The following is a 144,179-nucleotide window of genomic DNA, read 5'->3' as shown; positions in this document are numbered from 1 at the left end:
CCGGTATTATTCAGAGGGCCGGACCAATTGTGGTGTCGATTAGTAGTTTGGGGACTTGTAACCTTTCGCAGTGTTATTTTGGCAACATTGATGATATAAAGCTTCCATTTCAAAGGCAAGTCGGTATTGAAAACCGCCGGGCTCGCTGCAAGAGCTGCTTTCTGACACTGCTGGGCTTTAGCATCCCCATGATGCTTTTGGCTGTGCTGCTGCTGGGCACTCTGTCCAAGGAGGTTTTGGAAATTGCTTTGGGTCCCCAAGGCATTGAAGCCCTCTCTCTCTATCTGGTAATAGTTTTTGGTCATTTTATTGCTGTTTTCATTTACTAAGCAGTCTCTTTTGGAACTCACAGGTTCCTGTTGTGCGTATATTTGAGTTCATGTCAAGAGAACAGCAGCTCTACAGCTGTGGGGGGATGATATTTGCCTCCTTTCTGCTGCTCATCATTGCAAGATTCTCTTTCAGGTACCAAAATCACATTTCCCTTCCAGTTAGTATATTAAAATGTTATTAAAATCACCATGCCTCTGGTCTTCTTTTACAAAATCCATTCAATAATTGACACTTCCACCATTACAATCTCATTAAAATATATTCAGGGAGAAAATTAAAGCTGTAAATTATGTTTAATTTATGTGGATTTGCAGTAGTCCTCTTTTTGTGGTTGATGTAATTCTCTGGGTTTACAGGACTCGGCCAACATTGTCAGGAAAGCAGAAAAGACAATTGCAGGAGAAGTTGGATTTTGTTCATGAGGTGGCAAAGACCAAAAAGGTAGTGCACATGTGAAGTACTGATTGTTTTTGAAACACTGTATTTAATGTGTATTCTGCCTTCCAGAAAAAGCTGTATGAAGATTATCTACGGCAGAGTGTCAGTGATCATGACATGAACTAAAACAGACCAAAACGTAGTCAGTTATAAAGCACTGCCAGATGTACACAGCAATAACTTTAGATTAAAATTACATTTGAAGCTCCCCCACAGAGACCTTGTTCATAAATCATTTTATGTTAACACTGCATGTGTGCAGAATGACTTTAAGTGATAGAAATGATCATTTTAAAGCTGAAATATCAGTGGAAAAGTCATCTAAGGTTGCTTTTTTTCCCTCATATCTTCCCCACTGTATCACGATTGCAGAATGTAGAAGTACCACTCTGAACATTCATTTATATTTATATATTTTTCAATACTATGTACTGCTCTAAAAGTGGATCGTCATAATCACAGCACTGGTTTTATATAAGTTACTGTTTTTCGTAATGCACATAACATTTTTCTATAGAGTATATACAGGGTCTTTTGGTAATTTTACTTAAAAATACCAAATGTCAAAATAAAAGACAAACTTTTGGAAGGTACATGTACTGTATTAATTTGAGCTGTTCATTTTTTTTAAATGATCTCCACTAAGAGAAATAAACTGTACAACTAACTTTTATTTTGGCTCCAGACTTTGTTCACAACTTTGTTTCTTCACTCTTCCACATGAGAACATTTCTTAAAGTATTGTGGCATATTCTTAGATGTTGATATTCAATCCCATTAGAACTCAAAATTTACATGAAATTATCCTTTTTCCCAATTCATAGGTCAAAATGCTTGGTTTGAAATTGTCACGTTACTGCAATTGGTTGAACTACTGTAACGTCCAGACTATAAGGCGCACCGTAAAATAATCAATTACCGTAAATTCCAGACCCACCACATTTTAAGAGGAAAACCGATTTTGTACATACACAAGCTGCACTTGTATATAAGCCGCATGCGCCCAATCATTTTACCCAAACCCGACTTCAAGTCCCACAATTGAAACTAAATGTCCTTCATTTAAGTCCACAGTCCAAAAATCACAGCCGGCAAAATGAACGGAAAATAATACCGGTACTTAAGGTTTGATGCAGACCTGCAGAGTCCAAGTCGTTAAAAGTAATCCAAGGAAAAAAAGTGTATATTTCCAAAGGTAAGGGTGGGAAAAATATATCAGATGAATGCATTTACTCACGCAACTCCTTTTTCTTTAACCAACTTTTTACCCCCTCTTCTTTCCTTGTCTGTCCCTCACCTTTAGCGGTCCCCACTTAAACTTGGCACCCCGCGTTTGTTCCGCCCCTCATTTTTCGTTCACCCGTGCAAAACATATCAGAATAATTGTCTAAAATAAATACATTACAAAAATATACAGTTGAAAATACATATTATACATGGGTTACACATATTTACAAAGAAAGACGGTACACCGAGAGAGTTTTCAAAGCTTTAATAATAATAATAATATAGCTTTGACAGGGCAGTTAATGGTAGCCACACTCGAGCGCCGCTAGCGGCCGTTAGAGAAATTACATAAATTGGCTGCATCACTGAATAAGCCGCAGGGTTGATAGTTAGGGAAAAAAGTAGTGGCTTATAGTCCAGAATTTACGGTAGGTCAGAAATATAAAATTTTTGGGAGAGCCACACCATATATTTTAAGATCAAATCTCCGAGCCCGCTCTGCAGACAAAAGCTATTTTTTCCCCACTCTTTTTTTTAATCCTGTGTCTTTAGATAATCTGATAAGACTTTTAGAATAATCTTGATGTCAGACCCTATGTAAACAAATATACCACTCTTGTCGCCTTACAGCACTAAGGATTGTTGAGGCTCAAGTGGAACTTCATTTATTTCGTAAATGTTTTCAGAACAAGGTGCAAGTGGTTCTTTTGTAAAATCGTCATATAATACTGCAAACAAAAACTTTCCATTTCCCTCAGCGCAGTGGACACAGGCGAGAAAGAGAAGGAAGTGTGCTGTGTGAGGAGAGATGCGCCCATTGCTTACCCAATCAAGTTTATATTGTGGGATTTCATCATAGTGTCTCAACAGTGAACATGCATTATTTAATGTGCTTACATGTAAAGGATTCCTCAGCTATGTACAGTCAAAATGGAGTCAGTTTGTGTGACACCTTGACTATAAACTAGTGTAAGTGCCCTTTCTATACTGCACAAAACCTCTTTGACAGCGTGAATTTGGCTTTGCACACACTTATCTCTGTTGAACAATTCGTAAATGGAACAACATAAATTATACATAGTTTTTGTCCCCGAGACATGTATTTATAAAGAGCCATAGGCTCGCACCTCCTGCTCTAGATTTGTGCAATGATTAACCGTTGGAAATATACATTGTATATAATGGGAATCAAACCGAGGTAGCATCGGAATCCAACCACTAACCATTGAGTACAAATAATCTGTGGTTTGCAATAATCCGTGGTCTGTGCTGCCCTTTGGGATTTCTTGTGATTAAGGGCTTTACAAACAATCATGACTTGATTTGAAAAGCCATTTGGTTTGATCTCATAATCATACTATTTTTCCTCACGGTGCTAAAACACTGATGTAAGATATATGTAAATGAACCCAAAGTCCAATTCATCAACAAATGCACCAAAACGTTATTTCCACTTGTCATTCTTTTTTGCGTTTTTTTCTTCGACATTTTCTGTTTTCTCTATTCTCTTAACATTTGTTCCTGGCTCCGTGAGTAAAAATGTTATACTGACATACCTGTCAACCTCCACGGCTCCATGCCCTTACAAACTGTCGTATTTTCCCTTACAAAATAATCTTACACCATATTTTTTTTTTCTCAAACCTGTTTATTTATGTAGTTTAACATGCTATATTGTACATGTGTTTCGTTGTATCATATATATTGTTAATTAACATTTTGTTGTGAGATCCTGAGTTGCTCAACATGAATGAGGTTTATTATAAAAAAAAGTTCCAGATTTAAGTAGCTTGGACGTTCACTGTAGAAGGAAAAAATACATGCAAATATATTAATGTAGAATATTACATTTTCTTATTCAAATTATGAATTCATTTTCTGCATTAAATTATTGTTGGTAATATACCGATTTAAAGGGATAACCACAAACCTGTCTTTTCTCATTTCCTCATTTTATTCTTCCTTTTTTCTTAACTTATTTATACAACATAATAATTCGTAATATAATGCATCAAAGCAAGTGAGCCGTTTGTGAGCTCTCTTTAATGAGTTGAGCCGAAAAAGACGGTTCTCTAAAAAGAAACGGACTTCCTTTCACTACATCAAACCGCTCGCTTCGTTTGCAACGGGGAAAAAAATGATACAGAGACAGAGTCTTCCGCGGCGAACTCATTTGACCTGATTGATTTGCCGTTTCGTGATAGTCGGTGTTTACCGGATGCTACCCATAATAGACAAATTTGCGTTTTTCTGTACAGATTTTCTCGTATGTCGTACACGTCTTAAAATGCGTACTTTGTACGGCAAAACCGTAAAGGTTGACAGGTATGTACTGATATCAAATCTATTATCTGTACTAGTGGTGGGATTTTGGGGGGATTGATCAATCGTTGCACTGTACTAATATATAAATTGTTTAATTGATGTTGAAAATGTCAGGAAAAAATGTTAAAACGTCATATCGTCACGTCATATTGTCAGATATAAAAAAAATTGTGAATATGCTTGATGGCTGTGTTTTGCTGCTGTTGGTGTCAGTGGATTTGTTCAGACCGAGGACAATCGACTTTGGCCTGGACGGATCTATTGACACTAACAAAGATGTTATATAATGAAATTGTGAATATGTTTGATTTTCGAGAAGGTTTGTTCAAACCTCACTTTGTGTTTGCTGTTAAAAACGTAATATTGGAATATAATATTGTGAATGTGCTTAATTGCTGTTGAGATTGTCATGATTGTTTTCTGTTTTTAGTGTCAATAAATTTGTTCAAACCAAAAAAATATACCGTATTTATTGTATACGGTAGCTCGTACTGAAGTTTGAATTAAAACGGCCTTGAAGGGGGCGTGATTCTTGTAATTATGTATGCCTTGGAGAATACGGTAATAATGCATTTTTATCTACCATTATATTAAGTGTACTAATTTATCTACATATCTCAAAGTAAGAAGCATATATCAGCAATTAAAAGGCATGTAGACATTTTTCAGGAACTTGAATGTAGGGTGTGACTGTAATGTCTTAATTTGATGATTTTTCCGAGATGTAAGTTTTTGTGTGTGTGTAAATTCCAGGCGGTGAAAGAGCGCATGGTGGCGGAGACAGGAAGGAGGTTGACGCGATTTCCGCAGGGTTTAAACCGGGGAAAGTTATTTCCTGAAGTTGAAATAGTACCAGTGATCATTTCCACAGCAGTCTCAGTGTTTTTGGGGGATGTTTTAAATTTCAAAATGCCTTGTGCAAGTTCATGGTCCGTCCGTTTTCGGTTGTGACATTTTCCCTTTTCTGATGGAGTTGTCTGACGAAAGGATGAGCTCAAAGAGAGATGACCCAGGTAGGAATAAAACAAAAATTACTTCAAGCGATGTGCGACATGTCTCCAATTGAAGCAGTGTGAATAAGAATTGATATTTTGAATTATAAATCAACTTTTCACAGCACTTGATGAAAACCTGTTGAAGCTACAAACTTGACAGTTAGCATTTAGCATCTCTAGCTGTCAATACGTTGCTGAATCTTACTTTTTTCAACGGTGGGTTTGAACAAATTGACACTAATAACAGAAAACAATACAATCTCAACAGCAATCAAGCACATTCACAATTATATATTTCAATATGACGTTTTAACAGCAAACACAATGTGAGGCTTGAACAACCCTTCTCGAAAATCTTAATAGCAATCAAGCATATTCACAATTTTCAACGGTGGGAGCTTGATCGATATGGCTGCCTCTTAGTCATCATATCAGAAAAACAATTGCATTCTGTTTGAATTACAAGGAGAAAAAAACTTGTTACGTCAGGTATGTTTTTCATGTAGCTGGATTTGATGGTATGACGTCACATATCGTCAGTTAGCTGTTAGCTCTTTTGAGCTGTCTCCTGGATGTTCCTGACCTTTTTAAAAAAAAAAAAAAAAAACTCGATTTTAGTTTTGGTATGGGAATATTTAAAAAGAAAATATAGAAAAGTATTAGATGTGACTTATTTGAATTTCTTTAAAAAAAAATGTACACTGCAAAAATAAAAGTAAAATGCAAGAATAATTTATAAAATTATCTTTTTTCTCATATTTTTTTTTCATTAGCAGTCAAACATCACATCACAAAGTGAACAAATCTCCTGGAAAGAAAAAAGGGATGACAGGTTGAAGCCAAAATCTTATAAGAGACGCGTTCCCAAATAAAGTTATTCAATCATAAGAACAGATCATAACTAGATAAAAAGATACTTTATTGAAATGAAATGATCTGCATTTATATAGCGCTTTTCAAGTCAATGACTTCCCAAAACACTTACAACACCCAATAGCGGTCTTGCAGCCATGTAAGGCGCTAACCTGCTTATTGGGGGTATCAGGGGTTCAGTGTCTTACCCAAGGACACTTCGACATGTAACACGGACGAGCCGGGATTCAAACTGGGATCCCTTGATCCCAAGACGAGTGCTCTACCTCCTGAGCTACTGCCGCCCCTTATTCATAACAGTTTACATAACACTAATATCACAATTACAAGTCTTTCTTAGGGGTTGATGCAATGTTTTTTCCAAAAATAAAGTGATTAGCATCAATAAAGACTTCTCAGTAGGGATAATCTTTTTTCTTAGTTCACCTCACTTGGCTGTTCATACTAGCTGTATAGCTAAATATGGATATGTTTAGTGAAACGAGCACAGTTCCTAATATTAAACCGTTATCTTAATACAAAATTTGTTTGATACCTTTTTAAATGATTGCAATTTGATTGTTTGCAGTTACTTTCCTTTTGAAGTTAGAACATTCTCCAAGAACTACCGTACTATCAACCTAGAAATTGTGCTTTTATATTCTAGGGGAAAAAAAAATCAAAATCAAGAAATAATCTTTACCCCTTCTGAAATATTTTCAGTGTAGGTCAGCTCTGCGTTACATTTATATCGGTCTTAGTTATGTTTTAATTTCACATTAGACGATAAAAGTAATTTTACCTGTTATTTTGTAGTAACATGCATGTTCTGACACTTTACGGGCAATATTAAAAGGACCCTTATGGATCATGGCTTATCAGTGGACAATCCTTTTGATTCATTTTGTATTTATCAGACTAGAAAACTAACAGTGAAAAAAAAAAACAATCAATAATGCTGATTATTAAAACAGTATTATTTATCATCAAGGTAATCTTAATTAGGAAACATATTCTTTGTTCACTGATTCTCTGAGTTTTCCCGGAGTGTAATGGTGGAATGTTCAAAAACTACAAACATGAACCCTTAAATTAACACTAGTAAAAAAAAGAATACAAATTACCAGTAATTCTTGTTGCACTGTATGTCTTTTTGTATATAAGCATGATATTCACATTTAATGTATTTTTTTTTTAACTTTATTTATTTTTAATCATTATTTATTTCAATGTTTACCAAGTTCTAATATTCACTATTTTTCCTTTTTTGATCGGACTGGTGTCTTACCCATAGTTTTTCAAGTGGATTGAAAACGTATAATTACTTAAATCCTGAAATATATTTTTAGGCTGGTTTTACAAACATTTATAATTATTTTTGAATTGTGATGTATATTTTTAAGGCAGTTTTACAAATACTTGTAATTAATGCATAATCCCTATTATTTTATTGAATGCAACCACTTGACCAAAAACATATGAGTGAATTCAACATATTTTTTTCAGTGTCAGTCAAAAAACATGCATGCTAGTTTAATTACAGACTCTGACAATTTTTGCCCATTTCTATGCATTCTCAACCGCTCATGGGAAAGTCTTTCCCCTCGAAGAGCTAAAAACAAGGTTAAATTTCCCAGAGTTTGCACAAACCAATTGTCTTTGTGCCTGTGTTACTCGATTCCCATTTTATTCATGATTTACATGAACCCTCAGAGAACCTAAGCGCCTGTATCTCACTTTACAGAAGCCATCCTTCAGGCCCAACTGCTGGAGTGTCGTGCACAGGTTGAACATTGGCAGGGTGTGGCTACCATCTGTGAACTGAGCAAACGGGAGGAACTGGCAGAGCTGCAAAAACAATGCGATCAAGAGATCCAGTCCCTTCAGGAGGCTCTGCGGGGTCAGTGCATGTTGAACTGGCATAAGTACATTGTATGCACACATAAAGGTTTTGATAGAGAAAACCAACATAGTTAATATATGTGTCACGTTCTCAAATGCTTCTAGGTTAAAAAAAGTAGACAACACACCCTTTCTCGTTCCCAAATTTAATTAGTGGGCATCCACTTTATTAAAAAAATTGAAGTTTAAGGATTAATGGAAAAATAGTGCTCAAAAGTGAATATTCTATAATGTAAAACAATTAAAAAAAACGTGTTTTTCAATTAACTTCAATCATATTGTATTTGAACTTATCATACAAACAAAAAAGAAAGAACTATGAATTTCATTTTATTTTATGTTTTTTTATCCACAAAAAAAACATGAAATATAAACCCACTTTTAAAACTTTGTCAACATTTTTTTGGGGGGGAGGTAAATCTTTGAATATGATAAATATTCCCAGTATGAAAATGATATATATATATATATATAACATTCAAGAATCTGACCTTGTGTAGAGTTAAACTTGTCATTATTATTATTGTCTTTTTCCTATATTTTATTTACTTGTTTTCTGTTTGTATTTTTGCTGTACTTTTGCAGCACTTTCTGTTCCCTTGCAAATTAAAAAGTTGAAACTTTAATGCCAATTTGTTTGTAATGATGGTTAATAAAAAAAAAAGAGTTGGAAAAAACAAAACTTTTTTTTATATATAAAAATGGTTTTAGAGCTCTCTGCATGACTAAAATGATTCTCCAACTCTCAACGTGACATGTGAATGGTGTGCACTCTTATTTGCATTGAATTAACATACTTAAGAGGTCATAAATCACACAATACGAGGAGTCAATCGTCTAATTAGTTTCCAATGCTTTTGATAAGCGACTTTAGTTGCTTTTATCGGCTAGTTGTTGCAGCCTTAGTGGGCATTTGCCCACCGAAACTCCTAATTCTATTCTAGTCAAAGCTAATCTTGGGCACTCATTTTGGACCATAAATTGACCTAGAAAGCAAAACATCTAAAATATGTTCTAAGAGTAAAAATAATAGCTGAACCAATTGCTGTATTATATAAAATGAAGGATTTGTTGAACCGGCAAGAAAGTTTTGTATTCATTCTTAGTTCTTGTTTGGGAATATGGGGAAACGCATGTCCGCTCACACTAAAGCATTATTAATTTTATCAAAAAAGAGCTCTACGGATAATTACGCAGTCACATTATAAAGAACCATTCAATGGTCAATTCAATGGTAAATCATAAAATAACGCTGATAATGCATGAATTGTATTATAACCAACTGGTTTGAGAAAAAGGATGGCCTTCGAGGTAAGGTAAACCTTGTGCCAATATTTGAACAAATTAAAGAAAGAATTATAAAAAGTACTTGAATAAGGGTGTGAATTGTTCAAAAACTAACAACGGTATACTTTTGGTCTTAAACGTGGGGTGCATCATTTGAGGTATAAATTCTAATTAAGTTTTTGTTAACAATATTCAACTGAGATTATTAACGCACAGGTGATGAATTGGAGAGACTGTTTAACCTATCAGAAAGCACAAGGTAAATCAGTGTTGTGGCACGTGAGTAAAAATGTGAGTAAAGATGGAATAAGCTTAATGCAATTTCGTATGGCATCTGTACCACTGGTGGTCTAGATAGAATAGAATAGAGAATAGAATATACCTTTATTGTCATTGCTACAAATGGGCTAACATATTGTGACAACGAAATTGGGCATGACACTCCAGTTTTACACATTCATAGTGAGGAATGAGCAAGAAGATAAAGGAACAGAGAAGATAATGTTATAAGACAAGGGGGATAAGGCTATAGTTATAATTTACATGGTATTTACACAAGAAATGTCGGCATGTGGGATGTTTCATACAGGGTTGTCGTGATAACGTTGGTATCGTAACGGTTGTGCAATATTGCATTTGGTGCAAAGTCATCATAGTGCAAAATAGTCAGCATGAAACAGGAAATGGTCAGACATTGTGCAATTTGAGCATTAAACGTAGTGCAGTCGACATGTGCAAGAACAAGACATGAGTAACATTATATTCGTATGAGGTAGTGTTGGCACGAGTTTTCAGGTTGTTTTTTTTGTGCGGTGTCTGTTTGAGCAGTGAACAAACATAGTGCAGACAGCATGTACGTGAGTACCATTTTACATACTTGTGAGGTAGTTTTTTTGCAACAGTTTTCAGTTTTTTGTGCGGTGTCTGTTTAGGGTGGTAATGGCTGTGGGGAAGAAACTGTCTCTGAGTCTGTTCGTTTTTGCTTTGTGTGACCTGTAGCGCTTGCCGGAAGGCAGCAGGTCGAAGAGATGGTGGCCGGGGTGAGAAAAGTCCTTGATGATGTTTTCTGCTCTGCTGAGGTAGCGAGAGCAGGCAATGTCCTCCAGACTGGGCAGAGAGCAGCCGACGATTCTCTGGGCTGTTTTGATGATCCTCTGGAGCTTTTTCCTGTCTGCTGCTGTGCACCCAGCATACCACACCGTGATGCAGTATGTTAGGATGCTCTCCACTGTGGCTTTGTAGAAGGACACCTGCAGCTGCTGTTTTAGGTTATTTTTCCTGAGCAATCTCAGGAAGTGCAGTCGCTGCTGGGCCTTCCCTACCACCGCTCTGGTGTTTGCAGACCAGGAGAGGTCGTCGGAGATGTGCACGCCCAGGAATTTGAACGAGTGGACTCTCTCTACACAGTCTCCTTTTATGATGAGTGATGCTGGATTCCTGCCATTCCTTCTGAAATCCAGAATCAGTTCTTTTGTTTTTGTAGTGTTCAATATGAGGTGGTTTTCCGAACACCACGTTGAAAGTGACTCAACCTCATCCCTGTATGCCGCCTCGTCCCCTTCAGAGATGAGGCCGATCAAGGTGGTATCGTCAGCGATCTTAATGATAGTGTTTGTGGGGTGGGTCGGTGAGCAGTCGGAGCTGTAGAGGGTGAAAAGCAGGGGGCTCAGTGCACAACCTTGGGGGGAGCCAGTGTTCAGTGTTAGGGTGGGAGAGACGTGGGTACCGAGTTTCACCGACTGTGGGCGGTTGGAGAGGAAGTCCATTATCCAGTGGCAGATGGAGGGAGAGAGTCCTAGGTGTGCAAGTTTACTGGAGAGACACAAGCCGCTGCGTATAGTCGCGCCGCCATGTAATAAATGTGTCGGCGCTCTCACCATCACTACTCTGGTTCAAATGCAATTGCATACAATGTTTAAGTCAGTGGCATATTGCATTACTTTATATGCACCCTTACACATGGAAGTCTTACTATAGTGTCAATTTCATGCGCCTTTATAGTCTGGTACGCGCTCATGTATACAAAAATTGACAAAAGACTATTTTGGGGATGCGCTATATAATCTGGTGCGGCAAAAATGCCATATTGTCATTTACCTTCCAATATAGAGAGTGGGAACACGGTACACAAAGTAGATTGAAAAATGTGTTTATTTGATGATTTCTTCACAGAGACAGCCGCGCAGTACGAGGCAAGAATAGCTGCACTACTTGAGGGGAGAAGAACGCAGGTTGATGACTTACTCCCACTGTTTTATTTGAATCTTTGTCTGACTGAATGCTACTATTTCTTGTTCTTCAACCAATAGGGGAGTGGAAAGAAATTGGACCCAGAAGACACCACCAATGACGTTCAGACATCACCAGAAAGGACTCACTTCCAACCAGTAGAACCCGAACTTGTACCGGACGGAGAAGGTCCGCCCGTTTCTACAGAAGGTTATTTCTCCTTGCGTAACTGCGATTCGGCCTCGTTGTCTTCGTTCTCCATCGACACACCTTCCCTACCTCGGAAGCTCAACACTCAGGAGGACACAGACTCTCTGGTGTCAACGGGCACTCTGGTGCCAGAGGCCATCTACTTGCCACCAGCAGGCCACCGGCTGGTCACACACAGCGACTGGGATTCACTCAATGCTCAGGTGGGATTTAGTATTTTAACTTCAACAGTATTTGCTTCCTTCCTTATTTCTGTGTTTTTGATAATTTATTACCAAGGTTTCAGATCATCAAACCAATTTTAATATCACACAGAGACAACACGGAGAAATACAAAATGCGGTTTTGAAATGTTGATTCTGTTTTTTAGGGCACATATAAAATCAAAGCCTACGTGAAAGTAATTGCCCTGTGAACCTAATAATAGCGAGTTGGGCCACCTTTGAAAGCCAGAACAGAAATCAAACGTTTACGATAATTGGTCATGAGTCTTTCACAACGTTGTGGAGGAATTTTGGCCCGCTTTTCTTTGTAAAATTGTTTCAAATCTGCCATATTTGAGGGTTGTCTAGCAAGAACTGCCCGTTTAAGGTCAAAAGCATCACAATTGAATTTAAATCCGGACTTTGACTGGGCCACTCAAGAACCTTAATTAATTTTTTTGAGCCACTCAGAGGTGGACTTGCTAGTGTGTTTTGGTTCGTTGTCCTGCGGCACGATCCAAGAGGGCTTGAGTTAGAGGGCAAGAACTGATAGCCGGATATTCTCCTTCAGGATCCTCTGGCCTTATGTATGAAAAATACATGACATATGACTATTTTTTTGGGAGTGGGCTTCATGGTGCCATGTTTAATCTTGTTGTAAACAATCTTCACCATGTTGTATTCAACTTCAATAAAGACAATTCTGATTCTAATTTCAATTCTTATTCTAATCAAGACATAAAATGTGATTTTTATCATTTGAATTTTTTACACTTAAATCAAATTGGATCACGTGTAACATAGTCTATGGTTGTGTGAAGTTTTAAAACTTTAAAAATAAATTCATCCATGTGCAAACAATGACATTTTTAATTAAAAGTATGTCATATTTTTAGGAAATTGTAAGCACCTTTTATGACAAAGATTCAGAAAGATTTTCATTTTATAATTTCTTTTCATTTTCACAGTATTTTTCACCACCCCCTGAATGTCTTAAAATGCTAAGCTAACCTAATGGTGGGTGGTATTCCATTCTACTTAACTTACCTGGTCCTGCACTAGAGTCATTGAAACCCATTTTCTTGTGTTTGAAATTTCAAATCGTATTTTTTCCATTGGGCAGTCATCAGAGTTGAGATCGGAGGTGAGTCGACTCACAGAAGCTAAGGAGGAACTAGAGAAAGAACTGGACACACAGACCAAGCACACACACAAACAGGTACAGCATAAGCTGTAAAATATACGCATTAAAAGTAGCAATCATTATCCGCATGAATGACATCTTTGTGCATTTTGGTATGCGTGAACATGTGCAGGTATCCGTCCTCCAGTCACAGGTCCAGTCATCAGAGGCCCTTCTCCAGGAATTACAGAAATCCCTCTGCCAGTCACAAAACACAGTCCAGAGTAGACTGGTGAGTTACAATGTGGAACTCATGTGGTTTAATATTCGTTCTCATCCGCTCTTGCCTTTCTAATCCAGTCGGAACTTTCGCTGTCCCAGAGGAAAGTGTGCAGCGAGCTTTCCAGGCTGAAAGGGGAGACAGTGGAGGATGAGGTAACCTCATCGCTTCCAGCATCGCGGCAGGTGCTAGCCTCCCCTAAACAACAGTGATGTAGATACCATGTGCAAACATTTATTCACATTTCTTATGGAAGACACGAAGGAAATCATTAACGTATGTGTTTGCATATAGGCCAACCTCATAAACTGCTTTAAATAATCACATAATATGATGGGGGCTGGGGGGGGGGGGGGGGGCTTGGGGGGGGGGGGGGGGGGGGGGGGGGGGAATGTGAGGGTCAAACAGCTTAGCCGGACACAACCGAATGTTAGATCTTACATTACACATAGTCCAGTGTTTTTCCGAATTGCTCAGTCCACAATTGAATGGATTTGGGAGTACAGTCCATAAGTCGCCGTCGACAATAAAGCTCTGTTGGGGTGTGCATGCTGCTGTTTAATGATAGCAGCGGGCAGGAGATTTAGCGCTATGCTAACGTTAGCATCCGGTGAAACTGTTAGCGGTGGAAAGTATACAGCAAACACAAAGACCACAGTTAACTCTCCCGGTACATAGCTAGAAACTCCATATCAAGGGAACAGTGTGTGTCAATGGTTCCGCTATTATTGTAGCGCGTAGTCTCCAACCCCTGTTTTTACCGGAGTCTTCGTCTCGTTCGAGCCGGTGATGTAATGCGGCGTTGGGAAAGCCAAGACTCCGTGATGGCAAAAAAAGAGTCCTCCAATTCCAATTCCGGACGTTGTTGGTGGCGATCCGCAGCTCAATTCACTCATTGTGGACGATGGATCTGGCGTTGGTTGAACATGCTTGGGAGCGCTGTTCTGTGTGGTCGCCTTCTTAGCTTAGCTCAGCCTTTGCTCCGTCGTTGTCATTGTCGGCAGGAGGGCAAATCTTCCAGGGAGATCCGGTGGTCTCTGTATATCCCTCGGGATGTAGTGGATATTATTGTAAATGCAAAGGGAGTCGAAGGGAAAATATGAGGGATCAGGGGACACTGAAAAACAAAAGACGAACTGGAGCCCGAGCCGCAGCGTCTGCACAACGCGCCGCCATCTTGACTTATAAGGCGCTATAAGGGCATGCTGGTTTAAGATCAGATAATTGTGCAATTTTGTAATTGTAATCCTGTGCAGTCCTTCGAGACATTTTTGTGATTAAGGGCTATATAAATAAATGTGACTTAACTTGACTACAGTAGAGGATGTAGTTACGTTATGCAACCATTAGATGGTGCCGCGCTAAAGGGAATGTCAACAACAGTCAGCAGGTCAGTCAAACTTTATTAATAGATAACAAACTAGCTTTCCACAACTCCATTCACTCCCAAAATGAATAAACAGCTGTTTTATTGTTTTCTCTGAGGTAAAGCATTTTCGTGACACCTCTTTAACATCTTTGAACAACAGCAAGGCATAACATTTTACTTTTCCTCCATTTAGTCAACACGCAAAAAACCGTCTGATACTATTATGGTAAATTAAACATTAGTGCAATCGCATTATAGTGACACTCGTAATGTGCAAAACGATAACAATAAAGCAATAACATAATAACTGTAAAATGTAAAACGTAAACACACACCAAGTAGGACCACCTCTGAATTCTTTAATGTTAAGTTCCCGTGCCAGCGCTGTTCAAGTGTGTCCTCTAACTGTGGCCATCCCGCTTTATTGCCACGGAAACTTTGTTTAGTCTTCATTACTTGGCGCAGCTTAGCCTCATGCTTCCTCCACTTCCGCACCATCGATTCATTAATGTTAAACTCTCTCGCTGCTGCTCTAATTCCGTGTTTTACTGCGTGACTGATCGCCTTGAGTTTAAACTCTGCGTTGTAAGCGTGTCTCTTAATAGGAGCCATTTCAGGGTCTTTATACAAACGCACAAATAAAAGAGAATCGTTGTTTAATATTTCCCAGTATGCACAGCGCACTTCTTCTACGCAAAAAATGGAGACGGTTACTGCTTCTCTTAGTTGCGAGACCTTGCAATTCAATATTGATCCATATACAAGGCGCACCGGATTATAAGACGCATAGCTTTTTAAAAAAAATAATCTGATTTTATGTGCGCCTTATAGTGCGGAAAATACGGTACCTGTGGAAGCAGTGTACCCTTTATATGTTGGTTTGTGCAGCTTTGTGAGCCTTTAAATGCAACGCTTACCCGAGACACTCCATATTCATGTAGTCAACCACAGGGGTGTGAAAAATATGGCCTGCAGACCGGATCATTTTTTCATACTTACAGCTATAGCACATCCCATTTATTTACTTGTCCGGCTCCTGTGAGAGTGTTTTTTTGCCAGCATGTGACCCCTGAGCTAAAATGGGTTGACACCCCAGGTCTAAGGGCTTCAAAACACTTGAAGATCTCTGGGTACTGTCAATGGTTATAACTTCTGTTTGCACAAATGTCCTTGAGTGAAATTTCTAGGGATATATCCTTTTACCATCGTCTGAGAAAGCTTTCATCTACGCCAGGGATGTCAACCTCATTTTAACTCGGAGCGGGGGGGACACACGATAGTACAAACATTCTCTCGGGGGCCGGACTAGTTGATAAGAGAGAAAGAAATAAGAGAGAGAGAGAGAGAGAGAAAGAGAGAGAGAGGGGAAAAAAAGCAAGAGAGAGCAAAAGAAGGTAACAAGACACAGAGAGAAAGAGACCAAGGGGAACAAAGAAAGGAAAAAAAGGAGAGACAGAGAGTGAAAGAGAGAGTGAGAGACAAAGGGAGGAAGAGAGAGAGAAAGAAAGAAAAAAATACAAGTACAGCGTTCGTGGGAGGCACCTGGCTTTGGCAAGTGGACATATTTCAACCTGCAGCTCATTTTTCTCTTGCGCTTCTCTGAGCGTTGTCTCTCGGGCCGGATTCAATACCTTAGCGGGCCTAATCCGGCCCGCAGGCCGTGTGTTTGCCACCCCTGATCTACGCCTAACTTTCTTGCTGTTTCCGGGTTACTCATTTCTTTAGTGGCCTTTATCACATTTAGCTTGAAGTAGAATCGGACAGACATTTTATTTTTATTCGGGCACCGTGTTTCCTGTTTGGTTTGTTGTTCCTCTAAATGACAACGCCCCCCTGCCTATGGTGTTCTACTGGTGCATGCAACAAAATATGCGCATATAAGCTGACCCCCTGATTTTAGTGCTTCATTTTATAGTTCTAAATTTGGATTGCATGCAAATATATACCCTAATTAAGAAAAAACTGAAACGGGGCACCTCTTTTATTACAGTGATCCCGTTATAACGTGATTTACTTTTCATGGTTTTACTACTTCACGAAATTTGCATCGCATGTTGTGTTCTGCATTCTGATTCGCTAAACAGCGGTTATTGGTACAAAATGAATCCACCTTAACAGTATCACGGATCCCTTTACCACCAGGGTTGTCGAGGCCCCACTTCCTGTGGTGTGTCTTGGGCAGGTACAGCCAAGTGGCGCCCATCACTCTCCAGGCCTTTTTTTTGGGTAGGGGTTTGCTTCCCCACATGAAACAGTACTGGTTTCCATGGTTACCAGCAGCAGCAGAAGACGCGTGATCAAACTCCGTATACAGTCCTTTTATTTGTTGAACGAATGCTTGTGCCGGGTGGCAAGGCGGCAGAGTGGTTAGCGCGTCCGTGGCACAGTTCTGAGGTCATGGGATCAAATTCAGCTACCAGCTTTCCTGTGTGGAGTTTGCATTTTCTCCCCGTGCTCACGTGGGTTTCTTCCGGGCTCTCCGGTTTCCTCCCACATTCCAAAAACATGCATGTCAGGTTAATTGGCCGGTCCGAATTGTCCTGAAGTGTGGATGAGCAAGTGAGTTGTATGTCTTTGTGAGCCCTGCGACTGGCTGGCAACCAGTTCAGGGTGTCCCCTGCCCACTGCCCGAAGATGGCTGGGATGGGCTCCAGTACCCCGCCACCCTGCTGAGGATAAGCGGTGCAGATGATTGATGGATTGATGCTTGTGCCTGTAAAAGGATCTTGTTCATGGATTTCAGTGCAATGTAGAATATTGCATAATAATTAGAGAAAATATAGCTGTTTCTACTTCATGGATTTTGCCTATCACTGGTTCATTCAGGATCTCAAAAAAGCGTTCGAAGTCGGTGACCTCCAAGAGTCACGACACAGACCTGCATCTCTTTCAAATGATGAAAAAAGCATCTGTTAGCCAAGACCGTTTTTTTATCATGGTTCTGAAGGTACTTGAGCAAGAAATACACACACTCAATGTATTCCCTACAAAAGAAAACGAGTGAAACTAATAGTGTGCTATGTTCAAATAATTTTGGAGGTTTACAATTTACTGTAGTCCAAACATCCTAAGAGGTGTGGGAGTTTACTGTTGCACTTTCATCTGACAGGCCGCGCACTGTGAAGAGCGCCTCCGAATCCAGATTGTCAACCTCAGGGAGCAGCTAGAAATTCGAGCAGAGGAGAACGGTCTGTAATAGGATTATTATTCTTTTTTTGATATGCATGTGGAGGGTTCATTTCCACTTGACTAACACAGTTTGAATTCTTTGTCTTTTATCTGCTCGTACATGGACCCACTTCAGAAGTCCTAGAAGGTGAGAGTACAAAGTATAATTGAATTTAAATAGGATTCCTTTGTTATTTTACTACACTGGTGAATTTTAGAAGATGAAATTGTCACCTATGAACCGGAGTTTATTGATGTCGCACCCCACAGTGCAGTTTTCCAGTTTGAAAACGGAGACTGAGAGGATCCTGGCCCAGAAGGACCAGATCCAGGACAATCTGTCAGCCTGCCGCGCTGAACTCGAAGCCCTGAGGGTGGCACTCGCTCATGTTCAGGGCAATAACAAAGTACTTAAAAGTGACAACGTGAGTCAGCTTCTAATTAATACTGCAGAAAAAGACTATTCTAGTATTGGATGAGTCTGCTGATATTCATTGTTTTATCCCTAAAGGAGCTCAATGTTTCTAAATCTATGATCGTTTCTCAAAACATCATTGCCCCCCTAGTTGGATTATATTTCAGAGAAGAGCATTATTCTAAAGAGATAAGCAATGAGCATTGTGTAAATTCATCATGTGTCAAAGATTTGGAAGTTGTAAAAGATGTGTGGGATGGCGGGTGTTTGGTGATTAATTTTTCCTGTTTTTGTGATTTTACCCCTTGATAATCTCACGCAGTTGATCAGTACAGCCAAACCAACTTCTTGCCTGCTTGACCCGCTTCGACACTCAGTGCTGAAATATCTTTTTGGGATTTTAGGACATTCAGTTTTAAATTGTATTATCATATCGCTCTGTTCTGGTATTGTAGTTGTTGGAAGTACTCATTAATAAGGCCGATTTTAAGATAATCAACTAATTTCAATGATCAGGAAATACTTCATTGCGTGTCAGAATGAAAAATATTTCTGCCCAGCACCAAAAACAGTCTGTTGAATTAAATTTTCCTCGTGTTACCTTTTTACCGGACAAAGTATCACGTGGTGAAAGGGTCCCACATGGAGAAAACGACTTTTTTCCCCCATGTAGACCTCTTCCTGCTGTCAGCCAATCGAGAGGGAGAGAAAGAACCATGGACCATCCCAGCCTCGTGGTTGGATTGTGCCAGGCTTCCTTGCTGGGCTTTGGCTTTCTTTGTCCCTATTGTCCAAGGGGGCAAAGCCCAGCTAGGGGCCCCCCTTTGAGCCGCTGTCCTGTAAGCAGGAGTGTTCCTGCCTACTCCTTGCAAATGCTGATGAGGTCTTTTGTCACCAGAGGCATGTCCTGTGACTGATCGCAGTTTCCTGTTGATGCTTTTCAAATTAAAGTTCACCAATAGACTGATTGATTAGTCAGGGAAATTTTATTAGGACAGGCATCAAAATAAATCTTGCATGAATCGTAACGACATACATAGGCAACCAATTAATCTTTTGATTACAAATGATCACTTTAGGGGTTCAAATCTTTATTATACAGCTGCAGAGTCTGGTCACTCTATGTAGATGAAGGGGTCTTAGTGTGTCTTGCTATTGTGTGACGGATTGTTAGTCTTTCCTTGTGTCGGTAGAGTCATTGGTTGGAAAAGGTTAGGGAAATTTCTTTGTGGCAGTGTAGTCACTTGCAAAGGTGATCGCATAGGATTCCCTCATAATTCATTACCTTCTTTTTGTAACCTAGAAGATTTCATAAATAGAAAAGGCTTGGGGAAGGCTTTTAGAACAAATTTGGAATTTAGTATTGTGAGGGTTATCTTCTACAGTCCTCTCCTGTTCTTGCAAGTTCAAAATAACTCATGTTGTTTCCTTATATTTTAATTGTGTACTAAAGTATAAAATTTGTGTTAATTGAGAACAATTTGATTAATCAGTGAGTTACTGCACTTCTACCTATTTTTTGAATATTGTTGTGTTGTAAAAAAATAAAATCAAGCTAATAAAAAGCTACAATTGGAAACAGTCTTCTATGGAATGTAACCTTACAAACACATCATTGCATAGAGGAAAAAGTATTTTGCGTGTATTGTATCTGAACTATCTCTGGGAAATTTGAAAAAGACTTTTTTTGTTGCTTGCAGGCGGCCTTGCATGAACAGTGTCTGGAGCTGCGCAGCCAAGTGATCAGCCTTCGCTCTCAGCTTGACACCAGCCAGACTGTCCAGAGAGATTTTGTCCAGCTTTCTCAGTCGCTGCAGGTAAAAAAATGAATTGAAGTTGGAGGCGGGATGGGCGCCTCAAATGATGCAGAGGACAACGTTGTTTTGCAGCACGACTGGAGGTTTTGAGAGTGATGGGGAGGGGCACACGGAATCACCTTTTTCTCACTAGACGTACGACAAATTTTCATATTAAATGGGCAGAGCAATAGTTTACCTTTGAGATCATTGTTTAGAGCGGGGGTCTCAAACTTATTTTATCTCTGGGGCCACACGATAGAACAAACTATCGGGTCCAGACCTTTAGATTTAAGAGAAAGAAAAAAAAAAGAGAGAGGGAGAGAGACTGAGACTTTGTGAGAGGCACCTGCCTTTGGCAACATCAAGTGGACATATTTCAACCTGCAGCACACATATTTCAAACCCTTAGCAGGCTGCGGACCGCTTATTTGACACCCCTGGTTTAGAGGTAATTGACAAACCTTAAATGCTCTGGCAAACCCAAAACAACCCAAGTAGTTGTTTTGTGTGTCCTAACTTACACATTCAAACAGAACACCGGAAAACTGCACCAGAATTTTAACAAAGTCACAATCGGCGCAATTCCTGACACTGCTCTCTGCCCTACCAGGTGAAAGTGGAGTTAATACGGCAGGCAGAATCTCTTGAACAAGTCAGGGCGATTCTGGAGGAGGGACTCGGTGAAGACGATTCTTCGCTTGCAGACGTCTACTAATTAAGCACTAACCAAGCCAAAATAAGGACCAATGGCGTTGGAGGAGAACACAGCAATGGCGCGTTCAAGTGACCAAGAGAATGACCACTTTCTTTTTCCACTTAAACCACAAGTCAAAGTACTGCTTTGGGTTCCTCTTACATGTGCATGTATTTTTCTATGAACTATAATGGGGGACGATAGCCAATTTTTATTTTTAAATGAAACCTCAAAAAGTTTGTCTTAGGAGCACTGGAAAGCTAATGTTAGTTTGATGTAAAAAGAAGTCCCAACTAGACCAATTCTGCTTATCTAGCACACAACACCAGCATAATATTTTAAAAGCCAAAGTCTATATTTTCACTAATCTATTACACCACTACATATTGGTTCTGTTTATTTGTGAAGTAGATGGAAGAAAAAAAGAATGTGGACTCTAACAAGTGGTAATAACAATGTGCACTTTTGAAGGGGATGTCAACACTTTGCAACCATTTTTCTTCCGTTTTTGCAAAAATCATGCAATGTCATTATTTTCTTCTGGGTCTGTCAAAACCTTGTATCGTCAACTTATCCTTTCAGCCAAAATGAATTGAAAATGTATTTCTTATTTACAGCAAATGATTGTCCTAGCTCACATGCTTATTGTTAATCTTTAAAAATTCGTGCTGTGTTTTTGCAAAGCACACAAGGTCAAGTGAAAAATGTGTTTTTTTTTCCATATCTGTTTGTCAAAAACACTATTTGAAGCAAATATCAGCTTGAATACTAAACTGAAATCTAATACACATTTTGACTGGATACAAACAATGAGCAGCAATAAACGATTCTTGTGAATTTTTACATGGTGTACTTTTTTGTTGTCGATACAAAGAATATCAACCAAACACCAGCATTATTGAAATATTTTTATTTTTTAAGAATAAAACACTGTATAATAACAATAACTCCGACTGATTTATTGATATCAGTTCATACACAAAAAATATATTTTTTGCAACTTGTTGGCGTGCTTCTGTTCTCAGGTGAAAACGCTTTGCCACTTGGAGGCGCTCTTTGACACTCTTCCGGCTCAACTTGTCTTTAGACTGGGACTGCATGGAGATGAGAAAAATCACAAATTGAAAAGGAAAAACATGGAGCTGTCGTCACGTTTGCAACACATTATCATCAAATTCAGCAGTTTGCAATTATCATGCATAGACTCATTAGTCTCATGTACTGGACTGTCTCAGAAAATTAGAATATTGTGATAAAGTTCTTTTTCTGTAATGCAATTAAAAAAACAAAAATGTCATACATTCTGGATTCATTACACATCAACTGAACTATTTCAAGCCTTTTATTATTTGAGTATTGCTGATTTTGGCTTACAGTTGAAAAAAACTCAAAAATCCTATCTCAAAATATTAGAATACTTCCTCAGACCAAGTAAAAAAATAATTTTATAACAGCAAAACTAAATCAAACATTTGAAAATGTCCATTGATGCACTCAGTACTTGGTTGGGAATCCTTTTGCACGGATTACTGCATCAATCCGGCGTGGCATGGAGGCAATCAGCCTGTGGCATTGCTGAGGTGTTATTAATGCCCAGGATGCTTCGATAGCGGCCTTCAGCTCATTTGCATTTGTAGGTCTGGTGTCTTTCATCTTCTTCTTAACTATACCCCACAAATTCTAGATGGGGTTCAGGTCAGGGGAATTAGCAGGCCAATCAAGGACAGTGATGCCATGGTCAGTGCACCAGTTACTGGTGGTTTTGGCACTGTGGGCAGGTGCCAGATCATGCTGGAAAATGAAATCCTCATCTCCATAGAGCTTTTCAGCAGATGGAAGCATGTAGTGCTCTAAAATCTCTTGGTACACAGTTGCATTTACTCTGGACTTGATGAAACACAGTGGACCAACACCAGCAGCTGACATGGCTCCCCAAACCATTGCTGACTGTGGGAACTTCACACTGGATTTCAAGCAACTTGGATTTTGCTCCTCTCCAGCCTTTCTCCAGACTCTGGCGCCTTGACTTCCAAATGAAATGCAAAACTTGCTTTCGTTTGAAAAGAGGACTTTGGACCACTCTGCAACTGTCCAGTGCTTCTTCTCCATAGCCCAAGTCAGACGCTTCTTCCGTTGTCTTGAGTTCAGAAGTGGCTTGACCATGGGAATACGGCTATTGTAGCCCATTTCCCGGACACGTCTGTGAACTGTGGCTTTTGATACCTGGACTCCAGCTTCAGCCCACTGTCTTTGAAGCTCCCCCAAATTCTGGAAGCGGCTCTTCTTCACAATTTTGTTAAGGCTGCGGTCATCTCTCTTGGTTGTGCAGCGTTTCGGCCACATTTTTCCCTTCCAACAGACTTTTTGTGGATATGCTTTGAAACTGCACTCTGTCAACAGCCTGCTCTTTGAGAAATTTCTTTTTGTGTCTTACCCTCCTGATGGAGGGTATCAATGATGGTCCTCTGGACAGCAGTCAGATCAGCAGTCTTCCCCATACTTGTGATCTAGTTTACTGAACCAAGCTGAGTGTTTTTAAGGCTCAGGAAACCCTCGCAAGGTGTTTCGAGTTAATTAGATGATTCAGGTGATTAGTTGAATAGCCTACTTGTATACTTTTTCATGATATTCTAATATTTTGAGATAGGATTTTTGAGTTTTCTTAAGCTGTAAGCCAAATTCAGCAATATTCAAATAATAAAAGGCTTGAAATAGTTCAGTTGATGTGTAATGAATTCAGAATGTATGACATTTTTGTTTTTTTAATTGCATTACAGAAAATAAAGAACTTTATCACAATATTCTAATTTTCTGAGACAGTCCAGTATATGTGTTAACATTAGTAGACACTCAAAATAAGGATAGAAGACATGAATGGATTTTGAACTTGCCAGCAGAACCAGGGAAGGAGCCTCAGATAAGAGAATTCCACTCCGTCCTAAACCCTTCCCCTTATTCCCCTCTTTATACAAAATATTCAGGGTAACTAAAAACAGACCATCCCTAGGGGTGTGGATATCAAAGAACAACCACATGATTGGCCAATAGTGACAACGACGTAATCTTCAAAATGATGAATAACTGCGCAAATTTAGTCAAAATGTTTTGTAATGTATTTGTCCAATTTTAAAAACACAATCAACGTAACAATGAGCGATGTAATGCAAGTTTTTTTCATTAGCCTTTGTTTTAACAGACCTAGTATAATATGTAAATTTTTCATTCATTGTATTTTTCATAATCTATTCAAACATTTTAAAACAAACAACCAGTTGCACGCCACTGACTGATTTCAGAAAAGTGGATTAACACATTTATATTCATACCCATCCCTAATTAACATTAAATGTGCACATCAGTTTTCAATGCCGAGGCGATTACCAACATGCAGATTTGGAGTCAATCCATTTGACCTTGATCACACTGGCATTCTCTGCTTATTGCTTAAAGAAGAACAAGCTTATCTCGCCAAAATCCTCATTCATTGACTTGTTTAGTTGACATGTTTCACAGGTACAAAAATTTGTGAATTTCCCTTCGGGGATGAATAAAGTATCTATCTATCTATCTATCTAAAAAAGACTGAAGTCTGAAGTCACAAAGATCACTTCTAATGCTTAATCGAGTGCTATAAAATGCTTTGATAGCAAAGTTAAAGGGACAATGTGCGATATTTGACTACTAGCTATCACTGTGTAGTGTAACTGAAAATGACAGCTACAAAACACGAGGAGGAATACAAAGGACAGAGACTCGAATTGACCAAACTGCACATTTTTCCATCAGTTTTTTGGTCCAGCCTTTTGTGAAGAAAGACTAAAGGAAAAGGGGAAGATGAGAAAAAAAGGGTAGAAAAAAGTAAAAAATTACAAAGAAATAAAAACAAGTGAAAAAGATAAAAAAGGAAGAAAAATTGAAAGGAAGAAAAAGGGGAAAATTGGAAATGAGAAAGACAAAAAAGGGGAAAAGAAAAATAAGGGAAAAGGGGAAAAAAGAAAATGAGACTAATGAAGAAAACAATAGTAAAAGGAAAAAAAGAAAAGATGAAAAAAAGGAAAAAGAAAGAAAAACATTAAGGAAAAAGGGTCAAAAGGTAAAAATAAGGGGAAAAATATAGACGAAATGGGAAAATAAAAATAAAAACAGGCTTTAGGGTAAATGCACATTTATATAATAGTACTGTATTTTCCGCACTATAAGGCGCACCTAAAAGCCTTTATTTTTTTCAAAAACTGACCGTGCGCCTTATATATGGATCAATATTAAGTCGCAAGGTCTCGCAACAAAGGCAAGCAGCCGCCGACTAGATTTTTCCTTGTAGGCGATGTGGTCCGCGGTGTATGCTGAGATACATATGCCGGCGTTGCATTTCCCAGCCAATGTGTCAATCATCATTTGAATCGATCACTATTGGCTAAAGTTATTCGGAGGTAAAGGGGACGGATCCTTTTTATCATTTACAGGCTCGCATAGGCTAAAGGGGCAAAACAAAGCCTGCAATTGGCCGAAAAAGATGAATGTGAATAGCAAGTTTGGTTGTCTAAGGCATAGAGCAAACATGTTTTACCATTCTGTATTTGTAAATATTTTACTCTCCTGGATTTACTACACTCACGGATATAAGAGGACCATGGTTGCACATTATTATTGAACGCAACGACTTCGCTGAACTACTCCGGCTATATATTTTCCCAGTATCTAGCTTCAGAGTGATCTCGATGTTTCTGAGATGGGTCTTTTTTTAAATTAAACTCAATTCCAAGTGTTTATTGTCATATGCACAGTAAAGTTGCGAGCGAAAAAGAAAATAGAAACTAAGGAATGGTTGGCATTTCTTGAATCCCAAGACTTTAACCTTCCGAATGATATTTGGAACGATGGATTTGAGTGACATCGTACGGACACCGCATCCGCACGTGTTCTCGACACGTATTTGCGTCTTTGCAAGCTTTGGGAATGTTAAGGGGGTAATAAGTTTGACTGAACTATCTGACTGTTTTGTCGACGTTCTCATTGTAGCGCCTTATAATCCGGTGCGCCTTATGTATGGAAGATATAGGACCAAAAACTATTTTTTGGGGGTGCGCCCTATAACCCGGTGCGCCCTATAGTGCGGAAAATACGGTATATGCATTTTTGCCTATTCTCGTTTTTGACCACTATGAGGCACCAAATAATACACACTGTCCCTTTAATGTGCTATACATTTCAATCATTTAGTCAAGTCGAGAAATCAAACCATATTACCTTTCCTCAATACCAGTCAAGAATGTAATACATAATCGAATACCTTCTTAGCGAAATTGTTTCGTCGATGAATACGCTAAATACGCAATCACTTTGGCAGGTATCAATAAAAAAGAGTTTATTACAAGTCGTTCAGAATTTTTTTTGCTACTGTAATCCTTTAAAAGATCATTGCCAACTATGCTGTATTGCTGAATTACGAATCTGAACACTTGAACACTAACATGAAATGTCATGTTAGGTTTTGAAAACATGCAAAATGCTAAAAAGTCTAAAACCTTGAAGCCAGAAGATACCTTGTCTTGTTACAGGGTTTGGATGGAGGGGACGTGTTTAGACTGGATTGTGAGAGGGCAACAGTTATAAAAAGCATTAAAAGGGTGGACATTTTATACCATCACTGGAAGCATTCCAATACGTTTGAAAAGTAAGGTGAATGAAGTTTAGGGTTTTTAAGCTCTGTAACATCATTTGGGTGGTGATGTGATTACCAGTATAAAGTATTGTCCATGGCAGTATGAGTAAACTGCCACATTCGGCCCATCAGGCTTTTAAATCTGGACGGCCAAATCTTGAAAATGTAATAATTATATGTTTATATTATTTTTTCAGGAGTGCGATCAATATTCAAAATGTGTTTATTTGGTGCTGTTTTTTTCCCCAGTGTCCCAAACGTTCAAATAGCTGGTTACATTTTGTTGACTTGTTATTTTTTAATCAGGTTTTTATTTTGTCTTTAAGATATTTATCCAAATGAAAATGAAAAAACAACGTTTTAGCTGGCTGTATTCCTTTTGGAGTTTTTCAAAGTTAATCAATAAGTTTAATTCAAAGTGCTTCAAAACCATTTTTATTGAATCTATCAAGATCTATCTATATGTTGATGTAAAATATAAAACATACATGTACAAGTCTGCATGTGTGTTTACTGTTATTTATAAATGCTTCTTTGTCGCTGATATTCTTGGAAGATTTATCTCATTTTTTGGTCATTTTTTATCATTATTTTTTGCTTGAATGGAATGTTTACAAAAAAAGATTAAAACTTGAGATACCTCTTTTTGAAATAGCAGCAACAAAATGAAAAATATTGGATACCCCACGTTATCTTTTTCTCTATGTATTGAGGTATTATATTGCAGACTGTATTGGTAGATACAAAAAGATTACACGATCATTTTTCCACCCTTCTGCCAATTTTTGTAACCCAATTCCGCCTGTGATTTAAAAAGTGTGCCTACCCCTTTTCTATTGTATTATTCTATTCTATTTAAACTATTTACAAAAATGTATCAAAAAATGTAAATGATCAAAAACAGCATTTCCCAAAGGTTTTTGTTAAAAAAAAAAAACTTCCCTATCCCCAATAAACAATACTGTACCAGAAAGTGAGTCAGAACGTACCCTCGAGATATGTGCGTGCTACAAACTTGAGGACCTCATCAATGAGAATGACTGGGAAGGAAAGCTTCAAAACCACAATCCACTGCTCCACAGTCAAGTGGGTGAGCTTGAAGATCATCTATAGAAGGCACAAACAGCCTTTTTAATACGCTCAAATAGCACTGCAATTCAAAATCTCACATCATCATCCTTCAATAACTGTTTACGCTGTAAAAGTAAGGACACAGGAGGAGGCGGAAGTTTGTCCCTTTTAAGACTAGATAGATGAGAAGAGTAAGAGAATGAAAGGTCAGACTCACGGGCAGGGGGTCGACATAGATGATCATAAAGTGAAGTGACATGGAGAGGGTCATGGCGGCCACCAGCCAGACATTGCTCCAAGGGGGCATGCGCACTAGGGACTGGTTCTCAGACAAACTTGTAGCAGAAAGAGTATATCATGTTTGGATTTTGAGTGTACTGTTCAAAGAACAATTTGGTGTAGTCAATGTTTGAATTGCCCAACCTATTTAGAGCGTTGCACATTTCAATTGTCACCAACACTGAAAGAGCCATGGTCATTGGAGGAGATGCTTCAAAGACATGGCAGTGAATTCCAGCAAAGTCCTCATTGTCGTCACTGCACTGCATGAAATGGGACTGAAGGCAGAGAAAACATTTTATTACCGTATTTTCCGCACTATAGAGCGCACCGGGTTATAGGGCGCACCCCCAAAAAATAGTTTTTGGTCCTATATCTTCCATAGATAAGGCGCACCGGATTATAAGGCGCTACAATGGGAACGTCGACAAAACAGTCAGATAGTTCAGTCAAACTTATTACCCCCTTAACATTCCCAAAGCTTGCAAAGACGCAAATACGTGTCGAGAACACGTGCGGATGCGGTGTCCGTACGATGTCACTCAAATGCATCATTTCAAATATCATTCGGAAGGTTAAAGTCTCGGGATTCAAGAAATGCCAACCATTCCTTAGTTTCTATTTTCTTTTTCGCTCGCAACTTTACTGTGCATATGAAAATAAACTCTTGGAATTGAGTTCAATTCACTCAACTCATCACAGCAACATCAAGATCGTTCTAAAACAAGATACCGGGAAAATATAAAGCCGCATAGCTGAATTTCCCTTCGGGGATGAACAAAGTATCTATCTATCTATCTATCTATCTATCTATCTATCTATCTATCTATCTATCTATCTATCTATCTATCTATCTATCTATCTATCTATCTATCTATCTATCTATCTATCTATCTATCTATCTATCTATCTATCTATCTATCTATCTAGCTCTCATGTTCAATAATGATACGCAATCATGGTCTTCTTACAACCGTGAGTGTAGTAAATCCAGGAGAGTCAAATATTTACAAATACAGACTAATGAAACATGTTTCTTTATGGCGTAGTTTAGCAAGCTTGCTATTCAGTCATCTTTTTCGGCCAATTGCAGGGTTTGTTTCGGCCCTCTAACCTATCCAAGGCTCCGAATAACTTCAGCCAATAGCGATCGATTTAACGGATGATTGACACATCTTTTTCGGCCAATTGCAGGGTTTGTTTTGGCCCTCTAGCCAATCCGAGGCTCCGAATAACTTCAGCCAATAGCGATCGATTTAACGGATGATTGACACATCTTTTTCGGCCAATTGCAGGGTTTGTTTCGGCCCTCTAGCCTATCCGAGGCTCCGAAAAACTTTAGCTAATAGCGATCGATTCAAATGATGATTGACACATTGGTTAGCCAATGAAACGCCGGTATATAAATCCCAGCATACACCACGGACTACTCCACGTTCGGGGGAAAATCGAGTCGGCGGCTGTTGCGTAAGTTGCGAGACCTTGCGATTTAATATTGAGCCATATATAAGGCGCACTGTATTATAAGGCGCATGGTCAGCTTTTGAAAAAAATTAAGACTTTTAGGTGCGCCTTATAGTGCGGAAAATACAGTATTTTCATTCACTGTTCTGAAGTATTTGTTTGTTTTAAAGTATTTCGCTCATCAAGTACTCACCAGTTGATGGAAGGTGACCAATGGGCCATCCTCGCTATACAGAAACCACCAAGCGGCTGCAGCAACGGTTGCAGCACCAACATAACCTGAAAAACATTTGACGTGTTGAAGAAAATATGGAAATCAAAATCCTTTGGTAGTGACACAAGGACGCGAGTAGCCATCGTATTAAGATTAAACCCACTATCTTTAGGTTGAGAGATGACCACTTCCTCACCATAAGTTTGGATGAACTAGAGCATGTTTTTTAACTGGACATCAATATGTTTAATGGGGTACTAATCCTTGAATCTGAATCGGCCTAAGAAGTAACAAGGCTGAGATGTACCTCCAATGGCCAGATATCTGAAAAACAGCCAGCCAGAGATCAGTGGTTCTTTGGGTGATCGAGGAGCTTTGCCCATGATGTCCAGATCTGGAGGGTTGAAGCCCAAAGCAGTTGCAGGAAGCCCGTCAGTCACAAGGTTGACCCATAGCAGCTGAACTGGGATCAAAGCCTCCGGCAGGCCTAAGGCCGCAGTCAGAAAGATACTGCAGAAAGAAGGGAAAGAGTTCATCTTGGTTAATTCTTTATTTTATCAATAGTATCAATGCTGGCTATATTCCGCAAAGCCCCCTTTCCAGAGAAAACATGTTTGTTTACTGTTTCACCTACCAGACAACCTCGCCTACGTTGGAAGAAATGAGGTAGCGGATGAACTGCTTCATGTTGTTGTAGATAGCTCTGCCCTCTTCAACAGCAGATACAATGGAAGAAAAGTTGTCATCAGCCAGTACCATCTCAGAGGCTGACTTGGCAACTGCAGTGCCAGAGCCCATGGCTATGCCAATCTCCGCCTTCTTCAAGGCAGGGGCATCGTTCACTCCGTCACCGGTCTGCGTTGATCAATGATAAAGAGGACCTCAGTGGAAAGTTGCCTGAATGGACCATTTGGGTTGTTCACTCGCTGTCAAAATTCAGAACATTTCCTCACCATGGCGGTGATCTCATCAAAGCTTTGGAGGAACTCAACAATTTTCGATTTATGGGATGGTTCCACCCTGGCAAAGCAACAAGCCTTACGGACTGCGCCCTTCTGGTCATAAGAAGACAGGTCATCAAACTCACGACCGGTGTAGGCCTTGCCGGTGACGTCCTCATCCTCAGAGAAGATGCCAATTCGGCGACAAATTGCCACTGCTGTGCCCTTGTTGTCACCTTGAGATAGAAAGACAGAACCATGTTTTTTTATCCCCTCAAGGTTTCAAGCGCGAGCTTGAGGACGACTGACCTGTGATCATGATGACACGAATGCCAGCAGCTTTGCACAGCTCGATGGAGCTCATAACTTCCTTACGCGGAGGGTCAAGCATACCAACACAGCCCACAAAGGTCAAGTCAGTCTGGTGACGAAACGAAAGTTTATTTCGGGAGGTGCTCGCTTTGAAATTTGACCAACTTTGGTAGATAGTCTCCAGTTTTAGGTCAATATATATATATATATATATATATATATATATATATATATATATATATATATATATATATATATATACTGGACTGTCTCAGAAAATTAGAATATTGTGATAAAGTTCTTCATTTTCTGTAATGCAATTAAAAAAACAAAAATGTCATACATTCTGGATTCATTACACATCAACTGAACTATTTCAAGCCTTTTATTATTTTAATATTGCTGAATTTGGCTTACAGCTTAAGAAAACTCAAAAATCCTATCTCAAAATATTAGAATATCATGAAAAAGTATACAAGTAGGCTATTCAACTAATCACCTGAATCATCTTATTAACTCGAAACACCTTGCGAGGGTTTTCTGAGCCTTAAAAACACTCAGCTTGGTTCAGTAAACTAAATCACAAGTATGGGGAAGACTGCTGTCCATAGGACCATCATTGATACCCTCCATCAGGAGGGTAAGACACAAAAGGAAAATTCTCAAAGAGCAGGCTGTTCACAGAGTGCAGTTTCAAAGCATATCCACAAAAAGTCTGTTGGAAGGGAAAAATGTGGCCGGAAACGCTGCACAACCAAGAGAGATGACCGCAGCCTTAACAAAATTGTGACGAAGAGCCGCTTCCAGAATTTGGGGGAGCTTCAAAGACAGTGGGCTGAAGCTGGAGTCCAGGTATCAAAAGCCACAGTTCACAGACATGTCCGGGAAATGGGCTACAATAGCCGTATTCCCATGGTCAAGCCACTTCTGAACTCAAGACAACGGAAGAAGCGTCTGACTTGGGCTATGGAGAAGAAGCACTGGACAGTTGCAGAGTGGTCCAAAGTCCTCTTTTCAGACCAAAGCAAGTTTTGAATTTCATTTGGGAGTCAAGGCGCCAGAGTCTGGAGAAAGGCTGGAGAGGAGCAAAATCCAAGTTGCTTGAAATCCAGTGTGAAGTTCCCACAGTCAGCAATGGTTTGGGGAGCAATGTCAGCTGCTGGTGTTGGTCCACTGTGTTTCATCAAGTCCAGAGTAAATGCAACTGTGTACCAAGAGATTTTAGAGCACTACATGCTTCCATCTGCTGAAAAGCTCTATGGAGATGAGGATTTCATTTTCCAGCATGATCTGGCACCTGCCCACAGTGCCAAAACCACCAGTAACTGGTGCACTGACCATGGCATCACTGTCCTTGATTGGCCTGCTAATTCCCCTGACCTGAACCCCATCGAGAATTTGTGGGGTATAGTTAAGAAGAAGATGAAAGACACCAGACCTACAAATGCAAATGAGCTGAAGGCCGCTATCGAAGCATCCTGGGCATTAATAACACCTCAGCAATGCCACAGGCTGATTGCCTCCATGCCACGCCGGATTGATGCAGTAATCCGTGCAAAAGGATTCCCAACCAAGTACTGAGTGCATCAATGGACATTTTCAAATGTTTGATTTAGTTTTGCTGTTATAAAATTATTTTTTTACTTGGTCTGAGGAAGTATTCTAATATTTTGAGATAGGATTTTTGAGTTTTTTTTCAGCTGTAAGCCAAAATCAGCAATATTCAAATAACAAAAGGCTTGAAATAGTTCAGTTGATGTGTAATGAATCCAGAATGTATGACATTTTTGTTTTTTTAATTGCATTACAGAAAATAAAGAACTTTATCACAATATTCTCATTTTCTGAGACAGTCCAGTATATATATATATATATATATATATATATAGACGAGTTGTAATTTTTCCATCGACATTTTACCTCAAAGACAACCACAACAAACATAACTTCTTCACATTGTTTAAAAGTCGTTTATGTGAGTAAAGCTACTATGATAAAGACAAATTGTGTACCTAAAAATATGTTTAGCCTTAAACAAGATTGTACCAGGAGCAATCACTCACCTCGTATTCTGCAAACCTGGCGGAGTCTTCCAGGTTCATATCCTCCCTCCCTAGTGGAGAGTCACAGGTAGCCAGTGCCAAACAACGGAGGGTGTCTCGCCCTGTGCCCCACTCTTTAATCACTGCCATAATGTGATCTTTGACCGGCCCAGTCAAGGGGAGGCGATTGGTGCCCACGCGAACGTAGGAACAACGCTCAATCACACCCTCAGGAGCGCCCTGGTAAGACATTCAAAACGTAACAGTATTTATTTGTGTTGTTTTAGAAGTGACTGCATATTGAACTTGCTAAAGTTCTGTTCCAACTGAGTTTTTTTTTTTCAGAACAGAACTTTTATCATTATAATGTGTGTTTGAGGCTCACTTTGACAAACATCTTGTTTCCTACAGGGGCTCTTCCAGACTTTGCTGGAGAGCAGTAGACTGACATGGACTTTCTGTCTCTGGAGAACTCCAGGGTGAACTCCTTCTTCATGAGCTGCTTGATTACCTACAAGAGGAAAGAAGAGTATGAAAAGTCATTGATTCAATGCAGCCTTAAGGATTTCTGTGTACTTACACTGCAGCACGCATTGGCTCGTTCCACCCTGGATAGGCTGCGCACTTCCGTGTTGAATACGTTCATTTTCTCCACCAAACAGCAGAGAGCTGTTTCAGTGGCCTCACCCACTTTTTCATAGATTCCCTTTGACTGTGAACGAGAAAGATGATTTCTAAATCATTTGATTTGTAAAGCCCGCAGTTGACGCCTCTTTAACTCTTGACCAACCTCGTTGTAGTCAAGTGAGGAATCGTTGCAAAGAGCACAAATGGTGGCCAGCTCAACCAGTCCATCATACTGGCCACATTTTACACTCATACCCCTCCTTGTCCTAAAGAAATTAAACACATTTCTTTTTGTACTGTCCTGGAAATCTTCATCACGTCTTACAGTTTTTGCATTCGCTTACACTTCTCCCTCAGGGGTATACTTTGAACCAGAGATGTCAAATTGGCCAAGAGTGACGTTGTCACCATCCACTTTATCAATAATGAACATCTGTGAGGGATTAAGATTTGCTCTAACATTACAGAAATACATATTTGTATGGGAAATAGATGTTTCAGCCTACCTTGGTCACACACATCTGGTTGGTGGTGAGGGTACCCGTTTTGTCAGAGCAGATGACTGAAGTGCACCCCAGGGTTTCCACAGATGGCAGGCTTCTGACAATGGCATTCTTCTTGGCCATACGTCGCGTTCCCAGAGCCAAACAAGTGGTGATGACGGCAGGCAGACCTGGGAATAAAAAAATAAACTATTATATTGTGGTACATGGGTGTTAAATTTAGTTATAAGGTCACAAGTTATTTTCCTGGATAGGGGCACACAGTACAATTCATATTGAAGCACCTCCCTTATGTTCAATTTCAAACACAAAAAAGTAGTGAGCTAACCAAAACTGTGTCACATCCTTCCTGTAAAAGTCGGGACCGTATTTAGCATTAGTAAGTCACCAGTTAAAGCATTGTATGTCCACAATGCTTAAGTTGAATTTTAGATATGATAATCTCCACGGCAGGCGAACGGAATTTTGGGGTCTTACCTTCAGGGATGGCAGCCACAGCTAAAGCCACAGCGATCTTGAAATAGTAGATTGCACCACGGAACCATGAGCCACCATGGACTGGGTCATTGAAGTGACCAATGTTGATAATCCACACAGCCACACAGATGAGGGAGATGACCTGGTGAAGCCAGATGAATGCACCAAAGATCAGCCATTTTAAACATTCCTTGGCCATTGTTATTTTGGTGCTCTTTCACCTTTGAGAGCTGCTCCCCGAACTCATCAAGCTTCTGCTGCAGAGGGGTCTTCTCCTGCTCAGTGGCAGCCATCTGATCACGAATCTTCCCAATTTCCGTGGAGACGCCAGTTGCCACTGCGATGCCAGTGGCTTTTCCGGCAGCAATGTTGGTACCCTAAACAAGGGTTTTGTACTTATTCGAGGTGAACTAATGAAAGTTTGATGATTAATCATTCCTCCTCTACTCTAACAGCATCATCATTTTTAGTCCATCATTCTTCCAAGCTGAACCATAGAAGATTGGAGTTTTCACAAGGTTGGAGAGTTGCGAAGCAGATACTCACAGAGAACAGCATGTTCTTCTTGTCTTGGTTGACTGCTCGAAGGTCTGGGACTGCATCAGTGTGCTTGATCACACTTACTGACTCACCTGGTAGACAAATATGAACAAAGCGTCAATGTGATCTCTTTCTAAAGTGTGTTCTAAGAATGACAATTCCTACCAGTGAGAATTGACTGGTCCACACGTAGAGTGGTGGACTTGATGGAGATAATCCTGATGTCTGCTGGTACTTTGTCACCAACTACCAATGCACATTAATGTTCATAAACACGAAGTTAGTAAAACCTTTTGATGGAAGTTTTAGGTGGTAGGTTTATTTGGTGTGCTGTTCACAGAGATGGGTAGTGAGGAGTTACATATACTTCGTTACATTTGCTTAAGTGAGTTTTAGGAATTTTTGTTTATCTAAAAGTATTTTCAAATCACTATGCTTTTTACTTTCACAAGAGTAGATGTGTGAAGAAGAAACTACATTGTTATTCTGCTACATTAGGCTACATTGAACCCGTTACTTAAACCCCCTTCACGTAGGTACGCGTCAGGCTGATTCGCCGAAGGAGCATTTATTTTGTCAGAGACATCCGTCACGATTGTTTTATTTATATTTGACCAGCGACCCAAACAATCACCTGGTGGCACTTGTGAGAGCAGGGTTAGAAACGTTTTTGGTTTTTGTTTTGATACTGTATGCGCAGTACAAGAGTCCCACAGAAAGCGCTAGTCTTCCTCTTCAAGTGATACTCCTATGAAAAATGCCAAGATCACAGCCGTTGCTGCCCCAGGGCGGGTAACACAAACAACACTTAACAAGCTGGTGCTGAATTTTGTGTGTGGGGCTAACCAACCGTTTTTGTACTCGAGGCACCATCTTCAAAGGCTTCGAAACGTTGCAACCTCAACAAGTCATGAAAAGAAAAACATTGAGCACAAGAATACAGTACTTGAATTTACCTTAATTATTATATTCTATTTTTAAATTAGTCGATTTTTCACCAAATGCTTTTTTACCTTATTCAAGTAATTTTTTTTTTTTCACTTCGCCCTTTAGTCATACTATTCTGAAGTAACATTACTTTTACTTGAGTACAATTTTGGCTAATCTACCCACTTCTGTCTGCTAATTAGAAGAATTTGGTTGTCATTTAAGGATATTAACATACTTACCAGAGACCTCCACCACGTCACCAGGCACAATCTCTCTGGCCTTGATTCTCTGCACACTCTTCCTGTCTGCCCGATAGACCTTACCCATCTCCGGCTCATATTCTTTAAGAGCTTCAATGGCGCTCTCGGCATTGCGCTCCTATAGAAAGAAAAATATACCACCATCATATTCCTTAGAATCCTCGCTTTATTTAACAAGCTCTTACGTGGAATTGTTGTACCGGAAAACAGACTAAATTTTACGTACTTGTGATTTCTTTGAATGACGAATGTAGTACATTTCCTAAATATAACCTAAAACAATTCATTTTTTTCATGAGTTAGCTAGATAGCTGTTATGACAGACATGAATTTTAAAAAAAATGGATCCTGCCATTTGTTAGCATAACGTGAGGAAGGTGGTTAGAGCAAGCTATTTTAAATTACAATTTTTAAAAAAGTTGTATGAGTTAGCCACTTGTGTTCGCCGGTTACGTTTGATCATTGTCATCAAGACTGATACCACATATTGATACATCCATCCATCTATCCATTGTCTGCACCACTTATCCTCAGTAGGGTCGCGGGGGTGCTGGAGCCCATCCCAGCTATCTTCGGGCAGTGGGCAAGGGAAACCCTGAACTGGTTGCGAGTCAGTCACAGGGAACACAGAGACGGACAACTCGCTCATTCACATCTAGGGACAATTTGGAGCGGCCAATTAACCTGACATGCATGTTTTTGGAATGTGGGAGGACACCGGAGTGCCCGGAGGAAAACCACGCCAGCACGGGATGAACATGCAAACTCCACACAGGAGGTTCGATCTCATGACCTCAGAACTGTGCCGCACACGCGCAAACCACTGCGCCGCCTTGCTGTCCATTATGATACATTTGTACATAATATGACTGATAACAAAAATGGACGCATGTTTTTAAAGAAAATGGTTAAAGCCAACTAAATCTTTTTCTTAATATGAAATTAACCTAAGGGTAATATGCCTTTAGTTTCAGGTGCTTGCTTTTTAAATGGCCACTAGTATGCAACCGATAATGGTATCAGCTACCATGACAAGAACCTTTAAAAAAGGCAGGTGTCGATAATGATACCTGGTATCAATATTCGCCTATCCCTTTTTTATAATACATTAAAATTGAAACAAGTACATAACAAGTACACACATCTTACTTTGCTTTGCTTTAGTCCGAGAAAGCAGAAAACTGCTTTCATTTGCTTCCTGCGATTAATAATTTCCCTTTTCCTTTTTCAGCCTCTCTTTTCTAGGCACTACGCTACAATTAGTAGAAATAGACTTATCGCCAAACAGACCCAGGCTACAAGAAAGGGTTATTTTTCTTGGGCAATCGACAATTCCGAGCAATTTTGTTAATCTAACAATGCAATTCAATTTGTGGACATAAATGACTGATTACGTATTGTAATGCTTTGCCTTTCACTCGTATACTTACAAATCAGATCAACTATAACTCTTAAAAAAATGTACCAGACATATTTCTGAGAGGAGAAGTTTTTCAGTCCCAAATGTGGTATATTTGTTCCCACAGCTTATTTGTGAGATAGATGCTTTGGGCAAAATCAAATTCATTATCCAAGAGGAATTATATCAACAAACTATTTAAATTGTGCCACAGTTTTGCAGTTAAATTGATAAGTTAATATTTTGATATTTGTTTGGAATTGTTTTTATTCTGTTGCTTACAGTAAAGATTGTGGTTCTGTCTTTACACCCGCAAAGAATATCACTTAGAATATCAGGGTCTTTCATTATTCTCCAAATATTGCTCACTCTTGTTTGTTATTTTGACTATTATGCACTTTTTTCATCATTGCCCATTATAGGCCAATCACGTTGCTGTTCTTTGATTACCACACCCTTTAGGGCTGATCTGCATTTTGAAACCTATGAGATTTAACAAAAAGAAAGGGCTTGGGGGAAGACCTTTAGAACAATCCTCTCCTGATCTCTTTGTAAGCTCAAAATTCATGGATGTCTTGTTTCTTGATTTTGATTTTTTAGTAAACTACCTTTCATAAATGGTAAACTACTTCAGCTTTCTTTCTTCCTTGACAACCTGGTCATTTGGAAAATGAGTTTTGTTTTTAGTTGCGCTGTCATTGAATACAAACAAGAGCTCCTCTTATTGACTTGAAGTGTAAATCCATGTCATCTCCATTCCCATACCACTCATGTGTGAATCCCTATGCATAGTTTCCAAGTGACTGCCAGTAGCGTTCGCTTCCACTTTTCCGTCAAACATGGATGGTAATCCGATCACTCTTCTGTAGGTATTTTTGCATATGTAGTATAGTGTCTTCAAGGCAGGTCGGACTCTCGCTCTCGCTTTGCACCCCTGCAAGATCGGCTTAACGTGTCTTTGCTGATGTCATGGCGCTCATTTTGGCTTGACGTATACTTTAAGCCCTCGGCACGGATCAGGAAGGTGCACTCTGCAAAGGACAAAAGGCCCGCGACCTGAACACGCCGCTCTTATAATTTATTATGTGCGACCGGTTCTAAGAATACGAGTCTATTTAGGTGAGTGTAAAAGACGGCCTTGGGGGGGGGTATGTGTCCTTGAAACTGCGATTGTCCCCTTGCGTTCTTCAGAGAGCTGCTGACCTGCCAAACGCCAACCACTGCATTGGCGATGAGGATGAGGAGAATGACAAAAGGCTCAACGAAGGCTGTGACTGTCTCCTCGCCTTCCTCGAACCAAGCCAGAACCTAAAGGAGAGAGAAAAAGAGAGCGTAACAGGGAGAGAGAGAGAAAACGTTACATTTTCCTTGATTATATAATTATTTTAGTGTTGAATAAATATATCATTTATGAACTTCACTACCCAAGGTCCATTTAAGCAAACACTTGTAGATAATGCTGCAATGAACAAGTACTATACTTTTTCATACAGTTGTTTTATAACAACCAGTACAGTAACATATAAAATACTCAATTTCAATGCATAAAATGTTTTTGAAGCTTTTGTCGACAGCCTTATGGAAGGATTTACATGTTTTTCTTACTTCAGGGTTCTTCATACATTTTGAGATGCATTGAATATCTATAACTTATTATGATAATTCATATTAAATCACGAACAAAAAATTTGTGTATAAAAATAAAAATAAATAGTAATCTGCTGGAGACTCAAGATATGAAACAGCATGTTTGGCAGGAGCTGGATTACCGACGTGACGTATGCCGTGTCTCAGGCAGTGCGCATATTGAACATTTGTGGAATCGTTCACATATTCCACATACTTTTGAATGTCTCATTAATATTTGGCTTATGGTCGTCAACAGTATTACCTATTACTTTTTAATACTTTCATTTGCCTAAATCATGTACATTCAGTGATATTTACACCCCAAAAAATAAAACATTCTGTATATTCCGACAAATTACATCCGTAAAGACCAGCATTGCATATAGATAAAGGAAAAACTTGCCTGTTAAACACAATGAAAAACTACTAACACAGATTTATGTAACAGTGAATGTCAAATCTGCATAAACTACTACAAATTATTGTTATTCCTAACTCGCGTCCGGACTTCTTCGTAACTTCACTTGAGTCAACGTTTTTGGAAACTTTCCACAAAATTTTAACACTAAGTTTGTATTTTTATACACATATTCGTACATCATGTTCTGCAGCCTGGTGCATTATAATAGTAGCTAGTTTGTGTAAAATTAGCCTGAACAATGAGCATTAAACACTTGATGGGATGCATCAATACAAATACCAGGTATTGGTATCAAAAAGATACCAGACTTTTAAGTTTATACTATTTTTGATACTGGACACCTTTCGAGGAGATTGCATAGGATGCCAGTTTGTTATTGTGACTATCATACTTTTCTGTTGTTCTTTGTTTTAAATGTTATGCGCTGCTTACATCATTGTCACCATCACCCAATAATGTTGCTGGTCCACACCATTTAGGGTGGATCTGATTTTGTAACTAAAGAGATTCAATAAAAAAAAGGTCTCTGGGAGGATCTTTTAGAACAGTTTGGAATTTCTTATCTGAGGGTTTGGTTCTCTCCTGTTCTCTTTTCAAGTTCATATTCATTGATGCCTTCTCTCCTTATTTTGAGTGTCTACTGTAGTATAAATTTATCAGAGACCATATGTTAAGGAATTATACTCATGACGGCCATCCATACTGGTTTTGTCCACTGCACTTCTGGCCGAACAATCAAAAACTAAAGGTCATTTCTTCTAGACAGCTGATTTTTTCAAATTATTCTATAACTTTGTTTTCAAATAAACCTGTTTTTTTTTGTTTTTTTTTTATGTTTTTGTATTTATTTAGTCAAATAAGACAAAAAATGTTTAGTGTCTGTAGTCTGGATAGCCATTTGAGACTTTTTTTGAAAGGGCTGGACCAATAAACATGACTTGTCTAAGATAAGAAAATAATACTTAAAACTAGGGGGGAAATACTCTTTTTTTTAAATTCACATAAAAAAGTTTTTAACAGTTTTCCCCCACAAAAGAATAATTGAAAAAAATGTTTTGCATAATTATTAAAAAAAACTAGATAAATTAAAGGAAGATAGAAAAAAAAAATAGAAAATATTTTTTTCAATAAAAGAGCCAAATCAAACCACAGTCATGATTTGCAACTCAATGTTAAATGGAAACTTGATGCAAAATGTCTTTGACGATGAATAGTTTTATTCAGTATTATTGAGAATGTATTGTGATATAAAAATGTATATTTTTCTACCTACGGTTGTGGGATTTTGCCACCTCCATCTGTTTGTGTTATTCTTCAGGCAACTACCAATCATGGCTCAGCTTCTGAAAATATGGTCTGCATTTATATAGTCAATGAAGACCTCCCAAAGCGCTTTACAATGTGCTACACACTTTTCCCTTGTACAAACACTAACTAACCGATAGCAGTGTCAGCCATGCAAGGCAACTACCTGCTATCGAGGGCATTAGGGATTCAGTGTCTTGCCCAAGGACATTTCGACATATAACACTGAGGAGCCAGGACTCGAACCCGAGACATTTTGATCCTAATACGAGTGCTCTACCTCTACCAGACCCAAGAGTGCTGTGAGGGTCTGTTAGGAAAGTTTTGCATCTCCTATAGGAGTTTCACTTCACACCTAGAGCAGAACTTTGCCCGAGTCCCGATGGGGGCGGGGACACTGTGTCCGAGTTCAACATGTTCTTGCCTTCATTGTTGAGGCAGCTGATCGGAGCTGTGTCCGTAAGGTAGTCGGTGCCTGCTGTCGCGGCAACCTTCAGACCCGTTGGTTGTCACAGGCGGTAGGGGATGCCATCAAGCTTAGGAAGGCGTCTTATCGGGCCCTCCTGTCCTGTGGGACTCTGGAAGCAGCTGGCAGGTATCGTCTTGCCAAGTGTAAAGCGGCTTCGGCAGTTGTCGAGGCAAAAACTTGGGCATGGTAGGAGTTTGGCAAGGCCATGGGAGGCGACTTCCAAACAGCCTCAAGGAAATTCTGGTCCACCATAAGCTGCTCCTTCGCAGTGAGAGGAGCAAGTTGAGGTGGCTAGGACATCTGATAAGGATGACTCCGTGACACCTCCCTCGGGAGGAGTTGCCGGCATATCCTGCAACCCAGGGCACCCTTGAGAGACTACATCTGTACGATCGCCTGGAAACCCCCGGGATCCTGTCGGATGAGCTGGATGAAGTAGTTAAGGAAAGGGAGGTCTGGGCTTCCCTGCTGAGGCTGTTGCCCCTGCAACCTGACCTCAGATAAGCTAAATAAAAAAGATTGATGGATGGATATTAGGTTTGTGATTCTATCAATTTGTGTGTTGAATCGTCTTCACTACATGACAACTCCACTGTGTGACAGCTCCATGTTCCTTTCATGGGGACATTGACATAGATTAGTTGCAGACCATTGAAGCATAGTCCCAGTCATAAAAAACGTCCTCACACCAATCTTTGGAAGTATCTAAATGGTTGTATCGGGTTGGTCTATTGACACCCTTTGCAAAAGTCGATATTGTCATGTAGCATCATCTTGTTTATATTCACCTAAAGACAAAAGAGCTCCAAAAATTTCCCAACCTGTCAGCACATTGCAGCGGCTGGACATTCCTGCGTTTATGACTAGGGCAGCCGTGTATTCCCAGTATTTACTGTACTCTCTTTTAGAAACCGTACATAACTCCCAATCTACAGCTCCTGTTTGTCATCGTAACAAACAATGGTGTTGTGCAACCCAAACGCTGCCTTCAGCCCCGTTCTGGTTCTCAAACTTCTTTTCGACCTTGGTCCGAGGATACAGTTTCCCTTTCTGGCTTGAGTATTTCTTAAAATAAAGCTCCAGCCATGCGTACGTCTGTGCACACTTTCGCTTCCTCGCACGCTTGCATACACACCGGCACTATCAGGCCTTCTAAGGCCATCATGACAGCTGTGTAGGCCGGCCAGAGGGCAGAGATGAGAGATTAAGACAATGTGTTGGGCCTCTCTCCGCTAAACTGTTTTGGAGAGAGCAACAGAGGCTGCACAAGGGCTTCTTCTGCACAAGTTATAATGTAGCTAGTAATCTGCAGCAGTGCTCGGTAACAACCGGTACACGGACTGGCACTATACACACATTTTTTCTCACTCCCAAGAAAAACCTCAAAGTTCTCAAAGTTTTACGCTACTTTAGTGTCATAATCACTCGATAGCCAGTGGAAAAAGGGCCACCTCTAATACCCCTTTTTAACTCATTCACTGCCATTTATGTTTTTGAATGTCTTGGCGATTGATGACTTATTGCCGAAAGCGTTTTTAGCACTCAACGGCAGCGTATGTCATTCATTATGCTGTATTCCAGAAAAAACAAAAACAAATAAAATGCCGTTTTCAGGTCAGGAAGCTCCCATAAAACATATTGTTGTGATAGGGGTTGACTTCCTCTTTAAATTATATTCCTGAAATATGTTTAGGTAGTTCTATCAAATTAAACAACCTCGCTTAAATTCCTGAGAAATGTAACAGTTCGCATTAGACAGGAAACCCAACTCACGAAAGAGATGCAGGCGGCCAGAAGTAAGATTCGGACTAGCAGGTCCTCAAATTGTTCCACTACCAACTCCCAGATACTCTTTCCTGGAAGAAATGCAGAAGTTAGCAATTATGTGCAGATTTCTGTGAAATTGAACTGAAAACGTAATAACTTAGAAACGTGTGTGGCAAGCTTGTGTGAATGTGCATATCGATTCTCAATAACAAAATAAAAATGTTAAAATAGTCAAAATGTTTGACTTGGCTTTTATCAGATTAATTGTAGGTTTGGTCTTGGCATTGGTGTGGACACAGCACACATTTTAAGAATGATCACAAAATATCGGTGGGGACAAAACTAGGATTGTTGATACTGGTGGGGATCGGTGTTGGGTGTATAGCTGAAAAAAGTCATTAGTTACCCTTACTAATGACTTTCATTAAGTATTTTTGGTATCCGACAGAATATTGAATCTAAAAGTAGGGCGCTACTCTGAAAGTCACTAGTTACAAATTACCGTATATACTCACATTGAAGCTGACCAACTAAAACTGCTTAAAAATAGCCACATAATAAAATAAATACAATATAACGTGTACACCAACCTGTAGAAGTGGTGAAGTCTTCACATATTTTTGTGTAATCTTGAAAGCTTGAAAGGAAACGCTTAGCTGAGACACTCCCTGTCCACTTTGGCTATGGGCTTTTAACCCGTTGACAATTTCCTCCTCCAATGCTCAGCACTGTCTTGGATGTTTTCTTTTTTCCAAGGATGGTGTATTGCAAAAATTATTTTACGGATATAAAGACCAAAATTCAAAACACGTTTATCGTAAATTATGAGCTTACTTTTGCCCCATGTCAGATTGTCTTTCTTGTGTAAGCGACGCCTACTCCCCTCATGCTGTCAACCATTTGCTACTGCTGACACACAACCAAAAAGTCAAATTAAGCTGAAACCCTGATTTCAGAATTTAATTTTATAGTTGAAAACACTGCTTAGATGCGAGTAAATATGATAGGAAGAATATGAGTAGGGAAAATTCTTGTGCTCTGCGCTTTGAGACGGTGACACTGAAACTGTACTAATTTGTACTTTGTAAATATAAACAATTCAACTCATCTTTGAAGATGTGAGTAACAGTGTGGTGGTGGCAGAGTAAGTAAGGTTCATTAATCTGTTCTAAGCGATCAGGTAATTAGATAGATAGATAGATAGATAGATAGATAGATAGATAGATAGATAGATAGATAGATAGATAGATAGATAGATAGATAGATAGATAGATAGATAGATAGATAGATAGATAGATAGATAGATAGATAGATAGATAGATAGATAGATAGATAGATACTTTATTCATCCCCGAAGGGAAATTCACTTTTCACTAGATGAACTTCGTAAATTGTTTTTGACAAGTAGCTGAGTTACGCAACATGTTGTAAAGACATTTGAGTTTGAGTTATCAATAGCGCGTTTCGGTACTCGTTACAGAGAAAAGTAATCTTGTTCCAGGAACGCTCTACTTTGTAACGCGTTACTCTGAACACTGGTCAAAACATGTCCCCTTTGTCCATACCAAAACCCCAAAATATTGTATTTCGAATTTAATGCATATTAGTGAACAATCTTAACAACGCATGACGCATTTGGAGGATGCAGTGTGATGAAAATGCAAGTCTCCACACAATGGCAGGTGTTAAAAGAGCGAGTGTAGCTTATCAGAAATCATGCTGCAGAAGCGTTGGAGAGCTCAAGTGGAATGACGGCAAGCAAGACTCACCCTCCTCTGCAGGCAATTCTGTGAGGTGAGGAAGAAGAGATTGTCAGGGCTCACAACGCCACATCAAACATTTGGCCCCTTCATATATCTGCTGCACTAAATAAGACAAGTCTCCACTTTACATCACTTATGTAAATGTGATTGGCTAAACCAATATTTTCTCAGAGACAGATGTTAAGATACAGTGCCTACAGGATTTCTTTGGCCTCCAGGTAGATTTCTGAGCCTATCGATAGACAAAGCTTGATAAATACATTATATATATATATATATATATATATATATATATATATATATATATATATATATATATATACCGTATTTTCCGCACTATATGGCGCACCATGTTATAAGGCGCACCTTCAATGAATGATATATTTTAAAACTTATGCCATACATAAGACGCACCCCATTATAAGGCGCTATAAGTGCATGCTGGTTTAAGATCAGGTAATTGTGCAATTTTGTAATTGTAATCCTGTGCAGTCCTTCGAGACATTTTTGGGATTAAGGGCTATTTACGGTAAATAAATGTGACGACTTGACTACAGTAGAGAATGTAGTTACTTTATGCAACCTCTAGATGTTGCCACGCTCAAGGGAATGTCAACAAAATATTCAAAAAGGTCAAACTTTATTAACAAACAAGCTTTCCACAACTCCATTCACTCCCAAAATAAATAAACAGCCGTTTTATTATTTTCTCTGAGGTAAAGCATTTTCGTGACACATCTTTGACATCTTTGAACAACATCGACATATCATTTTATTTTTTGTCCATTTAGTCAACACGCAAAGAAAAAAACGTCTGATACTGTTATTTTAAATGAAACGTTAGTGCAATCGCAATAAAGTGACACTCGTAATGTGCAAAAACAACGAGTGCAAAGCAATAACATAATAACTGTAAAATGTAAAACGTAAACACACAAAAGAAAAACAAAGATCACTCTATAAGCTCCTCATCGACGAATCCCTCGAATTCTTCTTCTGCTGTGTTCGAATTGACCATATCTCAGTGAATGGGCCATCCAACACGTCCGGTGTTTTTGTGCCAGCGCTGTTGCCTTCATACGTATAGTTATCGTACTGACACTTCTGCTTGCCGCTCTTTGTTGAACAACCCACTGTTCAAGTGTCTCCTCTAACTCTGGCCATCTTGCTTTATTGCCACGGAAACTTTGTTGAGTTTTCCTTACTTGGCGGAGCTTATCTTCATCCTTTCTCCACTTCCGTACCATCGATTCATTTAAGTTTAACTCTCTCGCTGCCGCTCTATTGCCGTGTTGTGCTGCGTGACTGATCGCTTTGAGTTTAAACTCGGCGTTGTACGCGTGTCTCTTAACAGGAGCCATTTTCTTATACAAATGCACGTATGAAAGAGAATCTCGCTCTCTCTCTCTCGCTCTCTCTCTCTCTCAAACGTGACATTCTGAATAATTCTGCGTTTGTTTAAGGTAAATTGTGCTTTACATCTTCACCAGTCATAACCCTGGATTCAGACAAATACTGTATTTGTTGAATATGAATTAAGCAGTTTAATGGGGTAGCCATTTTGCCACTTAGTAAACAAATACAACACGAGCCCCGGCAACTACCAATCGTTTAATATTTCCCAGTATGCACAGCGCGAAAAATGGAGTCGGCGGCTGTTTCTCGTAGTTGCGAGACCTTGCGAATTTAATATTGAGCCATATATAAGGCGCACTGTGTTATAAGGCGCATGGTCAGCTTTTGAAAAAAAACAAGACTTTTAGGTGCGCCTTATAGTGCGGAAAATACGGTATATATATATATATATATATATATATATATATATATATATATATATATATATATATATATATATATATATATATATATATGTATCCATCCATCCATCCATTGTCTTCCGCTTATCCGAGGTCGGGTCGCGGGGGCAGCAGCGTTTAAAGGGAAGCCCAGACGTCCCTATCCCCAGCCACCTCCTCCAGCTCATCCGACGGTACCCCGAGGCGTTCCCAAGCCAGCCGAGAGACATAGTCTCTCCAACGTGTCCTGGGCCGCCCCCGGGGCCTCCTGCCGGTGGGACATGCCCGGAACACCTCCCGAGGGAGGCGTCCAGGAGGCATCCTTATTAGATGCCCGAGCCACCTCAACTGGCTCCTCTCAACGCGGAGGAGCAGTGGCTCTACACCGAGTCCCTCCCGGATGACTGAGCTTCTCACCTTATCTCTAAGGGAGAACCCAGCCACAGTGTATAATGCAAACTTGTGTAGAATGTGCACAATTCTAAATATTTCTCATATTTTTTGATGAGAAATCAGTATAAAATTTTGTTTCACTTATTCTCATTGTAGGTCACAAATCACAAATGACGTGTTGAAAACGATCCCAAAGAGATTTTGAACCTGGAAAAGAAAGTCCCGATTCTCTACCACTAGACCACTGCTCAAATATAGATAGATAGATAGATAGATAGATAGATAGATAGATAGATAGATAGATAGATAGATAGATAGATAGATAGATAGATAGATAGATAGATAGATAGATAGATAGATAGATAGATAGATAGATAGATAGATAGATAGATAGATAGAGATAGATGGATACTTTATTCATCCGTAGGGAAATTCACGAATGTGGTAGAGAACTTGTTCTGGGTACAAAAAAGTGAGCATTAAATATGACTTAATTCAGTAAAAATATATGCTTTTAGGTGTTTATTTTTGCCAAAGTTATTTTCATAACGAAGTGAGTTCAGTTCTGTTCATTGGCACCATATTGCACTAAATATCTCAAATTTGTTCTCAAAACAAGGCAAAACATTAAAAAAAATCAACTTGAATGACTCATCATGCTCATGAGAGAGAGAGAGAGAAAGAGAGAGAGAGAGAGAGAGAGAGAGAGAGAGAGAGAGAGAGAGAGAGAGAGAGAGAGAGAGAGAGAGAGAGAGAGAGATGTATCTTGGACAAAATCTAGACATTGCTCTTAATATTGCCTGCTTACAATTATTGACAGTACTAGGTGTGACAGTCAAATGGACAAGGGGCCAAATAAGAAAATGGCCATGAACCGAGTGCCAGACTGAGTGAATGTTAAACATTTCAAGTTTACCTAAGCGAACCTACTAGAAAGTTGACCAATATATTACAATATTATAAGATAAAAATCTTTCAGGGCATTTTAGGCAAATTCATTTAATATAAGAATACCCCTCACAGAAAAATGAAATGAAAAAATCCATCAGTTGCCGAGAGTTGCAATTTTAGCAAAAGTGGGCTAACTTTAGAGAAAAAAAAAATAATTGTGATCATTTTCTCAACTTAAATATTCTAAAATTGTAATTGGAGTTTAATGCAATAGAGTAAAGACCGTAGAAAAGCTTCTCATAGGCCACAAGTAGCCTGCTGGCCTTGACTTTGACACTTGTAATTTACAGTGTAAACGAATTTTAACAGACACTATTTTGATAAGTATGGACGTGTTAATAATAGTTTGAATCGACGAGAAACATGAAATAAGCCATTCATCCATCCATGGTCTGCCCTCACCGTTGTATCCGTACTTGTCCAGGTTCTTTTTGAACTGCTCAGGCGACAGGCCCCTGTCCTCGGTGACGCCAAAATAGGCCAGAACCTCTTGGGGCTCTTTGGCATGCGCGTTCTCCATCCCTGGATCAAGCGGAGAGGCTTTCGAGACACAAGGACACGTTCACATCAGCTCATCTGATGCAACAAGTGCAAAGCCGGATGAAAATTGACCCACCTCTTCCTTGAATTGGGATTCAGGAGGAAAAAGTGGCAGCCCCCCTTTTTGCGTTCACACTGACTTAATCCCTCGCGCTCTCGAGCTCTCTCTGGACTGACAGAAAGTGTGACTTGGAAAACTGTTCTCAAAAGTTTTATACGTGTGAAAAAAGTTCCCCCCGGTTGGTGCCTGCTCACCATACTCTTGCTCTCTGATTGGCGGCGAGTGTGGTGTGGGCGGTGTAAGAGGGCAACACCTGCTGTGGGGTGGGGGGTCCATTGGGCCAGCAAACTGGAAATAAGATGTGTCAAAGCAGGAGGGGTGACACTTTGTGAATGAGAGCTAGGGGACACTGATGGGCACGTGGAATGACTTTGTGCGCGCCCATGCACATGTTAACACTCATTCACTCAAATGGGGATTATTGCAATCCAGTTGTGGGCCGTCTGGGCCTGCAAGGACTTCTCCGCTGACCTAGAAATATCCAAATAATGTGATGGTAATTCATGTCCATGAATACTTACTAAATAATACCAAATTGACTGTCAGCTTGCTTTAATGGCTTTCCCCCTGCTTGTGCTGTATCCAGATGTGTTTTTTCATATTTACGCGTTTAAACAATCACATTTCAGCCATTACTTGTTGCCAGGGTCAGACATCTACTAGGAAGCCTTCACGATTAGTTCTGAAGGCCCTGTAGCATAAAATAGGGTTGATAAGCATGTTGCGTTAACGAATCAGATCTCAAGTTGACAAAACCAGGACCGTCTAGCTGGCGTAGGGAAACGTCAGCACTTTGACCAACTATAATTGGCTAAGGAGCTGTAATGCATCAAAGTGATTGTTCCAACTGCAGTTAAACTTGAAGAAGAATAAATGCTGGCTAGTGGTAGGTTTTACTTGCCAGAACTAGCAAACTGTATCTGTAGTGATCTGCGCAAGCAAATATATTGTTGTGTTGATTTAATAACTGTTTTGCGTTTCCAAGGTTACTGTAGGTGTACTGCAGGAAGTGTCTTTGGGCAAGACACTGAATCCCTAATGCCCCCAATAAGCAGGTCGGCGCCTTGCATGGCTGCATGGCCGCTATTGGTGTGTGAGTCTGTGTGTGAATGGATACGTGTGAAGCACATTGTAAAGCACTTTGGGAAGTCTTCATTGACTTGAAAAGCGCTATATAAATGCAGACCATTTAACATTTTGTTGACCCACAGTGGGTTAAGAAGGAAATTAAATTGATTTGGCATTATATTTACAGATGTAGCTGCAGTCAAGGTTTTATAGCCATAAAATAGTTATTGAGGGTTGGATTGATTCAGATGCAGCATTACTAAAGGCCTGGGTGTGAAATGCACAGCTAGCCGCTGTCACAATCGCATAATATGATCATTCCTCTAGACGTGTAAAAATTGGACTGAACTCTGTGGAGCTCCAGCTAAACATCCCCCGCAATTTATCTTCAAATGTTTCACGTTCACGTGTTCTTGTGCCTTCCCTTTGATTATACATTGTTTAAAAAAATGAACTTATTAAGAGATCATCCTAGTGCATGGTAATTGTTATGAATGGAAGAGAAGACACCCCTACACATTCACATCATTTAAAAACCAATGGGTCCAAAACCGGGCAGCACGGCGGTGCAGTGGTTAGCACGTGTGCGGCACAGTTCTAAAGTCTTGGGAAGCTCCTGTGTGGGTTCAAATCCAGCTACCAGACTTCCTGTGCGGAGTTTGTATGTTCTCCCCGTGCTTGCGTGGGTTTCCTCCGGGCACTCTGGTTTCCCCCCACATTCCAAAGACATGCATTTCAGGTGGATTAGCCGGTCCAAATTGTCGCTAGGTGTGAATGAGCGAGCGAGTTGTCTGTCCCTGTGTGCCCTGCAATTGGCTGGCAACCAGTTCAGGGTGTCCCCTGCCCACTGCCTGATGATTGCTGGGATGGGCTCCAGCACCCCCGTGACACTACTGAGGATAAGCGGTGCAGCTAATGAGATGAGATGAGATGAGATGGGTCCAAAACCACATAATGTCAACAATGGATCAATCCCCCACATGGATGACCTTGAATATAAGGTCTGGGTAATTCTTCACAAATCGACAGTTTTTTAAAAGGACAGTGTGTACTATTTGACAACTAGATGTGGCTGTATGGGGCCGGTCACACAGACATTTGCGGCTGAATCACGGCCAGAAATTTCTGCCTTTGAGGCGGACGCTATTGGACGCATTGAGTTCGCCATTAAAAAGAAATACAGCGGTGCTTAACACGAGGTCGGAAATACGCGCGCGGGTGGCAGCGCGAAAAAGTTTTGTGCTGCTCAATTTTTCAGAGCGCGGGGACACAGTCTTTCACGAGCGTATTGAGGCTGAACCACGGCCAGAAATTTCTGGCCGTGAAGCAGATGCCGTTGGGCGCTGTTGGACGTTTTGAGACCGCCATATAGACGAGATAGAGCAGTGCTTTACTCGCGGTCGGAAATTTTCACGTGGTTGGCCGCGTTCAAAACTTTTGAGCTGCTCAAAAGTTTGAGCACGTGTTAAACCGCGTGCCGCACACGTGGTCAACACGAGGTAATGACGCATAAATGACGCGGAACGACGTGCTCTGGCCGCGGCCAGGGCGTGGTTACACATGGGTAGGACGGGACATTTCAGCGGGTAATCGTGGGTGGAGCATGGTAATAGCGTGTTCTGCGCCTGTATCGCGGTGTTATTACGTGAAATTAGCGTGTTATGCGTGTGACAGTCAAACGCCTTTCTCCGCGTATATACAGCGCGATTTGCCGAGCACACTCAGTTGTGCTCGAGACGTCAAGGGGGTGAACATGGATCCCCGTCAGCGTAGTGACCTCGTCTTAATCCATTTTTATTTCTTGACATTTCTTTTCAAGATAATAAAATAAAAATGATGCCATCGCTTGAATTCTTGATCTTCACTGGACTGTGTCTTGAGCGGTTATGATTTCTACACCCGGTGTTACCCGAGAAATGCATCCCTGTCGAGATTCGCATCCCCACTTTTACCTCGTTTTATCTAACTTTTAGGGAATGTAATGGCGAACATATAACCAAAACCACTTTGTCTTGCATTTGTTGGGAATGTAATACAACTTAAACCATTCCGTCTTCGTTTTTGTTGTGAACGTAATCGAACTGTAAATCCCCCCCCCCTCGCGTAAACGCGCATTCTGCTGCGCTTCCAACAAAAGCGATCGTATTCTATATAAAATGCTTATTAAAACAATAAAGTGAGCTAATTTTAACAATTGGGAGATCCTAGTCTATATAACGCGTTTATTTAAACAATAAAGTGCGATCGTATTCTACAAAATGCGCTTGTTAATGCGGATGAAAAAGTCAAAAGCGATCGCAGCAGAATGCGCGTTCACGCGAGGGGTGGGGGGGGTGGTTGGGGATGTTGAGTAGGAGTCGGATTTGGGCTTAACACCGGCTCGGGAGCTTTTATACCCGTGGTCTACACGAGAAAATGACGCAGAAATGACGCGATGAGGAAGCGGAACAGTCGCCGGCGTGTTTTGCGGGCATACCACCGATGAACAGCGGGTTGGCCAATTTTGCGCATTTTCCATCGCGGGCAACCACGGGCAAAAAAAAAACGCAAAATTTTAGCCGTGATTCAGCCGCAAATGTCTGTGTGACCGGCCCCTATGGTGTAGTGCTATTGAAAACTCAGCGGGCTAACAAGCCAATGAAAGCGGCTGGCGCAAACTGCAATTTGTGAAAGAAAATGAAACTGCTTCTTATTAATTTGGTGAAGATTTTTATAAAATTTGTGTCGTAGAATGATTGTTGGATTGGACATTGAATGAATTTGAGAGGGTGGCACAGGTTGAACGTGTTAGAGGCCTCAGCTTTGACCTTAAAGGTATTCCCAAATAGAGCTTTTTTTTCAATTAGGCAGAGAATGTGTAATCTTTCCCCCCACAGTTATGCAATGGGTTACGGTTGGTTTAATTTTGTCCGGATAGTGTTGGACCTGCTGAGGGCTTTCCTGTTTTGTTTGCTCCCAGTTGGGACGTGAAATGTGATTGGCTAAACCAATATTTTCTCAGAGACAGATGTTAAGATACACTGCCTACAGGATTTCTTTGGCCTCCAGGTAGATTTCTGAGCCTATCGACAACTAAAGGCCCTCATGTGATTGGTTAAATGCTTAATAGTGAAAGCAGACCTTTGGAAGCAGCGCAATAAGGGAGAAGCAATGAAAGGAAGCAGAAGTATGAATGGACAAAATATAATAACCATCACATGATTCAGGTATAATTTTTGTTTTTACTTTTCGGCTTACCACCACCATCTGCTCTCTGTGCCTTCACCCAGCCTTCAAGAATGGGGTCCAGTTCGGGCTATCTGCATTTGTTTCCCCTTAAAGTTTTTTTAATTATTTTACTTTGCTCCAGTACTTGTCGCTGCTGTTTCCAGCATCTCACCATCAAGTCCTCAATGGGAAGTTTACTTGCAGAAGCCTCTTTCCTTCTTTATTGGCCAGTTTGATTGCTTTCAACTTGAAAGCTGCTCATATGCTTTTCTTTTCGCAAATTTCACGTTTTATCTCATTTCTTCTTTTACAAATAGCGTTACCATATGCTAAAATTCTTCTTCTATGAAGTTTATTGGCGGTTAAGAAAATATTTCCTACTCTTCCCTTTTCTGCTTAGATACCTATAGCGACCATCAGAAAAAAATGCATCCATTAGCCACATCCCTGCAGAACCGCAGTGTTCAAATTAGGGGTGGCTGATCCTGGGGTTTTTGGTGTCAAACCGATCCGAGTAAATGCAGGGTCTTTTCGATCGATACCAACACGATACTGATACTTAATTTATAATTATGATGAAAACAGCCTAAAATTGTCTCATTTTTATTAAATAAATACAATGTCAGGTTTAGCAGTACAAAAAAACAAATATTAACATTTCTATTGCAACTGTTTCAGAATAAAAGTCGCGAGTCAAACGAAAAAAGCTGCAAGGTAACAAAATACAAATATAACGTGACTAATATAATACCTTCCATTGCACACTATTCTGAAAACAAAGTCAAAGTGCAAATAATGATGTATTAGTATAAAAATTTAAATCCAAAGAAAAAAATCAGCAATGTAACAAAAATACAAATACTGTATAACAATGTTAACAAAGTGCTGTATTTCTGGACTTTAAGAACACCCTAACACGCCAAATTTGCCAGCGATTCAAAAATGTGCCTTACAATCAGGGACGCCTTTTTCAGAGTCGGAAATACAGTTAATACATTCCGCAATGCATAATCACAACGAAATGCTTCTTCATTCGGTAACCATATACTATTCTGGTACATCCCACATCGTGTGCAGAATCATTTGCATTTTGCTTTAAATGTGATGTAACCAGTATGCATGTGTTTTGGTTAAAAAGGCTGTGTGGGAGGCAGGTGCACTGAAGCGGCTCCTAATCACTGTGATGGATCCAGGAAGCCCTCAGCAGAAAAACAACAGCGGACAAAAGTAGCAGGAGAGAAAGCAATAACGTGTGTGTTCAGAGAGAGCGTTGTGTGTGCGGCATCATGAAAGTAGACTGGGCAGCTGGGGTTTGAAGTGCCCCTCTGTAACTGAACCTATACCAGCAGTTGTGTTCCTCTGGTATTAATAGTGGCGTGGGCATGTGGCGGGGCAGCAATGACACAATGGCAGAATTTCACTGTTCTTTCGGAGAGGCTGGAGAATGTGACACCACGCCGGAAAGGACACCCCCGTCCCCCATCCCAGAAGCCTCAGTGACTCTCGAAGGTTACGTCAAGGTGGGCCTGAGCGAATGCTGAGTTCAAATCAAGTCACATTTCTTTGTATAGTCATCGGGTGTCAAACTCATTTTAACTCGGGGGCCACACGATAGAACACACATTCTCCCGGGGGCCGGACTAGTAGATTAGAGAGAAAGAAAAAGAGATAGATAGAAATAAAAGAAAGAGAGGGAGAGAGAAAACGAGAGGGTGGGAAAAAGAAAGAGAGAAATGGAGAGAGTAAGAGAGAGAGAGAGAGAGAGAGGGAGATTATGTCAGAAACTAACGAGATAAAAAGAGACATAGTGAAAGAATTGGAAAGAAAGAGAAAGAAAGAAAACCAAAGAGAAATAGGAAGAGATACAGAGAGAAGGGGAGAAAAGAGAAAGAGAGAAAGAGAGAAGAGGAGAAAGAGAGAAGAGGAAAGCAAGAAAGAGAAAGAGAGAAAAGAGAGAGAAAAGGATTAAAGGAAGAGAAAGCAAAAGAAGGTAAATGACTGAGAGAGAGAAAGAGACAAAGAGGAACAAAGAAAGAGGAAAAGAGAGACAGACAGAGAGAGTGAAAGAAAGTGAGACAGTGAGTGAGAGAAAAGGAGAGGAAGAGAGAGAGAGAGAGAGAGAGAGAGAGAGAGAGAGAGAGAGAGAGAGAGAGAGAGAGAGAGAGAGAGAGAAGGAGAGACAAATATAAGTAAAGCGTTTGTGAGAGGCACCTGGCTTTGACAAAATCAAGTGGACATATTTCAACCTGCAGCTTGTTTTTCTCTTGCGCTTCCTCAGCGTTGTATCGCGGGCCGGATTCAGTTCCTTAGCGGGCCTGATCTGGCCTGCAGGCCGCCTGTTTGACACCCCTGGTTTAGTCCTTAATCACAAATCAAGATCGCCTGATCGGAAATTCGCATGCAGGCGAGGAAAAACTCAAAAAACCCAACATGAGAAACATAAGAAATCTTGGGGAGGGCCCATTCACAAAAGCGGTAATCCCCCTTCCCAAATGACCAGGCTGCAATGGACATTGCTTGGGCAACCATACACAAAACAGAGTCAACAAATAAGTAATAACTATAAATGTTGAAAGAACAAAACAGTGACGACACATCTTCCCACCTCAAACAGCTGGTCAATGCAGATGATGAGATGTCTCGGGTTTAGGTGCTGGTCTGCTGACTCATCCAGATTTGTCCTTCTCCACTCCGCCACCAGCCAGGTAGCAGGAGAGGACAGAAAAAAAAATACGAGGTTGGCATCAATAATAGGCTATATAATAGAAGTGTGTTTTCTAGTCTAGATTAAAACACTATTGCTGAGTTAACAGGTTTTATCTCAAAGCAAGGAGCATGCGGAAGAAACCGGGGCTTAAATAGTGAATGCTCTCGAGCCTGCCGAGTTCTTCTTGGCTCTTGGAGTCATGAGTAAACCAGTGTTTTCTGCGCCGTGGCTCAGAGCGGGAACAAATATGTAGGGAGCTCTATGTACATTTTTTATATTAGTAACAGAATCTTGAAGTCACATCTCAGCCAGATAAGCCAGTCAAGTAAGGTAAAATTGTTGGGATTATATGTTCAAACTTGGGCAGCTTGGCAGCTGAGTGGTTAGTGTGTCTGTGGCACAGTTCCGAGGCCATGAGATCAAATCCAGCTACCAGCCTTCCTGTGCGGAGTTTGCATGTTCTCTCCGTGCTTGCGTGGGTTTCCTCCAGGCACTCCGGTTTCCTGCCACATTCCAAAAACATGCATGTCAGGTGAATTGACCGGTCCAAATTGTCCCTAGGTGTGAATGAGCGAGTGAGTTGTCTGTCTGTGTGCCCTGCAATTGGCTGGCAACCAGTTGAGGGTGTCCCCTGGCCACTGCCCGAAGATAGCTGGGATGGGCTGCAGCACCCCCGCGACCCTACTGAAGATAAGCGGCGCCGCATTTTGAATCAGCCGCAAATTTTTGAAGCTAGGTTTGACAGTATCCGGTGAATCTTCGCAAAATTACGAAGGTGGAAAAAGCTATTCTAGTAATATTTTCACATGTGACTGAAATGACATAAAGGATCAAAAACACCTTGATTTTTCAACGAGTCTCTGGGTCATACTACATTTGTCAAGGGTGACAAGACTGATGTAATGACTTTCGACAGAAGTAGACGGATTCATTTTTCGGAATCAAGACAACAATACTTATGGTCACATGAAAAGAATCCCGAGCTCTAATGTACAGTACGTCATTTTCTTCAAGTTGCATGGAAAAGGTCACATGAAAGTCCTTCGAGGAAAGCCTGGCAACTGGCAGCCACGTTGGTGGTAACACCTTCACATGGTTATTTCAGGCTCTTCTTGTCTCTAAATTACTTGTAAACTGCTCTTATGATGAACATGATACTAGAAAACATAGTAGTGGTAATAATTTAAAGGTACCCCACCTTTAACACATTTAAAGGTACCCCACCTTTAAATTATTGTTTGAGGTGTCCTTAAAAAGTCAAATAAGTATTTTCTCAATTAAGTATGAGTTAATGATGCCCAACTGAGTTCAAAGAGCCTTTATACATATATTTTTCCCACCACGTCTATCTGATTTTTTTGTTACTTTTACGACGATGTTCAGGCCGCAATGTGCATTAAGCTGAAGGGAAGGAGGCAGGGGGAGAAAGGGGGGAGGGGCAGAGAGCGATATCACCTGCGTGGTCTTCTTTTTTTCTCATGATAAAAATGGTGAAAGTAAGAAAATAACTGTTTCAAACACAGTCCAAAGGCTAACCCAGAACCCCTCAAAAAGATTAAAAAGGAAAAATTGATGCGAGCGCTTCTAAGAATTTAACATACAGTGGTGCCTCTACTTACGGATGTCCGTGCAGACGCTGCCCGACTTACCTATGAGTTAGGTTCAGTTTGATCATTCATGAGTTGAATTTGTTTGTAAGTTGCTTCAGTGGTATATTTTGTATGTTTAAGGTTCATATATGTTTAAGGCATGTATAAGTAACCTGTATTGTTTTGTACCAAAAAATAAACATTTCATAAAATAATATGCTCTATAAAGATAGATAAAGTTGAGTTTATTTTAATTTTGGAAGATGCGTTTCAAGAGGTCCTCCTCCGTGGTAAAAAGTGGCCGAAAAATAGCGTTCCGACCATTCTCCCAACCGCATCAAGCTTTCTTATTCCACTTTCATTTCAAAAGAAACGTCTCACCTCTTGTTTACAATTTACACCAACCATATTGAATGGATGCACAAAATATTATACAATAAAAATGTCAAAGTTCTTAGTGCGCTGGACATAGTGTAGGCGTAGAAAGTGGGGTGCGTGTGAATGATGTCAGTAGGGCGACGAAGGTCGGAAGAGTTGTTGGGAGTGTAGGCGAGCGCAAGAGTTTAGTTTTGGAGAGAGTTTGGTGTATGACACTTTAAAAGCGAAGGAAGAACCGTCAGACAGGGGAAGACAATATTATTCTTTATCTGCTAAAAAGTAGTGGAGAAACATACCATGTTGTAAATATTGCAATTGTTTTACAACATTATATAAATACAGAGAAATATAATTGCGTTCCTTTGTCACTGATTCATGAGATACAATGACAATATTAGTTAAAATGTAGTCCGTGCAAGCAACTTCGTAGCCTGTTATCACTATCTTCCAAAGTCTGCGCCACGCACGGCCACATCACCTTTCCACCGCCATGGCCCCGAAATGTGGATGTGCCCTTAAGCGTGACTGTCCCTTGGAAGTGGATTCAAGGACACATTCGGAGCCTCCTTTCATGGGTGGGAAAATTGTAAAGCGCCGAAGTGGCAATTCCTGGGCCGAAGATGTATTTGGGTTTTGTGATGAAACTGATCCAGAAGGCGCAATGTCGAAACTCCCACACGCACAACACGTCTAAATATACAGTTGACTTGGCGCACGGTGTCTCTTTTAAGTGTTGTGGTTTTGTTTACAGGAACCGGTCCAGTGTTTTATGAGCTTCTGACATGAGTGAATTTCTCATTAGCACCCTGTGCGCTCTGTTCATTCCACTTGCTTGCTTTAATGTACACTTGATTAATTGTTAATGGCATTGAAGGCAACAGATTTTTTTCTTGACTTCTTTTTTGCCTCATGCCATCTTTATAGATGTTGTTACCCATACAATGATCAAATGTGGTTTCCCTCACTCTCATCTGAACATGCATTTTTTTAATTCTGTACTTGAAGGTCAATAAATCTGCAAAACATGAGGCTCGCTTATAGGGAGCTGATATGATTGTCCACCATCTTGGTACCGCAAAAAAAATCTAAAACCCCTTGAAAGGCTGTGCAAAGAGAAGGGAAGAAAATGAGTCTCCATAGTTTGGGTTCTTCCATGGGCTTTGCAGCACTCGTTTTTAGTTGCACTACACAAGACAGTGAAGTCTAGTGGTCAAATATTACACAGTGTCCCTTTAACGATTTTCCAAATGCAGCCCGTCCCCCACACTCACAACAGGGAGCCCAACAAACAGCATGATGACAGGATGATTGACGACAGTTGGATGAAATGTAAGAAGTCCCCAGGGAAGAAGTTAAGAGACAGGGGACAACGCTTTGTGACCAGTGATTAACACTTGTCATCTTTTTTTGTCATGATCCGTCTGTCTGTGTTGTTTGAGCTCATGAAATAACTTTTGAAAAAGTTGCTGAAACACACATCACGGCTCTCTTAACCGCCTAGGTCATTGTTGCACCACTGAAGACACAACTCTGGACAGCTCTCTCCACTGTTGATGGTTCCTGGCATGTTTTTGGATCGTGGCAATGTTAGCACCAGTCCATTTATTGATGTTGTTGAACCAGTTATTTTCTGTCTTCCCCAGATTGTGCCCTGGAGAATAATCTTTTTTTTTTTTTAATTATTCTATCCATAGTTTGCATTTTAGAAAAAACAGGCTCAGACATGTAAAGAAAAAACCAAAACCAAAAAAACAGCTCCTTCAGACTACAGTGCTCTCATGAAATGCCATATAGACTACAATAGATATTCTATCAGCGGAAGATAGGGTATACATTCATTTCTTCAGTCCACCTTAGCTTTGTCCAAGTAGGTGAAATGGCTTCCAGATAGTGTGAACTTTCCTGGCTGAGACGGTCCTCATAAATCTCAGCCTTTCCATTTGAATGTCCGACAGCATGTCAGCCACCCACCTCTAGAATGAAGGAGAAATGGGTGACTTCCACTCTGCCAGGATCAATTTTTTGGCAACAGTCATTCCCCGCATCAGTGAGTGCTGCACAGCTACAGGAAGGCCTTCTGTTGACTGTGAACGGCCGAAAATGGCTAGATCCGCTTCTGGTAGCATGGCTTTGTCATAGGCCTTGGCATACCAGTCAAATATTTTGGACCAGAATCCAGTCGGTGAGGGCAGGACCAAAAAGCATGGAATAACTTACATTCTCCTGGATAATAATCTTAGCCAGTCCTGATGAACTTGACATGACCATAGCACTACCGTTTTCAATAGTCTGTTTAAATCCCGACTGGAGTTCCGTAGCAAAGGTTAATGTATTTTATTGATCCAAAATTTAGAGTGTAATAAAAATAAAACTCCTGTGTGTAAACATGGAGGCGTATTTAAATATATTGTGTTTAACTCATGCCCTCAAAAAATTAATATTTAAATATGTACAAAAAAAAAAAGACAGCTAGTCATTCGGACAGACCTTGTAAATGGCATCCATGAGTCTAGGTAGGGAAGCGTGCACGTTTATGCGTGCGTGTATTCACACAGATTTAAAAGTGTGACTGCAAATGTAAAGGTGTTTGTGCACAACAGGTGTTTAGCTGGAATGGTGCTAATCTTTAAGTACTGTCCCAGCAAACCCTATTCCTGGGACACCCACATTCACAAAGACAGGTGACCATGATGCCATGATCCCTGTAGGAAAGCAATTGTTTTGAAGAGAGCTGTGCAACCGTTCCTAATGATTTTTTTCTTTAACCTCGAAGAATTCACAGTTATGAAGTTGAATGTTATGCTCGTTCAATCAATGGACAAAAGATAACCGATGGTTTAGTGATAACATATATCCTAATTTTTAATTTGGCTTGAGTTTTTAGACATCAGTAAAGATCGCACTGAAGGTGGACTTGGCATTTGGCACCTGAAATTGAGTGAGTTACCCCAAAAACAAATCATAAATCAAATACAGATATTGTTATAATAGTGTGTAAAGTGCGTCACTGCCTATAATAAGTCATATTTGTATTTCTTCATTAATAACGTCATCATTATTTCAGACTATTATAACTTCTTTATCTATTCAGTTGTGATTATACAGGTCCTCCGTTATTTCCATTGTTTTTTTCTTTTGTACCCAGATGTGGCATTCAGCGCTGTCATATCAGTGCCAAGTCAAACAAGTTTCAGACAGGCTTGTTTTAGTCAATGGCCTGTTGTTCGGGTTGAAATTTCTACTCTCTTCAAAGGGACTCTGTGGAATATTTGTTCACTGGATAGAGACTAAAAGATTAAAAATGACCAAACTGCACCATTTTTCTTCTTGTTGCCCAGCCCTAAATAAGGTGTATGATTTTCTGGGGTACCCGTATCAGCTGTATGGCAGACAGTCGCATTCAAACTTCTTGACCTAAAAGTATTTTGAAAATAATTATTCGATAGTTCATGTATTTTTGCCCATTCTTCAATTAAATATTGTTGATATTTTTTTACCACAAGGAGTCACTAAATAACACACAATGTCCCTTCATTTGAGTTTTGATGCAGCTTATTAATTGCCCTTCTAGCATAAGGATGATGATAAACATTTCTAACTGCTCACTTGTGAATTTGTTGTCTTTAGCCCGTCAGTGCCCGTAACGATCTGCGAATATCTCCATGAGGAAAAATTCTGAGACCTCATACTCAGTGCTTGAGACAGCACCACCATAACTGTATTTACTTGTACTTTTTAGGTAAAAATAAACACTAGGGGTAGGCGGATCAATCCAATTTCGATGTTATTGATACTAAGCAAGTACTTGGATTGGATCGATACTGTTGTCCTGGGAATGATACTTCACCCTCCACCTATTTTCTCAAAGCGCAGCTTCTATATGTGTATAGCGCAGTCCTCCTCTCTTAACCTGCGCCCTCAACAACTCTCTTAGTTTATGCCTTTTTGTCTGACTGTCAGGCTCACTTTAGGCATTTCTCCCTACCTGGCCAGCTTCTGCATCATGCCTGCCAGGCAGAAGAGAAAGACAAATTTATGCACACACCCTCATCAGAAGCTAAATATGACAGAGGCAAGCAGGGAAGCGCAGCTCAATGTTGGCTTTTTTATTTTCAACAACAGAAAAGGACAATGTCAGGTGTCAATCGTGTGGTATTAACCCTTTGCATGTGACGTTACGTTGCGTGGTACTGGAGGTCCTTTAAGTATTCTTCTGAATAGCACTTGTTTTAAAAACTGTTATGTGGTCTACCATAAAGCTAATTACACCGGAATGAACCGCCAAATTAACAATGGATAAAATGAGAGACGAATGTTCAGAAGGTAAAACGTAATTTCGCCTATTAAAATGCTTTCCACATGCTCAAAATTAATTTCTATGCAAGGTGCAAATACCCTGTGCTTTAATGTCCTATTATATCCCCCCCAAAACTGAAGTCGAGGAATATTGTATGGCTTGTTTGTTAGCTTTGCTAATGCTATCCTCAGTTTCTCTGAATAGCGCCCTATGTGCTTTCCGATAAGGTGAGTCACCCCATCTGAGAGCAGCACAATATTCGTTTGACTAGTCTTTGCCAACGGTGTTGAATAGTATAGCTGTTTTTGTTTTTGTCTACCGTTTACTGCCCTGGTCCACTGTTTACTACAGGTTACTACCATCCGTGATGGTGTCGTCCTGTAGTCAGGTCACGTGTACGCAAAGCGTCAAAAGTGGTCTGCTACTATAGCAAATATACATACACACATAAAAAAAGTCCACCCTACAAAGGCCAATGAGCTGCAACAAAAAAAATAAACATATACCTGTTCCTGAACGAATCCTCTAAATCTGTTGTCACTATGGCAACAGAGCAAAAAGGGCATGTTTGTAACATTATTCATTTTTGGGGTTTGACTATTTTGACTTTTTCTCTGTAACGGTTGTTGTAGTAGGAGTAGTAATTTTTTTTTTATACTGTTAAAGATTTTTAGATTGTATTCTTTATACGATTCATACTTTCTGACTTTATTTTCAAAATATTGTATGATTGTTGGTGTTGTTATTTTTGTGTTTTGTGCTTTTTTTATTTGACTTTTGTTCTGAAACAGTTGTTAGAGAAATAATACTATTTGTTAGTCACCATGTTAATTTTTGAATCGTAGTTATTTAGTATAATTATATTTATAACGATATTTAATATATAAAATAACTCAAGGGGGAGGGTTCAATTATTCAATGATCACAACATTTCCAAGCAGAGTATCGGTATCAGATCATGTATTTGAATGGATATTAAAAATCCCAATATCGCCCACCCATAAAGAACATGCCCACCTGTAAAGTAGGCTACTTTTAGTTGTGTATTTCTCAGACTCTATGCTATGAAATTAACTTGTTTAACCTGTCTTTCTATTTCTAATTTACAAGTAATCATCACACACACACACATAGTCACGTTTCAAAGATCAGTCTATTTCCATTGTTTGTAATACGTTTTCAGTCTAATTTCCATTGTAATGTAATGTAACACTCATGTGCGACTCCATTTACTGCGCATGCGCAACCTTTCAATAAACCACGCCTACTGTACCGGATGTGGTCAGTTCGGCCTGGGCGGCCAACCAAGATGGCGGCCGGGCCGGGCTCCTGCATTCGCGAAGTTAGTCCTTGGGTAAGACACTGAAACCCCAATACCCCCAATAAGCAGGTTAGCAGCCTTACATGGCTGCACAGATCACGGCCGCTATTGGGAAATGTGAAGCACAATGTAAAGCGCTTTGGGAAGTCATTGACTTGAAAAGCGCTATATAAATGCAGATCATTTCATTTCATTTCATTTCATTCATTTCATATCTTTATAAACTCCGACACCACCCTTTCCAGAATGTTGCTGGTGGATCGAGGGTTGCACGTGACAATAAGAGTAATGCAGGGAGGACATTTAAATTCATTATCCCCATTGTATGACTAGCGGGATAACGCGGTAATTCGATACATTTAATTATTTAAATCGCGTTACAGTACTTGTTATCAAAAAAAGGAAATGTGTTCCAGGAATGCCCTCCGACACTGTTAGCAGGACTTATGGAGTGTGGTCAGTGTGCTGTTTGTTTTGGTGAGACTCAGAAAAACAGTAGAACAGAAGGGCCACTGTCTTCCTGGTGCTACTTGACAACACTTCCTATTAATAGTGAGGACTGTCCTTGGGTATTTTTACAAAAGGAGATGCGATGTGTGTGAGAGTGTACTCAGACAGAATTGGATGAGGATTTCTTCGAGAAGACGGGGGGAAAAAAGCGCTGTTACCAGAGCCCCACACTTCATTCGCTGGCCTCTGTCTCACCTCTCCTTCATCCTTTTGCGTATTCTTCTCGTCACTTCTTCCATAAAACTGCTCCAGGCGGTCATTTTCTCCACACACGCGCACCCGGGGCTATTTTTAGAGCGTCGTGATGTTTGAAGGTAGATCCGGGTTGACCCTTAGTCTCACCCGAGCTTCAGCCCTTACAAGGTCCCGCAGGGTAGACTCGGTTGCCAGGCGACCGGCCGTGTTTGGGACTCAGCTGCGAAGATCCAGAACATGACCTTGACCTGCCCTTCGCCATCTTCATCGCTCCATCCGATTCCATGTTGCGTCGGGGCTTTAAAGGTATTGCGAATTCTTAAACATGCAAAATGTGAGGAAATAATGCATAAGTTTTGAATATAATCAATATATATTTCATCCGTTTATTCCAATTATTTTCCAAGGTAATGCAATTGTTCACATGAGCTGTCATGTCATCATAGGAACACCTCATGCCATATTGTTTTGTTAATTTGTCAAATCCCAGTTGAAGGGGGTAGGGTTTGATGAGCGTATGCATATTCCTACTCCTGTTAGGTTAAGATTGTTTTTTGACTTGTCTTGTTTTCTTTTTGTTTTTACTGATGTTCAAAATAAAGTTTTATTCATCGGTTCAACCGTCCATTATCTGGACAGCTTATCTTCAGTAGGGTCGCAGGGGTGCTGGAGCCCATCCCAGCTATCTTTGGGCAGTGGGCAGGGGACACCTTGAACTGGTTGCCAGCCAGTCGCAGGGCACAGAGACACAGACTACTCGCTCATTCACACCTAAGGACAATTTGGACCGGCAAATTATATTAAATCAATGCTTATTTTGAATGTGGGAAAAAAAGCCGAGTGCCCGGAAGAAACCCACACAGGCAAGGGGAGAACCTGCAAACTCTACACTGGGAGGCTGCAGATTCTGGGCTTGAACTCTGAACCTCCGTACCGTGGGGTTCCGCGCTAATCACCCGCCGTGCCATGAATAAAAAAATTTGCCAAGTATACTAAATAAACTAAATAGAGCGTTATAGTTTTGTTAAAAATAACAATAATTGATTGATTGATTGTTATTAATAATTAAAATGTATACAAAAGTAAAGTACTGGTAGTAAACATTTTTTTGTTGCCGGCGTTGTCCCCGTCATTCATTTTGGTGTCAAACACAAAAATACTACTACAGAAATACTACAAAACTACCACAAAACTAAATAGGCAATGTGATGCCTAATAACAGGGGCCGTATATATAATTTCCCTTTCATTCTTAAAAAAACCCAGCAAAGAAATAGTACAAAAATGTGACTGTAGAAATACTACAAAAATATACTACAGTAATACTGTAATATAAAAACACTACTACGGGAACACTGCTACATAAATACTAAAAACATACAACTGCAGTAATACTACAAACATTCTGCAAATATCATACTACAGTAATGCTACTAATATAAATTTAAGACTAAGTGCTTAAAACAGGAATCTAATATAGTATTTTGCTTAAATTGTGAGTTTTTTAAAATCAATTTCATGGGGAAAAAATCTATTTAAAACTAGAATGGATAGGCGCCATTAGATGATCATCCACGGATGTGAAAATTCTTTTGGGTGTCATTTCCCTTGTCTTTGCTACGAGAGTAGAATGTCTTTCGAAGAAAGCTGCTAACTCATTATAACAAAAATTGCCAAGTCAGCTTTTATGGGCAGTTTTCACATCTGGGGAAACCTACCAGAATACATGTAAAATATGGTCTTGACATGCAATGTTGTCCTGGCCTGCGAGAGTGGAATGTCTTTCCTGGGAAGAAATACTGAATCAACTAAACCAAAAGTGTTGAGTCAGCTATTTTGGGGAATCTTTTTACATCTAGGGGAAGTTAACTGGCTGCCTGTGAGAGATAGTGGTCATATCTAGAGTCATTCCCCTTTTTCTTGGAGTTGACAAACAAATGTAAATAATATACAGTATACCATGGCAGCAGACCGCAAACGACAGCGTGCCCCCGCCGCAAACCTCACGCCGTGTTCAGCGTGTTCTTTTGGGACCATGTCACCATTCATATAGCTAGATAGCGATTATGAATATGGTATTTACTAATGCACCGAAACAAAAGGCTAATGAGGGATGAGTTTTGACAGCACCTGATTTGTGTTGTTCGTGAACTAAACGTCTCAATGAGTCGGCTCTTGGAAATGAGCGAATGGAGCCGGCTCCCCACCAATCAACAGCTGGTACCCTATTTTTCTGTTATGATTGGTCAAAACTGTAGTCATTTTTTGGGAGATTCTATGTTGATGACTTAAATTTATAGAGCATAAAAAGGTTCAATCAGTTTCTTATTTGATCTTTTTGAAAATTTATAGATATTTTAATTACATTTACAGTGTTATTCAGTGTTGGTGTGTTTGGATAAAAATGTTAAGTTTATTCTCTTTTCTTCTTTTTACTTTGGTTTCCTTTTTCATATTTTCTTCTTTATTTCACCCCTTTTTAACCCATGCATAATGTTACATAATAATTGGTAATGTAAGGATTTAAGCGTCAAGAACAACCCGAAGAGCCGTCTAGGATCCGAAAAAGACGGCTCTTTTTAGTGAGCCGAGCCGAACAAAACTAGTTCTCTAAAAATAGCGGGAATTCCCACCCATGCAAGTAAACACAGTGTTATGTATTTGCTCAGAAATGTGCTAATTTTTGACTTAAAGTAAGGGAAATCGTTACTTTCCCTGATAAGTAGGTACTTTTACTATGGAGTAATTACTAACTTTTAATTACTTACTTTTTGGAAGAAGTAGTGAGTAACAATAACTAATTACTATTTTAAAGCATTACTGACTATAAGAATTGGCCTGGTTATGACTTATAAGAAGTTATTTGAGGTACAATGTCTGTCCAAATACTGATCAAAAGCCATTTATGTAGGATAATATGTTGTTGCATATTTCATATTTCAAACGATCATGACAGTCATGAGATAATGCTTTATTTATTACAATAGAGACTCTTCACTGGTTGGCATGTACAACTTCGCACAAGTTAATGGTTCATTTGGAAAGGATCACGGTTCTGGCTAAAGGAGAACAATCTAAGAGAAGCGAGGAATCCTTTAAGACAAAGTCAGTAACAACAAATCACTAGAAGCAAAGATTTTTTTTACGGTGTCTGCTTTTTAAAATGAGCAAATAAGAAATGTAAGACCTTAAACTTGAGTCGTGTTGACTGTTACACACTAAAATATCAGACTTTAGAACATCTGTCTTCATTTTGGAGTTGATTCTATCAAAAATGTAAAAATATACACGATATATGATATATACATACATTAGAAGAGAAGCTCCTTTTAAAATCATTCCGTGTTTAAAGATCTCAGTGTGTATTTTTAATCGGTGAAAAAGAGGTCGGCAATATCAGATGCTCAATTTTTATCCCTTCCAGTTTTTCATCAAATTGTGCTCGCAAGGAATCACATCTGCTGTTATTAGAAGCAAATATCTACACAAGAGAATGGGAATAACGTTGAAGATCTACTCTGACTGGATTTCGGAATAACCGACACAATTTACTGATTGTCAGGTATAGCAGCAGGCAGGCACGCATTCGCACACAACAGTCCACTTGTCGTTCGTGGTTAGTAGTACAAAGAAGATCATTGCTGGCAAATCTTTTCATGAAGACTAATGGTGAGCCTACAGGAACTTTTGGAGTATAGCGGGGGTGTCAAACTCATTTCGCTCGGGGGCCACACTGTCAGAAAACCATTTTCTCATGGGGCCGGACAGATGAATTCATGGGATAAAAAGTGTGCCTTAGTTGGAGGGCTGGGGGTCTTTTTGGAGGCTCATAATTAAATTATGATTTAGGGATGTAGGATTTGATTATAAAACGATTATTGAGTTTTTTTTTCTCAATATATTTTACTTTGATACGATTTAATTCCTTGTCCTACAGAATACTTATGAAAACAGGAAAGTAACAAAAAAACCTACAAACACTAATTTCAATGATTTATTCGCGGATTTAAAAGTTGTTCTGCTTTTTGGTTGTATTTTTAATGAAAATGTTTAACTTAATATGGGAACTTCATGTTCAGATTTCAAATCAATTAAAGTAAGGAGCTAAGGCTTCTTGAAACGTCTGCAAACGTTAAGCTGTCTTATATATTTTTTTAATTTTCGATTTCACATATTGCCTTAAAAGTAGGGTGCGTTGTTTTAGGTCTCCTTAAAAAGTTGAAAATGCAATATTTTCTCTATTAAGGATGTGTTAACAATGCCTACCTTTGGATTTTTTTCCCACCGCGCCTATTTAATTTTATCTTACTTTTAGCAATGCTGTTCGTTACGTGCGCAACACCGTAGATACAGTATGATGAAAAGGGGGGAAAGCAGGGGTTTGATGTTTGAGAGTGATCGCAGATTTTGGTTAGTGTAGTATGAAAATGGTAACAGTAAGAATAGGCTCGACAACCCGAACCCCCAAAAAGATAAAAGGAGAAGAATTTATTTGAGCTTGTCTAAGAAAAGCACGTATGCCCTCGCATCTTGAATGCGCTGACTTGGGCTGCGATCATGACTTTAAGCCAGGAGATGGCAGCAGAGAGTTACGGAAATTCAAATTCTGTACAGCACCTTTAAACAGTGTGTTTGTGACTTTAATTTAAGTAAAATAACATTGGGATGGGTTTCCTTAATGTTCTTTGGTTGATTAATGGTAGTCAGCAAATACAGCTACAGTGAATGCTTTGCTCAGCAATGTCTCGTGGGACACATAACTTGAGGTGGTGGGTCCCATTTGGCCCGCGGGCCATGAGTTTGACACGTGTGGAGTAAAAGATCTAGCAGGGGGAATCGCTGCAACACAAATCGTGTTGGTGTAGTGGGAGTTGCGCGTCTGAGGTCCTTATAAGTTGCTGAAGAGTTCGTTTTTCTTGGTCCAGTCCATTGCCGGGGCTCTCTTATTGGAACGCTTCTGATGGGCCATCTCCTTCACTTGCTGCAGACTCATGTTGAGTGCTGGGATTGCCTCCTTCGCCACACCCTGCCGAAGACACAAGACATTAAAAACGGGGGTCGGAAACCTATAGCTCACCAGTCATATATGGCTCTTTTCATGAGTACATGTGGTTCTGTGATAAAATGGATCATGTGCTTCGGGTGACACGCTAACAAAGCTGACGGTTTGGTCTGGTCAGGGTTCCTACAGCTCTCGGCAAGTCAAATTCAAGACTTTTTCATCCATCCATCCATTATCTGCACCGCTTATCCTCAGTAGGGTCGGGGGGGGGGGGGGGGGGGGGGGGGGGTGTGCTAGAGCCCATCCCAGCTATCTTCGGGCAGTGGGCAGGGGACATCCTGAACTGGTTGCCAGCCAGTCGCAGGGTGACCTTTTTAATGCTTTTTGAAATTCAATTTAAGACCAAGTCAACAGAAAAGAATAACACAATTGAAACAAACACAACAAAACAAAAACAACCACACGAATTAGCACTATAAACGAATGTTTATTTTCTATTTTTATAATCACAGACAAGGAAAACAATAAATAAAATTATGTTTACTGTACTTAATGGATCCTCAATCAAAATTGGATGATAACTACTAATGCCAAAGAACATTCATGTTCATCTTTTTTACCATGATGCTCGAAAAATGACTCTTACTAAATCTTTTAATTCAAACAAATAAAAAAATCATGTTAAGACTTACGATATTTTAATGCCAATTAAGACCTTATTTTTCAGATTAAGAATTCAATGCATTTTAAGACTTTTCAAGGATCCATTGGGCCATGGATCATTCCAGTATATGTATATAGGACACAATTTTAACTACAGTTTATAGTCAGGGTATCACACCAACTGACCCCTGTTGTTGCTGTAAATCGCTATAAATGGAAGCTCATTAAGCAAACTTTGTTCATTCTTGAGACAGTTTCTAATGAAAAGCCACAGAACAAACTTTAATCCAAAACAGATTTTATACCCAAAGTCTCGAGCAAAGGACAAAGAGCTTCTAATAGCGTGTGCGGTAGGAATAGGGGGAGCTACACTACCCCTTTTCACTGCACTGTCTGCAGTGAAGGTAAATGTGTTTGTCTCCTATTTTACAGTATTTTGTGACATATTTACAAAATAACTTTGCTTGCACCTTGTTTTGAAACCATTATTTAGGACAAAAAAAAGACAGTCAAAATGAGCCTCAACACTCTTAAGTAACTGCGGAATGGAGACACATTTTAAGTGGTATATTAATATTGGTATGGTACACAAGCGCTGCCATTATTATTAATTCATGGATTTGATCAAATCATCAAACATCACACAGTAAAATAAAATGCGCTGAATAATTCGCTCTTGTCTAAAGGTTTGGCAAGTTGTTGTATTTTGTCTTAAAATATATTTTGTCTGAATGACCAAGTGAGCTGTCTTTGTTTGCCCTGCAACTGGCTGGCGACCAGTGGATAGCTGGGATGGGCTCCAGCACCCCCGCAACCCTACTGAAGATAAGCGGTGCAGATAATGGATTGATAGATAGTGTGGCTCTTTCAAAAATATACACACACATATACATACATACAAACATATGTATATATATATATATATATATATATATATATATTAATATGGAGTGTCTCATCCATGTTAGTTTGTAAGCTCTTGAAATTTGCACAAGCCAAGAAACATGAAAGGCTCGCCACTTCTACAGGTATTTGTACATGTTTCTTTCATATATATTTTTTTGAAGCATGTGGCTGTTTTTAAGCTGTTTTAAGAGGTAGGCCTTAATGTGATTTTATAGGGTAACTTGTGACGAGATAGTTACTTTCAGAGTAACGCGCTGCTTTTGGGTGCCATTATTCTGTGAGGCAGCTCTGTTCAACTGTGCATACAACTGAAAGGGTTCTATCTGCACTCTTCACTCTTTTTACTTTATTTTAATTCATTGATTTTATTATGTTTTATCTGTGGTTTTAATGTGTTTTAAAAAACACATCTTACATTTTCAATGTCTTTTCTTCTATGTTTTAACTGTAGTTGTGTGTTTTTCTCTTTGCCATTTCTGTAAAGCACTTTGAATTGCCTTGTGTATGAATTGTGCTATACAAATAAACCTGCCTTGCCTAATGCAATTATTTTTTAAATGAAGTCACTAGTAACTGTTACTGTTTTTTTTTTTCAGTAACACACGCGGCACTGGTTGTAATCTTTTAATATATATTGACTTTTACATTGCTAGGTGAGGCACAGTATCACCTGCCTCCCCTTACTTCACGTGGTCGGCCCTACCTCAGTTGAGGTGCTTGTGGTGGGGCTTCTGAGTGAAGCGGTGGATGAGGTGTTGGAAGGAGAAGGGCTGACTGACAGCTTGGAGTTCCTGTCAGCGCCTCTTCCGTTCACCTGACAGCACAAACATAGACGTCACTTCGCGTCATTACAAATATCTCAATCAACCAGTATTTTCAAAATGCGCGTTTTTATGAGGTTCATATATTTCTGCTGCACCAGCCATCATAAACATCAACCTGACTTCGCGTCATTGGCTCATAATGAGTAGCAATCATTTAAGCTCACATTCTTGTTCCGAGACCTGGTGGAGTACCGAAGGCTACCACAAGAGGGCAGCTTTGTATTTGTGTTTCTCTATAAATAATGCTGATGCTACTTAGGTACAGAATATAAACCAGCGTTTGCCAACTTCTTATGGAGACAAGGCACTTTTTTTATTGAAAAATGTGGACGAAGACCGTCAGTCGTTACGAGTTTTATGTTTTTTTTTCTTCATTTTAAATCATCATGTTACCTAGAAGGACACTCTGAAGCATGGGGCCACATTGGGGTTAGCATTTGGCCGGTCCTGGACACCTATCCCATTTTTTCATTTATGAATAGATATACATGCAAACATCTGCATGTTGTATTTTTTTCTGTTTCAAAACGCTCACAATTAAAGCAATCATATAAGCTCCCTGTTTTGAGCACTACATTTCATATTCAGTATTACTGTAGTTGTGTTTTTGTAGTTTTTTGTAGTACTTTTGTAGAGTTACTGTAGATGTATCTTTGTAGTATTTTGGGTTGAAAAGGCTTAATAATCATAGCGAGTGACTTGGTGGAAAATGATGTTTGCGACCTGATCTTTACGATTCAAAGCATGTGTGCAAAACATCACTTAAAGTACGCGAGAGCGGAAAAAAACACCCTTAAATGTGTTTTCCGCGAGGATTAAATGTTAAAAAGTCACATGTTTCCTGCCTTTGACTGCACTTATTACCTCAAATGAGCTGATGCGACGACTTTGTACGAGAACAACAAAACTTCAGCTTGTAATAAAGTTGCCCTTGTAAAAGCTGCAGGACTGACTCCAGAAATCTTTAACCTAACGACCAGCAGTCTACAAAGTTGTGTGAAGTGTCGTTTACAAACTAAACGGCTCAATGAGCCAGCGCTGTGAAGTGAACGACCACGACGTGAGCCGGCAACCGTTGACGCTCTTTCTCTCTCTCTCTCTCTCTCTCTCTTTCTCTATATCCCTTTTCTCCCTTTCTTTCTTTCTCTCTCGTTCTTTTTCTCACTTTCTAGTTTTATTTTTCACTATATTTATCCTCATCAGGGTCGCAGGGGTGCTAGAGCCCATCCCAGCCATCTTCGGGCAGTGGGCAGGGGACACCCTGAACTGGTTGCCAGCCAGTCGCAGGGCACACAGGGACAGACAATTCGCTCGCTCATTCATACCTAAGGACAATTTGGACCGGCCAATTAACCTGACATGCATGTTTTTGGAATGTTGGAGGAAACCGGAGTGCCCGGAGGAAACCCAGGCAAGCACGGGGAGAACATGCAAACTCCACACAGGAGGTTTGATCTCACGACCTAGGAACTGTGCCGCACACGCGCTAACCACTGCCCCACCGTGCTTTCTCTCTATATTTCATTCTTTCATTTTCTCTGTTACTCTTTTTCTCAATCTCTTATTCTCCCCCCCCCCCCCCCCCTCTCTCTCTCTCTCTCTCTCTCTCTCTTTATCTTTATCGCTTTTTTCTTACTCATTCTTTTTTCTCTAACATTCTTTTTCTCTCTCCTCTTCACTCTTTATTTCCCTACCTCTCTTTTGCTCTCTACTTTTTTCTCTCTATCTAACACTATATCTTTTTCTCTCTCTTTCTCCCTCACTTACTTTCGCTCTTTCTCTCCCTCGAAGGCACTCAGGGCTGATCCATATGAGTGTGTTGTTTGCGTCATATAAACAATTTGAAAGTTTAAATTAGGTAAAACTTTGCTGATTATTGAAACAATAAAGGCTATTATAATATACTAGCATAACACACTTTCAAAAGGAATCAGTCTGGTGCATGTTTCATTACTATTAATAATTTATCATAATAAAAAAATAATTGACAACCCGTTTGGTAGCCGCAACGGAAAGAGCCCTTCTCTAAAGAGACCTGGAATTCCCAAATTTCCCACTTTTTAATCAGCGTGTGCTACATAACAATGCTGCCCATTCATTTCTGATTGGAAAGGAAGACTCGATCGAACATTTCTGGTTAATAGCTCATTTATTTTTCCATTCGCTGGCGAAAGAGTGAGCTCTTACATAAGTGAGGGATTAAACAGCAACTAAAAGTGACCATACTGCACTATTGTTCTTCTAATTATTATTTGCCCAACCTTTTGTGAGGTTTTTATTTTTTTGGTAAATTATCAAGTAGTTTTTGCTCATTTCAATTGTTTTTGTCTATGATTACATTTTTGAACCACAAAGAGAAAATAAAGAGTACCCAATGTCCCTTTAACCTTTCATATGAAGTTAGGGGCCACATACTATCATCTCGCCATTGCCCCCTAGACAACAGATTGGGACGGCTGCTTTAGATAAGCCTAATTTGATGTAAAATAAATATACATCTCCTCTCCTAGGAGTATTGAAAAAAAATCTAATTTACATGATATCCATCCATCCATTATCTGCACCGCTTATCCCCAGTAGGGTCGCGGGGGTGAAGGAGCCCATCCCAGCTATCTCCGGGCAGTGTGCAGGGGACACCCTGAACTGTCGCAGGGCTCACAGATACAGACAACTCACTTGTTCATTCACACCTAGGGACAATTTGGATTGGGCATTTAACCTGACATGCATGCTTTTGGAATGTGGGAGGAAACCGGAGTGCCCGGAGGAAACCCACGCAAGGACGGGGAGAACATGCAAACTCCACACAAGAAAGTTCGATTTCATGAACTCAGAACTATGCCGCGGACGCGCCAACCACTCAGTTGCCCTGCTGCCCAATTTACATGATAGTTCATGTATATTTGCTTATTATAAAAAATATATATACATTTTTGGGATGTTTAATCAGGTTTTTTTACCATTAGGAGATGCTAAATAATGCACAATGTCCTTTTAAGTAAATATATTGGCATTCCAATTTTTTTTGCTATTTGGCTAGTTAGCAATGATCGTGAATGTTTAGTAACACTCTGCTGCTTTAAACACAAAAGTCATTTTTCTTAGACAGCACATAGAGAGGAGCCCTCTCTATTGTGCCGTCTGTATTTAATACAATTATAGGAAAAGACGTTCCATCCGAATGGAATGTGGTGATGAATAACGCCTCAGAGCAACACTTCTCCGTTGTATCAGAATAAACATGAAAGAAATTTCGAGTTCCTCCCATAATGTGAACAAGACTTACCTTCTCCGTTCCCCCGTTGACATCAGGCTCAGGTAATGGACCTGTAGATATGAAAACAAGCGCCAAAACTGTTACTGCGATGAAATACTTTAACATTAAATTGTGCAATTGAAAGCTTGGCTTGCAAGGGTATGAAGGCATCGTGTGTTATTTACACTACGATGAGATGTTTATTACCTAACTGCTGATCCTTTATGCGACGGTCACAACATTTTTATATCGATTTTAAAAGTGGACACTCTGACCAAGCTCAAGATACCAAAATCTCACAGATATTTTCATTTTGCTTTCATTTGAATGGTTTTAAAAACAAATTAAATCATGTCGAGTTAATGGTTTTGGCCGTGCAGAGTGCTACCAGTGAGTTAACCGTTAAGACATTGGGGTTTTGTCTTGAAAAAAAAGGGGTACCTTTTCATGACATTACAAAAATCCATCCTGGATAACCACAAACGTGGGCATGTCCCGGCAATAAGAGAACGTTAGAGAAGCTTTACATGATTTGGAACTTTGTCACTCTCTTCCGCCATCTCCTGGCTTGTGTCATCATTGCAGCCTCAGTGCCACTGTCAATTAATGGTAGTGAGGTCGAGCTGGTCCATTCATTCAAGTCTCTGGGTACTTACTTGTCAGCTGACCTCACATGGACTGTCAAAGCTATTGATATTCTAAAGTCAGCCAGACAAAGGCTCTACTTCCTTTGTCAACTTAAATCATTTGGAGTCCGTCAATTCATTCTGGTCAATTTTTATTGTGCTATCATTGAATCCGTTTTAACTAGGTCCATCACAGTTTGGTTTGGTCGTGTCAATCAGAAAGAATTGTCAAAGATGGAATCACTTATGAGGACAGCAGAGGAAATAATAGATACTGGCCTCCCGTCCCTGCATACTATCTACATCGAACGAACTAGAAAACGGACACTAAAAATTATAGACGATCCCAGTCACCCTGCTCGCAGGTACTTTGATTACCTGCCGTCAGGTCGCCGTCTTTGCTCCATTGTGAGCAAGACTACACGTCATGAAGAGAGTTTTTACCCTTCCGCTATTCACATGTTCAACGGGAATTGATTAGCTTATTATGTATAGCATTATTAAGCCAACGAAGTTCCTCCGACCTATTCTACTCTAGTCTTGTTATTTACATATTCTTTCTTTTTAATCTATTCTATATAATTGCTTTGTCTTATACACTACAGTATTTTTATTACTTTATTCTTTTACTTCTATTTTTTTATCATTATTGAGAGTTCGCGTGTCAAATAATTTCTTGTATATATCATGTTTATGGTTTATACTGGCTGAATACAAATGAATACATACAAATACAAATACAACTCAGCTCATTCATGTTGCGCGTGCACGAACGTGCATATCTTGGATGCGTTTGAATAAACTATTTTTCAGGGGTTGGCGTTTGAACTAGTAGCAGTCCTTTTCTATCTTACACCATTTTCATGCTGAGAAATAAAAATGTGAGAAAAACTTGCATGAGATCAATTTTCAGCACTCCACCTAGCCGCCATTCCTCAAACCTAATATGTTCCACTTCGAACAGCTCTAATAAACGTAAGATGAAAGCAGACAGGCGCATTGGAAAATAAAGCATGAGGGCTCTTTGAACCAAATTGGGCATTGTTAGCACATATTTATTCGAAAAATGTTTAATTTTTAACTTTTTAAGGACACCTCAAACAGTAGCACCCCAACGTTAATGGTTCAAAAAGTAGCCCAAAGGGTTTTCCACGCAATACTTTTTATTTAGCAACTTTTCTGCCCAAAAAAATCAACAAGCTCACTCTGCAGGCTTCCCTTACCTTCCATCTCTCGGCTGGCAATGGCCTATTAAAGGAGATAATAGCTACTTCTCCAGTATTAATCTGTGCCACACGTCCTCCTCTATATTGTGTGTGTGTGCTGGATTATTGCATGTGTGTGTGTGAGGCTTGGCTAAGAAAGAAGCCTCTCCATGTCCTAGAACTGTGGAGGCCTGAGAGGACTCTTGCAGTGAGCTCCTTGGAAACCAAACAATTGTCCTGTCGAGCTGGCCACCGTGCATGGAAGAGTGCGTGTCTGTGTCAGTGTTTGTCTATGCGTGTGCATGTTTGAGTGTAAGAGGGCAACAGAGTTAAGAGTCAGGATAGGCCGCCGCCCTCCGAGTGGGCAGCGTGCAAAAAAAAAAAACAGCCGGTTACCTGGGAAACCAATATCTTCCCCGTGGTGCTCTTGTATTCTTAATCAAAGACGGGTAGAGAGTGACCATCTTGGAAACAATCCAGAAGTTTATAATACATTTGCTCAACCGTTTGCTTCTCTTTAGTCCTGCAAAGCTCCGACAAAACAGTTTGTCTATGTGCATCCTCCGTGTTACTAAGGCAGGGGTGATGATCAGATGCGCACTATCTCTTTAATAAAAGCGTGCGCCATTGAGTGCATTTCTTTCTTTTTTGGGTGGGTTACCATGCCAACGGATGGCAGCCTCCATGACTACACGCGGAGTGTCTTGGAGCTGAGTTGAACAATTTGGTCACACACGTACACGCACACGTTGACTGTGTTAGGACTCCCCCTAAAGGCGTTGGTTGAAACAGCTAGGCTCCAAGACATTTGGGAAAAAAAAGAAAAACCCACATCTCTCATTCTGTAGAAGCTCATTACCCATAAATGTTAATGTATGTGTTTTCCAATATTTTATTAGTTCTTGATCATTTCAAATTGAGTACGTTGTATAACAATTCTTAGATGTGATTTTTTTTAATGCACTGCTAAATGTAAATGTAAATAGTCTGTATTTATATAGCGCATTTCAAGTCAATGAAGACCTCCCAAAGCGCTTTACAATGTGCTTCACACTTACCCATTCATACACACTCACACAAGGCAACTACCTGCTTATCGGGGGCATTAGGTCTTGCCCAAGGACAATTTGACATATATCACAAAGGCGTCGGGAATCGAACCTGCGACCTCTTGATCCCAAGATCAGCGCTTTACCTCCTACTGCTGCCCATAAAATATAGTCTATGTTTCCACCACCTGGTTATGAACCAGGGATGTTGCCTATCATGCTATCTATGATAAGCAACATAGAATTTGCTGCAAGTGGGAAGAACATAGAAATATCCTGAAATAATTGCATGTTCTTGATTGTATAAACCTGTTAACACAAATTAACTTTGTATTTATTCTGCAAAAGTCTGTCTTGCTGTGAGTAAATAGGTGTTGCTTGTTTGTAAGCTTTATTATCGCTTAACCCTCGTATTGCCAATCACTACCATTTTTATTCGAATCCCTCCCCCAAAAAATCACATCTATGATCCTAGAAACTCTAATCAACACATGTTTTGCCAATTTGTTAGATGCCAGTTTTACAAAAAAATCAAACTAGATAAAATAAGTTAGAATTAAAAACAAAACAGGTAATCCCACATGTACAGGTATGATCCTATGAAAGCTTGTCACCACAATTTCCTCACAAAACCGCCCCAAACCCCACAAAAAATTAGATCAAAGAAATGAAAACGTAATTCAAAATCTTGGAACTCATTAAAGATCTCCACTAAACTTGGAAATAGAAAATCCACTCGCTTAAACTAATTGTGAGTTTTGCAAACAAGGTGAAATATCTCTCCTCTAGAAAAGAAAGATTTCTCAAAGTTTAGGGAAAAATCAAATTCCCCGGTAGAAACCTGCTACTTGGTTAAACAAATAAATATTAGTTTTTTTAAAGTTTTAAGTTAAGCGTCTATAAACAGTTAAAAAAGTAAAGAGTACAATAATGTTGAACTTTTTAACCAGTGCACGATTATTATGTCATGATTGCCGGTTGGAATCACCTGTGCCCGCTCCTTTGGCGCCAACTGCCTTAGACTCTGATTGGCTCCCTGCCCCTATTTAAACCCACTCCTGTCCGTCCCCTTTTGTCAGTCCGTCTGCGAACCTCAGTGCATACTAGGCAAGCCTTTTCCAACTCTGACTCCCACCTGTCCCGTTTTTTCCTCCCGTCTATCTCCGGTTACGACCAGTTTCTGACCCCGACCACGTTTTTCTCTCCTGTCCCGGCTATCGACCTGTTTTTCCGTCCTTGACACCGCCATCGCTCGCTACGGAAGGTCCACTTCCGTGTTCGGATCACAATCCGGATACGAGAGCGAATTGCTTCCCGCGCCTGGCGAACGCCGGATCGTGGGCGCCCTTCTTCTTTCCTTTAATGAAACCTGTGAGAAACGTAGCGCAATTGGGTCCTGTGTCCGTTCTGGTCCTGACATATTACTGGTCTTTACATTATAAAGGTGGAAACTGGGCTGTAGCCGGAAATCAGGGATGGGACACAATATATACTACTACTTATTAGTAAATCCTTACATTACATATATTGGCAAATTCCGAAACTAGCTTAAGTATTCTGAGTATTCTTACCAAGTAAAAATAGATTAATGTATATATATGAATATTGTTTTTACCTAAAAGAAACACTTTGGGATTGAAGAAGAAGGCAGAAATGCAAGGGAGTGTATGAAGCAAGAGGAAGAAAGCTGTTGCTAAGAGCCAGCAGGAGGCAAAGTACAGCTTTTTTTAAAAAAACTTGTGCCTTCAGCTTGACAAGACATGCCGTCCCCTGACAATAAAGCCTCTGTGGAACATTAAACGATTAGAGAGAATGTCCTCTTACCGCTGAGGTGCGCCGAGGTAGGGACAACTCGGCAGCGCTTGAAGAAGGCGTCCGTCTCGGGGTCCACGACCAGCAGGCGGGCCTCGTCCCCGCCGGCTTTAATGCTCGCCACCACCTCCGAGTGGGTTTTGCCCTCCACCGACACACCGTTCACCTGATAGATGCATGAGAAATGTAACGACAGTGGTCCTCGTAGCTTGAATTGCTCGTGTAACGAGCAAATTTTCCCTGAATGAAATAATTAGAAACTCATTGTTCCGTTCCCGACATCCCAAAAGGTTTAAAGTGAAATCTGAATAGCTATTAAATACATCTTCTTGATAACTAAAAAACACATTCAAATCGTTATTAAACATAAAAGTACAGTAATAGGATAAATAAGATGATATCAACAAAATAAAATGTGAGATTATTATGAGGACTTTCAATTAAGGGACTTGAGTCGCCATAATAAAAGTGTTTGTGTGGTGTGGAGGTTAGGGTGGTCCTTAATGGGGGTCGAAATTTTTTTTTTTGAAATATTGGGCTCTGACCCCCCGCATATGTTCTTATACCGATAAAAACACACTGTGTGCAATTTTGAACAATTTGGATAATATTTAGAGGTAGCTGAACGACTTTGAAATTTCCCAAAATGGTAAAATTTTGGCAATTTTCGAGAAAAAACGGAAATCCTAACCCTATGTGTACGGCGTTTTAGAACATCCAATTTCAGTCCATTGCTTATAATTGTAACACAAGAAAAGTTACAAGTAACTTTGTACACTAGGTCTGATATAATGTGCGAAAAATCCTTATTTTTCATACCAAAATTTCAGAGGCCTTGAGCGACCTCTAAATGTCCTTTGATTTTGATGAAACTTTGCCTAATTACGTTTTGTATATATTGGAACATATTCAAGGGGTCAGAGCATGAAATTTTAAAAGTCGAAAAATAAGGACCACCCTAGTGGAGGTGCAGGAGTAGGAAATAGGGGGAAGGGGTGCAATATGAGTGATGGTCAGTGTACACAAAGAACATATTTTAAAGCACAGTATTTTTTTTTCCCGCCTGTTTCAGTTTTTATTAATCACTTTCTTTTGCTCTTTTAAATGGACTCTCAGCGGTATCACTTTCCACAGGTCTTATCCAAGGAGATTTGTCTATGTAAAATTATAAGGGACTGCATACGGTAGGTGTCATTACAGTGAGCTGTGTCACGGCTAGATGCCACTTTTTTATTTATTTTTATTTTTTTTTAACAACTGCAACTTCATCCCACTTAGCCAGCACCTCTCTAATCTCTTTTGTAGACGCCTGCCTCTCAGGTTTGTCCTTCTTTTCGATGTTTTATTGCCACAGAAATATAACCTCCCTCTGAAATTATTGCAGAAAAGCGCTGTGTTATTTCCTTTGCGGCTTTGTGATCGGCACTCGCTGCTTTCAGATTGTACTTCCAGGTTTGATCACACACATGAACACTGCGCTTGTGTTGTTCACATTTTTTGGGGGTTTGTTCTGATCGTCATCATTTCCGTTTGTCTGTTCCGTCTCATGGCTGAGGTCACAAAAGGTCACAAAATGGAGATGCTATAAAATGCAATAAAAGAGATGCGATAAAAACAAACTCGCTGCGGAATACAGGTTCACTACATCTATATCCAAGGGTGCAGAATCAGGGGCCTGATTGTGGAAGGCACATGTGAAAACTGGACTTGGTCATGAGCGGTAAGCGGTTTCAGGTGGTCTTTAGTAGTAACCTCTATCGAAATTCTCGTGTGTATTGTTGGGAATAATGCCATTATAAATAACGCAGTTAACTGCATTATTTTTTCAGTGTTTGGGTAGGAGCGCAGTTTTTAGCTTTCCCCGAGTTGTTTATGTCACATTTATATGACAAATCAAAATAGTGGTTACCATACATTTAGTATCAATTACGACTATGCGCCGAAAGAAAAGGCAACTGACGGCTGAGTTGCAGAATATGTAACTTGACAGCACTCGGCAATCGACTCGGGTCGGTCGTGAACAAAACGTCACAATGAGTCGACACCTGGAAGTGAACAAAGGGAGCCGGCTCCCCACCAACCAACAGATGGTTCCCTCCAAGACGCATTTTTTTCTCTTATGATGAGTCAATATGCATTTTTGGGGAATTCTGGTAAATTTTTTTGAGCATAAAAAAGGTTAACATTGTTTTCTACTTTAGCTTTATATTGTAGACTAATAAATATTTTAATTGTATTTCCTGTGTTTTTCAGTGTCAATGTATTCATATAAAACGCAAAGTTTATTCTTTTTCTTCTTCTTTTATCTTATTTTTTTTGTTATTGTATTTTCTTCTGTTTCTTTTTCCCCTCCATTCTTTCCCATTTAATGTATTACCTTTGTTTTATATTGTTTACTGCTGATTATTCTATTATATCGTTTAGTAAAGTCAAGTCAAGTCATGTTTATTTGTGACGCCCTTAATCACAAGAAGTCTCAAAGGGCTGCACAGACCTCCGATTATTGCAAACTACAGACTATTATTACATCATCCCCTGATCTAAAACCTATATTTTTTGCACTTCAGGTGTGGGATGAATCTGTTGCTGTGGAGGTGCAATAAATATTACAAGGTTTTACAACAAAACTACCTGTCTGTTCTTCTTTATTCAACTGACTCAAATACTGCTCAAAATATTTCAATTTATTTGACATACAACTTCTTTTAAAATTAACAAAACAAGTTGATTTCTCTGGTAAGTAGTTATTTTTCCCATGGAGTAATTCAGTTACTAACTCAGGGACTTTTTGAAAGAGGAGGTGAGTAACTATAACTATTCCCTTTTTTTTAAAGTAACGTGGCCAACACTGCTCGGATGTAGAGGTAACACTGCATATGAAATCTGTGTTTCCCGCCAAGTCAATTGTATCACTTGGTCTGCCTGGGGTCAGGAAATCCTGAGTCTGAGCACATACGCATGCACTCTACACACATTCTTTCAAACAAATTGGGGAAAAAAATTCCTGCTCCCGATATCCATTAAAGATTACCACTTTGAGTATGTGATAGGATTGATTGATTGATTGATCTAGTTGGAGGTCTTGGATAAATTTCACCATGGGAAAACATTCGAGAAGTGTCTCAGAGAGTGTGTGCGTGTTTGTGTGTGTAATGACGTCACAGGGTGGACCGGCTTGTCAAAGCCAGTCCCACAGAGGAAGCTGGACAATAGCGGCCTGGCCAGTAATAGCAGCAACAATGGCGCTCTGCTCCCCTCAAAGCCCACTCCTCGGTGGGTGGTGAGGCTGTCTGGGGGCCCTCGGAAAGGGATTGTAAGCCCCACACCAGACCACGTTCTATCCCTGAAAACTCCACTTTCTGTTATGCTTTTTTTAATGTAACGTGTGAAGTTTGATAATTTGAAAATAATCTATAAAGTAATGATAATGCCATGGCCCGCGTCCCATATCAACAAATATGCCACGTAAAATTTGTTTCTCTCTAGCAGTTACTTAATGAGGCTCATTCTGACTGTCCTTTTTGTTATAAATATTTTAAAACAGGGTGCGAGCAGAGTTTTTTGTAAAATTGTAAAAAAAAATTACTGCAAACGAGAAGGATACAGACTTATTTGCCTTCAGCTATGTGACGTATTTACAGTTATAAGCCTGGAAATCGAGTGATCAATATTTGTCCTCCATTCCGCAAATCTTTGACATCTTTAATTCCTACATTCGTCTTAAATGTCCTCAACGGCATCCTTGATCATTTATTAATTTCTCGCAACTTACGCAGAGTACGCTAGAAAGAATGTATACACCCAATTAAATTTCTGTGTGTGCTTGGCTGATGTTTTCGGGTGTTTGAATTAAATCAATATGTATTTGACACCAAAATGCAAGTCAAAAAGCTGTATAAAACATTAAATATGCTATAAGAAAATAACACTATGTGAAATACACAGACACACACACAAAATGGGTAAAACAAGTAATAATTTGGTTATTTTTCATAAAAATACTGATATTACTTACATTATATTACGTCATTATATACATTAAAAACTATGTTGACAATTTCCAGGTGTTTTCAGTTTGTTCTGTGGTATTTCATCAAAACGTATCCCTACAGTGAATATACATTGTTAAATGAGCCTCCATATACAGGATTTCAAATGCAAAACCAAAAAGGGGTCTGTTGGTGTAACAACGTGACTGTAGACTGGAGTTGGGACTTTCTCTGCTCTATACATTCTGGACCGAACCCAGTAATTACTGTGTCGCTTCGGCTTGGCATTAACTAAAAATGGAATGACACAGAGAAATCCCATCTCTCAATTGTTTCCAAGCCAGATCTACTTATGAAACGAACCGTACCTGACTCGCGAGCTATACGTTCTCGAGATCTGTTTAATTCAAAGAGAGCAGCCCATTATTTATAAGTTAAGGTAAAACAGTAAAAAAAATTCTGTACTATGACAATAAAGAATATAATATTATTCTATTATTTTCTACATTTTATATATTGCATTCCTTCTATGCCAATTAAATAATGCATAAGAAGTAGGTTCATTTACATAAGCAGTACTTCTCGCGTCCAGATAAAAAAAAAAGAGACAAAATACTGTCTAAAATGGATGGATGGGAAAACATACTACAGCAACGAAAGACGTCATCGATTTGTCAGTACTAAAATTTTACCTGTTCAACAACTTTTCCAAACTGTTGCTGCTAAAAAATACATCATCCAGTCTCTAAACCAAGTCCCGTTAACCAAGATACTAAGATGGTCACACATACCGCACTGACCAGCCCCTGTACGATGCTGATTATTCCACAGTTAACAATGACACACCAGGGGATTTCAGAGATTAAATAGTGGTAATCATGTTACCACTCGGTGGCCAGCTCGGTGGCCTTGGGGGTATGGCGCCCGTCCCGAGACTGGGAGGTTGTGGTTCAGGCCTCGGCCGAGTCATACCTAAGACTCAAACATTGGTACCCGTTGCCTCCCTGCTTGGCGTTCAGCATTAGGGGTTGGAATTGGGGGGTTTGGTCACCTAATGACTCTCAACACCTCAGTTGGGTTGAGCGAGGGGGCTAGGAAACCCCTCCACTGAATCAATCTCCCAAAAAGAGTCAGAAATGACTCTAGCCACCTCCCACTTATGGGATATTGCTGTGGTAGATATATATATATATATATATGTATATATATAATTATGTTACCAGAAAATTACTTAAGTGACTCAGATGCTATTTGCTGGAGTGCTGGAGCCCATCCCAGCAATCATCGGGCAGTGGGCAGGGGACACCCTGAACTGGTTGCCAGCCAATCGCAGGGCACACAGGGACAGACAACTCGCTCGCTAATTCACACCTAGGGACAATTTGGACCAGCCAATTCACCTGAAATGCATGTTTTTGGAACGTGGGAGGAAAGCGGAATGCTCGGAGGAAACCCACGCAAGCACGGGGAGAACATACAAACTCCGCACAGGAAGTCTCGAGTTGGATTTGAACCCACGACAGGTTCCCATGACATGAACTGTGCCGCACAAGCGCTAACCACTGCGCCGCCGTGTTGTCCATATATAGGTTATATATATATATATATATATATATATATATATATATATATATATATATATATATATATATATATATATATATATATATATATATATATATATATATATATATATATATATATATATATATATATATATACATATGTGTGTGTATTTTAAATATACAATATTTGATGATAATATTTATGTATGAGTAGTACATTGAACATATCAATTGCATATTTAGATCTGCTGTGTTGCCTTGTAGGTCATTAAAAGGTACCTGAACTATCCTGTCTCTAGGCTGCAGGCCGGCCTTCTCTGCAGGGGAGTCTTCATCCACCGCTCGGATGTACTGGCCTGGCCGTGCCCGCTCACTGTGCAGGTTGAAGCCATATCCGTTGGCCTCTCGCCGGATCACGCACAGACGGGGCCGCAGCTCGGGGCCAACTTCCTGCAAAAGGACAGGGGAGAGAAAGAAGATATTGGAATGTGCTGCATTGTGTGCGAATGTCAGGCCTGATGAATTATAAATTCTCTAACCATCGGTATCAGCTCGTGAAAAACAAGCGGCACAAAGAGGACTGAGAGCTCGAGGGAATCGTTAAGCATGAATATGATCCCCAGGTCAAACATGCAGGAGGTTGCTGCATGCTGATGCACTCAGCGATGTGTTTGCGGTGGTCCCAAATAAAAGAAAACTGAACATTAAGCCTGGTGACAACAGCTGCTCGCTAGGAAGGAAGCTGCTCTTGAATGGAAGCGGGTGATTGGAGGGAAGTTTTGAGGAGGACTAACCAAGGGGCACTTGAGGAAGGGACGACTTCCGGCGTGTTTCAAGAGCTCTAAGGACAATGGACTTTGCTGGGCGTTGACCCAGAACTACCTCTTCTCATCCAGTCCCCCACCCTGCGATGGCAGGACGGATGCGTTATTGTCATCCAGGAAAAAACCTCCTAAATCTCTGGACCTCCCTTCCGTTGCAAGATGAAGTCCTTTATTTAGCTGAGAACACATTAATGGCTTTTCAATTGGAGCAATCAGAACATTGTACGAGTTATAAGCCTGGCAGCCCACAGGGGAGGAGAGTAAAGTCAGGATAACCTTTTGTCTGTGTGTCCAATCAACTCTCCTCTGTCAGTGAGGGAAACGTACAACCACTAATTATATAGAAATGACTCATAAGCCTTCTATAGAAATACTGGCAAGAGGCAGCATGATGAGACAAACCTGCTTTGTCTATTAACCGTATCCTGTAACTGTTGGGTCTGACTGAACCCTCCCAAAGTGACTTTAATTGTTAACTATCATTCCAAATATACAGGAACTAAAATACAATAAATATCATCCAGCGTTCCAAATTTGTTTTCACAGCAAATATTGAGGGACTTAACTACTGCTGACTATAGTACAGTTTCATTTTTTTCCTACAGTTTTGTTTTTATCCTTTAAACAGTTATATGCTATAATTCGTCCCAAGTTGAGCATATAAAGTTGTTCTCATCAAAGTTTTTGAATAGGAATCAATGTTTGTGCCAGGGGTTCTAGGAGGTAACTTTTTCCATTTGATCATATTTCATTGATTTTATTACTGTATATTATTATCATTTCTTTGGGGCAGCACAGTGGCACGGTGGGTGATTAGCGAGCAGCCTCACGGTGCGGAGGTTCAGGGTTCAAGTCCAGCTACCGCAGCCTGCCCGTGTGGAGTTTGCCTGTGTGGGTTTCCTCCGGGCTCTCCTGTTTCCTCCCACATTCCCCAAAACATGCATGTCAGGTTAATTGGCCGGTCCAAATTGTCCATAGGGGTGAATGAGCGAGTGGTTGTATGTCTCTGTGTGCCCTGCGACTGGCTGGCAACTGGTTCAGGGTGTCCCCTGCCTACTGCCGGAAGATGGTTGGGATGGGCTCTAGCACCCCCGCGACGCTACTGAGGATAAGCGGTGCAGATGATCTTTTTCTATTTTTTTACAAAATAATAAGAATACAACAATGCAGAATTTATTTCATGGCAGATTTACAAAATATGATTTGTAATATTTTGCTATGTATTCAATAATGGATGAAATACAATTATTGGCTCAAATAAAATAAAAAATAAAAAATAAATTTCACAATCTTATTTTATGTATTTACTGGAATCATTTTTTGGAATACATTGTAAAAATGAGAAAACAGACATTTAAAAGAAGCAAAATTATCCATTAGCAGAGTGGATGAGTTTTGCTTTTACCTTCTTTTACAGGACATTTTGAATCTTACTTGGGACCATACATGTTGGAGTTATTTTCACCTTATAGGAATCACAACAGATGTGGTTTCATTGCATACCTAGTGACAGTGATTACTGAATGCAAAATCAGTTATTGTCTTGAATCCCATAAAATAATTTACTTGAGTTACTTTTTGTCTCGCTTTCTTTTGACCCTCTATTCATACTTTGACCTTTGTCTGTGGGTCCAATTTATGTCCATGGGTCCAAATCAAAATTGACAATTTTTCCTATTTAAAACCTTCTTCATTATTGTCTGTCACCGCTAGCCGCAATTATGCCAATATCACCAACACGTACATTCATCTGTCATTTAACTCAAGACAGAAAATATTCTTGATAATGTTACACTTTTTGTCATCAATTTAATGAATTTCCAACAGAAGGCGTCATGACAAAATGCACAAAGGTGAAGGAAAAACACTGACGAAAGTTTAGGTAACAAGACAAGCCTAAAGCTAAACACTGAGATGTGTAACCAATTTATACAGTCATCTTTGACTTATTAACACGCGATGCAAAATCTCGACACTGGAGATTTAAAATCTACGCTTTTGGCCAGCAATTACAGGTAACAAAAAAAGTGTCCATCCCTGCAATAATGTTTAATTGACTGTACTGACAGCACCTTGCTGTCAACAGTAAATTAATATTTTCCAACTGAGTGCAGCTGAACTTGTTTTGTGCTGATCAGATTCGCACCTGATAAGCACTTTGGACTTTCAACAGGCGGGTCAATCATTACACGACAGCGATTCTCTATGAACTGCCATCTTTAACCTTAAGTGTCAAGCAGAGCTGTTTACGCAATGCAAAGTGCGCAACGCACGCCAAAGAGATGAAGCTTGGCTTTTTTCCTATCTAGTGTGGGTTAATGTTCAGTTTAACTTGACTGAACCACAGTCTTTGTGAGCATTCTTGCTACAGGAATTCTATCCGCCACACACAGTAAAGGCAAACCTCCTGTCAGTTGGAAAGTTGAGATGTCAAGTTGACCACCAGCTACTGTTCCACTCTCTTTGTTTTACTTTCTTGGTGAGCAACAAGGACAGTGGGCCGAAGCATTGAAACACAATCATGAATCTTTTCAATGCTATTGGGATCCTACCTTCGCAAATATAATGTGGTACACAACCTGTTCTTGGGAACCATCTATTTAAAGGAACAGGAAAGAAAAGAAGAGGGACAGTAATGAATGGAATTTGCTGAACACACTAGTCACACAAGTGACTAAGACATGTCGACGTGGTTCTGCTACTTATTACCCTCTTTGTTATCTTTATAGAAGTGCTCATTGCAGGTGCACAGCAATAATCTGATAAACATAACTTTGAGCTTGTGAAGATGAAACGGTTGTGTTAAGGCTACTTACACAATGCACTGAAGAAGTGTACTGTTGATTACAAATTGATAATCTATTTACAAACAACTGGCATTGTGGATAATCTTTTATGTGAATGGAAGACACATACGACAGTTAGTTAGTTACAATATGTTATTCAACAGTACTGAGGTACCTGGGTACTTGAAACACTATATTTAACCCAAAAATTCAATTATTTTTTGCTTTCTAATTCAAACAAAATATCAGAAACCACACAGCAGAATACTTGGCTGAATGAGATAAGAGGCCATCTTGGCTACTCTAGCCCATTTAAGTAGAATTATTTTGAGAGGGATCGTCAGTCCGACAGCACGTGTTGAGAACTTATTGTAATATTGTGCAATTCAATGCCTTTTTTGCTAATATTAATGGGTCCCAAGAAAGTTCGTAATAAGGGAAAGGCAAAGAGGAAAGATGGAGAAATCATTGCAAAACATGAGGTCTACAAGTGTCAACCATCAAACTTTATTATCTTTAATCTTTCTAATCTACACATTTGAATGATAATTTTATTTTTGGTACATGTTTTAGTAATATTTTGGGTACTTAAAATTGTTTGGCTACAGGTTTTATTCAAATTTATGAAACAAATAGCATTACTTCGTATGGAAATAATGTTTTGGCACTCAAACAATTCAATGTTCCAACAATGTAAATGTTCTGCATCTATATAGTGCTTTTCAAGTCAATGAAGACCTCTCAAAGTGCTTTACAATGTGCGTCACACTTTTCCCTTTTACACACTAACTAACCGATAGCAGCATCAGCCATGCAAACACTGATCCCTAACAGATTATGGTCTGAGGTATCACCGTACTACATTTGGTTCTACACGCAATCATTACTATCGGCTGCCTTCGAATTAAATATCATGTATTAAGGTCCATTCATTGTGGGGCGGGGCATTGTTTCAGGATGATCAACCTCTCAGTGACACAAGCTTTCGCTCGTAGGGGGGAAGTGTTAGACAGGAACTATTGACACATTTTATCTCAGTGTGTTTCCTTCAGCACTGACCAACTTCCTGACATCAAAGCAAAATCTAAACAGTAACATTTTCAAACACAGAATAAAAAAACTAAAGCACAGGTAAACCATCCTCAACCCATGCAAGGGAGTTTTAGGGACCGTATGAAGTAAATAGCTATGAATACTTCATATTTGATCGTGTCTGATCAAAGAAGATAACAACATAGAAACAGAGAGAGAGAAACACTTCTGAGACTTAAATAACCCTGGAGAGGAAACAACAATGTGTCCCGAGGGAGACCAGACAACACCTGGGTGGACAAGGAAATCCAATTAAGGCCCCAATTGACTGATTCTTTTTTTAATCCGCTTCTTATCCGTTATTCTCTATCTGGCCCTGGGGAGGTGGCGGGGCCCTATTTCACCATCCTTTGCCTGTTTGGTTTTGAGCCCGAGGCCTGCACTAGCGGTATAATGGTCATCATGGTTGGTCAATGAAAATAATATCAGCAATGCAAAAAAAAAGTTCAACAGCTACATATACACAGCAGTAGAAAAAATATTCCCATTGGTGACTGAAAAACTGATGTGTAGTTCAATCAGTAAGAAATAGTTTAATTATATTTTCTGCTTTTTTTTTTTTTTCACTTCTAACACTTTCCCAATTACTTTCCTTGTGAATCAGATTCCATTGTAACCATATGTAGATTGTCTGCATTTGCCTCTATTTGGTCCATTGATGTGAAAGAACACAATTGCAAAATTCTTGATGCAGCCTGTCTGTTTTTTTTTCTTATCTGTAATAGATGCCCAGACCAGTCAGCGAAAGACCACACTGGACAGTTTAAGTCTGTGGTTAAAATGTTAGTGTTTTAAGGGGGAGTGGCACTCGAAAGAATGTCGTATGACATATTGTGGCTTCCACAACGCGGTGCTACAGCATGTAAAATGCATTATGAAAAGGTATATTAGCAGAGACATAGAAGGGAACGACACTACAATCCCAAGGTAATGCACATGAAAAGTATGGAAGAAAAACAAAGTATGGTAGAAAACAAATTAAAATGCGTTTGTAGGTGATACATTTACTTTTCGTTGTCATTTCTTCTTAAGTTCTATAACCACTACTCATTTTCTATCTGAAGAACAATCGGGGGACAAATCAGCACGCAATAACATTGTTTGCACCAGTTGTTAACACACACAAAAGAAATACAACTTCCCTTTGTTTTGTTCTTTGAAAGAAAGGTCACAAAAGTGGTTACAATTTCATTACAAGATCATTTATTCCCCTAAAGATACTAAACAAGACATCAAAAACAAAAAACATTACATGAAATGTGCAGCACTTTTTGTCATGACAACTTCAGTGGTTATTTGCCCTAAAATCTACGAGAGTACGTCATTAAATTGATCAAAATTGAATTATATACAGATCATTAAAGTGTGAAGGTTTCCGTTCTTTGCAACCTTTCAGACAACCAAAACAGATCCTTTACTTCCAATGTCTGCCTCTGGTGTCCAAATCGGACAAGTTGTGTTGAATACCAATCATTCCAAAACAATGCAAGGCCTAATTTTAAATTCTCCAAACACATGTGAGTCACAAGATTATTCAGTACTTCAGTATAGAACACTTGCACCTTAGTCAGCTTGAGGCAAATTATCAAAGACATCAACATAATCAAAGAGCTCACAAGAAATCTATAATAATCTCCTTTGTGTGCACTCGTAGATACAAAGAATATCTCAATAGGGTGTAATACATCCTTCCACAAAACCCTCTTTTCTCAGTTTCTTCCTTGTAAACCAGTATTTTCACAAACCCTAACCGTATAGAAAAGTACACTTTGATTTTAGTGACCAAAGAGGGCTACAACCTTCATTTGCTTGTATAGCAACTAACCTTAATATTGAACTTAAAAAAATATATATAATGCTGAAAAACTGCTGGCACACACGAGTTAACAAAGGACCAGGTGGGCTGCATAGAACACATTGGTGATAGGGGAAGTCATGGTTGACCTGCTTAGAATAGTTCATAAAAACTAACTCTGCATTTCAGAGTACTATTGGTCCCATAACAGATTAAAAAAATCATGGCTCATGACAGAGGAAATAGAAACTGGTTTAGGTTTGTGGGGCTTTGGGGATGCCACTCTTCATTATTTTCACATGTCCAAACTCAACCTGGCTCATTTCACACAACTGTAGAACTGAAATAGAAAACACTTAAAATGGGAGTTTGATTTTTTTTTTATACCCAGCATTATAAATTGGCCTCCTTCTGTTCAAGCATCTGTTACAGTAAGCTCTGCTGATAATGTAGCTGTCACGCTCAGCTGCTCCACCTTTCAAGTCTCAATTTTGATTATTCTGCTCTTGTTCCCACAACCTCATTGAGGGAACAGGGCCCCAGAAAGTTCAAGCATAAAAATTAGGAGCAGAATAACACTCAGTCATGCGCCACAGTTACTCCCTAACACGACAAATCCGGCAGACTCAAGAACCTTGTGATTGTCATGCCTCTTTTGGGGCACAGATTAACAGTTGTCCAGACTAACGCAATAAATGTTTGATGTACATGCTATTGTAGTATTATGGTATTTGTGTAACCACCCATATGCCAGGTCTGTTGCTCAGGACTCTCCCAGGTGGGATGGGAGTGTTGGATTTCAAGCTGGACCACTGAACCAGCTGCGAGGCAGGCTGAGTAGGGGAACAAAGCAACATACTGTCCCCAACATCCATTCCTGGATGGGCCAAAATCCACAAAAGAGGCTAATGCTACATTCACGACAGGGTTCCTGTATCAAAAGACACCAGTGGGAAAAGCCCCGAAAACAGACAATGTCCATCAACACAGCAGGGGTAAAACTGCGATAAAACAAAATGCGAGACATTGATTAACAGACTAAGGCTATCTGAAAGATGCCCTTGCAAGTTCTGTTTTATGTCCAAAGAACGCATTATGCATTTTCTTTTTTTAAACACATCTAGATGACCTGCTGCTACCTGGCAGCTCTGTTCCATCAGACGACAAGTTCTATCTTCCCGGCCAGTCTTCCTGTCCTCTGCACAGTGAACTCCCAAGCAAAGACAGTCAGCATTTAAATACACAAACACATACGCACGGTCATGCACAAGCACAATAAAACAATTTGTATATGTATACAGGCCAGTTAATCATTTCGTATTGTCTGACTTTTACCCACAACTGTACTCCAGGCTAAAATACATTAAATTATTAGAGCTTTCAATGTTCACTGCTGTCCTATTTGTGAATGTCAATATTATCCGGCAAATTTGTTTGCAGAGCTGTATCTGCCTGCTTCCTTTCTGTGCATTAACTGAAGCCTGCTTTTAGCTAGTCTACATTTAAGGCCAACAAATGATCAGCTGCACCAAGAGCACGCAAAATATAAGACTGTGTCCGCTGCAGCATCCAACATGGTAATGAGCACTTGCAAAAGAATATAGATGTGTCAGTTTTTACACCTCAGCACTCATCCAGTATTTATGGCTGATTAAAAACAAGCTCTATTTAAGATCTGAATTGACAAAATTACTTTGGTTTTAAGGCTATGTAAAGGTGTGCTTAACCCATTTATACTCATACTCAGTTTTCATATAAACCTATTAAGACAGTTGTGTTACTTATTTCCTTCACAGAATTCTTGTTCATGTAAACCCATTTGAAAAATCTGATGCTTTATGCACATGCTTGAATTTATTTTTTCATTTAGCACTTGAGTCATGACTGCATGCATAGCTACATTGCTACATGCCTCTATTATACAGAATCAAATCGACATTGCTATAATATTTCATTTCATTTCATTTAAATAAAATATAAACTGTACTTATTAATGTATTTGTGTATATTTCTGCATAAATGCAGAATATATTTGATAAATATGGTATCATTGGTCATCATGCATTGCCAAGGTATCGGACCGAGACTTGGTTTTGGCATATGATTGGTTGGTTGGTTGGATCCCTTAACCACTAGCAATATTTTTTTAGGTGAATGTTTATTTTTGTGTAATCAAGCTAACAGTAGAAAACAAATCTCATTGATGAAGATATGTCTTTGATATTTGATTTTTTAAATATGTACTTAATAATAATAATAATAATAATAATTTCCTTGTATTGTCATTCTGTGTAACAATGTACACAGAACGAAATGTCGATTGCACCTGACCCGTTGTAGCGAGCCGATGCAGCCGCAGCCAACAGAGGGCGCCGCCGACCACTTTTTAAGTCTTAGGAATGACTCGGCCGGGGCGCGAACCACCGACCTCCCAGTCTCAAAGCGGGCGCCTTACCATCTAGGCTACTGAGCTGGTAAATGAAAAACTTGATTGATCCATAAACTAAAAACAAATGTACTCTCTTCAGTTTACAAGTTCTGGGGCCTCCATTAAATATGGAGGTCAGTCACGCAGATACAAATAAGTAAGAGACACACTTTGCTGCTGGGTGCAGACGTGCTGGCCTGTCATCACTTTTCACGACTGATGAAAGCAAAGACGGAGGCTCAGACAGAAATATTATATTTAATAGACCATTTTATAAGATTAGTTTTGAAACACTTAGAATAAAGCAGAGTACTATATTACGCCATATAAATACAAATTTTGATAATATGAGTGTCATTCTTTTTGCATGTCATTTGATAAATATGTTGGTAAATAAAATATATACATAATAAAAACGCACAAAAAAGCAGACACTAAAAAGGACATTTATATTATTTAAATGTACACACAAACTCAGTGGCCTTGGAGTAGGGAGCTAGCAAACGAACACTTTGCAGAGACATTCCATATCTATTTTGTTTCTGTGCTTTAAACCACTCGAAGATTTCCTCCTCCATTTCTGAGTTGTGTCCAACGAATTTTTTTTTTCATTTGAGGTGTATTTCAAAAATAAGTTTACGATTAAATAATGGATGCTGCGTTGAGCTGACCCGTTGATTTCAGTATTCTAATTTATAGTTTTAAATACAGCTTATATATGGTAGGGAGAAAACCAGTTGGGGAGAAATTCTTGCACTCTGTGCTTACTGTATTCAGTTGTACTTTGTCGGGCCATATAAACTCCTTGTTGATAACATGATCAGCGGTGCGGTTCATTGATCGATTCTAAATGAGAGTGGAACAGGTACCGAATATATGGCATTGAAATCCATAAACTGTTTTTAATGAGTTAATGTGGTCTTACGCACAATGTTAAAGCGATGTTTGAGTTAACTATTTTTATTGTAACACGTTTCAGGATTGGTCACCAAGAAATGTAATTGCGTTACTCCCAACACTGACTGTGATTCATACAACCCAAGCCTGATGTTGATAAAAAGACGTCATTACTTACAGTTGCTGTCAATATGTAGTGTATGCAAATCATAATGACCCCTCCCTCTAATACATCTTTGTGACGCGGGTCTAAACAACAACCCTACTGTCACGGGTCTGAGGCCAGTGTGGCCCAGGCAGGGTTTTAAACTTAGACCTTGTGTGTATGCATGTAAAGTGGGTGCCTGTGTTTATAGTGATGGTGAATTTGACTGTACCGGAGCGAGAGTCCACAATGCCACATTCCATTCGACTAAAGGTTCACCACCCTGGCCGGACAATAAGCGGGAGGGCCGCACCCTGTCGGAGGTGGAGGGGGAAATGACTTGCTCCTTACCCTGAAATAGACTCACCACCATTCATCTGTCTTCCATTCCCACCATGCAACAGAGACAATATTGAAAACTTCCTCCATTCTGTTTCACTCAATATTGTAAAAAATCTTCTATACACTGATGTCGTCATTGATCTCCAAATGTAATTTGTTGTACGGCCTGGCTCGTATCTTAATTCGCTCATATCTCATTAAATCTTTTGCAAGCAAGACAAATTCATATACTATTAATTTTTTACAGGCCTCCAATAGAAATTGGAAAAATACGTTTCAAATTTTAAACACATAGCCAGTGTGTTTTATTGTATTGTGTACTTTTTATAACAAACTAATACATTAACAATATAAAGTAGAACATACCATATTTGCATGATTGCCTCCTCCTCTCTTGTTGATGTTAAAAACTAAGACTTTCAGTTGTCAAAACTGCTCAGGAAACCACAATTTTTTGAGGAAAATAAACGTTAAGTATTTTTGTATTATATAAGTCGCAGTGCCAAATATTTGTGTTGCTCCAGGTAAGCCTCTTTTTATGAAATCACATTGGCTAATTGAGATTCCACAGTCTGTCGATTTGCAATCTGATTGCTGATATTACTACTAGGGTAGTAGGGGCTCCATTTCCCGTGGTGTGTCTCGGGCAAGTACAGGCTGGTGGTGTCCACCCCTCTCCAGGCCAACATAAATTAGTTCATTTTTGTTATTTCTGTTGCGGCAACCTTGCCCATTTTTTCAACTAAATGTGGCCCTGGACTAGATAGATAGATAGATATAGATAGATAGTTAGATAGATAGATAGATAGATACTTTATTCATCCCCATAGGGAAATTCACACTTCCAGCAGTCTACCCCGTTGTTTATTAACAGATGAACATGATGCCCTAGGTGTGCTTGTAGCGGAGTGGATGACGTCACGCCAGTCCAAAAGTTTGACATCCCTGCGGCAGATGGAAATATTTTCTTTGTGAAAATCCAGGGATACACCACCTCGTGTTAGCAAGTCCGCCTCCTCTCCGATTCCCCCCGGCTTTCGTGTCTCTTTTTAGCGGCGTTGAAGCCGGATTGCTCCGGGTAGCTCCGGGTGGCTACACGTTAGCGTCCGGAATGCTAAACGTGAGCCACGTTTCCGCAAAACACAGCAACTGCGCTCCCTGTGCGCTTCGATGTTTTCCACCAGCACTCGATGATCTTATTTGGTCGTGAGTTCGCATTTACCATGATTACGGATGGTACCGAAGACTTATAACGCCGCTAGCCGCTTCGCTAGCTCCGGCTCTTCTTCCACGATAGGCCCCTTCATCACGCCGGCACGAGAATTCTTCAGGGCAAGGAGTTGAAATTCCTTGAATACACGCATTTTTTGTGCGCTAAAACCCATGTCCCATAGGATAGAAGTAATCCATAGTGTAGTTGTCAAAACGGGAAGAAAAAACACCGAAGATAGGAGCAGACAATAAATTAATAGGGCTAAAAAAAATATTGCCCTTCTCTGTCATAGAGGGAAGCTGGCTTCAGGCTTTGACAATAAAATATTAAATACTGCATGTGAATGTGACATGAGTCAGCTTAGATCTCTGAGTGACTCCACACAGTGACTCTACACAGAACCTTGCTTCAAGGAGACCAAAAATTAGGCTTTAGTCCTGTTTTTATGGTGCACTTTGAATCTCACTTAGCTATTATATAAATCCTCAGTTGCGTGCATGTGTGTGTGTGTTCATATGTGGCTAATAGGCTCCGAAATGGCTGACCCGTTTTATGTTCAAATTTACAAATTAGTACCTTAGGCTTCTGGGAGTGTCTTTAGGTAAGTTCTGTGTCAAGGCACTACCAATAATCACCAACAAAATGGGTAACCATCTCCTTTCGTGTACAAGCGGCTCTGGAACTGCATGCAGTAATACTACTCTTTGGCACTACCTAGTGGCTGATTTAACAAAACACAGCCTCAACAATTGTGCTCAATTAAAATGCCCCAAAACGCCATGCCCGGTAACGCCAAGTCGAGCCATTATGCTTGTATTAAAACGATTATAGCGCTAGAAACATGTTTGTTTTTAGCGATGTATCATTTTTTCAAATGATTATGTGTTATCATTTGGTTATTATACCTGCATCATTGCCAACATTAACTGATTTGCACATTTTTCATGGATTCCACTGGCAAAAGCAATTACAGGCATGAATCACAATTCTTGAACAATATCGCATGGGTATGACGTCACAAAAACACACTAGTGCACAGACAGAATGTAAAACTTTCGACATGTACGCTTTGAGATGACAGGCGGCCCTGAATGAATCACATATATGATTGGATACGGTACACACAGCGCGCGCACACACACACACACACACACACACACACACACACTCGCCATGCGTAACTGTGATGCATGCAATGTGTATGGATAATACACAAACTAAAAAACACACTATCAGCTGGATTTTCTGTTTACTTTGAACCTTGACTAATATTTAACTTGTCTGTATCTGCATCTGTTACATTTTATTGTTTTATATATTCTGTGTCATTGCCAATGTTGCGTTATCTCAGTCACGGAATCAGTATCAGCAAAATGCTTTTAATCACTTGACTTGTTCAGTTCAGTGCACATAATATGCCATAAATGTGTACGTGTTGTAAGCCTTATGTTTTTTCAACCACGGTGTTTGAGGTTTGAATCGTCTAATAAAGTAGGCAACAGTGTGCTGTGCAAAGATCATGACGTAGTTTATAGAAGGTTGAGCCACAGTACAGTATATCCCTGTTTAGACCTTCACATAAGCAAACAACCTCTGTGATGAGGGCGTGTGTCAGAGGACAATCAAGAAGACAAGGTGGGGTCACCTTCCAGCACTAACAATGACAGGAAACCAGCACAAATTTTCTACGGTCCATGGAGTGCACAGATAGTAACAGGATGACAGAAAGGCTCGATAAAATACCATGACTCAAAAATCTTTGTTGTAGCTGCTGCTCTTTTTTTATTCCCAAAATCTTTCTTGCTCTTCCTCAAGACATCAGATCTGGCAAAGTGAAATGGATCAAATCAAATAAGAGGCTCACAGAGCAGTATTTATATTCAGACAAAGAGGTTGTGCAGTGCACCCTCAACATGAATTTCACATTTGCATTGCAATGGAGGCGTTAAAATGTAGGTTTTTTTCGAAGCTGTTTATAGATACTTGCAGTTAAGGTTTACAGTAAACTAACGCAATATATACACAATCACAGGTTGTATAGTTGTGCAAATGCTTTGCAAATGCATCCTAGCCTTAGGCTAAAATTGAATGCAATCCCAATCCAAAAATACAAAGACTAGCTGGTTTATGTCGTCTAAACACACACCGCTTGTTTACGTTCGATGCAGTCTGCAGATGGAATAACAGTACAATTCACGAGAGAGACATGACGTTCTGCTTCATCAAGCAATTTTCCAATTTTCACAACAAGTCGCAGGGATCTTGTGTGAGTCCGCACAAACTGGGACTAAGCTAAAGTGTAAATTGAACTCCAGGGATTTTAGCCTCTCCATGTTGCTTTCAGTTCAGCGTGTGTTTCTACTATGGCTTACAGCCCAGGATTTTCTCTAGCATCCTGTGCAGCATTCCTGTGCCCAAACCCTGTGGCCCAGCTACGATGATACACACGCAAGTGTGTACAAACACACATGCACTTCTGGTTTAGCAGGCGCAGTGACATCCAAGAATGCCGGTCCGGCGTTGTGTCTTTGATGTGACACAAAAGAGCGTTGGAGGAGCTATATGTGTGCAGAAGCTAACATGGTTGCCATGGTTACAACCATGCTCTCCCGATGGTGAAGAGTATATTTGAATGTGAAGATAAAGATACTGAAGGTGAGTGTGGGAATGTGCAGGAAAGCAATAGGCAACGTCACCACATCAAGTGATAAAATGTCCACCAAAAATAAGGGTCTGTCATCATCTTTAAAGCACAAAAAAGCACAGTATATAGGGTATACAGTATATAGGGTATATAGGTTTGTAATTTCCTTGCTTACTGCAAGTTTTAAGATATCTGTACTTTCGGTAATTAGAGTTGAAAAAGACATAGTTGTTTTTTTTTAGTTTTACGAAAAATCATAAAACTGTTCTCAATTTTTTTTCCATGATCAATCATCTATCTATCTATCTACCTTGGTCATATCCCTCAAGAGGGGTGACCGACAGCAAGACACACACATACAATAACAAAGAAAATAAAAGGGAAATGAATAGCGCCATGTCACTAAAACACATTTCACCTTTCACAGTTTTTCACAGATTTGCATTATGATTGGCTAAAAAGTCCAAGAGATCAGTTATTTTTATAAACCTAACATTAGTGCGGCATACTTTAGCATAGTATAGAGCTGTCTTCTTAAACCAGTGTGCCGTGGCACACTTTTGTATCGTGAGACCTTGTCCAGTGTGCCGGAGAAAATTGCCCAATCTTTTATACATTAATTATATGAAACAGTGGGTGTGTGGGGGTTTGGATCCCTTAACCACTAGGGTCGTAGGGGCACCATTTACTGTGGTGTGTCTTGGGCAAGTACAGCCTGGTGGCGCCCATCCCTCTCCAGGCCAACACATGGAGAGGGAAATATATTTAAAGGGACAGTGTGTAATATTTAGTCATTCCTAGTGGCACAAAAAAAATTATTCAGTTAAAAAAAATGATTTGAATACTAGGCAAAACTACATTAGCTATCATACCAATGAGTGTCATATAGTGGTCAAATATTACAATATCCCAAAAGCTGGTGGCGGCACGCTTTGAGGCGGTTTCCTACAGACCTGGATCCCGTTAGCCGCCTGCAGTTGTAGAAAGATGTCGGTCGTCTAGGGTCTCCCTTGCCACTGGAACCATCTTCTTTACAATCAAGATAGTGGCGTTGGGGAAAGCGCACCCCTTACGCCACTTTAAAAACCGTCATTGCGCAGGTATCCTCTTTTACCTGAGTCTCCGACCACAATCCAGGATCGGACTGTTCAAACATCAGCAGACTCACAAATAAAAGAAGATGGTCATCATCGAATCGATGGACAACCCCAACAAAATATTACACACTGGGGCTTTATTAACTTATTTCATTTCATGAAGCTGTTTTATTAGTTTGATTATCTCCTGAGCCGCAGTGAGAAATCATGATAGGAAAAATTGAATACTGTCAATTTAGGCAAAACGATATATTAAGCTTTAAAGAAAAGCATGAAACTGAATGATGTTGGTCCCCTACAAGTGTGCCTTAGCTCAAAAAAGGTTGAGAAACACATATAGTAGTTTTATTTGTTAAACAAATGCTAGAGCCTTTAAAAGTTTTTTTTTTGTTTTGTTGTTTTTGTTAATGAAAAGTGGCTCATTTCGGGCAAGGTCTCTTATTTTTTTAGCTGAATGTTTATTTTTGTGTAAATCAAGCTAACTGTAGAAAACAAATCTCATTGATGAAGATATGTCTTTGATATTTGATTTTTTAAATATGTACTTAAATGAATAACTTGATTGATCCATAAACTAAAAACAAATGTACTCTCTTCAGTTTACAAGTTCCGGGGCCTCCATTAAATATGGAGGTCAGTCACGCAGATACAAATAAGTAAGAGACACACTTTGCTGCTGGGCGCAGACGTGCTGGCCTGTCATCACTTCTCACAACTGATGAAAGCAAAGACGGAGGCTCAGACAGTCACACAAACACAAACAGCCAAGGGGGTAAACAACCAGATTGCCGTAGAGGACAGATGTTGCACGGTAGATGAAGATGCTTTTCGTCTTTTTAAATGAACCCGATGCCGTGTTAGCTCCCCATACAAACAAAGACTTCAAAAGGTTCATTTGGTGGGATTTAAGGAGATTTAGTGGACAATCACTGTGTCCTTTTCTTGTGGTTTGGTTTTCATTGTAAACTGTTTCTTTTGGAACAATAATACTAGTTTCCGAGCATTGTCGGGCGCGTTACTGAAAGAAGTACTTAGTTACGGTTACTAGTAACTTCATTTAGAAAGTAAATCCGCTATCCGGTAGAATACTGACACCCAAAAGTAGCAAGTTACTCTGAAAGTAACTATCTGACTACAACTTATATTCACATTGAAGGCGACCCCCTAAAATTGCTTTAAAATAGCCACATACTGTAATAAAGATATAGGAGAAAACACGCACAGCAATCTGTGTAGGTGGTGAGCCCTTCATATTTCTTGGCTTGTGTAATCTTGAGAGCTTGCAAACTAACACAGCTAAGACGCGCCATATCCATTTTTGCTTTTGGCTTCAAACAGCATGAACATTTCTTTCTCCATTTCTGGGTAATGCCAAAGACATTTTATTTTTTATTTTCAGGCATGGTGTATTGTAAAACTATTTTTAATAAATAAAAAGACCAAATTCAGCACAGGTTTACCATAAATTCTGTCTTCAGGTTTGCTCCATTTATTTCATTGTTCCTGTATAAGCCGTACGCCCTTTCCACGAACGGCCTGCTGGTAACATATAACCAAATAGGCACGTCTAAACTGGCCACCTGTTTTCAGTATTTTATTTTATATTGTAAATGCAGCTTGGATGTGAATGGATATGGTAGGGAGAATATCAGTAGGGAGGAATTACAGACTCTCGTACGCTTTGCTGGAGACGGCGCCACCGTAACTGTATTCAGTTGGGTTTTGTAAATAGATATAAAAATACCGACTTTTCATAAATCGTGCATACAGTGTTGTACTGCTGGCAGGTTGAGGGCTATGTGTAACTTTGTGGGCAAGGGAAGGTACCATCAAAGAGCAGTAGACATTGTATTTGATGGTTTGCTTTTAAAAGAGTTTAACGCACCATGTTGTAACGACTGTTGAGTTACAAAATGACATTATGACCATGTTACAGAACTTGCTACTAAGAAAAATAATTACTTTTTTCTAGATATGCGTTCCTTTGTAACGCTTTTCTCCGCACGCTGTTTCCCTCTTTGCACATCGCGGCTATTTTCCGTATCTTGTCTGGTGCTTCACGGCAGGTAACTGGTGCAGCCTTGACTGCCACCCATTAGAAGGCCAACAACAAAGTTGTATTCAACCCATTTCACAATATTTGGAAGGAGAAGGTGGTCCAGCCCTTATTGTGTTTTGGTGATCTGAAGCACATTGTTTATACTGTTCCGGCACCCACAGCAAATATCCAGCCGGTGTACCCACGGCCGGGAAAGCATGTGGGTGCAGCTCGCTCCGTTGGCGACACAGTGGAGCTATTCTTCACGTTGCTCTCAGCATTTAATCCCATTTGCAGGGTTCACTTGAAAATGTCACCTAAGACTTTTCTACCACTACTTTACCAGTTTCTGTGTTCTACGTACACACATTAGTTTACAAACGGCACAACTTGATGCATATCAGTGCGGTTCAACATTGCAGTGCAATATAAGCAGGGGAATTTTAGGATTATCAAATACATTTAGCATGTTAGCTTATTATGGCAAAATAATTGATGTGCAGGATAACAAAACTAGAAAATAATTATTTGATTTGACATTATGCATCGATTCATTGATTATCTGAATACTTTTTCACAATAAATATCAACAATTAATTGACAGGATTCAGAAAAGTAAACAATATAAGCCTAATAACATGCAAACTTTTGTCTTCTATATGTCTGTGAAAAACATTAAGTCACCCATTTCAAAAAATCAAAATAGTTTAAAGTAATTTTTGAATGACTTAGACTTATTATACCATGGCAATGTTTAATGATATTCCACGATATAAAACATTTATAGTTGTTTAAACTTGCTTGATTATCAATTCTATACTATTAAAAATAAATCACGAGGTTCCATCACTGGTGAGTTAACTGTAAGTGGACTTAGGGGTGAACCCAATTCTCAAGGGCATCATGTGGATGGCCTCACTATGGACTACAATAATATTGTCTGCTGGTATTCAATCACTCATATGGTTCTAGATAAATAATATAGTATTATTTCTTCTTTTTATAATAATGGTTACTCTGTTTTTTTATTTCTCTAATTAGTTATCTTTGTATTTATTTTCTGTGATATTTGTGTATTTAAGCAAAGGAAGACCCCTACGGGTTGATGGTGTAATGTGGGCACTTGGCGACAAATAAGACATCTATTTTTTTTTCTTAGTTAGAAAGTGTCAACTATCTTCTTCATAGCTGCTGAGGTTGGCGATGTATTAAATATAAAAACAACAATAAAAATTAATATAGTCATGCATTATACATGTACTTGATGATTTCACATTATGAATGAAATACAATATCCACATACGACAGACAAAAATTCCCTAAATCCTGTTACAGATCATGCACCACAACTTAGACCTGCTTTCAGATGGTGAGTGCTTTATGTAATGAAATTTCTAGGTGTATTTGGGGCTTGTAAATTAAAAAAAACTTACTCTCGGATAGTAAAATACAGTCTAATTCCTAATTTCACAAACACACTTAATTCAGCTCTTACCTCAATCGTATGTGATAGAAAGCCGGCCATGAAAATGTAGCCGTATGATGTCAAATACTTTGGTGAGCATAGTCTTTGGCACCGGATTTGGGTATTTCAGATTCCTGACACATTCCAAAAATCAAGAATTTAAATTCAGAAGTGTGTGTGTCAATAAATTCTGGGATCGCTGAAAGTCAGGACTAATTAAGCAATGAATCATCACTGATCCGTCTACGGTTCAGAAAATGTGTCATCTGTGGATTGCCAAAATGCAAAGTCTAAGGCGTATAAGCAATTCTCTCGCAGTAATGACGAGGATCAGAAACCTCCCACATCATCTAAATCACTAGTGTGGGTGCACTTTGGCTTCCCGTCATATATGGAAAGTAATGGATAAAACCGTAATCTTGTGTTGGTACTGTCACACAAGGAAGCAGCATGACAGTTTAGAAAAGAATAAACGAAAGACTTGTTTCTTTTTTGAAAAATGGTCAGGTAACTTCGATGCAAATGTTACATACCTCTTACATCCAAATTGCATGTTTTATGAACCATAGCAGCTGAGTTAGGACACACTTCCGCCAATGTCAACCCATAAATATTTCAAGCCATAGCAAATCGAATGGATACAGTAAACAGTATTTGCTTTAAATTCCTGACTAGATTTTTTTTAAACATTTTTTTGCTATTCTCTCATTGTAAGGGACTTTCTAAATTTTGTGGATCAAACAAATGTTTTGCTGGTGTAAGAAGAACATTTCAGCTCACAATTTGGTCAATGTAATATTGTTTGAGAAATCTATGATATTGGTCAGCCCGCATGTGAGGGTGTACCGGGTCATTTTTTTTGTTTTTTCTTTGTTTTGTTTTTTTCAATTATTGACACATTGAAGGGACAGCATGTATTATTTAACACCTAATGTGGGGAGAAAATCTTAACGGACAGAGGGGGAGGCTGCCAGGCTGTACGTACCCTAGACAAACCACAGGAATTGGGCCCCTACTACCAGGTGGTTAAGGGATTCATGAACTATAACAAAACTTCATCCATTAAAAAAGACAAGATTGATTTAGAAAAATAATTAAACAAAAATACACAAACTACCATATATAAAATACTCGTAGAGTGAGATATTTGGTGTGTTTTGGGCACTTTGAGACTCCATAATTTGTCATCTTTCTTGTGGTTTATCAATCTTGTTTTTGGTCTCACTACACAATGCATCAACATGTAGTGGTCAAATAATACACACTGTCCCTTTAAATGTGACAGTGGCTAGTTCAAGTTTGAAATAGCACACAGTTATTTGGGATGTTGTAGAAGTGATACATTTAGAGGTAAAATGTTTATGACATACACTGGTGATTTCATTATTTCACTTCTGGGGGGAGAAATAAGTTTTGCTTATTCTCTTGGTCAAATCAGAAAATGGATAATAATGTTGAATGTTTTATCTTAGTAGATTGACTGATTTTTTACAGATTTATCAATTATTAAAATATGTGTTTTTTGCAGAAGTTTCTCAGTGATTATTGGCCACGATGTTAGCTAGAGACCCCAACTAAATAGCATACAAACTAAATGAGCAAATACAATTATAGTGATAAGTAGAAGCAAGCATATATTGACCAAAAAAGACTTCATATAAACTCCCCCAAAATACTCAACAGTTGTTTCTCTACAGAGCAGACACTCATCATCTCAGGTGAATCCATAATTTCTAGGTCCAATATTCTCCCACAAGATGGAAAAGCCATTCTGCAACCTGAAAAGGTATTCATTTATGCAAATATTTAAAGGATGACATTAAAATGTCTCTACTTCGTATTAATTTTTAAAATCATATTTAATACATATTTTAGATATACAGTACATACTAAATAATAATATACCAAGAGTTTATTTGGGTATTCTATGTTATAGGGGTCATCAGCGATCCTATGAATTTCAATGTTTTCTTTTCTATTTTTCCACTGTGAGAATAGGTTCCGTTTTGTTGTTGAATATGTCCTTTACTGCAAAAAAAAAAAAACAACTGAAAAGAGTTAGGCCTCGGCTTCAGCCTGCTATGTATTTTATTATAGTAATGCTGTTTTGTGCAAATTGTTGAATGTTTCCTTTTATTAATGATCGATGTTGTTTTTTTGTGAGCCGTGCCTAAATAAAAGGCCAAAGAGTATGGGTGCCATGTTTAGAGTGTATAATAGCAGGAATACACTTTATTTATCCCTCATGTTGTGTTAAGAATTGGCACCTCTAACCGTTGTCAGCGGGTCAATTTTGATCCTGGGTATAACCACCAAAAAGAAATGACCTCAATATAGTAAATACAACATCATAACACTATATGCATTCAAAACCCTATATTTCCATATTAGTTTGATTGTATGGCTCCTGAGACTCATCAGTTATTATTTTTTATAATCTTCAAAAGGGTCACTGGAGACCCAAACACTACATAGCATACCTGTCAACCTGTACGTTTTTGCCGTACAAAGTACCTTTATTATGCATTTTGAGACGTGTACGACGTACAATAAAATCTGTACGGAAAAACGCAAATTTGTCAATTATGGGTACCTTCCGGTATACAACGACTATCACGAAACGGCAAATCATTCAAGTCAAACGAGTTTGCCGCGGTAGCCTCTATCTCTGTATCGTTTATTTCGTGCAAACGAAGCGAGCGTTTGACGCTACTTAAAACAATAAAACATTATTTTGTTGTTAAATTATTGTTTTTGCTCTGTTTTTATTTTAATGTTCGAAATAAAATATTCATTAATTCATTCGTTCAAATTTAAAATACAAGCATCAATGGTTGATATTGTGGTTTGGTTTACTCATTTTTTCCTCCAAAAAATATCTTTATTTACAAATTTAAATGTAAAGTGTTATTAACGGATATTTTAGTTACGCTGATAACAATTGTTCCTGTTTTTTTTATTTTTTTATTTTGTATTTTATTATTAAGAATATGTACAGAATGATATAACGAAACACATGTACAATATAACATGTTAAACTACATAAATAAACACGTTTGAAAAAACATCGTGTAAGATTTTTTTGTATTTTGTAAGGGAAAAAAACGACAGTTTGTAAGGGCATGGAGCCGTGGAGGTTGACAGGTATGACATAGGGGTTGAATGAAACCTTCTTAAACTATTTTGTTTACTCGATTAGAAAAGTTGAATGAATAGTTATAATTTGAAGTACATGTGATTGTGAAAACTTGAGCGCACTGAGCCTCAGCTATGCACCTGACGAGACGCCTCACCTTATCGGAGTTGACGCTGAGTTTCCTCTCGACGTCCGGGTGAATCTCTCCGTTGCTGTCCGGTACGGGCGTGCTCCCCCCGGATCCCCCGCTTCGCTCCTCCTCCGCCTCCGCTCGCCGCTCATCTCCATTTTCCGTCCTCTTGTCCTCGTGTTCTTCTCTTTCCCGGCGAGTCTCTGCTTCCTCCTCGTCGTCGAATGGCAGCGGGACGCCATCGTCGACGAACTCCTTCAGACACTTGATGTTGTGTTTCTTGAGGAGTTGCTCCGTGTCCGGGTCCACCACGACCAGCTCCAGCCGACCCGAGGTGGCTTTGATCCGGCTTACAACTTGCTGGTGGCTCTCGTTCTCCACGTCGTCTCCGTTGACGAACACCAGGCGGTCCCCGGCGCGGAGCCCCGACGACTCGGCCGGGCTGTCGGGCTCCACTAACCGTATGAACTGGCCGCTTTTCCCCTTCTCGCCGTGGAGGTGAAAGCCGTAGCCGTTGTCGCCTTTATCCAGCGCGCAAAGCCGGGGCCGCAGGGACTGACTTTTACTCGGCATGCTTCTCTCACGTTCGGGGCTCACAACCTGTTGCCGGTGAGAAAGACTGAACAGACGACCCTGAGGATGCTGCTTCTTCTTCCGTCAAACGAAGAAGTGTAAGTCCTTATCGAACAAATCCCTAAGCGCCTTCTTCACTTTGGCCCAGTATAGGGTTCAAAGTCTGACTTGGGCTGGGTCCTCCGCTATCGGCGAGGAGCGAAGGTCCCGGTTCGAAAACTCCGTCAGCGCACTCTGCGCGACCAAAGTAGAAAGTCCACTCAGGAAGAGGGAGGTGCGTTCACGGACCAGCCCAACTGCCCTCTTCATGCAAAGCAGTCGCGAAAGCTATGGGAAACGGGTCAGCGGATATTTCGTGAGGCGCGCTTCCGCAACAAAATCCACTTCGATGCAAATGTTAACATACTGATAATGTTCAATTCCCTACTGTTTTATAACATATCTTGATGCGAAATTATATAATTTTAGTTGGATGCACTCCCTTCTAAATTGAGACTTGTTACTTGCACATACCTGTCAACCTCCAGGGCTTCATGCCCTTACAAAATGTTCTATTTTCCCTTACAAAATACAAACTAATCTTACACCATAGTTTTTTCAAACGTGTATTTATGTAGTTTATATCAGATAAATATTGTTAATTAACATTTTGTTGTGAGATACTGAGTTGCTCGACATGAATGAGGTTCATTAGAAAAAGAAGTTCCAAAATTAACTAGCTTGGACGTTCAAATATAATTAAGTAGAATAGTACATTTTCTGGGGCGGCACGGCAGAGCAGTGGTTAGCGCGTGTGCGGTACAGTTCTGAGGTCATGGGTTCAAATCCAGCTACCGGACTTCCTGTGCGGAGTTTGTATGTTCTCCCCCGTGCTTGCCTGGGTTTCCTCCGGGCACTCCACGCCTGTTCTACAAACTCTGTCTTGCTGTGAGTAAAGAGGTAGTCTGTTGTGTTGGAAGGTTTATTATCAAGTAATAAAGGAATTGCAATCAATAATGGGATAGATTGGCTGAGGTTGTCAGGTATGGGAATGTTATTCAATTCCTTATAGTTTATAACATGGTGTGGTACAAAATAATATTTATTGCCTCCTATTGGTGCCCAAAAATTTTATTCACAAAAAATTGAATATTGACTTATTTGAATACGAGGTAAAATAACCGGAACTATCCTAACAATCGTATTTTTTTTAAAATTAAATATCATAGGTTGAAAAATGTATATTTCTTTTACAAAGTGGAATCCCTACCATGGTCGCTGCCATATTTGGCTATCAACTTGCTGCTACACTGTGCTCTGTGGCAATGTTTTTCGTTCACATTAGACAATACAGTGCCATCTAGTGGTCAAATATTACACACTGGGGCTTTACAAACAAAATAAAACGACCAGCAAAACAAAAACAACTTCAAGTAATATTCCCTCTAAAGGTACAATGTGTTATTTAGTGCCTTTTAGTGGGTAAAAAGTCTTACTTATGTAAATAATAGACAAAAATGCATTTAATACATGCAAAAAAAATATTCTAAAAATACTCGTAGGTTGAGAAATTTAATTTATTTTACACGAAGTTCACTAAGAGGGAGCTGACATCATTGACAGCCATCTTCTTGCTACAGGTAGCACCAAAACCCTTGTAAAAGGCAAAAAATGATAAGAAAAGTGTTGCGGTTTGCTCATGAGTCGCCTCTATGTGCTTATTAGCACTCCTTTAGGGTTGCACTACCGAATAAGACGGCATTTAGCGGTCAAATAATACACACATACATTTTTATTGAGATTCAAAACGCTTCACTTAGCTTTTGTTTGGCCATGTTCAAGATGTCTAAACTAACTTAAAAGGTATTTTACATTGGTGTGAAACGGTGGCTGTCAACTTACATTTGCAGGGTTTTATTGTCATCACCTTCTAAGAAGTTTAAATGGCTCTTGGCATTATTTTACCAAGGTTTAAAATTGGTCCACGGCCCACTTTTGGGTCCTGACCACCAGTTGAGAACCAATGTCTGATAGTACTGCTTCACACTCCAAAGAGGGAAGATAAACAATATAATTTTCAAGTAAAATTTTCCGGTTCCGTTTTCAGATATGTCTGCTCCTTGCAAGCAATATCGTTTTAAATTTAGTAGTTTTTGTTTTTAAGGGTATTTTCTATACTTCATGCTTAAAGCCTCACACTGTAGTCATTCCAAATTTAGGAAAGAATAGTAAAAAGTAAATATTTTTATGTACTGCTGCTCATTGAAGCCTTCAAGTGATTTTAATGGTAACATATTGGGATTTGTACTCCTTGTTTGGTATACCAATGTACACATTGGCATACATTTCCTATCTGTATTGTGTTTTTATCTGGTTGCCATACCTACAGCTTTGGGCAATTTATGCAAGGCAGTATTATTTTTTTAATCTCAGTGTCTGTCTGGAATAATAGTGGTATTGAACAAGTAATTTAAGGGAAAATGGTTAAATTCATGTAACAGATTTTTTTTTAATATATATTTTAAATGCTTACCCAACCATAGTAAGTATTAACGTCTCAACAGCAATCGACGTTTGTGGCTGTCAAAAAAAACTTTTCTGACTTTTCTGTTCACCTACTTATCTTAAGCTTTATATTTTGACTTATTTTACAACATTTTTATATTACATGAACACTATACAGTATAGTAGCAATAGTATGTGTGTGACTGTACACAGCAAAATCAGTCCAACTTAAGAGTACATAGGAAAACAAATTTGAAAATACAACAAAATACTGAAGACTAAATCTGAGGCTTCACTGCAGAATATATTCGCCCAAATCAAATTTATGGTACCCATGTAGCAGAAACTGATGAGAGGACAAAAACAAGCACGCTGACCTACAAAGGGGAAGCGTAAAGCTGCAGGAGAATGAGCACAGATAAGTAGTTGTGCTTAAATCTGTGCTCATCTTATTAGAGGTAGAAGATTGAGAAAGGCCATGCAAGCTGATGCACACTGACTCATACAGTAGATGTGAAAGGAAGAGGAGGAAAAAGAGGAGGTGGTGTGAGGGATGGTGCAGTGAATCACAGATGTACTACATGTTTACAAACCGTCAATTCTTAAATCTGTATAGTATAGAACCAACGTCAACATGGCGATCAAGGTACAAGCACAGCCTAGGGGCGTGACGGAAGACATGTGATTAAACGTAATTGGGATACAAACAAAATGTAGTCGTATTCTGTTACAATTGCAGAAAAAAAGATGTATTCAAATTACAGGTATTTTTAGTAAAAATAAGAATTACTTTGCAGGGTTACAATTTTATTTAAAAGTATATTTAAGTTGCACACTTTGGCGACAATGATGAAGTCCTGTGTGCGTTGGTTAACTTTTTATTGATTTCCTCATTCGCATTGGTTTACATTCGCCATGTCCGTCTGCGCCCCTCTCTCATTCATTCCACACACACGCAACGTTGCACTCGCTCTCAGGTCCCCCAGCAGCTGCCCCAGGTGCGTGTGTACAAAGCACGACTATATGACCAAAAACTTTGCAAAACTAACACAAAAGTGCCATATAATTAAAGTGCAACTAAAGAAACGGCATCAATAAAACATGTATGAACATATAAATGGAATAACATGAAATGATTAATGCCACTTATACAAGATCCTTTCAAGATTCTATTCATTCACTCAATGCAATTTTTCATATGGCTCACATTTACATAATGCGCTGACAGTTAGGTCGTGTCCATCATAATTTCAATCACTGACACCAGAAAAACAGAGATTTGAAAAGACATCCCAGTATGTTAGAAAGGGAACACTTGATGTGTTTAAAATACTATCAGAGCATAACCTGTGAAAGAGTTTTATTTTTGCTCAATACACTAAACTTAGTGGTCATAGCACTTTTTTGTTAGATTGCATGCAACTACCTGGTCTTGGTTTCCTTTATTTCTTTTTCAAGGTTCAATTGTTCATTTTTCTTGATATAAATACAATTACTAAATCTTGTTTTATTTGATTCTCTCTTTGTAGCATATTTGGTGTAAGAGTTATCCAGAACTAATTGAAAGCAAACAGGTTACCTTACCAGAATATTATGGTACTTGGACTACGTTACTGGTTACGTTATTCAACAGGTAAGTAGTAAATATATCGGATTACATGTTTAAAGTAACCCTTCAAACCAAGGATGCAGGAAATAAAGCTTTACCACTATCCCAGTAAGTCCCACTTTTCCTTGCACAAAATGAACAGGCACATTACTGCCACCTCATGGCTGACCGAACTCAACACACTCCTACTCCCCCGACTTCCTCCCCAAAACGCCTCAGTAGAAAACAGCACCACATACATTACAAAATATACTTTATATAATATGATAACAAAGCACTTTTTCATGGCACTTTGTGATCAACGTGACACCTCCAAGAAGAAACACACGTGACAAGCAAACATTGAAAATGAACATTGTACAAATTCAGACAATACAGTGCATGGAACAAATACAGCATCTCTACAGTCTCCACAACAACATCAATTGTTAAAAGAGACACGGTTACGTTTTAGAATGCTTGTGAAATAGCGATGTTCAGGTTTTCGGGGTAATCCCTTAGCATGGAAATATGCAACAGTGTGTTGGATGGAGTTCAAACCTTGAGTGGACAGATTGGCTCACCCAAAAACAGGGTCAAAATTTCATTCTCACGGCATCGCACACATAAATATGTAGTTACAGTCTGACAGTGATAATGCACGTACACGCTTAATGGTGGTAAAGACTAGGGCAAAACACATTTTTGTTCCGATTGACAGCCTCTGAAAAGTCACAGCAACAGTCAGATTGATTGTTCATTCAAATAAAGGTCCATGCATTCTGCAAACACACTCCTCCATTGTCCCTGCAGACAGATTTCACACTCGGTTAAGTAAATCCTGGCTTTGTTTTTTTGAAAATTATATTATAACAACTCTCACCACAGAGACCACGACACGCTTTACAGAGTGATATTCACATTTTCAATAAGGGATGGCCATTGGATTCACTGTCATTCAGTTGAGTGGAGCAGAGTAGGACGCTCACTTCTTCGGATTAGTGCCGGGATTGGTTTTATTTATCCCCCACCCACCTCCCTCTGTCTTGATCTCCACCTGTGTGTGTGTGTGTGCATGCGCGTGTATACATGTATGAGAGGCTGTTTGCAAAATATATCAAACTTGCTTTCAAATGAGCTACACAAGGCTGCTTTCATTTAATTTCATGTAACATCATACTCTCACACATGCAGAACTTTACTCTCATAGAGTCATACCCATGCACAAACACTACTATACTCTCATATACACTACTATACTCTCTCCCGCGTAGAATTATACTCCCACACAAACACACATTCTCTCACACGTACACACACTACTTTGCTTTTACACACATACAATTATACTCTCGCACACATTCCACTATACTCCCAAGCCCAGTATTATATACACTCACACTCACCCCTATACACTCTCACACACTACTATAAACTCTTCCACACTAGTATACTCTCTTACACTCTACTAGTCTTTCTTACACGTTATCAAAATTGATATAACTATAGGGTTTTTTCAGTGCTGTTTTACTGTGGGTACTTTTGGTAACCATGGCGATGTACAGGGATTTGTGTGTATATCTTGTACAGTCCTTCTGAAGTTGCCCCAAGTACAGTAGTGTGTTTGATAGAGTATATAAGTGAGAGTATAGTAGTAGGTGTGTGATAGTATAGTAATCGGAGTGAAAGGGTATATCAGAAAGTACAGTTGTGTTTGTATGTGTAGTGTAGTGAGTGTAGCAGTGTGTATGAGAGTAAAGTAGTAAGAATGAGAGTGTATAGTAGCGTTTCTTCATGCGGATGACTATATCTAAGAGTATAGTTGCGCATGGATGAGAGAATGATTTTTTATGTGTGAGCACGTGTGATTTACCTTTTCAATTGGCCTCTCATAAGCATGCATGCACGTGTGTGTGTGTGTGTGTGTGTGTGTGTGTGTGAGTGTGTATTCTTCTCCCAGCCCAGTGTTAATTTGAGCTACACAAGGCTGCAGCAACTGGTCTTGTGCTTCTGAGATTCGATGTAGTCATGGATCTTGAACTTGGGCTCATGTGGTTCATGGGTGCTTCTGTGCTTCAGCTCCCTTGAAGAAAGAAAATGAGCGAGTCAAAGACAGGAAGTCATATACTGATGAGGAGGATGAGTTTTAAAAGATAAATAAATGGGTCTGCGGAGCTGTTTTTAGTTTCTCATAACTGTATTTCAAATGTCAGAGTTATGGTTTTCCTTGGAGCGTCGATTATTTTTGTCAAATCATATTAGCTTGGACAGGCTCCTCATCATGTTTACCATCCATAACGACATTGAGCATAAGTAACCACCCCTGCAAGCGTTTAACAGACTGATGCCTTCCTTGTTAGCTCAAAGCAGGGGTTTTCAACCCAAAATGTTGAAAGAGCTTTATTGGACCGAAAACAAAAACAAATATTTGGAGCCACAAATACAATTAAAACTTTATATGAGCCTTATAAGGAAGGGAACAAATATTGTGTACTGTATATATTTTTATATTAAATGAAAAACGTTAAGAATGTTTGTCCAACTCCATTCATCATTTTCTATTTTGAAAAAGCGTCAGGGAGCTACTGGGGAGCGCCAAAGAGCCACATGCAGCTGAAATGAAATGATCTGCATTTATATAGCGTTTTTCAAGTCAATGACTTCCCAAAGCGCTTTACATTGTGCCGTGATCTGTGCAGCCATGTAAGGCGCTAACCTGCTTATTGGGGGTAATTGGGGGTTCAATGTCTTACCCAAGGACACTTCGACATGTAACACGGACAAGCCGGGATTCGAACTGGGATCCCTTAATCCTAAAACGATCGCTCTACCTCCTGAGCTACTGCCGCCCCCAACTAAGTCGATCACAAACAAGATAGCGGCTTTTCAAAGGCCCTCTACCATTCCAGAGCTGCTTGTTGCTGATCCCAAGCTTAAACGGACATTGTGTATTATATAGCACCTCCTAGTGACAAAAAACGTTATTTATCTAAAAAAAAAAAAAAACATTGATTTGAATAAGCAAAATACATAAACTATCATATAAAGGTGCATTTGTTTATATACTCGCAGGTCAAAAAAATTGCATTTATTTTACATAACATGAACCTCACCTGGAGGAAGCCTTAAACGATTGTCCACTATTTTGGTGCTAAGGGTATTCACAAAAACCTTAAACTTTCTGAAAGGCTGTGCGAAAAAATTAAGACAAAAGATGCAGATTGGTCTCTTTGCGTCTCCATAGTTTGTGTTCTTCCTTGTTCTTTGTAGCACTCGTTTCCGGTTGCACTACACCAGGGGTGGCCAACCCGGTCCTCAAGAGCCGCATGTCCTGCATGTTTTGGAGGTTTCTCAGGTGATGCAAATTTTAAGATTGTTTGCAAGCTGTGCGGGAGCTTGATAATGACCCAGGTGATTGGGATCACCTGTATTTGAACAGAGAAACTCCAAAAACATGCAGGACATGCGGCTCTTGAGGACCGGGTTGGCCACCCCTGCACTACACAATACAGATCCATCTAGTGCTCAAATATAAGAAAGGGTCCCTTTAAAATGTGAACATCAGGTAGCCTAACAAATTGATGTATACTTGATCCAAGATATGCAATGGATTGATGCACAGTACAAAATAAACTGGTGCACAGCACAAGAAAGATATTTTGGCCTCAACAGCTCACTGCTTAAAACTGAACCTGTTATTTTCTGCAGCCTCTGTCAGTCATGAACCCACTGAATTGTATTCAGGCCAACCAGTTTCAGTTCACTTTGCTTTGTGCAAATGCCAATCTAATAATACATTCAGTTATTTATATTCTGGGATGCATCAAAAAACTGAAAACTAAAATCAAAGTCTCCCCCGCCCCCCAAATAAGCACATCTTCTGAAATGATAAATAAGCCCCAAGCACAATAGTCCTTTTTCCACTATGGTTTCAATCCAATTGACCTTCGAATTGACTTTTCTTTTATAGCAAAAGCAAAAACAGAAGCTGGATGATATTGCACATTATATTGACACCCCATGGTTGCCATGGTGACCACGTAGCATCCGTCCCCTAAAAGTCGATAGAAAGCATTTTCAGCAGCCTCCCACCAGTTGTTTTTCCTACAGACTGGCCTCTTTTCTAATCTAGGCTTTTACTGTGACTACTGTCTGGGTGCTGAAGTTGGGATTTGATCTTAATGCCAAAACACTAAGCGGCTTTAACACTTACTTTGCGATGGCGAGAAACGCCAGTTCCACGTTGACGCCAGTCTTGGCGCTGGTCTCCATGAAAGGAACTCCGTACTCCTAAGAAAAAAACAAACCAAATGCCTGTGCATGTGAGTTCCACATCTGAAAAAAACATGACAGCTTCGTCGTGAAAAGAGTTGGGTAATGATACCAGGTATTTATACCAGTAGTACAGAGTATTTGTACTTGTGTTGGTGGCCAAAACTTTTAACCGCTGCCCTCTAGTGGCCTTTTTTACAATTGGGTATTTTAACCCTGACATTTACAACTACATCTGATATTTAAAGGGACAGTTTAAATTGGTTTGAGCCTCATAAATGTCCAAAAAAGGCATTAAAAAACAATATTGATTCGAATAATAAGCAAAAATACATGAATACATGCACATTTAAAAAATGTTTGAAAGATACTCGAAGGCGTCGAAGTTAGCATTTGCTTCACATAACATGAGCTTCACCTAAAGAGAGCAAATAACATTGTCAGCAATCTTGACGTTATGGTTAGTATAGGCAAAAAAATGAAAAGAAAAATTTTCAGTTTTATTTACTTTGAGTCTCCGTAGTTTGTATTCTTCCTTTTGATACTTGTCTTCGGTTGCACCACGACATACAGTGAAAACGGGGTCTGTTGGTGTAACCCTGTGAGTGTAAACTGTAGTTGAAACTTTGCTCTAAATACTTTGGACCAAACAATCAGACGGTCTTGTTGCTTCAAAACACCAAAAGAGAAGATTATCATGGACCTTTGATCCAGATGTACTCATGAAAAGTGTGATATCTGGTTCGCGAGCCATACGTTCACAACCCCTCCACTGGATGAAAGATAGAAGTATACTGTTTATATTGCGTAAAATATGTCAAGAGGTTGGCTATTTTAATGTTGAAAATGAATTAAAAGGGGTGTCCCAAAACTTTTGCCCAGATAGATATTCCAAACCTTACCTTAGCCAACTTTTCCCCATCCTCCGTCTTAACTACTCTCTCTGCAGCCATGTCCGCCTGCAAGGCCACAGAATAAAATAAATCATCAGCCCCAAAGATTGAGGTCAAAGGTCATAGCTTCACTGAGCTTCATTGTGACAATGTGGGGCCCACAAAGTGCTCGCAGCTCATCAACTTATGGGGCTGCCACTCTTGCATGGCTCCCAGATAAGAGGATGTTCCCGAGCCAAAGCTCCTGCTGAGTGAAAGGGTGTCGTAAACTCAACCTCAAGTGAAGGCCTGACGCCGCCACCCAAGCTGCTCTCCCCACAAAATAAGCTAAATAGGCCTCATTGACATTCGTGACCTCCCCCATCCCACTCGTGAGCACAGACTTGACACAACCACCAGAGGGAGTCTTACGACAGATTAGTTACGACTGGTGCTGGCAGCAAGGAGACTCATCATCACCGGAGGCATTGTGCAGAAAATATTTTCCAGGAAGGAAACGCATAAAGCGAGGAATCCTGAATTCCAACCTGATTGTTATGATTGCTTCATCTCTTGGGTTGGTTTTACATTTTTCAGGCAAATCAGACAAAGCACGTTTGTGTTTGGGAATTAAATGAATGGTAAGGTTTTGTGGAACACAAAGTAAAGAAGCTTTCCTCACCTTGTTGCCGAGCAACATAATGACCACATCCTTCTGGGCGTACTCGTGTATTTCGTTGAGCCAAGCCTTAAATAAGTGAAGGCAGAAAGACATAGCGGTCAGATGCGCTTGGTTTACAAACAAATATGTCGAGACTGCTTTGTGTTCGTCCCCAGAGGCTACGTCCATCAATCAGTGGCTGTTGGAATGAGCAGCCGAGGAAAAATTTTACTCCTTTATTGAGAAACACGGGCGGGCTTGTTCTCATAACATTGAGCCTCCCGGGGTGGACGAAAAGGACTGAAGGTTTCTAAATTTGGCAGTGACATTTTTGAAGCAGGAAGGGAGGTGGGGGGAAATAGTCTTAATCTTACCCTAATGTTGTCAAATGATGGCTTATTGGTGATATCATAAAGCAGAAGTAGTGCTGTAAAAAGAAAAAGACAGCTTTACTAACATCTGCTAACGCACATCATATACTCCAAACAAAGGTGCTGCGTATCTTTAAAGGGCCCTCCCACGTAAAAGTACGAGGAATTAAGCTCGACGAGTAAAGGTTACCTTGGGCATCTCGGTAGTAGGCGTGTGTCACACTTCGGAATCTTTCTTGGCCGGCTGTATCCCAGATCTAAAGCAAACCGCATAATTACACCGTGACGTAAGCATAAATGTTGCCACACTGAACTAGTTGAACTGCAAAGTGCAAACCAAAAAAGTAAAAAAAAAGGTAGCCTCGCAGCTTAAATTGTGTCTGGTCAGTTCTTGGGATAACAGCTTGCTAAATGCTTTATATCATTTTTGCCTTTTTCCCAGATTAATTCCAAAGGTCCATTGTCCATGTTGTGGTTACTGATTCAGTGCCATCCTACATAAATGGAGAATTGACATCTGTTGCAGCCAACTTTGATTTGGAAGTTAAAGCGACTTCAAAACGACAACAAATGCATCCCATTTTGTCACCATCCAGTCTTCCTCACAAACAGGTTATAACAGTAAACGACTAGGCACCTCTGTGTGAAGAAATCCACCCCAAAATTTGCATATGAGATAATCCTTCTCTTGAGTGGCAGCAAAACAAGTGGGTGGAGATGGGGTGCTCTCTCACCTGGAGCTTGACTTTCAGGTTGTCCACGTCAACCACTTTATTCTAAAGGAGGAAAAAGCGAGAAGAAAGCCATGAGACATGTGGCGCAAGCTTAGCAGAGTATAGCGCTGGTAGGAAATGGCACAGGAATGAATGACACACATTTGGGTGGACTGAAAAAGAACAAAGGCGCAGCATGTGGCTAAAGAAAAGAGATGGTTACAAGTGGCTCGTAAATGCTGCCAGAGGCAGTTAATTGCAAAGCACTCTGCAACATCAGTGAGTAGGACAATGGCCAGAATATCAAGTGAATCCCGCAGTTCATTTCCGGTGAACTCACAGAGCGGCTATCTGATTTCTAAAGTTTGGTGTGAAGCAGTTGGGGTAGCTCAAGGCAAAAACACAAAATAAAATACAAAGGACCAAAGAAGGAAGTACAGAGGTACCTCTATTTACAAATTAAATTCATCCTGGGAGTAGCTTCGTAATCTGAAAACTTCACGAGTAGCAACTTGTGTTTAAAGGCGCTAACCCGTTCCAAGCCCCGCAAAAGTAACTATGTTGTTTTTTGTTTTTTTTTATAAACTACAAAAGAGCATTAGTTCATGAAACAAATACATATTGAAATTATATTACCGCACAACAAATATAAAACGGCAGGCACATAATGTACATAACAAAAATAAAGGAAATGATAAAAATATCAATTTACCTTTTTGCCTTGTGTTTATTAAAAAACTGTTCCAAAGACGTCTGCTTTTTCCGGCTTTTAAAAATTCATCGGAAAGGCGCGAGGCAGACGTAGCGATAGCCCGACTCGTCAACACTTTTTCCGGGTGATTTCTCTCCACAAGTTCCGAGGCTTCATGGACCTTTGCTAAAATGTCTTTGATTAGGGCTGATTGAATGACGGCTGCATCTTGCCGGAAATCCTCCTCCTCATTTGTAAACACTAAACTCTGAGTATGCTGGGATCCATGCAGGTGCACCAGGTTGCAATGCAGATAGCGATAGCCAGTTTGTTTACGTTCTGGGAGCGTACTGTACTGTATTTTTGGCTTCGTAACAAGAGGCAATCTTCGTAAGTAGAGGCAGTATTCTGTTCAGGTACTTTGTAACCTGAAACCTCTGTATGTGGAGACATTGGTAAGTAGAGGTACCACTGTATTCAAATTGTGTACGCAACTGATTGTTGGAGACAAAGACAGTGCCCTTTTTGTGGTTGCTTAACAAAATAACAGTACAAGTTATTTAACAGAAATTCTATAGGGGTGGACAGAGGGAAGATCTTAAACCCAAGCCCAACCTGACCCAATTTTTTTCCCAGCTGGGACTAAAATGCCAATCATTACGTTCGGGGCGGGCCAAGACTTCTCTCTCGCTGACTGTACTAAACGTGTATCTACCAGTCATTGTTTTTCTCTCTGCCTCTCTATTTTAAAGTGCCGTGCTAGATTTTTAAGGACCTAAACAATCAGTCATTGATGGAAATTTTTCAGTTAATGTAACCACTGTAGACACAGAAACATAAAAGATGTTAATGTGTACAAAGTCTGGTTTAACAAAAGACAGGCTTTAATTTGTTATCATAAATCCTCTCTCCTTTTGAGTCCTCACAAATAAAATGAGAACATTTCTGGTTTGCTTCAGGTTCAGTCCAACAAATCATGTTAATCGGTCAGGCCAGGGCTGGGACGGGCTTTAATACCTACCCGCAGGCCTCGGTCAGGTCGAGCTGGATTTTTTTAGGCTCAATTTTACCTCTGGGGTGAATCCCCTATACCGGTATTTTTCATATTTAAATCAAGGTTACTGGTTTTAATAATAGGTTACATCTAGCTGTGAGTGAAGGCACTACATCAATTCTAAAGATCATTCACATCACACACACTTTACAAGCCTACCACTAACTAAATGCCAGCGAGTGACTGAGCATCCTTGGCAAGAGGGAGAAGTGATCTGCAGTTGGAGCTTAAATGAGGGACTTAGCACTGACCACCGTCATTTGCATCTTCTTGGAAACAAAAGATTTTTTCCACCAATCAAGATTTAGTTAAGGGTGGGATGCATTGATTCCGGGGTCTTCAAAAAATGTATGATAATGTATTTTCTCTATTATCCCCTTAACGTTATTGCAAAATCTGTCTAAAATCCCAATCCAAGACATACCCAAAATAAATTAAATGCTGTTTTTGAACCATTAGAAGAATATGGACAGTTTTGGTGTCTTTTGAAATGTAAGACTCTGAAGTTTTCTCCCCAACTAAAATTAGAACTGCAAGTACTAATAACATTGAGTAATCTGAGTTGGAACACACAGAAAATGTTTTTTTTTATTCTTGCCTGAATTCTTTTTTGAAATCAAATCCCTGCAAATGAGCGTAGCTTGAGCAGCTTCGCTGGAAAACAGGTTAGACAACAGCTTGAAGCCTTTCCTGGTACCTTGTCCAATTTGATCACTATCTGAAAAGTTAAACATTGTATTTTACACATTTTTCTAATGGAAGGTCTAGCCGTTTCGTAAAGTAGCCATTCAAAGACGTCCTGTTAAGAGCTTTAAAATTTTTGCAAATGTGTATTTTACTTTGGCCAAATTTTTTCAACATTTTGAAAGAGTTATAAATGTTTGACTTCTCTTTCCAGAAGTCAATCAAAGATTGTGCATACTTGCGCATAATAACGGTGCACACTATGATTTTGGTGTCTAATTTGAATACGCAGTGAATATCGTTCTGTTCAGAATTGAATTGGCTAACCAATGTGTCAATCATTATTTGAATTGGTTACTACTGGCTAAAGGAGATCAAGCCCTTATTAGCTAATGGGGTGCTCGGGGGAGGAGAGTGATTTCACGTGTGTGCTGGCAGTTTTCTTTTATTCTAGAATAAAAATGGTGAAAGTAAGAAAAGTACAGTTTCAATTTGAGTTCAAATGGCCACTAAAACCACCAAAAATATGAAAAGGAAAGCATTTATTTGAGCGCATAGAAAAATATTAAATACTTGCACTTGTGCAATGATGATTTATGCCAGAAGATGGCGTCAGCCAGTACAATATTTTGAAGTTACAGACACCACCTTAAAGTTTGTGTGACAATGCCCAACTGAGTTGAAAGAGCCTTTATCTTTTTCTTTCATCTATCTGCTTTTATCTTTCTTTTAGCAAAGCTTTCTGGTATTCGCAACACATTTGGTACGAGGAAAGGGGGGAGAGGGAGATTGGACAGTGACTCTATGCTCATCATCGCAGTTTTTTGTTAGTGTAATGAAAATGGTAAAGGAAGGAAAATGCCTGTTTCAAATACAGTTCAAACACCTTTCCAAACCTCCAAAAAGATGAAACAAAGAGGAGTTTAATCAAGCGTGTGTAAAAAATGCACATACTTGCCTGTGCCACGTTTGGACTTGAAACTTGAAATAAGTATTATTACTTCGAAATAAAGCAGCTTTATGTCATGATTTAACACAGCCTTAACTCAAGAGACAATAGCTTCACCTCAGGAATTAATTTGGCCATAACTCCAAAGGTATCACATTTTACTTAGCATATTAGCTCAAACTAACTCAGTTAAGGGAGTTTTAACTTGTAAGTTAATTTTAAAGAATGAACTCATAAATTAAAGCTTTTTTATGTTTTGAGTTTAAAAGTGACAGCGTGTATTATTCAGCGCCTCCCATTCATTCCAAAAAAACTATATTAATTTGGATAAAAACCAAAATACATGAACTATCATAAAAAAACGTGAATTTTTTTAAATATTTGTAGGTCCAGAAATTAACAATTATTTTGCACGAGCCTTGCCTAAACTGAGCTGACATAATTGTCAGGTACCCAACAACCAAAAATATTGCTAAAGGCTGGGCAAAAAAGAGAAATGATGCCTTTTTTAGTGACTTTGAGTCTCGTTAGTTTGCATTCTTTTTTGTGCTTTTTAGCTGTGGTTTTCTGATACACAACAGCAAAGGGCAACATGTAGTGGTAAAATAATGCTTTGAAGCGAGAAACTTTTGACAGGATTACGAAATAGATGTGCATAAAGTTGTTATAGCACTATGAGGCAGTAACATTAACCCTGGACATTGTACATTCAAGCTTGATAAGAGGCACTCGAGCCGTCACGTTATTTTGGAGGTAGTAAACAGAAAACTTGGGATTCTTACCTTGTTTGTCATTCAGAAACTCACAACTATAACTATTGTTATATTTTCCGCCTGCGTAATTATTTTTCAATTTATTTCAATATATAGTACCACTTCTAAGTGAGAGTGAATGTAAACTCATGTGTCTTAAAACAGTAGTCCACGACCTTTTCCGTACCACGGACCAGTTCAACCTGTCAATATTCTTTCGTCCCGGCCAAATAATAACATTAGTAATAAAAACAACAACGATAATAGTAATCATTTTAATAAAACGATTAAGCGTAATACACTGTGTAATCATTGGCCCATTAAGGATCTGGATGACATAGGAAAAAATTTGACCTAATCATCAGACTATTTTTCCCTGAGGTACCACGTTATCCAACAGTGTTTTTGATGGACTTCTTCCCATAACGCTCCATTACAATCTTGAGTAAAAATAGTGTGATAATGATAAAATCCAATACCTTAAAAAACAGTGTGTCGTCTACAATTCTAGTCAACTAGTGGTTAGTGGCACTCTCACTGCTCACCCAAACTGAGATATTTTTTTCTTTTCGGTGGGGAGCGGTGAGGAAAATGCTTTTATATACGAATTACTGTAATGTGGTAAAAGCAGATAATAAGGCACCTTTTTTTTCTTTCTTTGCAGCTCGGTGGTTGCTGACCACTGTCTTAAAAACTATTGCGATTAGCTTTGCAGATCCCGTGGTCCACCATTGAGCAGAATTGCGTTTGTTACCCTTTCCTAATGATAACCTTGCCACCAGAAAGCAATTCACAGATAAGGCAAGTGTGAATATGAAAACGCAACCAAAATATGTGTGACAAAAAAAAAGAACACGGCTGGGAGTAGGGAAAAATGGAAGATGCGTTGATACTTTACATAGGCAGCAGAAGCCACCTGCTGCATATGGCACTCCCTTATTATGGATATGGTTCAACCCCTGCATTAGTTGCCATGGCTTTCTATTTTCCCCCCAATTATGATGTGAGATGAGCCTGCATGCTGAGTAACTGCTACAAGGAAACATGCTCAAAATAGCCTGGCCATGTTACAAACTGACAAAACAGCACAGCCTGCCTTCTCATACACCCGTAACCTTAGCACTCAACAGTTTTCTCTCACATTACTCCATTCTCCAGTTTTTTGAACATCTCTTTCATGGCCCAAAGAAGCCAGAAGACTAATCAAGCGTCTTTTTCTTTGGTCTCGGTTCCTTGTCCACGGATCCTGCCGGCAGGACCTGTTAAATTTCCTCGAGTGGTGGAAAAACGAATTGTCCTCGAAGGAGACGAGCTCCAGAACCCTGTCAGTTGACCATTACCCTGCCTAATGTCTCTCTCGCCGAGACAATACATCACTCCGGCTAATGCAACACAATTTCCGCCCTAAACTAACCGTGGTTGTCTCACCATTAGCCGGGAGTGTTTTGTGTTGATTGGAGGGAAAAGGTTAAGCGGGTACACTAATAAAATACCACTTTCAAGAGAGCGTTGTTTCTGGGGGACTAAGCTATTCAATACATATTATCTTTGATGCTCTAGCTATCCCAGCAGTACACAACTCCAGGCAGACAACAATTGTTCTCGTGTGTGTACTTATTTACATGCAAGACAACGATAGAGGATTCTCAGAGGTCAGGTGGTAGGTTGACTTAGGTTAACGTTTCTCAACCTTATTTGGGAAAAGACAAATTTTTGGGGGGAAAAATGTGGGGGCTCACCAACCCTAGAATTGTTTTATGCAATTCTAGGCTCCAGATTAAATTATTCGGATTGTTGTATTTTATATATATTGTACAACATATGAAAACATTTGATGTAAATGAAAAACATCAGTATATTGGTAGCAGGTAGACAATGGCGTGGAGCCAGAGGAGCCGGGGGAGGCACATCCACAACTGTCATCACGGAAACATAAAAAATATATATATATTTAAAGGTTATACTAATGGAGTGTTAAAAATCTTTCTCTTGTACATCACTATTTTTGGATTTTCTTTTTCAAAATTGTTACATTTTTACATTATATAATATCATTAATACAATTAGTAGGCAACGTATTACTGTGCTCAGCATCTGCAGATGCAGAGGTATGTAACCAATTCTCTTGCCTCATGTCAGAGGACGATAGTGAGACCAAGTATTCCGAGTTAACGCACACCTCAGCCCGGAAAACATACAATTATAGTATTTTTTTCTCATTGCATGGACTTTTTTTCATAATAGGGGACAGGGTTGGCGGTAACTGAATACATGCAACGCCGATACGTAATTCGGTTACAAAAACTCATTGTAAGTAATTGTATTCCGTTACAGTAACAGAAACAAAGACGTGATCAAATTACAAGTACCTTTAGTTAAATAAGGATTACCATTTTATTTACGTGTACATAATGGACCGCTAGACGAATTTTGTCCATTTAAATTTCAATCACTGACATGAGACAGAGAGAGATGAGGCACACACACGGAGTACACACGCTTCGTAGTAATTATGACCAGACGACCAACTCATCTACCACTGCATGTTTGTCACAATGTGTTGGAGGTAAAGAGCACTTTTCTTTTTGTCAGTATTTTAATTCTCCTTTAATGTAGCACTCACTCTGTTGGATTGGTGTGAAGTAGAGTGAATTTTCACGCATGCTCAAGGTTGTCTATCATTACAGGATGAAAATGGTGAAAAGAAGAAGAGGACTGTTTTAAATACAGTCCAAACGCCAACAAACCCCCCCCAAAAAAGGTAAAAAAAAAAAAAAAGAAGAGTCTAAGAGAGACATGTACATGTACGGCAGGCAAGCAGCTTAACAGTGGCTGCTATGATGATTCCGGCCAGCAGATGGCATCAGCATGTCGGATATTTTAAAATCACAGACACCACTCTTAATGTGCTCATAAGGTAAACAAAAAAAATTATATCTTGTCTGCCATGTGAAAGACAAAATCTTGTTTCTGCCAAATACTACGTGGTTAAAATTACAGCACGTTTTTGTAGGACTACAATTACCTGACCTTGGTTTCCTCTGTCTTTTTCAAGGTTAGATTGTTCATTTATCTTAGACAGAATTTAGTCATTTTTTATGTATTTTGTTTGGTTGTCTTTTATAAGCATATTTGGTATCGGAGTAATAAAAAAGTAAACGGAAGTAATCCAGTTACATTATTTCATTGTTATAGGATTTAGACTTCGTTACTGATTACATTTTCAACAGGTAATTAGTAACTGTATTGGATTACATTTTTACAGTAAACCAACCTTGACAGAGTACGACCTATCAATCGATGCTTTTATTCAAATAGAGCAGCTCATAGAGGAAAAAAAAGACAATAAAACATTGTTTTCTATGCTATAGTTAACGTATAGCTTTTTTTCTCTGTAAATCAAATGATGAAGAAGATGTAGATTCATTCATTCGTAAATCCCTCTGTGCCCCACTAGACACGCACCTCAGCGCAGGTCACTGCAGATAGATAATATCCGGCTTGATGAGTTGAACAAAGAAATCAAGCTACGCTGGCGTGCCAAAACAGATTCAGGACTGCAGCCAGGTGATGACCTCACAGGTAAATAGGTTCCACATTGGGTAACCGTCCACAGAAATGCATAATTACAAAACTTACTGTATCGATTATGCTCAGAGGAAATGTTAAAAGCCAATTTGACATATGCCGTCTTACTCGGGTTGCTGCTTTCACTCTTTAACATAGTGCGCATGTCTTCTGGGGATCGAGTCAACTAGAGTCACAGGACGTCTTAATATGCAAATTTGCACTCTATGCCTTTTTTTTCCAAATGCAATTGTTAATGCACAATTCCCTGTGACACACCACACAAGGTTTCACTGCACAGTAGTGTGCACGGTTGTGTGCACAGTAGCGTGCAACCGGTTGAGAGAAACTGAGTGAAGGAGCCGAGGATGTGGGAGCTATGTGGCCGGTGGCCCCTTGGCGGCACAAGTGGGCCGTCGACTCGGCTGATTGGATTCGTACATTAGGCGCCGTCAGATGGAAGCAAGGTGACGTTCAAGAGCAGGCTCACTCGACACTCTTCAGATTGACGAGGAGACAAATGACAAATGCGAGTGGGCGTTTTGCAACGGGATCGCTCTCACCCTAAAGTCGATTCCGACGGTGGCAATGAAGTTCCCGCCCACAAAGGCTCCGTCTTTAAATCGCAGTAAGATGCACGTCTTTCCTACGGAGGAGTCTCCTAGCAGCATCACCTATTCAAGCAGAACAAATACAATCAGCGAAGGGAAAGAATGGGCTGTTGATTACAGTCGCATTTCATCTGTGGAGGAAATATACATTTAAAGTTGCGGGAATCCTTTTCTGTGGAAAACCTACACAGCAGATGGCAACATGTGACCTCTGGATTTGTTAGCCGTGTCTTTAAAGAACCAAAATAAGGGCAAATGGTGATTTTGGTTGCTATAATAGTGACATGGAACTGCATCCAAACCTATTATGAGCCTCTTTAAAAAGGTATTCTCAATTGGACACAGAATGTCTGGTGTTCCTCTTTTCAATCATGCAAAATATTCTATGAGCCGAGGGACTCCAGAAATTTAGTCTCGAAGTTGACCTAAGGAACATAAACGTTTCAAAATTGGGAATCCCATTAACACAACATGTGAGGCTCCCTCCAAAACAGTGATTGTAGTGAACAGCGATTGCATACCGCTAATTTCGGTTGGTATAATTTTGTCGAGCGAGCTCCCCGTTGAGGATGGGGCTGCCGAGGGCTTTCCCGTTTTTTTTGCTCCCAGTTAGCTCTCGTTAGCTGCCCACCGTGTGTTGTTTGACTGGCCAGAGTGGTGTAAGCCCCGGTTTTGCTGTGTCCATTCCCTGACGGCTTTGCGTTTATCGCTGTTGCGGCTTTTCATTGTTAGCTTCAGGCTAGTCCGGCTGATCATTGCGTGTTTTTTGGTCGGCTACCCTCACATTTTTTCTCTCGAGCCTACAGTCCCTATTAGCCCCCCCTTGGCGGCTATGTATTGTTTGCCATTTAGCCGCTTTTTGGCTCACTCTTTATTGTACCATTACTGCATCCACCTGATTCACAACACCTAGGAATTCTCTACAAAAACTACCAAAACTTTGCTTAAAACATTCATAACCTCTTTAAACAAAACATAAAACAATACGGCGACTGGTTTGCCAGGGTGCTGGTTTTCCTCTGATGACCTCACATTTTAGAATTACAAAGACAAGACACGACTGTTTTTTTTTTGGTTTTTTTTTGGTGGGGGGGGGGGGGGTTCGCCCTTTGTTGTACCATTACTCACTCCACCTACAACACAATGCCTAGGCATTCTGCACAAAACTATCAAGCCCTCGCTTCAAACCTCTTCGACTAATTAACATGGTCTTCCTCTGATGACGTCACAGCTCAGGATGACAGATACAAGACATGTCTTCAATTAGCATCATGTCGGAAAATAATCGGAACATACCGATGAAATGTATATCAATTTCATGCAAAAACAATGTACCTTTCACATACATTTTGCATATCTGAGTATACCCCTCAAAATAACCTGCACTTCATTTGCAAGCGATACATGTTGCTAGCTGTGCCTAATGGAGATCACTTGAGTCAATGCAGGCAATGATTCACTTGAACTCGCCACCAATGAATTGCTCAGTGCAATTAAACACAGCCATTGTGTGAGCATCTTGACAGTAACAGGTGTGTCTTCCCTGCTTTTGGAATGGGAGGGGTAAAACAAGTCCACCCTTAACAAATATTTGCATCAATACACGTGGGCAAAGGAAATATTTACAGGCTTGCTCTCGTGAGAAAACAGTACAAACTTTGGATCTGCACTAAAAAGAACAGAAAAAGACACCATGTTTTTAAACAACCCGTTGCATGATACACTTGTATTTGCTCAAATACCCCAAAGGAGAAAAATACACACCTTAAATGCAATGTCATAATACTCGTTAATAGAAGCGCACCGCTCCAACACATATTTGGACGTCCCGTTTTTAGACTGTTTTTGCGTCAACGATCCCTTCCTGGTGGTCATCGCGAAGGCTAATGATGCGTTCAAGGAGCCAAAGTCACTCTAGTTCAGGATGTAGTCCACAAAAAAAGGACGCGCGCAGTCTTGTGTCTGGGGATTTATTTTGGCGGTGGATTTCAGTCTGTGTCTTCAGCGGTCCCCCGACCATTTGCTTGCATGCTGAGCAGTCACAAAAATGATGATCACTCGGGAGCGGAAATGGAAAAAGCGCACCCTTCAGTGTTTATTAAAAAAAATGTTAAGCTGGGGAGAAACCATTTAGAAGCAATCGGTAGTCATGAAAGCAGTAAATGAAGCCCGGGCGACAACATGTCTGTGTTTTCCATCCTGGCGTGGGCAGAAGGTATGAATTGTAGAAGTGTGCGTGGCGGCAGCGTCAACTGTGTATGATAGCGATCGGTTGTTTAAGAACGAGACGGTTCTATGAGCCGGCTCTTTGAAGTGAGCTACAAGAGCAGGTTTCCCATCAACAAGGAGCTCCCATCAAAATGCTCTCCCTCTTTCTCTCTCTCTTTCTCACTTTCTCTCCCCTCTCATTTCTCTCCTTTGATCTCTCTTTTTATCTTTCGCCTCTCCATTTCTATTTTCTCTCTCCCTCTCTCTCTATCTCTTTCTATCTCTTTCTATCTCTCTTATTTTACTCTCTCGATTTATCTTTTTTCTCTCATTCCCTGTCATACTTTCTCTTTCTCTCTCACTTTTCTCCCTTTGTCTGTCTCTCACCTTCTCTATCTCTTTTTCACTTTACTCTCTCACTTTATCCTTTTTCCTCTTTTTCTCCCTCTCTCTCTATTTATCTCTTTGTCCCTCTTGCTCTTTCTTTCTCTATCTGTCTCTCTTCCTCACTCTTTCTTCTGCACCCCTCCCCCCCCTCTCTCTCTCTCTCTCTCTCTCTCATATATATATATATATATATATATATATATATATATATATATATATATATATTTCTTTCCCTTCTCTCCCTCTCCCTTCACTCCCTAGCTCTCTCTCTTTGTCTCTCTTGCCCTCTCTTTCTTTATCTGTCTCTCTTTCTCACTCTTTGTTTCACACTCTCCCTTTCTCTCCTTTTATCTCTCTCTCTCTTTTGGTCTCTCTTGCTCTTTATTTCTCTATCTGTCTCTCTTTTTTCTCCTTCTCTCCCTTTCTCTTTTCTTTCTCCCTCTTTCTCTATCTCTTTCCGTCCCTCTTTCTCATTTTACTCTCTCTATTTATCTTTTTTCTCTCGTTTTCCCCCTGTCACACTTTCTCATTCTCTCTCACTTTTCTCCCTTTGTCTGTCTCGCTTCTTCTCTATCTCTCTCTTTTCCATTTTACTCTCCATTTATCTTTTTTACCTTTTTCTCCCTCTCTCTTCCCCCCTCTCTCTCTCTTTTTTATCTTTTTGCCTCTCTTGCTCTTTCTTTCTCCATTCGTCCCTCTTCCTCACTCTTTCTTCTGCACTCTCCCGCTCCCCACCTCTCCCCCCCCCCCCTCTCTCTCTCTCTCTCTCTCTCGCTCTCTCTCATTCTCTCTTGGTCTTTTGCGCTTTCTTTCTTTCCCTTCTCTCTTCTCTCCCTCTCCCTTCTCTCTTTCTCCCTTTGTTTCACACTCTCCCTTTTTCTCCATCTCTCTCTTTTTTGGTCTTTCTTGCTCTTTCTTTCTCTGTCTTTCTCTCTTTTTTACTCTTTCTTCTGCGCTCTCCCTTTCTCTCCCTTTCTCTCCCTTTCTCTCCATTTCTCTTTTGGTCTCTTTCGCTCTTTCTTTCTCTATGTGTCTCTCTTTTTCACTCTTTCTTCTGCGCCCTCCCTTTCTCTTCCTTTCTCTTTTGGTCTATCTTGCTCTCTCTTTCTCTATCTGTTTCTCTTTCTCACTCTTTGTTTCGTGCGCTACATTTCTCTCCTCACCCTTTCCAGAAGCGTTTGGGAGCAGAGAGACAACTGCCCTCTTTAGTGAGTCAAGCCGAAAGAGCCGGCTCACTAAAACGAACGGAGACGCGCGCACACGCTTACGTGCGTGTTTATTCACGAGTAAAACGCCGTTTCCTACAGGCTTTTTAAAAAATCCAATAGAGCTGCAGAAGACAGATGAGACAACATCTGACTTATTTGCGCCACAGGTGTTAACCATCGAGCACAGGAAACTAGCTTTTATTTTTACTTAATTCATTTGAACGCCCCTGACGTTTCAGTCATGACGCTGTCACGCTCCTAATCTTGCATTAGTCATACAGTACCTACCCGTTTTTCTCAATTCAACGACAAAACCTCTTGTCAAGGACAGATGATTTGATTTAAAAAGATCTCATTTCCCTAATCAACTTGCTTAACGCGAGATTGTTCCACCGAGAGCCAATTTAACAATTAAACCTGCTTGAATTGTCAAGAAGTAGTTGGCTCCCTCTAGCGTTCGTAATATCAAACTGCGTTTGGTTGACAACTTTTTCAGACGACCCTGACCATGAAATCCCTCAAACTTGTTTGGATACTTCAACAAACTTGAAACATGACAACAACCTCAAGATAATTTCACTGAAATCGTCAGTGGAAGTGCTGATGTGATCAGCAACCACCGGGCCGCAGATTGGGAACGGGTAGAGGTAAGATCAGGCCTAAAAAAATCCAGCACGGCCCAGCCCAGACCGACCAATTAACTACGTTTGCAGGACCGAGCCCGAAGCAAACTCAAAATTTCATATTTTGTGAGGAGTCGGGAGGAAGAGAAGTGATTTGACCCCGGCCAACGCCCAGTTCTCTTTATCCACCGGCGCCAGACACAACGGACTGCTGGCCGCTTAGGAATGGGGGACCCCGCTGTGCTAGAGGGGGGACTGAAGGGCCCCGCAACGCATGGACGTGTGACACGTAAAGCCTGTCTTTTGTAATAAAAACCCATCAACCAGCTCAGTAGCCTAGATGGTAGTGTGCCCGCTTTGAGACTGGGAGGTCGCTGGTTCGCGCCTCGACCGAGACATACCTAATTGGTATAATGGCGGCGCCCTCTGGCTGCGGCTGCATCGACTCGCTACAACGGGTCAGGTGTATCGACATTTCGTTCTGTGTACATTGTTACAAAGAATGACAATACAAAGGAAATTATTATTATTATTATTGCAATTTTGAGACCCCATGTTCCAGTGCCTTGGGGTTGCTTAGCCTCTTTTTGTATGCATGTTTTCTTTCTCTTTCTCATGTAATGAAGGATGCTATACATTTTACTATAAAGCATTTTATACGATTAAATTCAAGTTACATTTATCGAGTGCAATGAAGATTTTTACTGAGTGGGCTTCAGGTCACGCTGTTCCAAATTCGGAATGTTTTGTGGCTGGGGAATTTTCATAACAGGACTCTGACGAAGGACGTCAGGCATTGTTTTGATAAACGCTCTGTGTTTTTTTTTTAATTTCTCCAGACATCGAGGCGAGGGGGTGGACTCCACGTAGGGGCTTTCATTGGCACACCCATGGGAGGAGCCGGCCCACCAGCGTGCGGAGAGACATGGGTCGAGATAAAAAAAGGAAGCCCGAGAGAGGAGGCTTGACAGAGACTCGAGAGAGACTAATTCGGCTAATTCGATGGAGTTCACTTACTTAAATTGTTTAAGAAATTAAATCTGCCCCCGTGTGGAAATGCCTCTTGTTCATTTTTCCATCAAGAAACGAGCGAGCATTGTTAGGAAAATGTAGGTTGTGTTTGGTTAATGGAGTCAGATAACTAATTCGAACAATTTGGTAAACGGTACATTTTAATAATTGATTCCTAACAATATCGAGTGTTTTTTGTTTCATTCTAAATGTGTTCATGTCTAGTTCCAAGATTAAAAAAATAAGAAAAACAGCAAGGAAGTAAAAAAAAAAAAGAAACTCAAGAGTTCAACAAAGAATGGCCGCGCGCTGATACTTTGTTTTTCTAGGCATTAAAAGCGATCAGGAACACACATGTGATTAAAATGTCTTGTGGTCATATTCTATGGACAAACGGAAAACCCTGCTTTGCTATTTAATTTCAGAGAGTTGGAATCATAATGTGAGACTGAAGTTCAATCCCAATCCTATTCTTAAAACTGACATTTCGTTATTGACCTTGAGGTTTCCTTATACCTACTTTTCAATAACTTTATTCTGTGTATGACAGTTTTTATGCGGTGGTAGTTGTTTCTCAGTGCACCGTATTTTGATTACATCGTATTCACGTGCTCATTGGTCACATGATTTGTTTATTTTCTAACGAGATTTACAAATGAAGGATACAGCGCCTTTGGGGATTGCTTTGCAAAATCTGGATATATGTTCTGTTGTAAACACAGGTTTGTCAATCTATTTATTTCACATTTCACAAAACTTTAAATAGCATAATCTAATAAAATAATGGGTTTCTATCGAGTAATTTTAGTTTATATATTTTAGTTTATCATGAAGCGAACATAAGCGTTTTCTTAAATTTCAACTGTTAATATTTGATACCATATGGTAGGGGTGTCAAACACATTTTAGCTCAGGGGCCACATGGTAAAAAAATGTCTCACGGGGGCCGGGCTTGGGATCTTTTCGGAGGCTTACAGATATTTAGCACCCCTCCCCCCTTAATTAAAAGAAATAGAGAAAAAACACTATTGATGGGCGCCAAAAGGCTGTACTTGCCCAAGACACACCACAGGAACTGGTGCCCCTATGACCCTAGTGGTTAAGGGAGCCACCCACTCACCCACCAACAGTTCTTTTAACTTGGGGAATTTTGTGCGGACCAGTAAGAGATAGAAATAGCACATAAACACTAATCTAAATGTATTAATGATTCAAAAGTCTTTCTGCATTTTTTTTAATCAAGGAAATGTTATGGTTGCCATGGCGCCCAATTGGTCCCAGCCGTGTTGCGCCAGGTTCTGTCACAGTTGCCTCGGCGCCCAATTGGCCCCGCTCATGGACACCGGCTGAAACGCGTTGACGGATTGCTCCCTGGAAGTACTTAAACGCTGTCCTCCGAGCCGTTTATTTTCGGAGCGTCTGCAAGACTCCTGTTAAACTCTGTATGAAATGCCTAGTTCTGTGAATTTGCCTGTGTTTGATCCTGTTTTATTTTTGGCCTGATCTGTTTGATTTTGAAAACTCTTTTGTTCAGATTTCAATCCACTTCCACGACCATTGATCCCAGGATCGCGTGTGCGCGCATTCCTCCTCTCTCTAATAAACTGTGAGTACTGAATATGGAAACTTAGCTGTTAGATTTTATATCTATTATAAAAATCAGCTAAAACTTCTCTAAACTTCTGAAATGACACCTAGGTGTTGCCTTAAACCACATATGTCAGAGTCAAGGCCCGCGGGCCTAATGAGAGGGTTTTACCTGGCCCGCGTGACGATATCAATATATTATTAGATCCGGCCCGCAGGCCGCTGCAAGCCAGCAGCCCGCAGTACGCATGAATACTACATTTCCCACAATGCAACGGGGACGCGCCGAGCGGGAGCAAAGCGGGAGGCGGTTTGATTTATTCAGCAGTCGATCAGCAGCAGTCATTAGCATAACAGCAAAAATTAGCCCACAGATACCCATCAACAATGGCTAAACGGAAGGTGGACACTGAAAACCGGGGCTTTCAAACAAGGTGGGAGTTGGAGTACATGTTCACGGAGGTAGCTGGAAAACCTGTGTGTCTGCTATGTGGAGAAAGTGTGGCGGTGATGAAAGAGTATAATATTAGACGGCATCATGAAACAAAACACACGCCTCAAACAAGTAATGTAGAGTTGTAGTAATACAGTACTGTATATAAATGTATGTAAATACAGTAATAATACAGTAATGTTTCCTGTGCAATTACACTTTTGAAGTTTTTACTCCGTTCAAGTTTAAAAGTTAAATATGCACATAAAGAAGGTCTTGTTTTTTGTTGTTCCCCTCGGGAATTTTAAAGCTTTATTGTCTATGTTGACTATGTTGTTTTTGTTTGCCGACTCTGTCCTGGGAGTGTTTGTTTTTCGGCTTTTCATGGAAAATAGATCTTGATGTGGACAACAGTCTTTTGATAAAATTGTCTCCTATTTAGCAGAGAAAATGACTTTTGATTGTTATTATTTGTTAATCAGTAATTCCTTTTTTTCACACTAACCCAGAGAAAGCACAGAAAGGAAAGTCAATGTACATTTGAGCAGGACAGATGAGGTCCAGTGTGTTGATTGCTATTGGTTTTAAGTAACAAGAGATTTTTGCACATTATTTTATTGTATTTCGAGGCAATATTTCTTTTTAATAATTTCAGATGATTGAATGATAGAAAATGGTTATGAGTTGTTGTTATGAGATATGTTATGAGTTTTTTATATAAAGGACATTTGTATTTTGTGCCTGCTGAAATTAAAAATGACTGACAGAGTCATAAGAAAATATTGCTTTATTTATCCAATCATATTGTAATATATTTGTTGTGTTTTCAGTAGGTTAAATCTTGGTTTCAGTAAAGATTGGACAGTCCGGCCCTCGGCTTGTAGCCAAATGTTTTATTTGGCCCTCCGTCCATTTGACTTTGACACCCCTGCCTTAAACAGTGCACTCATGACTATTTTAAGTAAAATTAAATGTATTATTATTATTATTATTGTTACTAATATTACTGTTGTTACTATTATTGTTAACATTAAGATATCATCGTGATGGGTTCCTTCAATGTTCTCTGGTTAATTAATGGTAGTCGGCAAATAAAGCTACAGTAGGTGCTTTGCGGATGGCGCCCAGCTTTGGCGACGTCCAGTGGACATATTTAAAACTGCAAGTCCTTTTTTTTCTCTTGGACTTCTCTCAGCATTATCTCACATTCCACATAAAAAGATGAGACTGGCCAGATTTGTCCCACAGGCCACGAGTTTGACACATGTGCCATATGCCATCAAACGCGAGTTAGGAAGAAGTGATGACTTTGATCTTTAAAATGTCAACGCTGACCATTATCTAGTCAAGAAAATGTCAGCATACAGCCGCTGGTCTCAACACTTGTGCAATCGAAAATTACCTACACCAAAGCTACTGCTTTGCGTTATTTTCCTGCAAATATCCGATGAAGCATTATAGGTTTGTGTGAGTTAAATTTTTGGTTTTCTCATGTAAATGCCAACTATTGCTAAAACCCATTTCCAGATCATTGGCGTCGGATGCTTAGTGCAGCTGGAGATAAACATCAAGTGCCATCAAGTTGATGGAAATGGCAAAGGCAATTTCTTACATCCCCGCAGACAGACAACACACTACCCTATAAACGCTGTGACATAAAGCCAAGTGCCACTCGTCTCCATCTCCACATCACAAAGCATATCAACTTTGCTTGACTGCAGCCAACACCTTGAAGCAAAACAGAATATCTCCTCACTATTTAATATTACAGCCCACATCACAATCTAGGGATGATAGGATCAGCTAATTTGTTGTCATTTATAGAGAAGGGGGGTTTATCCATTCATCCATCCATTATCTGCACCGCTTGTCCTCAGTAGGGTTGCGGGGGTGCTGGAGCCCATCCCAGCTATCTTCGGGCAGTGGGCAGGGGACACTCTCAATTGGTTGCCAGCCAGTCGCGGGACACACAGAGACAGACAACTCACTCGCTCATTCACACCTAGGGACAATTTGGACCGGCCACTTAACCTGACATGCATGTTTTTGGAATGTGGGAGGAAACCAGAGTTCCCAGAGGAAACCCACGCAAGCATGGGGAGAACATGCAAACTCCGCACAGGAAGGCTAGTAGTGGGATTTGATCCCATGACCTTAGAACCGTGCTGCAGACGCGCTAACCACTCCGCCGACATGCTACCCTAAAAAGGGTTTAATTATCCTTAAATGTAATCCAACATTCTTCATCTCATCTCATCTCATTAGCTGCACCACTTATCCTCAGTAGGGTCGCGGGGGTGCTGGAGCCCATCCCAGCAATCATCGGGCAGTGGGCAGGGGAGACCCTGAACTGGTTGCCAGCCAATCGCAGAGCACACAGGGACAGACAACTCGCTCGCACATTTACACCTAGGGACAATTTGGATGGGCCAATACACCTGAAATGCATGTCTTTGGAATGTGGGGGGAAACCGGAGTGCCCGGAGGAAACCCACACAAGCACGGGGAGCACATACAAACTCCGCACTGGAAGTCCGGTAGCTGGATTTGAACCCACACAGGAAGTTCCCAAGACCTTAGAACTATGCCGCACACACGCTAACCACTGCGCCGCTGTGCTGCCCATCCAAAATTCTTAAACATTAAAATTGAGGAAACAGTACATTGTTTTTTCATAACATCTATATAGATTTCACTGGTCCATTCCAATTATTTTCCTAGATAATGCATTTTGAAGACAGCACCTCTTCTCTTTGTCCTTGTGAGCTGTGATGTCATCAGAGGAACACCAGCACCCTAACAAGCCAGTTGGCATATTGTCTTACATAATAACTAGTCGAAAAGGTTACAAGTGTTTTAAGCAAAGTTTTCATAGTTTTTGTGGAAAATGCCTAGGCTTTGTGTTGCAGGTGGAGTGAGTAATGGCACAATTAAGGGAGAGTAGCCAACTGGGGCTAACTGGGACCGGTCAAAGAAAGGCGGCCGCAGCCTCAGCGGAAAAACGCGAGCCTGGCCTACAAAAAGACATGCAGTGAGCAGCCAGGCTAACTGGGAACCGACAACAAAAAGAGGCGACAGCGACAAACATGAAAGTGACAGGGAATAAACTGAGGAACACGGGAAAACCATAATTAACGCAAGGCTAGCTCACCAAACAACACAAAGTGGGTAGCCAACAAACGCCATCCAGGAGTAAACAAGCAAGAGAACCCTTTGAAGCCCCAACACTGATGAGGAGCTAGCCCGAAAAAAAATATATTAACAGCGAGAGAGGCGGCAAAAAACACAAACAAATAGCCACAACCACCTACTTCCAATCACGAATGAGCACTATGCAATTGCTGCTCACAACAATTGCTGTCTGTTTCGTAGCTGGCCTCACATGATGCGTAAACGGGATTCGCCATTTTGAAAGTGTCGTGCTCCTTCATCGAAGTCACAGCTCATCGCAAACAAACCAGATGGGTCAACTTTGAGTCTAAATTTCTCAAGTTCTTCGGCATGTGAAGGATTTTGCAACATATTTGCACAATTGTGGGGAGGAACACTACATGTTCTGTGCCTAATTGAAGAAAAATGTTTTGGGGAAGACCTTTAAACAATAGAATTAGTGATAGTATTACCAGGCTTACAGCAAGTCAAGCCGTACAGTAATTGTTTTCTTGTTGCATGGACTTTATTCAATAATGGAGTATTAACTATCTATTGATGCTTTTATTCAAAGAGTTACGACAAGACAATACAACATTTTTCCATGGCTACACTTAATATATTGCTTTCTTGCGGTGCCAATCAAATAATGAATTAAATGAAGGTCTATTTATTTGTAAATCTGCTTCTCCAGACACGAACCTCAGAGCACGTCACTGGTATCGGTATATAAATAGGAACAAAAAATGTTATCGGCTGCAACTTACTGATAAGGATGAATGTTCCAGTTTCTCAGTTTATCACAGAAAGAAAGCAAAAATAGTGACGCAACGGCATGTTTTTTTGAAAAGATAAACTTGTGCCATTTTTGCGGCATACTAGTCAAGGTCTCTCCGTGCACTGCTTGAAAATCATTGCCTTATAATGCAATCTCTAAATTCAGCACTGGCGTAATCCTTGAATCGGCAGGCGCATGCAGATCTTGTAAACAATAGCCTAAAATATACGTAGCTTAATTGAAAATCGTATTATTTTCTGAATACAACTGTCCATCCATCCATCCATTTTCCGCACTGCTAGTTCTCAGTAGGGTCCAGGGGTGCTGGAGCCCTTCCCAGGTATTTTCAGGCAGTGGGCAGGGGACACCCTGAACTTGTTGCCAGCCGGTCGCAGGGCACACAGAGACAAGACAACTCACTCGCTCTTTCACACCTAGGGACAATTTGGACTGGCCGATTAACCTGACATGCATGGTTTTGGAATGTGGAAGGAAACCGGAGTGCCCGGAGGAAACCCACACAAGCACGGGGAGAACATGCAAACTCCCCACGGGGAGGCTGGGGTAGCTGGACTTGAACCCCAAACCTCTGCATTGTGGGGCTGCACGCTAACCATCCAATCGTTTTTAAATGTTTTTGCAAAAATGTGTATTAAATACGGTCACATCATATTCTTCCTATGACAGGTCCCTGATGTAAGACAATGTTTTTCAAGCAGTGTGCCGGTGTCAAGAACCAGAACAGGATCAGGACCCAAACGCGTGACGTTTTCACACAAGCCTTTTATTTTACGGGAAATGGGGAGTCGTGCACGTAGGTAGCAGCCTGGCGTGAAGTGATAGGAAGCCAGAGGCTGACGAGATCAATACCAATTGCCCGAGTAGATATTGGACAGATGGGGTTGATACCGGACAGGACAGACGGACAGGATTGATAATGAAACAGGATATCGAGAAAAAAAAGGACAAACAAGACGGTAACAAAAACTGGCGAGAATAATAAACAGGACTAACATAGACGGGAACATAACTGGTAATCGATATTAAACAGGACAAAAATAAACGGGAACAATACCGGAATGTAAATACCAACAGGAAAACCGGACTGAGTCAGAACCCACGTCTTGCGGGGCAGAGGTTCGTTGACGGACTGACAAATCAAAAATGAGAGCACTGAGCTTAAATAGACGGAAAGCCAATCTGTCAACAAGCCGCAGCTGGCGCCACACTGGCGGGGCCAATTGGGCGCCATGGCAACTGTGACAGCCGGGGCACATTCATGTCCCATGAGACCTTGTCAAGTGTGCTGCAGGAAATTTGTTTAGTTTTTAGTATCTTTGGAAAAAATGCATGCCACTGTTCATTATCTTCTTCGAGTGGTCAGCCAAGCTACCGTGACATTCATCCATAGCTGTAGGTGGCAGCAGATTACTATTTTTTTCTTTTGTAAATCTTGACCCTATTCTGTCGTCACAGTTACTACACGTTAAGAATATTATGAGATCAGATATTTTCCATCCTCGAAACATTGCAAAATTCCGCCCTATGCTGTCCCAATCCAATGCTGGGATCATAATTCATACGTTTGTTACCTCCCGTCCTGATTACTGTAATGTACTACTGAAAGTAAAAAGTATAGTGATTAAAACAAAATGTCCTGAAACTTACTCAAGTAAAGGAGTAAATGTAACACGTTACTACCCACCTTTGATCCAGGCAAAAATGTGTGTTGCCACTTGAGAATGAGACTTTGGCAAATGAGTGACTCTCAGCAGAGATTATAATCATTTACTGTTAGAAAAATGTGTCTGGTGAGAATAAATGACAATGGAATTCTGTGTCAGGCGACATGGCAGCTAAATGGTTATCAAGTCTGCGGCACAGTTCCGTGGTCATGGGAGCTGGTTTAAATCCAGCTACCATCATTCCTGTGCGGGGTTTGCATGTTCTCCTCATGCTTGCGTGGGTTTTACCCAGGCATTCCGGTCTCCTCTCACATTCCAAAGACATGCATGTCATCCTGATTGGCTGGTCCAAATTGTCCCTAGGTGAGAATGAGCAAGTGAGTTGTCTGTCCCTGTGTGCCCTGCGACTGGCTGGCAACAAGTTCAGGGTGTCCCCTGCCCACTGCCCGAAGATAGCTGGGATGTGCTCCAGCACCCCCGCTACTCTACTGAGGATAAGCTGTGCAGATAATGTTTGGACAGAATTCATTGTCGATTATTTCTATTATCAATTTTTGTGGACAACGTCAAATAATTGTTGCAGCCCTAGAACAGAACATGACTATTTGATGAATTTGTTAAAGATTGAATTAAGAAATTAAAAATAAAGTAAAATAAAGTAATAGTCCTGCAATTTTGCTGATTATAATTCGTATTATTTTATTTTAAGAAAAACAGAAAAAGCTAGAATGTAGAAAAATATATATATATTTAATCTACTGGCAGATGATTTTTTTTTGCTCATTTTAAGTATTATTTTTGTAATTTTTCTGGATTCTAGGAAAACAAGATACCCTGACCCGTGTGACATTGCCGCTTTCTTGTGTCACATTTCATCTGGAGGGACGAAAGCATGACCAACTTAGGTGCCGAGGTGCCTAACTTGTTTGGGTGTTTGGGCATTTGCGTTGGCCATAGTCCAAAAATCTTTGTGTGTGTTTTTTGCTACTTTTTTTCTTTGTTTTTGGACGTGTTTGTCTTGCTGTTGGTCACCCCTCTCGAAGGACATGACCAGGGTAGATAGATAGATAGATAGATAGATAGATAGATAGATAGATAGATAGATAGATAGATAGATAGATAGATAGATAGATAGATAGATAGATAGATAGATAGATAGATAGATAGATAGATAGATAGATAGATAGATAGATAGATAGATAGATAGATAGATAGATAGATAGATAGATAGATAGATAAATCATAAAACCAACCAAAATGAATAACCTCCTGAGCCACCACAAATGACAAGAAATGTTTTATACTGTATTGACAATTAAGGCATTGTCATATATTCTAAAAAAACATGAAATTTAATTTTTAAATTTATTTCTTCGATGGACGGTGTGCCTCATTAATAATTTAATGAAAAAAGTGTGCCTTGGCTTGAAAAAACACTGATGTAAGAGACTCACCACAGCTCCACAGTGAATGAAATATTTTGTTCAAAAATTGTTAAAGACCCTTGTTATGTCATAAATTGAGTACAAGCTCGCCGCCGTCCTTCTCATCACTAAGATAAAAGCAGCAGCTTGCACGAGGGTGGGGAGAATCTTGAAAAAGTAACTCTTGGTGAGTAGGCACAAGGCAGGAAGAGCACTCGCTGTGAAGCTGATGCCCACGGTGCTGCTGATGGCCAATAGCCCAGGCTTGAAATTGACATATTTTCCAGACTATAAGGCGCATCTAAAAACCCAAAATTGACCATAATATTGAAAGTGCGCTTTATAATCTGGTGCACTTTATAAACCGGAAATGCGGCCAATAAAATTGGAAATGCATCGTTACAATTAAATGATACTACAAACGGTAACTCTTCTGCCTTTGAGAAACATATAGAGTTGTCTTTGAGGTTAACATGTTAATTATTTGTTGCCAAAAGCAAACGAAACAGGAGCTCAGAACATCGACGGCAGCTCAGTCGGCAACTTTCGAACGCTCATTGCAAGTCTTCTTTGGTTATTGCTTGACAAAACCAGAACACATGGTAGACCCAATCGCATAACGTTTCACACAAAAGTTTATTGGGATCTCGAGGAAACAATTGCGAGCGATTCGGTGCTCGCTGGACGAGGGAAGCAAGCCGCTCACAGGATCGGAGCGTCATCAGAATGCGGAAGTGGATCTCCTGGAATGGGAGATCGGAGCGTGGTCAAACGGGCAAAACGTGTCGATAGCCAGAGCGGGAGATTAGAGCGTGGTCGGTGGTCAAAAACGGGTCGTAGCCGGAGCCAAACGGGTAATCAGGAACAGACGAGTGGTATACGGGCGAAAACGGGACCGGCGCGAGCCAGAGTCAAAGTGCTTGCTTTGCGTATGCAGAGGGTCGCTGACGGACTGACCAGGAGCGACTGGCGTACTGGGTGTAAATGAGAGCAGGTACAGGTGAGGGCAACGATGTCATAATGTTAATTTATGTTGTATTAAAAACATTATTTTAATTTAAAGGTATTTATTTTCATGCAACCCTAGCCAACATTCATTTGGACAGGTAACTTAAAATTAGTTTTACCTGGTTATATCAGTATCAGAAATTATTTTCCCCCCATTTTATTAACACTCCACTTATTGAAACATGAATATTTTGTTTGTTTGTTTGTTTGTACATGATTCAATTGTTTGTTTGTTTGTACATGATTCAAATTGAATCTTTTCTTCCGGCGCCGTCACGAATGGCAGCCACTCCAGCAGCTCCCGTGTTATTTTCGATTGTTCTCGATTGTTCTCAGCTCAGGGATGCTGCTGGAAATGTGAATTTCCCTTCGGGGATGAACAAAGTATCTATCTATCTATCTATCTATCTATCTATCTATCTATCTATCTATCTTTTACTGCGCTTTATAGTAAAGGGCACCATATATATGAAAAATCCATCTCAAGACAATTTCTTGGGGGCGCGCCTTATAGTTCGTAAAATACGATAGCCTTAACCAACTTGCCCACAAGGGAGGTCTTTGACACGCTAGTGTCACCAACCACAAAAGTTTGTACGCATAAAATAATTAACAATGCAGCAGTGGCATTATTTTAATAGTTAGGATCGTGTCACAGACATTTCAAACAGTCAGTACTGTCGCCATGGTTATGGTTTCTTTGCGCCTGGCGCTCTTTGGCAACAGATGCTCACCTCTTATGATGACATTTATAATCACATTAGCTTCCTTCTTATTGAGCCTTTCTACGGCTATTTTTATATTAGCCAGATACAGATTTGCATCGAACAAGAGTAAGATGAGCTTAACTAACGTATTTAATGAAAACAATCAGATTCAGATCTACTTTATTGTCATTCTAGTACACGTGTATACAGAACGAAATGTCGATACATCTGACCCGCACAGTTTCCTTGAATGTACAGATATAAATAAAATGTTGTATTGAGTTGTAGTATTGAGTGCTAATAATATACTAAATAATTATGGCTATGTATAGTATTTTACAGTAGCGCAAATAGTGCAAGAGGAGTAGCTAACCAGATGTGCAAAATGGGCAGTCAGGTAAACAGAACAATAACACTGTAACAATAACGCTGTAAGTACAATAGTGCAGAGAAACAGATGTGCAAGGACACACTTTAAGGCAAGTCGGATTATGAGGGGTACCCCCCAAAAAGTCTTTGTTCATACAGTATATTTTACATACATATGGCACTCTAAACTATCAAACGCATGAAATTGAGACAATGTGAAGCGCTGTCAGAACCAGAACAGGAGGAGGACCCAGATGCGTAACATTTTCACTGCTGCTTTTGACACTGTGGACCATAATGTCTTACTAGAACGGTTTGAAAAATGGAGTGGTCTCTCAGGAACCGTCCTCTTATGGTTCAGATAGGACGCACTGTGTTAAATATGGTGAAATGACATCTGAGCCCTTTTGTGTTACCTGTGGTGTTCCGCAGGGTTCAGTACTTGGCCCCCTTCTTTTCACCATTTAAATGCTTCCATTAGGTGATATTATTCGCAATTATAATATCAGTTTCCATTGCTATGCAGAAGACACTCAACTATATCTTCCGATGGAGGAATCTGCCACGCTAAATTGTGGAAATTTAGAGGCCTGGCTCACTGAGATAAAAGAGTGGATGTCACTCAACTTCTTGCATCTTATCTCTATAAAGACCGAAATGTTAGTTTTTGGTCCACCTAAATGCCGTGACTTGTTCTCAAAAACTGCTCTGAACATTGACAAATTTAATTTCACCTTGAGTGACTCGGTTAAAAATTTAGGTGTCATATTTGACCCCGAACCGTCCTTTTCAGATTCAGATTCAGATTCAGATTCAGATCTACTTTATTGTCATTCTAGTACACGTGTATACAGAACGAAATGTCGATGCATCTGACCCCCACAGTTTCCTTGA

General features: G+C 39.9%; 6 protein-coding genes across 12 annotated transcripts in view; 3 read left to right on the top strand and 3 right to left on the bottom strand.

Annotated features, from left to right (window-relative positions):
- LOC148373425 (uncharacterized) overlaps positions 1-1,444 on the top strand; it is a 7,493-nt gene extending 6,049 nt beyond the window's left edge. Inside the window, exons 9-12 of the mRNA XM_088320903.1 lie at positions 116-287; positions 353-465; positions 690-774; positions 841-1,444. Of these exons, the coding sequence (XP_088177029.1) occupies positions 116-287; positions 353-465; positions 690-774; positions 841-897 (427 nt within the window). The 3' untranslated portion in view covers positions 898-1,444. The remainder of the gene's footprint in view (positions 1-115; positions 288-352; positions 466-689; positions 775-840) is intronic.
- Positions 1,445-5,094: 3,650 nt separating this feature from the next.
- Positions 5,095-21,692, top strand: rabep2 (rabaptin, RAB GTPase binding effector protein 2). 2 transcript variants are annotated; one of them, XM_088320786.1, is made up of 12 exons: positions 5,095-5,336; positions 7,915-8,070; positions 11,532-11,590; positions 11,669-12,001; positions 13,125-13,220; positions 13,318-13,416; positions 13,485-13,559; positions 17,883-17,961; positions 18,078-18,089; positions 18,212-18,366; positions 20,057-20,173; positions 20,766-21,692. In XM_088320786.1, exons 1-12 carry the CDS (start codon positions 5,291-5,293, stop codon positions 20,868-20,870), a joined length of 1,332 nt encoding a protein of 443 aa, XP_088176912.1. In that variant the 5' UTR covers positions 5,095-5,290; the 3' UTR covers positions 20,871-21,692. The 2 variants fall into 2 exon arrangements, with proteins under 2 accessions (XP_088176912.1, XP_088176834.1); XM_088320708.1 differs by having other exon boundaries at positions 13,485-13,589.
- Positions 21,693-21,742: 50 nt separating this feature from the next.
- On the bottom strand, positions 21,743-48,787 carry atp2a1 (ATPase sarcoplasmic/endoplasmic reticulum Ca2+ transporting 1). 2 transcript variants are annotated; one of them, XM_088320587.1, is made up of 26 exons: positions 48,681-48,787; positions 48,467-48,604; positions 44,931-44,948; positions 43,168-43,250; positions 38,774-38,878; positions 36,151-36,289; positions 35,147-35,227; positions 34,988-35,073; positions 34,663-34,818; positions 34,442-34,583; positions 33,968-34,134; positions 33,806-33,894; positions 33,625-33,727; positions 33,415-33,546; positions 33,220-33,345; positions 32,856-33,074; positions 30,790-30,901; positions 30,493-30,716; positions 30,174-30,394; positions 29,847-30,049; positions 29,519-29,604; positions 28,006-28,139; positions 27,800-27,917; positions 27,501-27,618; positions 26,393-26,434; positions 21,743-21,943 (listed from the first exon to the last, which is right to left on the bottom strand). In XM_088320587.1, the coding sequence occupies exons 2-25, from the start codon at positions 48,582-48,584 to the stop codon at positions 26,430-26,432; spliced, it is 2,985 nt and encodes a 994-aa protein (XP_088176713.1). In that variant the 5' UTR covers positions 48,585-48,604; positions 48,681-48,787; the 3' UTR covers positions 21,743-21,943; positions 26,393-26,429. The 2 variants fall into 2 exon arrangements, with proteins under 2 accessions (XP_088176713.1, XP_088176636.1); XM_088320510.1 differs by lacking the exon at positions 26,393-26,434.
- Positions 48,788-66,886: 18,099 nt separating this feature from the next.
- nherf1b (NHERF family PDZ scaffold protein 1b) lies at positions 66,887-107,749 on the bottom strand. 2 transcript variants are annotated; one of them, XM_088320134.1, is made up of 6 exons: positions 106,893-107,748; positions 85,113-85,283; positions 79,292-79,445; positions 74,618-74,658; positions 71,211-71,321; positions 66,887-68,962 (listed from the first exon to the last, which is right to left on the bottom strand). In XM_088320134.1, the coding sequence occupies exons 1-6, from the start codon at positions 107,436-107,438 to the stop codon at positions 68,825-68,827; spliced, it is 1,161 nt and encodes a 386-aa protein (XP_088176260.1). In that variant the 5' UTR covers positions 107,439-107,748; the 3' UTR covers positions 66,887-68,824. The 2 variants fall into 2 exon arrangements, with proteins under 2 accessions (XP_088176260.1, XP_088176343.1); XM_088320217.1 differs by lacking the exon at positions 71,211-71,321 and having other exon boundaries at positions 106,893-107,749.
- On the top strand, positions 106,928-135,082 carry LOC148373420 (uncharacterized). 4 transcript variants are annotated; one of them, XM_088320387.1, is made up of 7 exons: positions 106,928-107,474; positions 107,592-107,778; positions 125,217-125,290; positions 125,987-126,111; positions 131,007-131,157; positions 131,224-131,422; positions 131,973-135,082. In XM_088320387.1, the coding sequence occupies exons 1-5, from the start codon at positions 107,437-107,439 to the stop codon at positions 131,117-131,119; spliced, it is 537 nt and encodes a 178-aa protein (XP_088176513.1). In that variant the 5' UTR covers positions 106,928-107,436; the 3' UTR covers positions 131,120-131,157; positions 131,224-131,422; positions 131,973-135,082. The 4 variants fall into 4 exon arrangements, 3 of the variants coding, with proteins under 3 accessions (XP_088176513.1, XP_088176504.1, XP_088176494.1); XM_088320378.1 differs by lacking the exons at positions 131,007-131,157; positions 131,224-131,422 and having other exon boundaries at positions 107,592-107,712; XM_088320368.1 differs by lacking the exons at positions 131,007-131,157; positions 131,224-131,422.
- On the bottom strand, positions 111,768-129,020 carry LOC148373421 (ras-related protein Rab-37). The gene is made up of 9 exons (XM_088320349.1): positions 128,472-129,020; positions 126,660-126,770; positions 118,421-118,462; positions 117,877-117,943; positions 117,690-117,742; positions 117,337-117,402; positions 116,685-116,741; positions 115,724-115,800; positions 111,768-113,593 (listed from the first exon to the last, which is right to left on the bottom strand). Exons 1-9 carry the CDS (start codon positions 128,580-128,582, stop codon positions 113,488-113,490), a joined length of 690 nt encoding a protein of 229 aa, XP_088176475.1. The 5' UTR covers positions 128,583-129,020; the 3' UTR covers positions 111,768-113,487.
- Positions 135,083-144,179: the final 9,097 nt, after the last annotated feature.

The sequence above is a fragment of the Urocampus carinirostris genome, chromosome 1 (assembly GCF_059441175.1).
Source record: "Urocampus carinirostris isolate Australia breed hairy pipefish chromosome 1, RoL_Ucar_1.0, whole genome shotgun sequence".
Taxonomy (NCBI): domain Eukaryota; kingdom Metazoa; phylum Chordata; class Actinopteri; order Syngnathiformes; family Syngnathidae; genus Urocampus; species Urocampus carinirostris.
The sequence above is the reverse complement of the archived record's forward strand: the minus strand, read 5'-3'. Positions and strand labels throughout refer to the sequence as shown.

Coding starts and splice junctions, on each gene's coding strand:
- rabep2 (XM_088320708.1), top strand. CDS start 5,291: ATGGAGTTGTCTGACGAAAGGATGAGCTCAAAGAGAGATGACCCAG. Junction 12,002..13,124: donor GGGATTCACTCAATGCTCAG/GTGGGATTTAGT, acceptor TCCATTGGGCAG/TCATCAGAGTTGAGATCGGA. Junction 13,221..13,317: donor CCAAGCACACACACAAACAG/GTACAGCATAAG, acceptor GAACATGTGCAG/GTATCCGTCCTCCAGTCACA.
- atp2a1 (XM_088320510.1), bottom strand. CDS start 48,584: ATGGAGAACGCGCATGCCAAAGAGCCCCAAGAGGTTCTGGCCTATTTT. Junction 34,819..34,987: donor AGAAGAACATGCTGTTCTCT/GTGAGTATCTGC, acceptor ACCCTTGTTTAG/GGTACCAACATTGCTGCCGG. Junction 33,728..33,805: donor TATACCCCTGAGGGAGAAGT/GTAAGCGAATGC, acceptor TAATTTCTTTAG/GACAAGGAGGGGTATGAGTG.
- LOC148373420 (XM_088320368.1), top strand. CDS start 107,437: ATGCTTCTCTCACGTTCGGGGCTCACAACCTGTTGCCG. Junction 125,291..125,986: donor ACAAACCCCCCCCAAAAAAG/GTAAAAAAAAAA, acceptor GTGCCCCACTAG/ACACGCACCTCAGCGCAGGT. Junction 126,112..131,972: donor GCCAGGTGATGACCTCACAG/GTAAATAGGTTC, acceptor TAATTTCTCCAG/ACATCGAGGCGAGGGGGTGG.
- nherf1b (XM_088320134.1), bottom strand. CDS start 107,438: ATGCCGAGTAAAAGTCAGTCCCTGCGGCCCCGGCTTTGCGCGCTGGAT. Junction 74,659..79,291: donor TACCTCGGCGCACCTCAGCG/GTAAGAGGACAT, acceptor TCATATCTACAG/GTCCATTACCTGAGCCTGAT. Junction 68,963..71,210: donor CCACAAGCACCTCAACTGAG/GTAGGGCCGACC, acceptor TGTCTTCGGCAG/GGTGTGGCGAAGGAGGCAAT.
- LOC148373421 (XM_088320349.1), bottom strand. CDS start 128,582: ATGACCACCAGGAAGGGATCGTTGACGCAAAAACAGTCTAAAAACGGG. Junction 118,463..126,659: donor CCGTCGGAATCGACTTTAGG/GTGAGAGCGATC, acceptor TTCCTCCTTTAG/AATAAAGTGGTTGACGTGGA. Junction 116,742..117,336: donor TTATGTTGCTCGGCAACAAG/GTGAGGAAAGCT, acceptor GTGGCCTTGCAG/GCGGACATGGCTGCAGAGAG.